This window comes from Periplaneta americana, chromosome 6, assembly GCF_040183065.1.
Source record: "Periplaneta americana isolate PAMFEO1 chromosome 6, P.americana_PAMFEO1_priV1, whole genome shotgun sequence".
Classification (NCBI taxonomy): Eukaryota; Metazoa; Arthropoda; class Insecta; order Blattodea; family Blattidae; genus Periplaneta; species Periplaneta americana.
Window position 1 is genome coordinate 15,789,455 of NC_091122.1, and position 120,664 is coordinate 15,910,118.

At 34.8% G+C, this 120,664-nt stretch overlaps 3 protein-coding genes across 9 annotated transcripts; 2 read left to right on the forward strand and 1 right to left on the reverse strand.

Moving 5' to 3' along the window:
* The first annotated feature begins 1,135 nt into the window (after positions 1-1,135).
* LOC138701047 (WAS/WASL-interacting protein family member 2-like) lies at positions 1,136-51,169 on the forward strand. 5 transcript variants are annotated; one of them, XM_069827589.1, is made up of 10 exons: positions 1,328-1,535; positions 2,359-2,572; positions 11,816-11,980; positions 14,452-14,537; positions 21,655-21,825; positions 24,424-24,522; positions 26,927-27,703; positions 28,085-28,259; positions 29,856-29,888; positions 34,881-51,169. In XM_069827589.1, the coding sequence occupies exons 2-9, from the start codon at positions 2,401-2,403 to the stop codon at positions 29,876-29,878; spliced, it is 1,668 nt and encodes a 555-aa protein (XP_069683690.1). In that variant the 5' UTR covers positions 1,328-1,535; positions 2,359-2,400; the 3' UTR covers positions 29,879-29,888; positions 34,881-51,169. The 5 variants fall into 5 exon arrangements, with proteins under 5 accessions (XP_069683689.1, XP_069683690.1, XP_069683687.1 ...); XM_069827588.1 differs by lacking the exons at positions 1,328-1,535; positions 29,856-29,888 and adding an exon at positions 1,136-1,248; XM_069827586.1 differs by lacking the exon at positions 29,856-29,888 and having other exon boundaries at positions 1,330-1,535.
* A 7,164-nt stretch (positions 51,170-58,333) lies between these two features.
* LOC138701050 (ATP-binding cassette sub-family F member 3) lies at positions 58,334-76,273 on the reverse strand. Its single transcript, XM_069827596.1, has 13 exons — positions 76,127-76,273; positions 75,840-75,948; positions 74,347-74,521; positions 73,659-73,885; positions 71,652-71,756; positions 70,087-70,245; positions 67,291-67,491; positions 66,393-66,575; positions 65,233-65,406; positions 63,458-63,632; positions 62,012-62,192; positions 60,017-60,237; positions 58,334-58,720 (listed from the first exon to the last, which is right to left on the reverse strand). Exons 1-13 carry the CDS (start codon positions 76,197-76,199, stop codon positions 58,565-58,567), a joined length of 2,139 nt encoding a protein of 712 aa, XP_069683697.1. The 5' UTR covers positions 76,200-76,273; the 3' UTR covers positions 58,334-58,564.
* A 106-nt stretch (positions 76,274-76,379) lies between these two features.
* melt (ventricular zone expressed PH domain-containing protein melted) lies at positions 76,380-103,907 on the forward strand. Of its 3 annotated transcripts, none has more exons than XM_069827594.1 (16): positions 76,380-76,470; positions 77,421-77,554; positions 78,482-78,642; positions 79,752-79,896; positions 82,338-82,512; positions 82,796-82,959; positions 84,841-85,232; positions 90,728-91,035; positions 93,511-93,745; positions 95,337-95,449; positions 96,810-97,138; positions 98,401-98,536; positions 99,511-99,650; positions 100,082-100,210; positions 101,502-101,765; positions 103,386-103,907. In XM_069827594.1, exons 2-16 carry the CDS (start codon positions 77,507-77,509, stop codon positions 103,644-103,646), a joined length of 3,000 nt encoding a protein of 999 aa, XP_069683695.1. In that variant the 5' UTR covers positions 76,380-76,470; positions 77,421-77,506; the 3' UTR covers positions 103,647-103,907. The 3 variants fall into 3 exon arrangements, with proteins under 3 accessions (XP_069683695.1, XP_069683694.1, XP_069683696.1); XM_069827593.1 differs by lacking the exon at positions 76,380-76,470 and adding an exon at positions 77,013-77,150; XM_069827595.1 differs by lacking the exon at positions 76,380-76,470 and adding an exon at positions 77,013-77,150 and having other exon boundaries at positions 103,389-103,797.
* Positions 103,908-120,664: the final 16,757 nt, after the last annotated feature.

A 120,664-nucleotide genomic window follows, 5' to 3' on the forward strand; every position in this document is an offset into this window, starting at 1 on the left:
TAAAATCAAGTGCTCCTGTGCTTGATCTGCCAGCAATGAATTAATGTATCCAATGTGACCTTGAGTTCGAGTGTGACTAACTCGTCAACTACGAGTTAAAGCGTGGCTAACGAGAAAGACGTCATTTAGTGATACGCAGAAGGGGGAAATTGGCAGGTCGCTTGGCAACCGAGGCAGTGTAACTCGAGAATGCGAAGCGGTATAATGTTCGCAGTAGTGTCAAACGATTCGTAACGAACCAGGCTACAATTCCAATTGCGCAGCAGTCAAGCCGACAAGTTAAATTTAAAAAATTCGAGAGTGGAGTTGAGTGAAGGGAGAAAAAATTCACGATGCCATGGCATATGCAGCGCAAATGGGAGTGGATGTATATAATCAACGGATACCTTACATTCATTATCGCATCCCGAGACTTACGCATAAAACTTGTGACTGTCTCAGATTTTTTGTTACGAGATTGGTTCTCAGTTGTTCTAAAAACTGACGAACATCGGTATCTGTGAAGTAATTGCATAGGATGACATTCATGCCTAGCAGAAAAAAAAACTCCAATTCATCTGCGAGATCATTTCTATAACATTGCATAAGGCTACAGAATATACCAAAATTAATGTAACTATAAAATTATAAAGGTCAGGGCACTGTTGTGATCGCTGAAACTTTGTCAAATAAAGTAAGTTTTTTCATAAAAATAAAAACCTCTCTCGAAAGGGGTTTGTCTACGCCTTGTGGTATAATATTCCATATATAATTTCCGGCAGTGTCACTGCATTGTTCCTCAGCAATTATTTTAATATCGATGTACAATGTAAATGTCGATATTAAATATTTCCAAATAGTATTATTGTAACTGTGCAGTACGACGAAATCATATTAATACAATATCGACGAAGAAAGTGTTTTGTTCAGTATCCGGACAAAAATTCCATAATTCAGTTTCACGAATCTTGAATTTATTCATATTGTTTATGAAAATTAAATATTTATAGTTTATAAGTATTTTATGTTAACGTCTTTTAATCGTATTTGTACGGTACCTCTTTCGGCACATTATATGAAAATTATTTTTCTATTTTGGCACTTTGCTAAACAAGACTTTCGCGTCACATATTCTCGAACTATTTACAAGGCACGTAGTGCCATTTAAATTTCCATAATTGGAAAAGTTACATGAAGCGTAGGAAATATTCGCTTGTGTTCTATATTCGTCTCGATTCGTGAGAAGAACTTCCACTGTCATATAGTATGGTATGTTCCACCGAGAACTTCCTACTTTGACACTTCTAACAGGAAAGAAATCGCAGCTGGGGAGCAGTGACACACTCCATTCCGCTCCCATAATCCCACCCACCGAGGCAGCCATATTGGTGCAAGGTGGAGCAGTAGAAAGCGGATGTGTATTTAATGTTTATCAGTATTTTGCTTCTACATTCTTAATATTAGTTAGATCGTATGTAGTTAATAATGATAGAAAATGTGAGAGCAAATAGATGTGAAAAAGTTCCTTTATTTTAAATAATAATAGTGAAATACAAGTAAGTATTTAGAGGACGTCGACAGTTGCGATGAGCTTGTAATGGCCGAAAATTGAGATATGAAACGTATTTCTTGATAAAGAGGTCAGAAGTCAGTTTGATTATCGTTTAAATTAGCTCTGTAGGATAATTCGTGGCTAAATACAAATAGAAACAAATATATAATGTATTTGTGCAAGGTAGATTGAAGGCATTCAGACATAATGGCCATAAAGGATAACAACCTTGGTGTCCTTGTATGGGCAGGAAAAAAATCTCAGCTGCGTGCTTGGTTATCATAATGGAAATTGATTTAGGTGGACGGTTTAATTTTAATTTCGTGGGTCGAAAATTTCCAAGTGCTGAGCAGTAAATAGCAATTATAATTTCACGAAAGATTTCAGGACGTCATACCGTATGCCATAATGCACTAAACTGTTGGTCTCTTACACATTTGGCAATGTCATTAAGATAACTTTCTTGACATCTTGTATTTTGAGTTATACTATTAATAAGACAAGACGTTGTGGAGACTACTTAAACCCTTGAACTTTTTATTCTCCCAAATTGAGGTTGGGCAAGCATTTTATGACTCATCAAGACTTCATCTGTATTACTAATCTACATGCTTGCTTATGATGTAAGACACCCTACTATTGAAAGGAGTGTAAAGCCACTTGTCAGGCATTTTAAGTGATCTTTCAGAACTTGAATGTGTTTGTGTTATATACATATTGAGTGATCAAAGCAGTGCATCTTAGTTGTCAGAAACTTAAAAGCTACCTAGATAAACCGTCTGGTTCATTACACCTTTACCACAGTCTATTTGTTTCTATTATTGTAGGTCGGAATTGGCCTAGATAGTGGGTGAGGTGGGATTAGCAATATGCCGTTCCCGCCCCCTCCACCTCCACCTGGGCCACCACCTCCAACATTTGGTAGTGGGGCCCCAAAAACTGCACGTCCCGATGAAGGTAGAAACCTTTTGCTGCAATCAATTCGACAAGGAACAGCACTGAAGAAAGCGGTTACAAACGATCGTAGTGCACCACAATTAGGTAAGTGTGATAGCATTATTTGTGTTTGTAATTATACTCTACTCGTTAACTTACTAATTTTTTTCTACATAAATTATTGTTGGGGCAGAATTCGAAGACCACACAGATATTTTAAGTGCGTATTTGGACTCATTTCTTGTTATTATGAATATGTAGAGCTGTTTCAGATTTGTCTTCAGACACTATTAGCCCTATTCATCTTTATTTCACTTCATTATATAAATGCGACAATATTTCGAAAAGTGTATGCTTTCATCAAGTGTTACAATAAGACTGCAAATACGATAGCGGTAACTCGGATTTTTATTATAAACTATTATTCCATATAGGTATGTGTTTTGCCAACTGATGCAGATCAACATTGGGCGTATCTAGTGTTTCCAAAAGCTGAAAATGAAAAGTTGTTTACTTAGATGTTTATATATGAATGGGGGGGGGGGGTAATGGAAATGCTATCAACGACATGTAACCCTATTGTCGGTGTTAAGTAGTAGTATTGATACGATTAGATAGGGTTTGATAGGGGTTAGATTCGTGAGCAAGTTGACCCACTGTCAGTGACTGAGATTAAGGGGGAATTCAATCTCGTTAACTAAAGAATACTTTGTTCGGCTTTTTTCTTGTTATGTTGGTAGTATGTCTACACGTAGCAGATGTTGTATGCAATAGGCATTCTGTGTAATCTCTGCTTTATTTTCAGATATTTATAAAAGGCACTAATTTCGGGCTAGCGGAATGAGATCCCAGCTGTTCTCCTGTGTTCATAACTCTTTATTTTGTGTCCTAGAAGAGTCACCGGCTTAGCTCAGTTGGCTGAGGGGCATGCATACCATTCCGGAGTTGCGCTCGGGCGTTGGTTCGATTCCCGCTTGGACTGATTACTTGTTGGGTTTTTTTCCCCAAGGTTTTCCCCGACTGTAAGGTAATCTATGGCGAATTCTCGGGTTCATCTTGCCAAATACCATCATGCTATCATCAAGTCCACACCTGTGGAGTAACGGTTAGCACGTCTAGCCGCGAAACCAGGTGGCCCGGATTCGATTCCCAGTCGAGGCAAGTTACCTGGTTGAGGTTTTTTCCGGGGTTTTCCCTCAACCCAATATGAGCAAATGCTGGGTAACTTTCGGTGTTGGACCCCGAACTCATTTCACCGGCATTATCACCTTCATCTCATTCAGATGCTAAATAACCTAAGCTGTTGATAAAGCGTCGTAAAATAACCTACTACAAAATATCATCAACCCCATTGGCGCTAAATAACCACTTCGTTAAATAACACATTAAAAAAGACTGTACCTGTACCTAGAAGTGACGTGCTACAATACTGATCCAGTACCACATTATATAAACGTGTAACATCTTGAATGGGCGAGGAATGAACAGTTGTGTATTCGATAATGATTTGTATTGCATTTTTACCATTCCTAGTGAAATGTAAGTATTTATAACATTTTTTTCAAAGAATAATTGTACTTTAGCTCGGTGCCAGAGCTCTGCTGGGCTTATAAGTCGGTGGGTCTAGGTTCAAATCTCGCTCTACCCTGAATTTATAGGTTGTATTGAGCAAGCCTGTTGTCCAGGCAACATAGGGGATTTCTCCGGGTGCTGTAGCCTACTCTGATTTTCGTGTTTGCTGAAATAAGAGTTTGTGAAATCTGAATTAGATCCTAGGTGTGCTATTCATAGACATTTCGCAGCACGCACTACGAGCGTACTAAGCTAGCCCCGGTATCCACTGGTTACTTGTACAGAATTCAAATCATATCCTATCGCTAACACTGGTTTATAAATACGAAAAACACTGATCATCCACCGGAAACCCACGCTAAAAATGTCTATGAATACGGCCCTAGAATATTAAATATCAATATCAAATTTCAGTTCTGTTTTTTACTTTATCATAATTAATTATCGTAATTGTACTTAACTTTATGTTTTAAATGTGAGTTTGTAATCTTCCATGATATGAGAATTTTGTACTGATATTGTGTGGATAATGCATCTATTATTGTGTGAGGGAAAAATAGGTCTTGTTGGCTTTACAGAAGAAATACTTTGTTTCCTTAACTTTTCCTTGTCTGTAAGTCGTTTTTGGCAGTCTCTATAAAGCCAGACAGTGGTCAGAGTACGTTTTTTCCTTGATAGGCTTACATTGTAAAAACCTATAATTAGATCTGAGTGTTAGGGAAAATTTCACTTCCTTTTAAATCATCTTCACGGAACTTGCAGTGTTGTTATAATTGGACTGAATTAATCATAAGTTGGAAGGAAATTAAATAAAAATAATTACTGAATTAGAACAGTGTTGAGCAGAAGTTCTATAACAAAGTTAACCCTCAGTTCAGTTCCTAAGTGTAACTGTAGTAAAATATTAATTTATATGTCGAATGTTTCTCTAAATCGTCCAAACTCAGTTTAATTCTGATGTAAACAAGGAATGTGTTCCATTCTCGAGGCTTGGAAGCAAGTCTAGTATAACAGCTAAGAATCACACAGTGTCAGTGACAATGCAGTATTTGTTTACATCAGAAGTAAACCAAGCTTGTACCGAGTATAGTTACTTAATAGAAGTGAAATAAAAATAGCAATAATTCCTGAATTAGAACAATGTAATCTAATCTAGTGTCATCACAGATCAACTCTTCATATTTGAAGTTAGTGATTAATTCTTTGATCACAAGCATTTCTTAGTTGTTCACCTTATTTGTAAACAGAGGTAACTCTCAGCTTACAACAGGGTTTAGCTCCTGAAGGATCTGTAATAAAATAAGAATATATGCGGACTGTTTCTATAAGTAGTCCGAACTTAGTTTAGCCTTTATATAAACAAGTACATGTGATCATTGACAGACATTACTGACTGTTGCTTACACTAGTTGCTTTAAAGTCTAGCCAAATTAAGGTATACAGTATATTACTTGTTGCTTGAAAGCAAGTCGCAAATCACCATGAATAACGTAGGCTACATTTATTTATAACAGGACTATACCAAACTTGTACGAAGAATAGTTATTTAATGGAAGTCAGTAAGTTACGTTCTTTGCGCTTTTGAAAATAATTGCCTTAAATAATATGTTATATGTCAATCTGGACTGCCATGAATGTAGAAAAAGAAATTATGAATAGAAATCAATTAAATATAATGCGGTATAAAATAACATAAATTACATTTATGTAACAAATTAAATTGATTGGTTGGTTTTCAATGGCTACATCACATGGATGTGTTCAGCCCATTTGATAACTTGCCTTTCAGTTAGAGCTGGGGCGTGACAGCATTTTTCCGTCACAGCTCTGAACTATGACTGCTCCAGAAAAATCGCTGTGATAGATAATAGCTATTTTCTCATAGTGTGAATTTTTATGTTCGGATGATTATTGGCGATTCTGAATATTGTAATGTGCTGACATTCACAGTCATTCAAGTTAATGGCAAGCACTACAATGCCACATTCCAAGGGTAACTTAATGTTGTCATCTGTCGTAATGTAGAAGTTTATTGTTGCTGCAAGTCCCAGCTTGTCTGGTTTCTTCAAGTCTTCAATTAATGATCATTTTACAAAATTAAGAAATGTAACTGTTTTTGCAAGGGGTATTTATATCGGAAGAAGGCCAGATTTAATTCGAACACTACGATCAAAAGGCATAGTACACATATGAATCTTTGTTTTAAGACCCAAACCATTACTTCTAACTGGTGACCAGTGATGTATTCAGTCTCCTCTTTCACATATTCCATAACATTCATTTATTGAGATTTTACAAAAATCGGTAATGGGGGTTTTAAATGGTTAAATTCATCTAAATTAATCGTCCTTAGCAATATGGACTATAAATTAGCACTATATTTAATCAAAATATTTCAATGTTCCCCATCATGAGCTGTCGAGATATGTTTATCGCTCTTCTGAGAATTGAATTGATATAGGGTTGCCATGTCTTAATATCAATAATAGTAATTAACCTAGCAAGTATACTAAAAACAAAACGCACTCTGATGTGTTACCACAGTGTGTTCTAAGAATGTTTACGAAGGTGAGTCATTACAGCTCCAGTATCAAAGAGTTGCCCTCGTTAATCTGTAAAGTGTGATGATAGTTAAGTAGATCCCAGATATGTTGTCCCTTCAAGTTAATCTTCTGACTTGCAGTTGCCTGGACTCTGGGACTGTCATATACATACAATACATCAGTTGCCATGGCTATGAATCACATATCGCTTGGAGCTGTGATTTTGCAATATAGTCACAGTCAGAATCAATGACAAATTTATCACAGTGACAAAATCACAGGTCTTCAAAATCACACTCCATCACTACCATTATAGGCCAGTAAAGTTTTTGGTTTATTGTAAGCCATTTTTTTTTCAGTTTTTTTTTTTTTTTAAAGGTAGTGTATGATGAAGTAGATATTGCTGAAAAAATATGTAAATATAATAAAACAATGGGGATCATTAATAAAATCATGAAACCTTCACTAGTACAAAGACACACAAGAATAGGCTTGTATAAAACCTTAGCACAGCCAGTATTAAGCTATGGTAGCGAAGCGTGGACTGTGAAGAATAAAGATGTCAGTAGAATAACAGCAAGTGAGATGAGGTTTATGAGAGCAACAGCTGGATATACTCGCTGGGATCATAAAAAAAATGAGGACCTAATGCAAGAACTTCAAATAGAACCCATTATGCAGTTCATCAGCAAATATTAACTTCAGTGGAAGGGTCATCTCGAACGAATGAATCGATGCAGAATTCCAAAAGCGCTGTTTCATTACCAGGGAAAGGATTTATATGTAAATACATATTTACTTATAAAGCTAATATAATTTATATTTTGCATTATCTTTATGTTTCACAATGTGTAGGGTTGAAAAATCCTACTTTTATTTTCCATATTTTTCCATATTTTAGAGTTTAGTACATATTTTCGTTAATTTCCATATATTTTCCATATTTCATATAAAACAGTCCATATTATATTAGGTTTAACAATAAAACAAAACAAAATTCCATTAACTTTTAAAAATACATTTCAACAATAGAGATTTAAACACATGTTCAGTAATCCCTTTAACATCAGAGTTATTTGAAAATTAGCAGTCCTATCAACAATGGGAAAGTAAGTTACAAAACTGTATTAATTTAATTTAAAATTTTTAACAGACTTCAGTTGTGCAGCTCAACAGTTAAATGCCAGTCAGAGTACACATAGGTTCAGTTTTGTAAATCATACTATAAAGACGGTAAATATGCCAAAAGTACGTCATTCAGTCAATTTAAAATCAAAACTAACAAGTTACATTTCAGAATTTAAAGAAGATGGTTTATCAACTGACAATAAAATATTATTTTGTAATTTGTGTCAGTGTGCAGTATCATCTACACAAAAGTTCCTGGTGCAACAATACATTACAATTAGTAAACATCAGGCCAACAAACAACTAAATTCCAAGCAGAGACAATTGTTTTTAACACAACCAACAACATCGAATGTAAGATCTGAGTTTAACATCGACCTGTGCCGTTCTCTCATCTCTGCTGATATTCCTCTCTACAAACTAAAGAATAAGGTCTTCAGGGAATTCCTTGAAAAATATACTCAACATACAATCCCGGATGAGTCAACACTTAGGAAGACGTATGCTCCATCCATCTACGATGAGACAATACAGAAGATAAGAGATGAAATTAAAGATAGTTCAATTTGGGTTTCCATTGATGAGACTCCCGACAAAGAAGGTAGACTTGTTGGTAATGTAGTTATCGGTTTGTTAAGTGAACAATATTCTGAACGAATTCTTTTACATTGTGATGTTCTAGAAAAGTGCAATAACAAAACTATAGTTAAACTGTTCAACGAAGCTATGGGTATCCTGTGGCCAAAGGGTATTATGTACGATAATGTGTTATTCTTTATTAGCGATGCTGCCCCTTATATGGTCAAAGCTGGACAAGCATTATCTGTTGTATATCCTAAATTGACTCATTTTACTTGTGTGGCGCATGCATTTCATCGTGTGGCAGAAGTGGTCAGAGACAATTTCCCTAAAGTAGATTTGTTGATTTCATCAGTGAAAAAAGTATTTCTCAAAGCTCCCAGTAGAGTTAACGTGTTGAAAGAAATGTACCCTGAAATTCCATTGCCACCAAAGCCAATTTTAACTAGATGGGGTACATGGCTAGAAGCAGTTGAATATTATGCCGAACATATAGACTCTATTAACAATGTTCTCCTTGCATTGGACTCTGAAGATGCAGTCTCAATTGATACTGCGAAAACAGTTACCTGTGACATAAGTGTGAAGAATGACTTAGCTCACATTCAGCATACATTTTCATGCATCATAAAAACGCTCAAAAGTCTCCAAAATAGGCACCTTTCACTATCTGAAAGTTTTGAAATTATAAATAGTACTGTGGAACAACTGAATCGTGGTAGAGGTAAAGTTGCAGATGCAGTAAGAGCTAAGGTGGACACTGTACTTTCAAAAAACCCTGGATATGAAGAACTACAAAAGGTTGTTGCTGTGATGAGTGGTGAATCAACAGTGAAGATTAACTTGGACTTATCCCCAGCAGACATTGTGAAATTGAATTATGTACCAGTTACTTCTTGTGACGTCGAACGCTCTTTTAGTCAGTATAAATCTATCCTCAGAGACAATAGAAGAAGATTCACTTTTCAGCACTTGAAAGAAATGTTTGTAACCTATTGTTATGGTAACAGACAATAAAAATTGTGTTTTGTTGAAACTACATTGGAAGATAAGGTACGTCCATTATATTTTTTGTTTAGTTTGATTAAAATGTACCAATATTTAACGTACATAGTCATTTTTTTATAATTTTAAGTCCATATTTAATTCCATATTTTGGTAAAAATCCATATTTAATTCCATATTTTGGTAAAAATAACTACATATATATTTACATATTTCATATATTTTTAGTCCATATAAATCCGTTCCCTGTTCATTACCATCCATATGGCAAAAGATCTCTAGGCCGTCCAAAGAAGAGATGGACTGAAAATTCTAGTTTGAAACCGTAACAGGCCACTTGGCCTAGTACTTGTTAGGAAGATGATGATGATGATGATGATGATGATGATGATGATGATGATGAAAAGGTAGTGTCTGTCCATTTTTGATCCATGCTGTTTACATAAAACACATTCTTCTGATTCATGAATCACTTCACTGTGCAAGTGTACTGCAAAGCAGTCATGTGTAGTATGTAGTCGGACAGCTTCCTTTCAGAGTTTTTTGGAGTAGTTTTTCAAGGATTTGTCAATATGTGTACTACATTGTTTTGCCTTCTGATTGTGAGCAAGTTTATTTAAACTATGCCATGATTAAACTTGTTAGTGCATACTTGGGGAGTTACGTCGTGATCATAATTTAAAAAACTACTCTATTTTTCTTGGTCATTGTATCTGCAGTATAATTTTCTGAGAAGTCTTGGATTCTAGAATAACAAGTTAAATTTTATACTTATAGAAGTTTATATTCTATGAGTGTCCGCCAAGTTAGCTCTGTGTTAGCATGGTTGTAAAATTTCTACCACAGGACTAGGAGAGATGGTGGTGCACAATTTCTAATCGCTAAATTGTGCACCAGTATGCCTGGGTTAAATCCCAAATCTCTCTGCAGTGCATATGAAAAGAAGGCATATGTCACTGTTGATATGATTCGTCCATCATATGGGGACGTTAAGCCTGGCGGTCTCCTTGGTGCTATTCGACAGGAGTAGGCTATGTGCAGGCACTGGTTTCCCCTTCTCCCTTCCTCACCATCATCCTCACCCATTTTCGTACACTACACTTACACATACACTTATCCTAGTATACTACATAATTCTTCCAGATACACATCATGCATAACTTGGCTCGCCAAAGTGGTGTGTAAATTGAAAATGGGTCACAGTCTTGCCAGCTACACGCAGTATGTGGAACCCGAATCACGCAAGTGAAGTGGGTAGACACACACACACATATGTATGTATGTATGTATGTATGTATCCAATGCTTACCCACTTCACTTTACGTGATTCGGGTTCCGCATATTGTAGGTAGATGGTAGGACTGTGACCCATTTTCTAGTTTTACACCACTTCGGCAGGCCACACTATACATGATGTGTATCTGTGGATAGTTATGTTGTGTACTATGGTGAGTGTATGTGTAAGTGTTAGTGTAAATGTAGTATCTGGAATGAGTGATGATGATGATGATGATGATGATGATGATGATGAGTAAGGGAGAAGGGGAAACCTGGTGCCGGCATGTAGCCTACTCCTGTCGAATAGCACCAAGGGGGCCGCCAGGCTTAACGTCCCCGTCCAACAGACAAACCACTATCAACAGTGACATATGCCTTCTCTTCATATGCACTCTGGAGATATTTGGGATTTAACTCAGGCACATTGGTGCACAATCTAGTGATTAGAAGTTGTGCACCGCCATCTCTCTTAGTCCCAAGGCAGAAATTTTACATGAAAATCTCTGACCCCGTCGGGAATCGAACCTGGGCCGGCTAGTCTGGAGGCAGAAATGCTACCACAGAGCTAACTTGATGGACACACACACACATTCTATGAGTAATTTTACCAATATTTGGTGTACTTCCACATTGTTGTTGTTTAGTCAACCGTCTGAAGGCAGGTATGAATCTCACAAGTGACACAACATGGCACCACTTATGAGGCAACTAGGTCAGGAGATAATGGGATAGGGTGGCCAGTTTCGTTCCCCCGTGTAATTCCACATATTGTTGGGAAATTTAGTATCAAATGAAGCATATGTTCTTACTTAATTAAATTTGGAACTTGTTTTTATTTTAGTGTCATGTATTTATCTGAATGGTTTTCTTGATGTTTGAAATGCCTAGACTAAAAGTTTTTACAGGTAGTAATGTAAAGACTTGAATTCTCTGATGATGTATTGTTTAAGAATGTCCACCTTTCCATGAGTGTCTCAGAGTAAGGGTCAATAAATGCCATTACTCCTGCTTTCATTTTCATACTATAATTCTGATCATGGTCACCTGCACAAAGCATATGAATGTGTATATTTACATATTTAAACATTTCAAAATTAGTGTTTCGTTAGCATTTTTAGCTGTTCAGTTTCAGAACCATTCTTGTTGTGAATTTTTACTAAACAGTGTCGCAAGTTGAGAGTTACCTAGTATACAAAGTCTAGAGTGATGGTTCTCCAGTTTATTCATATTTTGTGTCCTTCAGGAAAAGTAAGCAATGTTTCCAATAGTAATAACAACAATAGCAATAGTGGTAGTCCAAGAAATAACAACAATTATGGCGGTGGTTCGGATGCGGCGAGAAATGGACTTGGTGGACTGTTTGCTGGAGGCATGCCAAAACTTAAACCAACAGGACGAGGAGGCTATGGTAAGTACTTGAGTGATATTTCTAACATGAATAATTGTAATACCATAGTCTTAATTCTGTACTTGTTTTGTTTTGAAACTGCTACTTTTAGCAAGTTTAAGCCTAATAGCAAGATATAAACTAGTGGATTGAAACTAGTGGAAGTGGCCATTCAGAATTGGTGGTGGATCATCATCTATTTTTTCTAAAAAGCATAGGAATATAATGTAGGTTCCCCCCTCTCTCCCCCTCTCTCCCTCCCCATCTCCCCCTCCCCCTCTCCCCTCCCTCCCTCTCCCTCTCTCCCCCTCCCTCTTCCCCCCTCTCTCCCCCCTCTCTCTCTCTCTGTTCCCCCCTTGGATTTATAGCTGGATGCCTTATTACCTGTGATATAGTAGAGGGATTCAAGAATTAATATAATATTGCTTCTTATGTAATATACATTTCCTTATAAGGGTATTGTAGCTCTGAAAAAAATTAAGTCTCGGAAAATATTTTTGACTAAGATAGCATTTCTGTCAAGTATGAAATAAAGTTGAACTAAGTTTTTAAGATAAATCTCGTACAAGAAACAAATCATTTATCATTACTTCATAATCCTAACAAACTTGCATTTAAAACAATTAATTTATAATGATTTGAGGCAGTTCAATTTAATTTAATGAAATTTCATTTATTTACGAAGCATAGCAGTTATAAACATGTCAATGTTCACAGGTAGTAGGTCATAATTAAGGCAATTAATAGATGGAGATACTGTGTATTATTTCCTTGATTCCTTAATGAATCTGCTAATTGTGTTGCAAATACAGTATATTCATTCATTGACTAGATTAGTGTGTGTAACTTATGAGCAAATTAAATGACCTTGGTGGTAATTTACATTCATTTCTGGACCAGTAGACTGTGTGAGTGCACTGCACTTCGTCATCAAGGCGTGCTGCGTTATCTCTTATTAAGGGGATCGTACAGTTCTGCTAACTTTATGAAATCAATAAGTGTGAAGAGGAGCACAATAGCAGACTGCTGAAGTTTGTTGGAGGAACTGTTATCAGTTGAGTTTGAATGTAAACATCTCCAGTGTCTGGTGCATTGTCGTGATGTTTTAATAATGATTGAGTGGTTCTCTAAATAATAAGTGGCAGTTCTGTGTGTCATTACTCATCGGATCTGTTACTCCTCTTGTGAAATTTAGAAGTTTTAAGTATTAAAAAAAAAAAAAAAAAATTAAAATGTTCATGGTAGAAAATTGTGAAAAGGAGCAGATAAATAAGTTTTAAAGTCTTAATGGTTATCACGATTGGTTTAAACATGCACTAAAACTAGACGTAAGTGCAAGTTTGAACAATTACTTACTGAGATTTGCGATAAATGAATTTGTTTAGGAAATTGTATATTTATTGGTAACTACTTTTGTATATAGATCATTTTGTACTTTTGTGAGCTAATATCAATAAATCAATATATATCAATATATACTCCTCTTGTGAACAAGATATGTAACATGATCAGTAACAGTGTATTTGAACTGTGGAAAAACTAAATTTCAGAATGTTGTTGTTTTTTAATGCCAGGCATTTGACAATAAAGTCATTTGACCTCTTGCACGCCATTATTTTTCAAAGATATTGTCATGGTTAGCCACTGATGCACAGATTTTGAGATGTTCTGAATCTATTTCTTGATTTGAGTTAAATGGCAAATTGTAGCCGATTTAAGTGAACACCATATTTTAACGTTTTGGTGGCTACTTCATTCACACACAATCCCCAGAATGTCTGGACGATGGTCGACGGGTCCACTGGACCTAGTTGGGAGATCTTGTTGATCACCAACTTTCCCTCCTTAAGCCACTGGAGGACGATTTTAGTGCCATAGCAGGTCAGCACTAGGAACAGAAAAGTAGGAAGGAAAGTGAAATGAACCCCTAGGCCTCGAATGCTCTAATGCCGTCGGGGTCGAAGAAAGTAAGAGTTCAGTCAGAGGACTGGATAGGAAAGGGTAAAGAGAGAATTAGGTATTGAATAGAGGAAAATTGTACCAAATTCGGTCATTAACTCATCAAGCTGACCAGTGCTAATTGATGAATAGCCCCTCCCTTTAGTTCAGCTTGTAAAATTATGCTTACTAACAGCTGCACCACGGGAAGGTAGGGATGGGACATTGGGTATTTGTCCAGGTTGGTTCCTTAAAGCCTTCAATGGGAAGGATTAATGGCTCTCACCCCTGTATTCGACAAATACCGTTTTGCAACCAAATGTCAGAATGTTTAATTATGTTTTGTGATGTATTATTCCGCTTCTTCTTTTCTTTTCTGTTTCATTCTCATAGTCTACTCTACCTGAGTCTTAAGTTTAAATTGTTCATTAATAGAGTTACAAATATATTGTGCCATATTAATTTTATTGGTGTTTTCTTTTTTTCCCAGTTATTGTCAGATAATAAATCGAACATAAATAGTTTCTTAATAGCAAGGATTTCTTAATTTGCAGGTGGCAACACTGCACCTCAGTCTGAATTACGTAACACTGGAGTGGAAAGTAGTGGCAACACAAGACCTAATTTGTCATCCTCGCAGGTATTTACTAGTTTACTTTGTTTCCTACTTTTCGTTGTATTGAATCTTGATTAGATAGCATTATTGTCGTTTGTTTACTGCATTATCATTTGTATTTCAAGTGTCTTGTACTGATTCTTTTCTTTTTGTGCTGATTGATTTCCTTTCCTCCTTCCCTCGAGTTTGTGAAATTCGTAGTTTTATGTGATGACAGTACAAAGAAATATGTTGCATGCATATTTAAAAAAATTAACAGTAGGCCCTACTTTTAGAACATGTAATTTATACGTGCATACCGTTTTCGAGAAGTAGTCTTTTATATTCTGTACACAATTTTGTTGTAATATTGAAGATCATTTTGCTGATGAAAGTTTTGATTGCATTTGATTGAGAACTTTTTTTTTTTTTTTTATTTGATATGATCTTGTTACCCATCACATCTATTGCTTTCCATGGCATTCAAGGCTGCTGTTTGATGGATTTTTGTCGTTTAAATCAAACATTAAGACTTCATCTCTGTCTTATAGTGTCTTGCTTGTCATGACTTTGAAACTTTTTCGGTTGATGTGTTTACATTAGGTTGTGACGTTATTGAAAGAAGTAAAATTTTGTTTCTTTTGGAACAATTACTCTAGTTAAAAAAATTATGTGAAACTAGTATTGTCTAAGTAAATATTCGTCAATTCAGAAATATCCTTGTTTGTATATTTTTAGTAATAGTCTTAACTTCCATTTTTCTTATCTACAACTTGACAGAATTAAGCAACAGATTTTTAATCCAATGTTACTTAAATATATGAATTAACATGCACAAAAATCACAATAGTTTTATGGTGTTTTACCACAGCAGAAAATACAATACAAAACCTTTCTCAAAATAGAAAACTTTTCTTTATCTTACTTCACTGCTACTTCATCTCTTTCCTTCCCTCCCCATTTTTCATATCCTTATTCTTCATACTCTTTTCTTTGCATTTACATTCCCTTTTTGGATGAATTGAGATTTTTTGCTAACAGTAAATTGTCTCACTCAGTTCATTTTCGTTATTGATCTGTTCAATCGAGATTTTAACACGACTTCCTGCCACTGTGTGTAATTAAGGGAGCTGGTATTCTCATCTCACCAAAATTTCATCTTCCTGTCACCATTTACACCAGTTCTATATAACTACGCAGTTCATACAACATCATTAAATAAACAGTTAATAAAATGTAACACTCTTGCCTTTGATGCAGAGTCAAACTTTGAATATTGTTTTTGTTAATGTAGTGATAATGGTTTTGTTGTTTCTTTGCTTTCTTTTGTAGCTTAGAAAATTTTGGGATCAAGGGTATAAGTGCAGTGTCACATTTACTCACAATTTGTCTTGAGGATAAATGTCAGAAGTGAATATCATTGGAGCTAACCATTCTGCTGGTTAAAGATAGATGAACTGAACATTCGCCATGGAATCCTGAGGATTTAGTGAAGCTGCTCTAAAATAAAGCATCAGATGTAAATTAACTAGAAAATTGATATATTATATTGCTAAATGTAAAATACATTTGTTTTGTGGAGGAAAATAAATAAATAAATATATATATATATATATATTTTTTTTTTTCAGACTAATTGAGTTGGCATATTTAGAGTGATTCTGAAACTGTGCAACAAATTGTTAGACATTTTAGGTGATTGCTAAAGGAATATTACCAAATTTATGTGTCTGGATTAGTTCAGAGAGTGAGATATAAAACATCAAATACAGTTGGTCTGTTTTATTTCCTTACCATTGAGCCATACTTCATTTCATAAAAATGTCACACAGACTACAGTAACACAAACCTAACCCAATTCATATGGAAGGGACTTAAGCCTTTCTGTAGGTGGGGCAGTCAATACAAACTATAATTTCTTTTGTGGTAATTATGTGATTAGAATGGATGTTTTTCACTTTACTATACAACTGAGCCTTTATGTTTCTCATATAATATTAACTCTACCTGACAAGTGTGAAAAAGGTTTATAGAGAACTTTCCAGATGTCAGAACACTTATTCATCCTACAGTGCTAGAAAATTGAGAGAAAATGTTACAAGACCAAAAATGTGAGAGATGTCCTTACTGATAAAATACTTCGTATAGAATGTCTTTCTGTTGGTCATGTGGTGTAGCATGTATTTGAACTCTTTTGGGGTTGTGGCATACCTTTGAGAGTTGTTTTGTGTTGAGAGTAATTAATTTTTTTTTTATTTGTGGGTATGAAATGCAACTTTATTATACATCTAAAGTAATTCGTCATTTATTAAGAGTTTCCCACAAAATGAATTGATTTTAATTCGCTTGAAAATTACACACTAGTCTTACTTACTTACAAATGGCTTTTAAGGAACCCGAAGGTTCATTGCCGCCCTCACATAAGCCCGCCAGCGGTCCCCATCCTGTGCAAGATTAATCCAGTCTCTATCATAATACCCCACCTCCCTCAAATCCATTTTAATATTATCCTCCCATCTACGTCTCGGCCTCCCTAAAGGTCTTTTTCCCTCCGGTCTCCCAACTAACACTCTATAACACACTAGTCTAGTAAAGAAAATTTCAATCTCAAAGAATGTTGTGAATCTTCTGACATTGGTATCAGTACTCAATCATAGAAGGATAACCAAATGTTCCTGGTTATTACACAATCAGTGCATTTAATGTCTTGTTTCTTGTATCTACTTCTATCCTCTTTAAAAATGATTTCAAAGTGCAGGGAGTAAATGTGATCATTGCATTCTGTCACGTAGTTCTGGTTTTGATTTGTGGTGTGTGTAGAATCAGTGACTTTTTTAGCGACTCCACAAGAGAGATTGGGAACATGTTGCTAACTATGCATGTTGGTTAAAATATTTAGTAGAAATTCCTAAGATTTTCCAGCACATTTATCTTGTCGAAATTTTCTTTGTTGTAAGTGTACATTGTCATATCTAAAAATCATAGCTTAAATAAGCTACATATTGACAAACATTACATTTATATTAATCTATCCTTTGCCTATGAATAAACATCTTGGGACACATTTTATTTGAACTGATAAGTTAAATTGATAGGAGAGGTATGGTCGTTATGCATTAAGTTTGCCAGTAAGAAGGGCATATAAAATCCTGTGAAATACTTAACAGTGAAAATAATAAATTTATCATATCTAGAGCCCGGATGTTAGACATTTATAGTACTTAAAGTAGGCAGGCAAAAAAGCACTGTAAATCTAGAAAAGGTACAGTAGGCAGGCTGAAAAGGCAATTGAGAACTCGAGAAAGTCACTGTAAGTTTTAGGAAAAAGAGAATATATTTTTCACTTAATACGCAGCACACCTAGTCATTTGTTGTACATTACCTCAAGGTACCTTCTGTTAAATTCTGCCATCTATTGGATAGAACAATTTTCATCACAAAAAGTCGTTCACAATTAATTGACATAACTGAAGCATGTTTGAAGCAAGCTTAGTGTACATGGACTTAAATCTACCCTAACTGTAGTATCACTTTTAATTATTTGGAAGATCTATTTTATTTCCTGTTAGCCAGTATTTCGAGAAATACAGTTTACACTTTTCACTAATAGCATTTGGATGGAGGGTGGAAATTTTAAGTATGCTGGTTAGATAATGAAATAAGTTCTGTAAAAGTGTTAAGTATTATTAAATAAATTATTGCTACTTTATATTTTGAGAAGTAGAAAGAATCTGTTGTATGAGTTGTTTATACCATTTCAATTGTGGTTATTGCACAAATGGTAACAGTGTTCCATTTCTGCCATAGTGATGTAAGTAATGTGTTAATACTTTATCATTGAAATTTTGACTTAGTAGGGATTATGAAACCGGGATTTAATGTAAAAAGAAGCTACAAACTTTTACTTAATAATCTGCATTGCAATTTATTTTTTTTTTGAAACGTAACTATTGTGTTATGAAAATTATATATTTTTTGTTTGAATTTGTGATTATACACTTTTATGCTCTTGTTACAATTTTGTTTTAGAATACATCCTACTTGTTTGCAGGATGATTCAAAGTAAATAACTGTTAAACACTGAACTGTGTGCGCATTAATACAGATTTTGAAATTATTGTGAATTGTAAAGTTAATTTTCAAGTACTCGAGGATTGAGAGAAATCAATATAAATTGTGGTTAGCTAGTGTTCCCAATGCACTGCTTTTTATGGTGTCTCCCTTGTACTGGAGTTGCAAGTGTCGTGAATTGACTACCTCTCATCTACTGTAGTTGCTGTATATTACTTGCTATGCTTATATTTATTGGTTTTGAGTTACGGCATTGTAGTATTGGGACTCTCAGTTAACCATTGTATAAATCGTGCATTATTTGAGTGTGTAGTGGGACAAGAGCGAGTAATTTTTGTGACACAATTGTAAGCAAGTACAAACTTCATAAACTGAATTGCCTGCAACTTTGCCAGTGAGTCACATGTCGAGATGTTTCTGTAAATACCTGCTAATCATTTCCCACATCTCTGCTCCTTTAGTATCCGTACAGTGGGTGGTTGCCATCACCACTGAGGTCACAGGTACTCAGTTAATGGTCAAATTATGAGGAGTTGTAATTAATTCCACTAAGGTTGTACATTTAATATACAGTAGATACTATTCTCTGAGAGTGTTATTTGAATTAATGAATTGAAGAGTTCAAAAGAAACTAGTTTCACATGAACAAATTATTTAAATTTTTTTTACTAATTTAAAATAATCTTTCTGGGTAAACTATTCCATGAAATATTAATGAAAGAAAGATGTTTAATGTGGACTATTGTGAGATAACAGAAATTTCAGTTTTTGGATTTTCAGTCTATTATGTTTAGATTTTAATTCCTCTAATGTTTTAATAGTTACAAGTGTTAAAAATTACATTTTATTTTATGAGTATTGATGTTTGCAAAACGAGGCACAGGCTGAGTGGAGTGGATCTGCAGGAAAAATATTATTTTTAACACGTTTGTTGTGTACAATAATAGCAACAAACATTTTGGAAAGCAACAAATGTACAGCATTCCTGGCATATGTAAAAGTCCTGGTTATGTTTACAAACGACATTCTAAATAAAGCTCACTACGGCAGATTCACTCTAGAGGAGAAAATGTTTTGACCGTCACACAGAAAATAAAAGTAAATTGTCGATAATGCAATTTCAGGAAAAATATCGCTATTCAGGCCAGTGTGGTACTGATAATATTAAAACATATATTCAAAGAGGGAAATTTTCTTTCACCGATTGGGATTGAACACAGGAATGCAGAAGTTGGGGAAAAAATGCAGAAGAGAGGAATTCCCCAGCTTCCCCCTCTTCAATTCAAACACTGCACGTAGCATATTTTAATTGCATTGCTAAAGAAGGAAATGTTCAAGGACATTTTTATTGTACTGAGTTCGGTCAGCTGAAGCTTGTGGTATCGAGCTTCCTCCCTTCAACAGCTGACATACAGGAACATTAAACTTTCCTTGTCAGTGGTTTTCCCCATGCACACAAGCATGACACAAAATATAGTTCATAAGGAGAGACATCATTTATGATGCATATTTGAACTTATTGTCAGCTGGTTACAGACTGGAAGGTCCGGGGTTCAATCCCAGGTGGTGACAGGATTTTTTCTCGTTGCCAAACTTCCAGAATGGCCTCGAGGTTCACCCAACCTTCTATAAAATTGAGTACCGGGTCTTTCACGGGGGTAAAAGGCGGACAAAGCATGGTGCCGACCACACCATCTCACTCTAGTGGCAAGGTCATGGAAAGCATGGGGCTCTACCGCCATGCCCCTCAAGTGCCTTCATGGCATGTTATGGGGATACCTTTACCTTCTACCTTTTATTTGAACTTATTGTTGGTTATATTTGCACTTCAATTTATAAATGATTTACTGAAATTAGATTAACTACTTACTCTCTCAAAATTTAAGTATATTTTTGTGTGTTTATAGTATAATTTCACTATCCAAGCTTCTTTAATTTTTGTGAATTGAAAGTTTACAAATTCACACAAGGTCCTGTAATTGGCACAGCGTGGGTTTTATTTTTCCCAAGTACTTGGATTAGGTCATCTTTTCTAATTTCCTCCTTTATTTTCGTATGGCTTTTGTAGTTTGTGTTCTAAAGTAAACACATATGTACTGCATATACTCATTTGAAACCAAGAACTCTTCAAGTGATATCTTTGTCCAGTGCCTTTGCTTCAGTAAGGTCTCATTTTATAAACCTATGGATCAACAATTGGCTCTCCTCTGACAAAGGAAAAATTTTACAGTCTGTTCAAGAGAAACCAGATGACCTGGAAATGTACAAAAACTTGCCCAGACATGTTCAAACATTTTTAACAAGAGCCAGAACAGGTCACATAGTCACACAATTATACCTACACCGATTTCACCTTTCTGATACTCCTACTTGTCTGTGGTGTAATAATCATGATGAAGATCTGGAACACATTCTTCTATACTGTTCATCCATAAACCACAATAGAAGTAAATTAAAATCATCAGTGCCAGTTGCAGAAGACACAGCCCTGCAGTATATATTGACTACACCCCAACTCTGGCTACTAGCAACAGGCATCTATAATGAACACTGATCAAAATATCCCTCATTTCTCATGAAAAACAAGAACTGAAAAGATTGCTGGTAAAATTCATGTTCTGGGAATAATAAGTTAATTAAGTAGTAAAATACCGCTGCAATCAAAAAGTATTGGGAATAAATTTGAATAAGGAACAAAACAAAGTTTCCTTCCCAGGCAGGATTCGAACCACGAAAGTCTTAGTTACCAGTCTATCGTGCTCTGGAGTGAACAAGGCTCTGAAATCAGCTACAAGGGTCGGTCAGGTTTTTTTTTGCCACTACTGTACAACATGTGTTACACAAGTGAATCTGAACATAGACTACATCTCACAATGTTCACAAAGTGTTACAGTAATTAAAACATAGAGCCAGTTGAATCAGTTGCCTTTAAAAAAGCATGTAGTGTGTTTTAAAAAAATGATTAGTTTTGAAATTGATATTTAGATAAGCCTGTCTATAGATGAATATAAAGTGTTTGGTGGGTAACTGAGAGTCCATGGTGTGTACGCATGAGCATGTTTGATTAATTGAACTTGACATTGCATGGTAGAAAGGAGTAAGCATTAGGGCGCACGTACCTACTGCTAGCTCTGGACGTGGTCACAGTAGGGTGCACATGCCATCTGCTTACTCTGGACGTGGTCACAACCAGCATGGTGTTCCTCCGAAAAGTCCAAAGTCTGTGCTCAATAGACCAGGATTCAAGTTCGACCAACCACAGGTAGGGTTACACTTGTATATAGTGGTTAGTAATAGTTACCCTTTTTATTTTATTATGCATGCTTTTTGGTATGGGTCAGATTTTATATTACATTTTTAATTCACATATGATGTTGTTCTGATTGGTTCTAATATTGAAAAAACTTGAGAGTTTATAAATTACAAATAAAATATTGGAAGCAGATACAAAATAATTATATATATATATATATATATATATATATAGAGTCCACACCTGTGGAGTAACGGTCAGCGCGTCTGGCTGCGAAACCAGGTGGCCTGGGTTCGATTCCCGGTTGGGGCAAGTTACCTGGTTGAGGTTTTTTTCGTGGTTTTCCCTCAACCCAACATGAGCAAATGCTGGGTAATTTTCGGTGTTGGACCCGGACTCATTTCATCGGCATTATCACCTTCATCTCATTCAGACGCTAAATAACCTTAGATGTTGATAAAGCGTCGTAAATTAACCTACTATATAATATATATATATATATATATATATATATATATATATAATATGTATTTAAAAGATGTGTAAAAATTATTTCCCTGATATTAAAATTGTACTAATTTGTTTGTGGACAAAGTGAATAGTATCAATTCCATGTAAGTGACAAGTGTTGAAAGAAGAAATTGATGTGATTAAATTTATATATTGCAAAAAATAGCAGTAATAAAATTGACATAATAGAATCATAACAAAATTTAATTATTCTATAGTTCTTTTGAAATTCCGTAGTCATTTACGATATTTCTTTATTTAGTTTCGTTCTAATATATCTGCTAATTTTCTGTGTCATTTTGTAAATCAAGATAGGCCTATCTAAGAAACATTTTTGAATAAATCTTTAATGTTTTGGAGGGAAGTTAGCTTTCATTCGTCATGCTTCATAAAAAAAAGGAGCTTGTCTATAAATGTATCCAACAAAAATAAAATGTAATATATTATGTGTGTCATTTTTTGTCGCAATTGTTTTATATTATTACTTTACTGATATTTTATATGATTTTTACTTTTTGTGGGTAATTTGTTGAAAAAGAAATTGTTGTAACTCAAAAACGTGTTACTGGTAGCTAAGTTATTGAAGAGAGTCACTTTGTTTTGTTGATCCAGGAATTTCCTGTAAATAATTTCTTGTGTAGTTATATTTTGATTGCTTGCATGGCTGGGTATTTCAGTACTGAGATTTCGATATAGTTATGAAGTGAGATTTTAGGCTTTCAGTGTGGTTTTGTTCAGAATAAGAATTTTGGGTTCTTAGTTATATGTTTTGGTATTAATGTTTCCGAAATTTTGGAACTATTTACATATTCCATTATCAGAGTTTTACTGTCAAAGGTCTAAAGGATGTGCCTACTATGTAGGGTCCATTATGCCTCATTAACAGGAACAAATGGGCGGCCGGGTAGCTCAGTTGGTAGAGCAGCTGGCTACGAACTGGAAGGTCCGGGGTTCGATCCCAGGTGGTGACAGGATTTTTTTCTCGTTGCCAAACTTTCAGAACGGCCCCGAGGCTCACTCAGCCTCCTATAAAATTGAGTACCTGGTTCTTCCCGGGGGTAAAAGGCGGTCAGAGCGTGGTGCCGACCACACCACCTCATTCTAGTGCCGAGGTCATGGAAAGCATGGGGCTCTACCTCCATGCCCCCCAAGTGCCTTCATGGCATGTTACGGGGATACCTTTACCTTTTTTAACAGGAACAAATGGTCCTGGCATAATAGATCTAATAGAGTAGGAGTCCTTCAATCACATCGTGGACAGTACAACTTTCATTATTTCTGAAATGTCTGACATATTCTCAACACATATTGAAAACTCTAAATTCATCTGTTTATGATTTGCCTTGTAAGAAGTATTGATAGTGTTGGGAAATTTGCTATTACATTACTAGGGAAATGCTTGCCTTTATTAAGTGGTGTAGCATCAAATTTTATTTTACATAAACATTTCACTATTGTTTTAAACATTTGATCATGACATTTAAAGAATCGAATGGTTCAGAGACCAGCAAAACCTTAAGTAAAACCCATGGTTTTATGAAGTTACTCCTGTAGTGGAGCCAGTTTCATAGATCTTTGAATGTTTGTCACTTATTGTGTATTTTATTTCGGAATGTATTTGTGCATTGTATATGCTGGAGATTCTTGGAGAATGGGTATGAATAAGATGCCATATTTGTGTCATTGATGTTTACAGACAATAATCCACAAAATTATCGATTTACCACGTACATAATGTAAATATGACATTTATGATTTTCTAAACAATTGCAAACAGTTTTCATTAGTGGATGTTTGCTCAGTCACTGAATCATTCAATTGAATAATATCTTGTCTGGAAGAGGATAAGAAAAACTGATAAAATTGGCCTATTGTAAGAAACTAAGTAACACTGATAGAGTTATATAACATAAAAGCATTGGTGTTGGTAACAGGAATGTTTTGAAGTTGTAATACATTTTAGGAAGCTACTATTTTACTAGTTCTGTATTTTTTGAACCCAAAAATCTTGTTTCTCTTGCTGTTAGTTTTATTATTTTTTCTTTTACACTTGTGCTGAAAATTATAAACATTGAATGAATTGGTGTTTCTGTTTAGAGTCAAGAGCCAGTCCGAAGGCCTTTCCCAGGTGATATAAAGAACAGAGGGCCTCCTCCTCAGCCACCACCATCTACCCAGAAACCCACTATGCCTACGGTAAGAACAGAATTACACAGAGTGATCATGTCACAATAACAATTATGTTATGCTAGGTTAATGTACAAAATACCCAAAATACAACAGCTACCGGTACTAATGAAGTTTACAATCTGTATAAGAAAGCACAATCAAATCGTTTCAGCATATGTTCGAATACAATGATATTGTAATTAATGGTAATATATATATATATATATATATATATATATATATATATATTTTGTAAGAAACTTCTAATAATTTTGAACCTCAGTGGAAAGGAATGTGTATTCTCTTTCTTTCGTTTGTTATTATTGTGTTGTGATTTTGCACTCTATTTTGTTTTTTATTATATATTTGTATTTTCATTTTTCATTTTATTCAAGTAAATAACTAATTTAACCAATTATTTGGTTGTAAAATGGCAGATGGCTTTAAAGATGTTATGACTTCAATTTATGTACAGACCCAGAAACAGAATTCGAGTCTGTACAACATGTACAAACTCTGCATGTAGGCTTCAGTATTAACATTTTTTAAGCAGTCTGTAGATACATAGGACCATTCTTTTTCTTTTATATTCTTGTTCAAAAAGTAACACTTGAAATTATAATTTTTATTTATTTATTATTTTTTTTATCTAATGCAGCTTAGAACTTGACCAATGGCCATTCTCACGTTGTCACATAATTGTACCTACACTGATTTCACATTTCTGATAATCCCACTTTTCTGTGGTGTAATAATCATGATGATTCTTCCATACTGTCCATCCATAAACCACAAAAGAAGTAAATTAAAATCATTAGTACCAGTTGCAGAAGACACAGCCCTGCAGTATATATTGACTATAACCTAACTCTGGCTACTAGCAACAGGCATCTTTAATGAACACTGATCAAAATACCCCTAATTTCTCATGAAAACAAGAACTAAATAGACTACAGGGACTATAGTGGACTTTATGTTGTCAGCAAACAGCTAGATACATTAAGAAGATTGATTGATTAAAACATACAATGTGAACACGAAAAAAAAAAAGTATTAGGAAGAGAATTTTGCATGTGCTTCCCAATATTATCCTAGATGTTTGTTGAGCAGAGTGCAGGGCAGTGTTGAAGATGAGACTGTTCATATCTTCTTGTATATTGCAAAGAGGGCTGTCCAGAATTTGATTTCTGTGTAAATGAGAGACAAGACAGTCGTGTCCTGTAGCCATTCGGGAATGTGCAACTGCTGTTCATCTTGCATTCATTGGGGCGTCATCAGCTAGGTTCTTCCTTTGTGCATTCTGCTAGTTCTGTATGAAATTGCTGCTTGACCCTGTTCTTGACGGTTGTGGCTATGGATGGTATGAAACATTTCCTTTTGGCTGTTGAATGATTGATGCTATCTGATCTGCCATTTCATTGCCAGTAATACCACAGTGTGCGGGGATCCATTGAAGAACTATTGTTTTCTGTCGTTGGTTAAATAAATTGATGAGATTTCTGCATTCCCTGATTTCTTTGGAGATAGCTGTTTTGGGTGACGTGATGGCTTGTATTGCAGCTTTTGAGTCTATACTGTCCACAGTATAGAGAACATACAGTAAAGACACCTAAGCCATTTCGTAGGAACAAATTCTGAGTGCGCATGTCACGAAACCGGGTGTATTGTCTGGAACCTCCACCAGATGGATCTCCATCTACGACAGGCTGGCATAATTTAATATTAACTGAAAAATTCATTACTCATCTTTTAATAATTTTAAAGACATGAGGCAAAGGAATGGCAATGTAACCATAATAATAATTACTTCCGTATGCAATCATCATGAAAATAGTCACTAATTGACGCTAACGTTCAAGTCACTGTTTGAGGCTTATGTTGGTAAAATTGATCCAAGTACAACATAATAAATCATGGCGTCTGTTGCGGTGAAGTGTGAACATGAACGTCAATAATGGATATAAGTATTTTGACTTCCTAGCGACATAATATTAATGATAGATAATACACACAAGATTATTCGTATTACTGACCAATAAAATAAATATATAAATATTTTACTAATATTTTGAAAGTGGTTTGATATTAGCGACATAGTTGTATTCATTGAGAACTAGACCTTACTGAGCTTGAATTTAGTACCAACAACATCAAAGGTGCCGACAAGAGTTGTCCCTACTGATTCTTCTTATACTGTGTACTGTCTGGTATGTGTGGTCGATTTGACAGTTGTTTACAGCAGTAAGTATTCCCCATCAAAGGCTGTTTTGTGTTGACCTAATTGTATGTAGTGTGAAAACAATTGGCAATAGACACCAGCTCCTGCACATCTTTCAATCAGTTTGGAGTCATCAATATTTATGTGTAACCTTGAAGAAGAAGAGTATTGAAATTAGAATTTAATTCAATCCGTTTTTACGATTTGTTGCAGAGTGCTTCGGATTCAGTTTTAACAGGCAGTGGGTCGTTATTAGGTGGTCGTAGTGGCAGTAACAGCTTCAACAGTCACGATCAAGTAAACAACCGGAGCTTCCTTCATGGTGGAGGAGGGCCCCCTTCCCTGCCTAGTAAACCTCCAGTCGGAGGATATGGCAAGCCAAACCTGGCACCCAAACCTCCCGGTATTGCTCCCAACACCACCAACATTTCCAGTAAACCTTCTCCACCACCAAAGAAGCAAGTGGTGAATGGTGCTGCAGGAATCACAAATCGGGTTCCGGTAACCCGTGCTCACAGCATGCGTGTGCCACGTTCACCGCCTGTCGCCCCTCCACACGGACCCCCCTTCCCTCCTTCTTCGAAAAATCTGGGGAATTACCGTGGAGGAGGCAATGCTGGTTTACCATCATTCCACCAATCCCAGGACTCGTTGCATCAGTATCGTACAAATCCTCCGCCACCTCCTAGGACTGCCACACTGCCCTCGAACTTAAATCACCATGGAATGAAGCCAGCTGCACCCCAACCGCCCCCCTCGACGCCTCCGCCCCCAACCCCGTCTTCAGGTTCTAATCGACCTGGAGTAGCACCACCAATGAGACCTCCAGTGGCTCGACCACCGCCACCCCCTTCACGACCGATGGGCAGTGCGGTGAACCCTCCATTATGTCCTCCACCACCTCCTCCCACTTCTGCACCCCCGCCACCTCCACACAGAACGTCTCCTGCGCCTCCTCCCCCATCACTACAGACAAGACTGGCTCCAGCAGTAAGTATACCAGTTAGTAACTTTCTAATTTAATTTTAAAAGTTTTAAAAGACTGGTTGACAGAGTTACACTGGCAACATAAGAAACTTGTTTCTGAGATCATTTGAGTCCTGAAGTCTATGTGAACATGTTTCTAATTCTTAGTAATTAGTAATTACAATGTAATTTCTGTAGTATTCTAAAATTATCATTGTTTCCAAATAGTTTCTGGAAGTGAAAAGCATGATTAATTATGCAACTACTACATAATAAGTAAACATTTTAATCTTGCTGGATCTATATCCATTGTATCCTAATTTTATGCAGAAGTATTTAGAAACATTTTGTGTACGATGCTTTAGACAGTACTGTGTGTTGACACTGTTGAAAAATTGCTTACAGGTTCCAAGTTCTGCGCCCCCTCCCCCTCCTGTTCGTAATACATCAATACGAAATGGGCCCTCTTCCGCCTGTACAGAGCTAGAGGCCAGGTTTTCTGAGTATTTTCATTCAGTACATGAGTTTCCAACTCCACAGCCCTTCCAAAGGGTGTGTAAAGTTTACAACAGTAGAAATGGTAAGTTTGGAAAATATTATTGTTCATATTATGTGAACTATGAGTATTTAATTTAAGGATGATTTGAGTTCGGAAATTAAAAATGGTGAATAAAATAAGCAAATAAGGACTTCAGAGAGAAAGTATACTGAAATTCGTGAAATTTTCTTAGACATTGTTATGCTTGTCTAGCCCAACCATAATGGATCCCGTGCAGTTGGCAATCATTTCAGCCTTGAGCATGCACTCTGTCATAGTTCTGAAATGTCTGAGATACTAAATTGCACGTGATTGCAAAGCCAAGTGTCTACTTCTTAATGAAATATTTTTATGTTGTTTACAGTGTGTTAGATCAGTATACAGGAAGACTAATATTTATGGAAGTTGTCTGATTAAATAATTACAAATTTCTGAAATATGGCTATACCAAAATTGTCTTCTTTCGAAATATTGAACCTACTGCTAGAGAGTATCTAAATTAATATTTCTAGAGTTGTTAATATTTATGAATCCATAAAATCTTGCATTTAATTATGGAAAAATAATGTTAGGCTTTTCAGTCATGTGCATAGTTTAATTTATCGTGAATATGTTAGCAGAAAATCCACAAACAATTAGGGAAAACACGGAAATTTTACTTGAAGCAAGTAAAGCGATAGGTTTGGAAGTAAATCCCGAAAAGTCGAAGTATATGATTATGTCTCGTGACCAGAATATTGTCGAAATGGAAACATAAAAATTGGAGATTTATCCTTTAAAGAGGTGGAAAAATTCAAATATCTTGAAGCAACAGTAACAAATATAAATGACACTCAGGAGGAAATTAAACACAGAATAAATATGGGAAATGCCTGTTATTATTCGGCTGAAAAGCTTTTGTCATCTAGTCTGCTGTCAAAAAATCTCAAAGTTGGGGTTTATAAAACAGTTATATTGCAGATTGTTCTGTATGGTTGTGAAACTTGGACTCTCACTTTGAGAGAGGAACAGAGATTAAGGGTGTTTGAGAATAAGATTCTTAGGAAAATATTTGGAGCTAAGAGGGATGATGTTGCAGGAGAACAGAGAAAGTTACACAATGCAGAAATGCACGCATTATATTATTCTTCATCTGACATAATTAGGAACATTAAATCCAGACGTTTGAGATGGACAGGGCATGTAGCACGTATGGGCAAATCCAGAAATGCATGTAGAGTGTTAGTTGGGAGGGAGGCCAGAGGGAAAAAGACCTTTGGAGAGGCTGAGACGTAGATGGGAGGATAATATTAAAATGTATTTGAGGGAGGTGGTAGAGACTGGATTAATCTTGCTCAGGATAGGGACCCATGTCTGACTTATGTGAGGGCAGCAATGAGCCTGTGGGTTCCTTAAAAGCCATTTGTAGGTAAGTGAGTAAGTAGTCAGCACAAAGTATTGAATACAGTGTCAGTCATTCAGTTGGGTTCGTCGAAAGTTGAAAAACTAGGATTGTACTTGTTAAATACTGACATTTCATGGAAAAATTTTCTATAATATTAAAATAAATTTGTTATAATTCCATCTTTATGACGTAATCAATATTTCAGTATACTTCTCCTTTTTAGAAACGGATTATCTTACCATTGATGGTTTTAGTTTTCAGGAACCCCAGCATTTGAGCAGGCACATGTATGTAATTATGGTGTGTTGAGAAATTCCTTTGAGTGAACTAACGTGCATTGCTAGCATATTCACTTTTTTGTCTTCTGTAGAGTGATTTGCTCACTAAAGACCTCAACTCTTTCTTAGTAAAGTCAATAAGGCTTATATAGTTTTAGTTTGGAATGAAAATCATACATACACACCTTACACTTCGCAAAATTGATCTGTGTCACATATCATGCTGGAAATGGTTCTTTTTGAGAACCAAACACTTTGGCCCGTATGCACAGTCGAGTTTGAGACCGGTCTTGAGATTGTCTCGAGACAGCGACACAGAATTCGTATGCAAGCTGGGCTTGAGATGTTGTTAGGATTTCGTTGAGACTGGGCCAAGACTGCCAATGACCGGTCTTGGGACGATCTCAGGGAACTGTGAGGACAAAAATGGTGACTATTTTACAGCTGATGACGATTTCGTCGAGTTTCTGAGGACTGGAAATTAATATACCATTGAACATAAACCACGGTTGCCAAGAAAATATTTGATAAACAATGAAAATGCGTTAGATTTTTACTGTGATGAGCAGTTTTAAAAACGCTACAGATTCACAAATGAACTGTCATCGTAAATGGTACCGTATTTATGTTAGGCCTACCGGTACTATTGCTGACTGAAGAATCAAGGACAGGTTGTGATCTTCCTATTATTGAAATTCGATAATAAATAACTACGTAAGAACAAAACTAAACGAAATTTAACTTACCTTCGTAACATTCGCTTCTTGGTTGTATGCATTGCATACGTCCTCCGAGGTTTTTTTTCTTTTTGGATAAAGAAATTGTATCTGTCCTTTTATCTTCTAATATTTTATGCTTAGCCACTAAATCAATTAATAATAATTAATAATAATTTCTTCTCTGAAGTTTATAATTTGTGTTCGACCGACATTTTTGGTGTTTACAATCTCGCACAATGCTAATTTGCGGAGACTGATCACGTGATCAGCAATGACGACATAAATGTATGAAAACATTCTGTTTCAAAGCTAATATTCTCAGCACGGCCCCAGGATTGTCTCAAGACCAAGACAGGATGGAGAAGGCGATTGTGCATACGAAAATTGAGACCGGTCTTGACCTGTTCTTGATCTTGGGACAGTCTTGAGACTAGCTTGGCGTTGACTGTGCATGCGGGCCTTTGTGACCCGGAAGCAGTTGTTTAACGTAATATGGTCGCAATTTTGCTTTTCACACGCAGAATTTGGAAGAATAGTATATTGACAAAGCCTCATGAATGATTTTGATGGTGATGTCTGCAATCAGTAATCCTTTATATCTGATATTGTGCACTTGACTTCTGGCCTCCCTAATATATTTTGATAAGGCTTGCAGTTGTCTCTGATTTTGTTACTAATTTCTGGATATGGAATTTTGATGGTAAATCTGTAAATTTCATCCATAAAATGCTCCAAAATGTCGTTTGGCACTGTTTAAGCTAACCCGTTTTACGAACATGAAACACATGCTCTTTGATTGTATATAACAATCAAGCTAACACTAACTTGAGCATGAGCAAGTGATTGTGATAGGAAAAGTGAAAATGAGAAGGAAGTGAGAGAAGTCTCTGTTACAAGGTTCAAAATATTTGTCCACAAATTTTCATTCCAAAGTAAAAAATATAACTTTATTGTGAAAATTTTGGAGCCTCAAGTGAGCAAATCGTTTGATAAAAGTCTTCACTCATGACTGTAAAGTTAGGGTTTTTGGTTGTTTTCAGATTAAGGGTATTGTATATTAAAAGAAGCATGCTTTCTTATGTTGTTTCATACACCTAACCCATTCAAACTCCATTATAAAACACTCCACAATTTGTAAAGTAATGCAGTGCATGGTGTTGATAACACTACATATTTTGGTTGCTATTTTGTAACTTAACATGGAGATTTTTATCTTGATTCATATTGATTCTTATATATTTTAGAAAGAGAAATAGAAGCAGAAATATGTTAAGTTGTGCTGAACACTTAAGCCTTAATAGGCCTATTGTTCCTCCCTCATCATAACATAAGGAGCGCGAGAAGAGAAAGAGACACTGGGATGGAAGATAAGTTAATGCAGAATACTTAAAGTTGTATGATTTTTGTAACTGTTTTGATCATATGTTAATACACGATTGATAGTTCTGAACTGTTTTGGAAGAGTATTTAAGTATCATATTAGTTGTAGCAAGAGAAACTCTATGAAGAAAGAAATACATTATTTTTAGGAACTTTTGAGTATGGTCATCATAATGTTTTGAACTGAAGAAATGTTGGTAAACTTTAAACAAAATATTCTGGACAGGTTTGTTTGTATAAAACACTCGTTTTCCAATTCACTAATGCAGAATAACCACAACTATAGTAAACTACAGTAAAATAACTCGTATAAGAACAGAACAAAAAGCACCACTCTCAACAGGACAAGCTCTCTAAGTTCATTGGCTGGAATAGCACTACAGTTCTTGTAGAACCATGGCTGCCTTACACGCCTGCCACATCTTACTATCTTCAACTTGTTTCTTCCATCTTCTGACACCGATTTTTCTCAAATCACACTCCACCCCATCCACCCATCTTGCACTTGGTCTACCTCTAGTCTTCCTTCCTTCTGGTTTACATTCGAATGCTTCCTTCGAGTGTCCATTATTCTACATGTTATAGACATATCTCAACTATTTTAAACATCATCATCCTACTTTATGAATTACACCTTTGTAGACCTGATTCTCTCCATCCAACAATCATTTAAAAGGTTTGCCTGGCCATCTGTGTTCTCTGTCTAGTGTCATTCATTCTAGAGACATGGTGTAGTCAAGTAGATTCTTAATTGTTAATTTTGTTTCCAATAGATTCAGCCTTCAATTTCTCTAGGGTGTATTTGTTCCTACTCAAATTCAGAAGAGTGGATTCTGAAAATTTTCATTTAAGCTATTTTTTATCCTTGTTTGTCCTTTTGCTTGACAGTCTGAATTTAATTAGGTACCATATAAAAGTATATAAAGGACGAAAATATATTATATTATATTATATTATATTATATTATATTATATTATATTATATTATATTATATTATATTATATTATGTTATATTATATTATATTATATTATATTATATTATATTATATTATATTATATTATATTATATTATATTATGACTTGAGAGGATTTCTGTACTAAATTAGGTTTTAGAGTATTATTCAATATTCCTAACATCTGTGTGGACTTATTAATTTTCTTGTGTGTCCTTTTCATTTTCATATGATAGATCATATTCAATGTAACTTTACGTGATTTGGGTTCTGCATATTGCGGATAGATTGTTCTAAACATTTGGTATGGATTATTATTTTCCTTTTTATTGGATCCTGCCCTAGGAATGTCATGATTTTGGATTTTTCTGTAGATATTTCCATCCCAAAGTCTTTTCCTATGTTCTGTATTGAAAATATTCCTCTTTGTAAATTACCGTCTTAATTAACAATGATTTGCTTGATTATCCACAAAAAGTAGGATGTTCAATTTTGTCGGATTTCTTAGGACATTACCTGATGAATAGACCTGGTTCCATTTGTTTATCATTTCGTTGTTATAAATATTAAATAGAGTTTGTGACAGCCCTGTCGAATTCTATTGTTATATTTTTTTTCTGAAACGTTATTGTTAATTTTAAATTTTATTTCTTTGTTAGTGTATATTTTGCAGTAATAAATTAGGTACATTCTTATGTTGTAATTACTCCTGAGTTTTGAGACATTTGTTTTTTTTAATTTTTAAAGTTTAATATAATTCTACACTTTAAAAAAAATCATTGAAATGAGGAAAAATGCTGAAAAACTTGTGCAGGTTACAGTTATGGCTCAAATGCAGGTATATTATACTATATTTTGGGTCTCTGCACATACATCTTATATCATAGTATGAAGTTTAGTACAGTACTATACTCTCAGGACTCAAAAGGTTATCAAATAAAAAGTCTCTCTTAACTTTGTCGAATGTTTTCACATAATCAAGAAATACAAAATGAGTCTCCAAATTAAATTCTCGTCATTTTTCTGAAAAGTAGTTTGTTGTGAACAATGGATAAATGCATCTACCTTTTCTAAATCTGCAGTGCTCGGGAAAAGTGACACAAGTCAGTTTCCACAAACCTTTTTTGATAATTTATTGACAACTTACACTGGTTTATGTCGAATCGATTCTTTTCTGTATGAAGTATTGTAATGGGAGGAATACTTATGTATTTTTTTCCAAGCGAGCATATGTTCCGTAAGTTGTCAATAAATTATTCAAAAAAGGTTTGTGGAAACTGACTTGTGTCACTTTTCCCAAGCACTGCAGAAATCCATTCTGACATTCTAACAGGAAATTTTTAGCATGAGTTCTTAATTTTTTATTGAAAACCTTTCTGAATATTTTGTAACATATATATTAAGGGGACTGATGCCTCTATAATTTTCTATGTTCTGTTTGTCTTCTTCTTCTTCTTCTTCTTCTTCTTCTTCTTCTTCTTCTTCTTCTTCTTCTTCTTCTTCTTCTCTTTTTTATATTATTATTATTATTATTATTATTATTATTATTATTATTATGGGGATGATTACACTGCTTTTCCATTCTTCAGGTAAAATTGTAGATTGATATAATACATTGTTGAGAAAAACGTTACAATCTTCCATGGAACAAGTCTCAGTTCATTTGTTCTTTGTTTTTGTACTAAAATGTAATAGATTACATGCTAGACATATACTTGGAATTTTTTTCATGGAGATGCATCTTGTGTATATGTTTTTTAAGGGTACATTGTATCTTTAAATCCATCACTACTTTCCAGTGTCATCTTTTTAATGCAATTCTGAGAGAATCATCCAGTCATCTGTTGTCATTTTCAACTTAACTCTTTTGATCAGACACCCAATTGAGTGTCACTTCATTCTCGTAGGATAAGACTGTAAATAATTGGATGCCTGTTGTTTTCTTGCAGTGAAACAGATGGCACCGTATGCTGCGAAACAGCAAGCCCCACAACCGCCCATGCACATTCAGTTAAGTAGCAAGATGTACAGCAGCGACACATCCAACTGCTAGCAGCCTGGGATGCTCGGCTAACATTTTTGGTAGTAACGTCTGCATGGCCCGGTACAGTCAGTGAATTGACGTGGTGCTATAAAAAGTACAGCAGGTATCCGAAACCCACGAGTATTAATTTTGAATGTACTGTTTCCGGTCTTAACTGATGAGAATGTAGATATTGTTCAATGGCCTGACACTCTGTGTTCGGTTTAATTTTATTTACAACTTTTAATTTCAATTGCTTCTTCCATAGAGATATTTAGAGAGAAGTATTTCTGCTATTACTATACATTTCGAATGGTAAAATTTTAGTAGTTACCATGAACAGTAGAGGCATTCTAGAGGGGATAGGATGTTTATCAAAATCTGATGGTTATGAAACATGTAACTGGATATGATTTTGGTGTGAAAAGAGTATAAAATTATTTATATTTTGAATACTGTTTTTTATATTCAGGAAATTGCAGTCTATAAAATATTATTACCCAAGAAAATAAGCAGATCATATTTTAAAATTAAGTTAAAATGCAAATCTTTGTTTGGTTGGTTTACAATGTCAAACATTTGGCGTATTATCTGCCCTCTTGCAACCCAGTATCATATATCATTGTATTATTAAGAGTGAACATAATTCAGTAGAGTAAGAATTCCAATTGGTTTTAAATGTTTGCAGAGCAGTCATGTCACTACTACTTTACAAGGTTCTTCTGAGATGGTAAACTTACCATTAAAAATATTTTTCTACGATTTTCCGGTCGCTGAAGTTCTGAGGGTATTGCTATTTCTTGAGTTTGTTTGTTCTTACATGGTGATTTTGATTTGAAGTGTGTGGGGCATTCAGATATTGTTTTTGTGTTGTTGCTTATCATGGATTGAAATGAAGCAACTCAGAATAAAAAGCAAATTCTAAATTAGCCACATTTATTTTTCTGTCAGAACATACTTGAATTGCTACAGTAAAAAACTCTTTCTTTGAAATTCCCTTTCTGAGTTGATATTTTTTAGTCTAGCAGTCTGCCAAGTAATGCTTTTATTGAAGTTGGAAACGAAAAAGCAAGGAAAAGAATACATTTTGAAAATTAGATTGTTTCATGTAGCATTGGCATGACTCAGAATGAAAATTCTAACTTGGAACAATATTAAAGACTGATCACTGGAATTTACTGGAATAAATGAGTGAATGCTCGTATTGTAACACAGTCTTTTTCAGTGCTACAGTTGAATTTGGAAATAAAAGTTCTTGGATGAAACAGTAAACTTTGATAACTTTGATTATACATAGAGATTGGGATAATTCACAGGTAATGAATTTTAAAAATATATTTAACCTAAAATCTGGGAGAAACAATATCTGATCATGCCCAAATATTTCCGAACTCACGACAAACCACGATTTATGACAAAAACTTCGCGAATCGGACCAAATTTACGAAAAATGTTCACGAAATTGAGTGTTTTCAGGTGTTCTTTTTTATTTCGAAGTTTTACAGCAAGAGGAGGATGTATTTATCAATGTTCACTAATAATACTAATGATAGTTTATTTAATCAGGCAAAGTTGGGGCTTTTAAAATTTCTCTTCCACTTAACTGGAAATTAGAAAAGTATAATTACATAAAATAAGTACAAAATTCATTAGCAATTTTATTATTCATAACATCAGAATCGCAGCCTCTAATCTACCACTTTCGAATGAAAACAGTAGGTCATCTAAAAATGTTCGGATCCCCCCCCACCCCGGGATATTTTCTTTTTGCAGTTTATTTCGAAGTTCCTTAGTGTGAGGAGGATATATTTAGGTGTTCCTTAGCACTCTACTCTGCCAACCATCGAATTAAACAGTTGAGTGGGCTGATGTTATTGTATTGTATTTTCTCTCGACTTTAATAGTAATTGTTCATTATGTTGATATGTCCCCCTGTCTTTGAAGTCACTCATTTTCGCATTTGAAGATACTGATTTTCACATTTCAAGGTACTGCTTTCTCTATTTTCAAGTCACCGAAAAATTCTAATCACTAATTAATTATACATGTGTATGATTTAATCTAAACATTAGTAATAACTAATAAGTGTCAAATGACTGTGTGCATTTCGAAAATTGGTTTTCATTGGTGGCAGATGCATTGAATCTCTGTTGTACAGCCAATTCTCCTTTAATGCTGTGTATGTTTTTCTTAAAAATTACCACTCTATGGAATAAAAACAGTTTTTGGGAAAATTGAACACGCAGCCTGTAAATTATTATAAATAGCGCTTTAAAAATATAACGAGCCCAATAAAACTGATAACAGTTTTAAACATCTTAAATTTCTCATAGGTAAATATAGCAGTTTAGTTTTATGAAAGAGATGATGTTTGATGCAAGAAGTGGGTGTGGTGAAGTGTTGTGGGTTACAAATTAATGGAATATGTCAATACATATGGATAAACTAGAGAAGGGAGAAAAAGATGGAGTGTGTGTGGTTTGTGTGTTCTTGGTTGCATCTGGATGACTTCCCCCCTCCCCTTTCCTTAATAGTGCTTGGCAATACAAAGCACAATTGCTACAGGAAAATCGCGTGTGAAGTAACATGATTTTGCGTTTTGGTGATTTTATTCCCTATTTATCAATTGCATATAAACAAATTGAAAAATTACATTTTAAGAAAAGAGTGTGCTCTTAAAAGTAAAATTTACAAGTTAAGCATTGAGAGAATAAAGGTGCAGTAAAACAATTTAAATATTTAAATGAGTGGGATTCAGTTGTTTATTATTTGAAGCAGTACACTGTTACAATAATTTATTTTATTCAATTACAAAGTATTTTTAAAATATTTTTAGGTAAGTTTGTATGTAGTCATTTTTTCACCTTCTCTGTTGTGATGAAAAGCTTGAGGGTGAAATTTGTATGGAAATTTTTAATGTACTTAACTAAACTACATGTCACCTTCAGTTTATTAACGATTCAATGTAATTATATATTTTTTCTTAACTTTACGAGTTCGTAATTATTGTTAACTAATAGTTGTTTTTGTATTACTGAAACTTTTAAATATTAAGTTTCTCTTATGATCTTGGAGTTAGACTTTGCTGCTTTATGCAGGCAGTGTAAGTCACAGAACTGCAATTCAGTGCATCAAAGTTTATTTGCGACAAACTTCTTCAGCATGTAGTCAAGTTGAGGGTGCTTTGGCACAAACTCATTTGTGTGACCTATTCTTATGTGTTGTTTTTTATTACTTTGTGTTCTATTTCTGATTGTGTTTTTGCATTATAATACGGATGTACCAGTGCATAGTAGTTACGATGCGAAACTACAAAGCTGGAGATCATGTGTTCATTGGATTACATCAGTGTTTTTTTTTTCTAGCTGCTTTGGTCAGTTCAGTTACTAATAGGAATGAGTAGGAGAAAGTTTCCTTGGCAATAATGAAGGTGGCAATATAGTAGCCCTGGTGCCTCTACTACTACTAATGCCAAATATCAATAGAGAGCCTTAATCTCCCACCACCCTGCAGGTGTCTCTACTCTGCTTTAGTATTATCTGTACCTTTATCTGTAAATAAAAAACACTAATACTCCCAAAATGTTGGCATTATTTTATTTTAAACTCTATTTCGAACACAGAGACTATTAACAAATAATTTGTTGGTTTGTATTATATGTCTATAGAAGGCTATTAGTTGATCCTGTAAAGTACTTTTCACTTATGTAGTTTACTATTGAAGTTCAATTAATTAGTTTTTGGAAAATAGTTTTGAAGTTTCTCCATCTCCTTTATAATAAAAAAAATAGTTTTTTTTTCCCTATAGATGAAAGTGAGTGAGTGGATGGATAGGTGAGTGAGAGTTAGTGGATGAGATGAGTGACTTAAGGAACAATCCATCAAATAAAGTGAATGAAAAGAGGAAAATTTAGTGAAAATTGATGTAGTATTTCACTTAAATTGGAGTCTGAGATCATAGAAGTTCCACTAACAGCATAACATTGGAATGTTTTGCTTCTACACGGTTTTTGTTATCAGTATTGACATTTCTTTTATCCTGTTATGCCTATTGCTGTTTAAACTGTGATATCTTGTCGACTTCTATTAGAAAACTCACTTCATTCGTTCATCATCTCCACTTCTTTGGAATAGGTTGTACGGTATTTTCATTGCAGGATGAATTGTGAATGTGGCAAGAGTCATTACAGGTATTTTTCCTCGAGTTCTCTGGTAAGAATACAAATCTGTAAAATATTTATGAAGATAAGCTTTTTTGTTCCTTTTATGAAGCAAAGTGGTATGGATGTTGATGAATCACACTGTTTTAAAATGTTTTTGCACCATTATCATATCAGTTACAGCATTAATTAACAAAATACATTCCAAGAAATTTAAGGAGTTTATGCTTTTAGAGTGTAATCTTTGTTTACATAATATTTGCTCAATTAATGGAAAAAAATTCAATAGAAGAATTGCAACATTGATCATGGAGCTAATGTAATTAATTAAACATAATTTGATTCTATTCTCTGTACACTCATGTTACACCTTATACCTTGTGCATTGTGTTCTTGCGAAAGTGCTATTGGGCTTTGTTCAGACATACATGTGCTACTCGATTTATATGCTGTGTAATTACTTCATACAGTGGAAATACACAATGTTAATTTGAATTATAGTACATACCCGAATAATGTTTACATCACACTTTTACAAGACAAGTTAAAAATAATATTATAAACATGTATTATCCACTCACGTTTCTCTTCTTAATTATACCCACAGTGTTATGAATATCTACAACTGGAATGAAAAGAAAATTATTAACAGTTATATGACACTTGGGAAAGTGTTCACTACTTGTCCACCTAGTTTCTCGGCCACTGAATTTGTATTAAGACGTCATTGCAAATTATTCAAGTCCTAACGTTACTTCTAGTGTTCTTTGTTGGGAAAATATTTTAAATCTGATTTTCACATAGTTATTGTCTCCAGTAACAATGAGCAATCTGCCAACACATTGCAAGCCACTTTCGCGATTGGAAAAATACAATGTACCTGCTTTCGCATTGGATGCTCGAAATAACTGTCTGCATGTCTATACAGTATGTTTTTAAAAACTTTATGAAATTCACTTGAAATACTAATATTCTTTTAGTAGTTTTGTGGTACAATTTAATGAGCTTTTCAACACTTCCAATCCTTGTATTTAACAGTGCAATGATTTTCAAAGACTAGTAGATCATCCATTTTATTTAGCATTTCTTCAGTTGTTTTTATCTAACAGGCCTAGTTGTATGAAGTGTCGTCATTAATTGGTATATTTGAGAATAGGGAAAGATCTTATGGAATTTTCTGTGATATTTTCTTCTTGATCAGTTAATTGATGACTTGTAAAAAAGTTCGTTGCTCGAGATTTTACCTTTTTCATAACTGTACTACATATCTATTCAATTGGAGACACATTTTATCAAATTTCATGGCATGTGTAAGAAAATTTCCTGTATATAAAGAAAGTGACCCTAGTTTTTTTTACCTGAAAGTAAACAGTTATGCGTACCTTTATAATAATTAACAAAAGACAAATAGCAAGAATTTAATTAACATATACAAAAAGAACTTGCTGCATATATGTTATTCTAAGTAGATCGGTCTGTGGGCATATTATTTTAAAATATTGAGGTTGTTATGGAAGATTCATTCGTCTTCCTGTAGCATCAGTTCTGTTAACAGCATTTTCTTGCAGAGGAGCACTATATACTGAATTTGTCTGTTCTCGGTCTTTTAGCACTTTATGTATTATTTGTTCCTCATCAAGATTTGACTTTGGTTTGGCCACCTTTAGTCTCCAGTGACTTAGAATTAGGAATAAACCTGAAATTAGTTCGTAGATGTAAATAAATACAAGTTGAAATTGTTTACCGGCTGATGGTGGTTGTGCCAAATAAAATGTGACAGGAACTGACAATATTCTGTAAGAACTCACTGCATATTGTGTAGTGAACTGTCCCCCTCTCAGAAAGTTTGCAGTTTAAAAGTGTAAGAATAGATCTTTGTTATTGGTAACTTTAAAAACAAAAAATTATGCAGATATTTGTTTAAAATTTGTAGAAGTGTGTTGAGTTTCTTTTTTCTGGTTAGTGGGTTATTGGCGTGCACATAATAGTCATGGTTTTGAACCAATGTTTTCGTCAGATTTTAAAATTAATAATACACTTCATAGAGATGTTAATGATGTTTAAATGATGAAGAGGTGTTATATGTCAACGGCTGTGGTTATGAAGGTTTTTTTTTAACTGTTATTCAAATAAGCTCACAAACCATAGGGGACAAGCACAAAGACTTGCGACAAGAGGATTCCTGAATGTGTGTGTTTATCATTGGTGGATACGGGAAACGAAATGCAAGACTGACTGAAATATTGCATATTGTTAAAGAGAGTCAATCACTTGAATACATCAATACTTGTATATTTTGTAGATTTTGTTGGTATTTAACCACACAATATTCAACATGTTTTTGTGTCACTGACTATGAAAACCACACTATATTTTTTTTTAGTGGAGGCATTTAAAACCCACATAAGAGCGTATTAAATCAATGCTACTTAATGGATTTAGTAATTTTTGGGTGACAATTTAATGAGCAGTAATTTAATTTACCCTATTATTATATTTATGTTACAGAGGTGTGCGAACTTCACAATTTTAAGTCCTGAGTAAGGCTGAAACATTTTTGTTTTATTTATATTTTTAGTTGTAGGCCATACAATCACTTTCATATTTGTTTTCGTTAATGGAACAATATTCATTGAAGATGTTAGAACTTTTGGTTAACATTTTACAGAAATAAAACCAGTTCACACAGTTCTAGTATTGAGATAAACGAAGTTAAATTTGAATATCAATTAAAAACAAATCTCACATTTAGTCTTCGTATTACACCCCGTTATAAAATCAGTCTAGCTCTTTAACGAAAAATGAATTGAAAATATAGAATGCATGTAGAGGAAAAATTGTGCAGAATGTTCAGGTTTAAAATCCAGTTGGATGTTCTTTTTTTTAAGTGAAGTATTTGCTACCTAATGCAAATCCTGTAATACTGGAGTTTCATATCACGCAGCCGTTGTGTCATGTATGCAGTTCTATCTTCAGGTGAAGGTTGCTCTGCTAGCTAACCTATATTAATAATGAGCTCTGATATTTATAATAAAAGAAAGGATAGATTCTGTGTGTACATTTTCTTACATGTTACTTGCGTATCACAGACTTTATGAATAAACATGGCCACAAGGTATATCAGTAGATTTTATGTGGTTAGTTAACCGTAACAACTGAACACGTACAAAACAAAAAACAAGAAGAGAAGAAAGTTAAGGATTGGCTCAATGCTTTTAACTTCGTGGACTGGTTCTTTTCTGCAAATGTTGTCCAGTTATTTTTTGTGCTTAGTTACAGAATGAATTCAGTGTGTTTGCTCCCATGTTGTGGTGTGGTTGTTCTGATGTAACTTCAGATATTAATTTTACCTAATCCAATGAGACACATTCAACTGCTACTACAGATTGGAATGTAATGGGACACTCAGCTTGAACTATTAATTTGCACTGAATATGGGTACAGAAACAATTCCTTCATGTAATGTTTAATGTGAGTTTTATCTTTAGCACGGCAAATGTAGTTGTAAATACTGTATCCAAGGTTTCACAGTGTGGACTGAAATGCAGCATAAAATTGGAGCCTGGCTTGTGTATTCAACTATTCGCACACCTCTAGGTTATGTATATTCCATTTTTTTTTTCAGTCATTTTTTTTAACTTCATAATGAATGCTCTTGATGATTACCCAAGTGGTTGATTTATAAATTACTACTTGCCAGTTATATGGCTTATTACCTTTGCATTCGTTAACATAATCACATACTACAGTAACTTCTAGTTTCTATCTCGCTGCATCATTTGGGTGCTGGGAGGCAGTTCCTTTTCTTGGCTATGCCAAAAGAAAATAATAATTTTTTAGCCCATCTATGGATTAGCTGACGAGCCTTTACAATTTTTCAGGAGTCCCTTATGTCACTCTTCCTCCTATCATGAACTAATGCATGGCATATAGTATTGCCAAGTCGAACAGTATGTGTGTAAATTTTCGCAGTCATTTACAATAAATGTAAAGATTAAATGAGAATTTTCGTGGTCGGGGAAAAAAAGTATGTAAGTTCGTTGAAGTGCAGTGAAATAAAGAAAAATTTATATTTTCAAAGAACATTGTAGAAAGACAGGCATAGATTCCGTACCTTATTTCACGAAGAGTGAGTGTCCATTTTTGCTATTTTCGGATTCTTAATAAGAAAAGGCTGCTTTATCAGATTACAAACACTGGTTTGTGAGAACCTGTGTTGTACAAGCTCAGAAATCAATGTCATTCTTGGAGCACTAAGTACAAATATGGACTTCCAACTTCAGAATTCACAATAATGTTATTTTCATGGACAGTTGCCTAGATAACATGGACAACCCCCTTTATGGTTAACAATTTTCTTCATGTTCGTAAGACGGTTGTACACAATCAATTTTATTTCGTTTTTTGCCTATCCTGAAAACTTCATAATTGTGACAATCACCCTTAGTGAAATAAGGTACAAAATACTTTCATGTTAATATGATAAAGAAAAGAACAAATCGTAGTGAGAGGTTGTTTTAAATTAGAGCAACTGTATATTAGCATTTAAATAATTGCTTTTACTGTAAGTACACTGCTTTATGTAGGCTAAGATTGCTTAGGTTAGAACCTAAGTGCTTAGTAACCTACTGACATACTAATGGTGTTCCCATGATTAATGTTAACATACAGTTGTACAATAAAAATAATCTTTCTTCGTAAATATCGGTTTCTGCCTTTTTATTGCATTTAATATTTTTATTTTCACTGAATAATTTTTCATTGTAACATTTTTTTTTTAATATTCTCACGAAAATTCTCTTATCTTCATTTCATCTGGGTTATAAAATGTAATCCATTCTGTGCATGGCAAATAAGCATATTTAGCCTCATGCAAGAAGGACTTAACGATCTCCTGATGAATTGTAAAGGTGTTCATATTAGATATGTGGGAATTCAGATCAAAATCTCTTCGTTCAAAATGTAGATTACAGACTTGACCTTCTCATAATCAAAGGTTTCTTAAAAAAAGCTTTATATTGTGTGGTAGAACTTCTGAGTACTGTTTAACGTGTAAATCTTTCCATGAATGGACGACCATTGGCAGAAATGTAGGAAGCCTCAGCATTGCAGGTGCTGTGTGTCTATTGTTGATACTATGCAAGATTGCATTTCTTGTGTCACTCTTTTTCTAGTTTTATGTAGTGTTCCAATACGACGTGTGCACTGAAATTGCTAAATATTCTGAAGTTCTGTACCTGATTCATTATTATAAACACATTAGATGATGCCACCTAGTTGAATACTGAAATTGCAATGCAAATGCATCAAGAAACGAGTGATTTTTCTTGAATTAGTGCATTCACAATGCTAATTTAATTACGTTATAACCTTTTTAACAATAATAATAATAATAATAATAATAATAATAAAATTATCATTATCTTTCTCTTCATCTTCAGACACTGAAATCACAAGGTAATGTTGTGGAGATCTAACAGTATTTGCCTTTTGATGGGAGGTTTGTACATGACTTATTAGCAGTTGCCTCGCCCATCCATTGCGACTGAATATGTTGAAGCTATCCATTCATTGGTCATTATAGGATGTTCATTTCAGTTTGCTCTATTATCAAGAATCTGTTTTAACATGAAAGATATAAGTGCATGACAGAAAACTCTGGTCCCACTTTCTGTTAGTATGTCATGGAAACAAATGTAAGTGATTTTTCACGCAAAACCGTTCTATTTTCTTTAAATACACTGTAGTACAGTGTTATAGGAAATACATATTGTATTTTATTACGTCTTCAATTTGAGTATAAATGTTTCACATTGTCATTGAGATTTCCTCAAATCCCTGTGACTTTTGTTGTCTTTCAATAGAATGACGAAGATTTGACTAGCATTTGAAAGAATGTGAACCTCTCTTATTGTCACACTTCCCCTTAAAACACTGTATTTACTTTAGCATATACTGCTACTGTCAATATACTACTAGCAACATGGACTCCAATTGGTAATCAAAAGTTGAGTGTGCTGTAGATAAATTCTTCGTATGTTTTCCAACCATTGTTTTCTGTGTGTGTTTTATTATATTAATTATCTTCATTTATTGATTCGTTTTTTCTTGTCATAATACAGATCATAAAATATCTCACTTCAGTTGTCAGTAATCTTCTTTCATCAGGGGTGACTGTCCCATTTTGAATGAGGTTTTTATTCTATAATGTTGTTCTTCCAGCCATCCTGTTGGTTCGAACTCTGAATTTATCCTATTTTCAGTTCATCTTAATTTAACTTGTACTTCAAATTACAATGTTTCTTTAAATATGATATATTGTTATAGGGAACTGAAAATAATGCTTTAATATCAATCTTTATTCCATACAAGAAGAATTCGCATGTCAGCAGACAAAATACAATATCCTTCCACGCTCTGACTGCTGGAGAATAAAAAAGCAAACAATATGACAGAATGCACAGTTCATAAATTCTTGGAAATTACCAACTTCTAAATCCATTTCAGCTATTAACTTTATCGTAGTAAACAAATATCTTGTTAGTTGTTGTTCAGACATATTATAGCGCTAAGTGAGGTATAAGGTTCGTCTTCACATATCTTGACTCTTATTAGCTTTTGGCTAAGTTACGACTAAAGTGTAAGTTAAGTACAAATTCTGCATTTTCTACCTACTAAAGTCGGATGTAAGTGAAAGTGAAGTTGAAGTGACGTTGCTGAATATGGCCCTTATTGTACAACTGCTGGAAAATCTTAACAAATTGAGTCTCGTGTAAAGCATCTTAAAAAAACCAGTATTCTGTAAAAGGTTAGGGGATGTGAGATTTAGTGATATACCACAAATCTTTGCGAGTATGTCTCTGTACAGTTGTGTATACTATATACACTTTTTTCTTGTAGTAAATATTATATTGTATTCTTCACCTGACATAATTAGGAACATTAAATCCAGACGTTTTAGATGGGCAGAGCATGTAACACATATGGGCGAATCCAGAAATGAACATAGAGTGTTAGATGGGAAGCCAGAGGGAAAAAGACCTTTGGGGAGGCCGAGACATAGATGGGAGGATAATATTAAAATGGATTTGAGGGAGGTGGGATATGATGGTAGAGACTGGATTAATCTTGCTTAGGATAGATGGGCTTATGTGAGAGCGGCAATGAACCTCCGGGTTCTCTAAAAAGTCGTAAGTATATAATAGATAATTCTTCGGTGTACACTTATTTACATATGCAGTAGATGCTCGCTCTTTTATTTTGTTATTAAACTGTAAGGAGTTCTTTAATCTCTCTAAATATACGTATGACTGAAATTTCTTTGGGCTTCCTCAGAATATCCAGATGAACCCTGGGTAGCACCTTCATTTAGACGACAATCACTTGTTTTACATTCTTTTTCTGTCACCTCACTAACACATTCTTCATTCAACACCAAATAGCGAAACAGTTGTATTGCATCAGACAATGCAAATTTAATTTGGATAAGCTATTTGTTCATTTGATAGAACGGCCTAAATATGATAAGCAAAGTTTTATTATTAAATATTTATGAAAACAAAGGCATTTTGAAATAAGTTTTGGACAGAGATGTGACATTGTTATATTCTCGTAAATATGTACAAGATATTCCGTAAACTGTCTTGGATGTTCTTTGATAACTGTGAAAGACTATAAAGCCTTAACTTACGGCTTGTATATTGCCTTGTTTAATATTGTTAAGATCTGTACAGTTTTGTTCACGTATATGCAACATTTTGTCAAATACATTATGAATTCTTAAAAATTGATTATTTAACTGTGAAGAAGTTTTTGAGGTTTTCAGCTGTTTTGAGAAGATTTCTCCAACAATTCGGAACTCTCTCAAGGTAGATCACGAGGGCTGTATTGTCCAATACTTGGAAGGGTTGCTTATTCTTTTGCACCTAATATAATTGGCTAGTGTGTTTGAAGTATTCAGTAATGGAACAATTTTAAGTCCATTATTCGTAGTTTGTTAATGATTTAGCTCAACCCACATTTATCCCAGGTAATCTTATTTGCAGATGATACAAGTGTGATTATCTCAAACAGTTATCTCGCTTTAATACTAATAATACAGTTAAATCTAATGAATGATTAGTTTAATGCACACAAACTAATATTTAATGTTGATAAAACCAGTGTAATCGAATTTAGTGTATATCATGGTACTCAGTTTCCTTCAATATTAGATTAAATGGAATTAATTAAACAAATATAAGCACAATGTTTCTTGGTTTGGAATTGGATATCACTTGAACTGAAGAACATACATAGAATATGTTATTTCTAAATTCAGTTTGTCTGTTATGCATAATGCATTAAGGTCCTTAATCGTCTAAATGAAATATGTTGTTGTTGTTTTCTAATGCCAGGCGTTTGACAATAAAGTCATTTGACCTCTTGCACTCCAATATTTTTCAAAGATATTATCATGACCAGCCACTGAAGCACAGATTTGTTAAATGGCAAGTTGTAGCCGATTTAAGTGAACACCATATTTTAACGTTTTGGTGGCTACTTCATTCACACACAACCCCCAGAATGTCTGGAGGACCACACCTGCTGTTGGTCGACGGGTCCACTGGACCTAGCTGGGAGATCTTGTTGATCACCAGCTTTCCCTCCTTAAGCCACTGGAAGACGATTTTAGTGCCATAGCAGGTCAGCACTAGGAACAGAAAAGTAGAAAGAGGAGGAAGGAAAGGGAAATGAACCCCTAGGCCTCGAATGCTCTAATGCCATTGGGGTCGAAGAAAGTAAGAGTTCAGTCAGAGGACTGGATAGGAAAGGGTAAAGAGAGAATTAGGTATTGGATAGAGGAAAATTATACCAAATTCAGTCATTAACTCATCAAGCTGACCAGTGCTAATGGATGAGTAGCCCCTCCCTTTAGTTCAGTTCGTAAAATTATGCTTACTAACAGCTGCACCACGGGAAGGTAGGGATGGGACATTGGGCATTTGTTCAGGTTGGTTCTTTAAAGCCTTCAATGGGAAGGATTAATGGCTCTCCCCCTCTGTATCCTACAGATACCCTTTTGCAGCTCTAAATGAAATATAAAACTTGTAATTTCATGTGCTATAATCAAATATGGCGTAATATTCTAAGCTAATTCGTCTGAAGCTAAATATATTTTTGTTTTACATAAGAAATCCTTAAGAATAAAGACAGCTGTGCATAAAAGGAACATGTTAAAAGATCATCCAAAGAAATTCTGACATTACCTTACGGGAACATTCTTTCCTTGACGGTTTTATGGTAACAATCAAGATACTTTTTGTACAAATCAGAACGTTCGTAATTTTAATACAAAACACGAATAAATCTCCATCTACCCTATGTTAGTCTCAGCTCTTATAAAGAGTTCACTGTTCATGTATTACAGTCTTCATTGCATTGCTTAATTGTCTTAAGCTTTGAAGGCCCAAGTGAACAGTTCAGAACTTAACAAAATTTCTCCATATTCATATTTTATACTGAACTGATGAACTGTTTATGCTTGTAAATTGATCTGCATGCTTTGTATTAGTAATTATGTTTTGTATATTTTATGTATAATTTTTTACTTCTTCCACATCTCAAAAACTACAATGCTGATGTAGGATCTAATGCAATAAAACAAATGTTTCGGAACCTATGAGTAGTTCTGAATGCTGGAGAGAGATGGCCTGAAGACAGTTCAGAAATCCAAAATCTCCACAGAAAAAAACTTGAAAGCTTGGAACTCCCTGACTGTGAGAATAGAGTCTATGTAGCTTGTGTACAAAAATTGTTTCAAAATTGATAAACAGATCTATCTATTCACTGTCATTCTTCCAAGACGATCATATTGTTCTTCATATAACACAGTGTTGTCAGACAGACTAAACGGAGTGGAGCACTCCACTAGACTCGTTGCGTGCTCCGGTGTTTCCACAGACATAAGCAAGTTCACGCTCCGATCTATCTCCACAACCAGTTTTGGAGCTTACAACTCTGACACTACTGATATAACATATAGAGATATTTATAAGCGCAAATCCATGACATCTATATACAAATTCATAGTTTTCAAACTTCAAGATTTCTGTAACAAAACAACTCCGTCATTTACAGCAACTCTAGTGCTCTTGATATGTGTTACTTGAAGAATATTTATTGCTTTTATTGTGCCAATGGTCCTCTGCTAAATGGAATTCGTATGTTAAATGAAACTGTTGTATTAATATTAAACCATTTACAACTTCGTTTCTTTGTGGTAAGGCAGTGAATTGTAGAAATATATTATATTTTATTACTTAAGCATATGCAGATTTCAGTGTTAAAACGTGTGGTAAATTTAGTCTTTCCTATCTTCCTAAATGTGTATTAATATGACTATTAATTTCACATTTATTGGAACAAAGTATGTTTTATTTTCGTTATTAGGACTAATGATTTTATTTGTAAATGATATATTTAGTGTACTTTTGCTCTTAAACTTAAAATTGAAGTTCTTTAAATTTATTGCAATTCTGTTTAACATAATTAATTGTGAAAGTATAAGGTGCATAAAACATGGACAACTTTGCCATGTTTTGTATATTCATACATTAACGGCATTCACAGTAGGTTTTTATTAAAAGTACATTTTAACAATATAAATTGTTTTAAATTTATATTTTTTATGTTTCTGTACTTTTATGAAGATTTTTATAGCAAATACGGTACCTACATAATTAAACCTTACCTAATGAAAAAATAATACATTTTTTCACTAGTTAATATTTTTAAAAGTTATTTGACACTCTTTGAAGCAAATGCTTAAGTTCAGAATGTACTTTAAATGACATTACATACAGTCTGGAGACAGTTTCACCAAATTACTGCACTGAATCAGAGAATGTAATTTTGAGATGAACTATTTCATAGCACATCTTTGAGAATTTCAAACAATTGACACGCGTTTCATAAAATCATTACATAAATCAATTTCTTACAAACTTGAGCTTTCAATGCTGCAAAAGCAAAGCTGTTGTATCTGATAAAATGATTAAGTGGTTATATTGGAATACCTAGTTAATGGTGTAAAATTGAAGGCAGCTATGAGATCCTACCTATGCTAAACGAGCTAGTAGCCAGGAAAAACTCAACCGTATTCCAGTAAGACAACTGTATTAAGCATTTTATTATTGATGCTTTATGTGAATCTGGAATAGATAAAAAGTATAGAGCCAGTTTCATTTACATATTACAATTATTTAAGTTTTAGGCAGTGGATTGTATCAGTTTTTGTAAGAATTTTGTTTCGTTAAATCAGAGGTGGAGAAACTTTCCTGTGAAAACCCCTAAGGAAAAATTATCTTTTAAGAGTCACATAGAATAAACATATTGTGAAACTATATAAATTATGGAAAAAGTAAAGAAATAGTTATGTTTATTTTAAAGCAATAGTGCTTATTTAACAGCACTAAGAAAAATCATGTTTAAAGAACATTTACAATCAAACTCATTTTCCGATGACATAGGTGCAGTTGGGATTGCCTTGGCAATTTCATCAGATTTTTGGTGTTTAGTGACTATTGGCATTGTCCTTTACAGAATACATTAGGATTGGCTAATAATATTATTTTTATCACCAGACCACAAAAAATCATAATATAGTTCACAAATGGCACAAGAGCTGAAGTTTGTTCCATCTCTGGTTTAAATAATTGTTGAGCTGTATTAGTTTGGTGAAACTAACTTGCTACCACATTTTCCTAGCAAAGAAGAAGTTGTAAATGGTAACCATTCTAAGAAAAAACTTTAGATGGGGAAAAGAAACTGTCGCAGTAAATGCGGTGTTATCGGTAGCGAAATCTCCTTGACTCTTTGATTGTGGTTAGGACAAAACAGCTCTGTCTTTCTTCAAACCTAGTCACTGTTGCTTGACCTCGGTCAAAGAGTAAATGAAATTGCGGAGTTCGGAGAGACTAGTGCCTAACATACGCACCTATGTATATATACCTCTGTAAATATAATCTGTACAAAAAACAATATGCCAATTATATAAATATATATAATGTATTGTACATGTGTTTAAAGAAAAATATTTTTATTCCCTACTATAATTTAAAAAATGTAATAAAATGTTAAACTCACAAAAAAAAAAAGTTCAAAGGTAGACATTAATGCCTTTTCGAGCTGTAATCAGAAAGTTAAGACTGAGAGGATTGTTTTTATTATTAATAATTTTCTGATTATAATTGGAAGGGTATTTGTTACTAAAATGAAACATTTCCCACTTTTCCCGCCTTTTACCTTAATAACAGAAGATATTTCCCTAATTACTGTAACCTAGAATACATGTTCCTGCTCCAAAATGCACAGTCATTTGCAATATGTTATAATTGTAACTTCATTATTGCTTACTTTTTTTTTTCTTTGTGATTGTATCAAGTTGTAAGATGAAATCTTACTGTAGATTCATTATGGTTTATATGTATTGTTATTAATAAGATATCTCATCCTTAAAAATTTTGTTAGAACCTCATTTCAGCTAACATATGTTAACCAAATTGAGATATCTAAGATAAGGCTGCAATATACAAAATAAGATGAAGATTGACGACAGTAAAAATGAAGTAAATGTATGAGACTTCAAACAACAAAATTTCAATACGAAATTGCAAAGAAATCTAGATGGCCCAAGTATATAGGATAACATTACATAGAGTAACCATAAAAAATTAGACTTTTAAGGTCTAGCAGTAATTGTACTCAGAAGCAGATTTTTGTTATATAACCATGTGCTGTAACTGAACATCTTCAAATAATAACACTGGTCAACAAAACTAAACGTATTTTTTGTTAAAAGATAACAAATGAGCGATTCTTATAGCGTTTTTCGTCTGATTTCAGATCTGTTTTCAAAATCTTTCTATCACCCAGGGTTTCTGAGTAATTGTATGAAATGTACTTCAGACTTTTCTAGTGTTGATACCTTGTAACATTTTACCTAAAATCATATTTATTTACCTAAAATGTATGTGAGATAGATTTTAGGCTATACTTCACTTGAAAAATATCTCTTCTGAGTGTCTAGCAGTAGTCTGACAGAATATTTGGGCTCCATATTTCCTGGTAAGGCCTTTCCATTTCAGAAAAATCCTGGTGAAAATGCTCCCTATGTTCATTGCTCACTACCTTTTATTTTGAGAGATATATTACACCCCATCACGTTATAGTTCTGAATCAGCTCGCTGACAAGTCCTCTGTAATCTTTTGATCTCTAGTTCCTAGAAAGTAACAGTCTGTTGAACGATCCTTAGGTTCCCGGCATATTATTGGAGCTGAATAAGCCATATGATGGGATCCTTTTAGCCAACCAATCAATAGAGTCACTTGAAACACAACAGATTTCAGGGGCCCAGTTCATGTCCTCATCTATTTTGCAATCAAAAGAACACTTGTAAGGTCTTTTAACTAGTGTAGTAACATTCAAAGTTAACTAATCACAAACATAACAAAAATTGTTTATGTGATTTATACAGTATTTCGAGGTAAGTTTCATTTTATAAGATACTTTTAGCACACTTAGAATTAGGACAAAGAAACCACAGGTTATGAAAATTATTTCATGAATGTAAGTTTCAACTCAACTGAGAATTAATACTAACTCTCACATTCTAATGAGAAAAAAAAATCATTTTTATGAATTCTGACTTGACAGGCAACAATGATCTAAAGTTATAGGTCATTTGTAAATAAATTAAAATGAAATGAAATATTTAAAATATTTTCTTTTCATTAGCATGTTAAGGACTGTATATAGCAACAAAAATAAATAAATTTTTCTGAAATTACAAAAAAGAAAAAAGAACAAGAAAAAATGGTGGGTGGTAGAAAAATTCTGACTTCATTTTTGGAATCAGCAGATGAAATTACATAAGAAACAGCAGAAATTGTACATTTAACAAAATCATTGTTGACCAGTGTAATTAGAAAAGTAACGCTATTTTAACTATCATACCAGCAGTAAACAAGTTCTTATATGACGAACTGTTGAACATTAAAGCAGTACCATTAAATTTCAAACTTGTTAACAGTGTTATATATGTCTGTTTCTAGTAATTATCATGTACTTGAGAAACAACTACTGGTACTCCAACTATCATATACAATTCTTCACATTGGTAGACATCTGTCTGCCTTATGTTCTTATACATAGTGCAACAACAGGAGCTGTGTACAGTGGTCACATGAATTTTAAACACTTCTACACAAAAAATTCTTAAGCTTCTGTATTAGTAGAAATGTTATTTTGGACTTGGTTAAAACCCAAATTCATTTTAATTCAAGAGCACCAGGGCTATGAGGGAGAGAGCCAAAACAGATGCTCGTGTCACCAAAAAAGAAATCACAAATAAATGTGTGGCAACTTCTTGTCAGTAACCAATGATATTTATTTTCATGTCAAGTCTAAAATGAAGTGCTGTCGACATAGATCAGTGTTCGTTTTAAAGTCGTAATATTTGGTAAATAGCTTCTCTGTAATACAGGTTTCTCTGATGGCTACCTAATTTAATTAGAGTGCTGAATTACAATCACGGAAGCATTCCTCAGATTTCATTCCTAATAAAGCAAAATTATTTTCATGAAACTCTTTCTTTTCTGTCTTGAAGAGCCTTGTCAAGATGTTTTTTCGAAACAACTATGGCAGGATTCTCATAATGTGGAGTCAGAACAAAATGAGCTCTCTACCGGAGACAACCTGGACGTGACACAACACCCATGACAGCAGTGTCTACGCACCATATTCAATATCCAACAATAAGGTAACTAATTTATACATTTTAGCAGTTGTGCATAATAGTAATAATATGAGGGATTTATGACATCTAGTTAATGGCTGCCAGTTTTCCGACATTAAGATATATGGATCATATGCAGAGACTGAGAGGAAGGCAGAAAATAGGAACGATTGGAGCATGCTGGGTTTGCAGTGAAAGACCTGTCCTTGGGCAGAACACAATGAATAAATGAAATGGGTGAAATTTCTGTTTCCTACATTTTCTAAGCTAGAGACTTAATTTTCTTGTATAAAACAACCTTTTGTTACTAGTATTAATGCCCCCAAGCTACATTAGTCTCTCTTCAATAATTTTGAGTTATTAAATTAAAAAAAAAAAAAAAAATTGACCTTTTCAAAATGTGTATTTCCACAAAATTTAACTTACAGGTCCTAAACAAATTGTACAGCATCTTTTGACAGTCATATAATTTAACAGCAAAGCCATAATTTGAATTTTGAATGTATGAGTGACCTGAAAAAATTTTCAGTCAGTTTAATTCGTTAATATCCAGATGATATACTTAATTTTTCAATTTTGAAAATATTTACTTTATCAAAAAAAAAGACTGTACCTTACTTTTAACCACACTTTTCAGAAGATGCAGTAAACATTTCAACTTCTTAGCATGTAATTTGTTAAAGACATTTGAATGTGAGTAAATTCAATAGAAATAAAGGTGTGGAAAAAGTATATTTTCTATTACGAAAACCTGTTTGTAATTGTGAAATATAACTAAAGCATGAATTTTGAGGACGATCATGTTGATAAAATTTGGCCAACACACGAATGAAAGGTTTTTTTTTCTCGAAAAATTGCCAACATTTCACTCATCTCCTATCTTGCGGTTGTACTTAGTTCTTACACGGGAAAACATTTTTTTTTTTACAATACATTGTGATCATTCTGACACTGACAATTGTATCAGCTAATTTGATGATAATCAAGATTTATTGTCGAAAAACAAGCAATCTTATGTTCATATAATAGAGCAAGTGGATCTATATAACGAGATTATTTCTTTCCAATGCAACTTACAAAGAAATGACAAAAATAGTACACACAATTTCAATTACATGATCCAAGCATAGTTCTAAAAAAAGTTAATTTTTTTCGTCTTTGAAGGATAAATATCTGGGAAATTCCGAATATAATGCATGGGTCATTTCAACATTTATTTTGTATCTAGTTATGTCTTTTTGACAACATTTATTTTATATCTAGTTATGTCATTTTTTAATAATGTTCTAAAACGCGTGGTTTTACAGTAATATTTCTCTGCAGAAGGACCAACTATTCACTTGATTGATAGAGTCGGATTTCTGTACCACAGACCTGAACATACGGGACCAAGTCCTCTTGCCAGCATTCTATCATTATTCCTCATTATCAACCTGGTATGAAGGGTTTCAAATCAGACATGACTAATCCACATGAAATAGTTTCGAAGATTTACAAGGTTTAAGTTCAGCTGCGAATGCTTAAATACATATGTTTCCAAAATTAATCTCACAATTGCAGCCTTCAGCAGTTAAGGAAACTGTTATTCATGCTTACCACAAAGTAGATTAAGAGAAGAAAATTTTTGTGATATTGTGGGTTAGTGGCTTGAAACCCTTTGTGTAATGTAGAGGGAACGGGGAAGCTGTATTTAAAAGGAATTTCTATTATCTGAACAACTGAGCATGTCCATATTTATAAACATTTTTGATAGAGTTGATAGAAATAAACTTTTAGAGATTTTACGCTATGATAATGTGCCAAACCAAATCATTCTCTCCATTTATAATTTATATCAACAAATGAAATTGCCATAAGAACTGAATGCGGAACTACCAGCTGGACTCCCATCAACCAAGGTGTTAGGCAAGGGTGCGGTCTTTCCCCTCTGTTGTTTATTATATATATGAACCATATTTTATACATTTGGAGACAAAGTCATCATGCTGGAATTCAAATTAATCGAAACACAGTTCTCAATACACTGTTTGCTGACGATCAGGTTATTATCGCTCAAACAGAGGATGCTTTACAGAGAGCCATTTATAATTTGCAAATAATTGCCTCAGATTTCAATATTGAAATCTCAAAAGAGAAAACGAAAGTCATGGCATTTTCGGGAGAGAACCCAATTCCAAGTAAGATCATGATAAATAATACTTTAATTGAACGTGTTAATTCATTTAACTATTTAGGTTATAACCTCTCTTACATCACTGATGAAGATATGTCAAAATATCTAAATTTATAAAAATCACTGGCGTGATTAACACAGTCTTCAAATCATCTCATGTTCAGAAACATACAAGGCTAAAGGTGTATAAAACACTAGCTCGACCGGTTCTCACTCACGGTAGCGAGGCATGGACAATCAGAAAAGCTGATGAGCAAAGGCTGACGACAGCTGAAATGAGGTTCATGCGACGAACAGCGGGATGCTCTTTACTGGAACACCGTAAAAATGTGGACATATTGCAGGAACTAAAAATGGATCCTATAGTTAATTTTGTTCAACAATATCGACTTCAGCGGAAAAAACATGTCGAAAGGATAGATCGCACTAGATGGCCTAAACAGATTCTTACTTATGTACCAAGAGGAAAGAGGAAATTGGGAAGACCACGCAAGTGCTGGCATGAGACCGTAACAGATCCTGTAGGGTCTAATACGTGAAGGATATGATGATGATGATTATTGAGTATGTATAATTGAAGTCATACTGACGACGTGCAAAAATATTTGAGTTTGGGATATTTATTAAGTCCCAGAAGATAGTACAGGCCAGTTACTTTATGGTGACAGCTCTGGCCTGGCGACGCAGTGGTTTGGGCGAGTTCACTGTTTGTTCGAAGGGGTGTTCATTTTAGTCTTCCCCTGGCTGCGCTAGCGGTCACATCTCGGGAGCGTTAGGGTGGGCGTGCAGTCGCGCTAAGGATGTACTACACCACCACTGTCTTGTATATTGCAATTTAGTGTGTTTGTTACGTACATTTCATTTAGTTACTTAAATAGTTGTAGTGCTGCTGTTTTGTATTGTTTAGTATGTAGTATTTATTGTCTAGATTCACTGCTATTTTCTGTTTGTGAAAATGCTGCCTGTTAGAAGCAAACTGAAAGGTCGGGTATTGCATTCGCAGTCGCGAGCAACATGTAGAGCTTTATGAAGATAGCGTCGGAAGAAAAAATGTAACAAATGTTGGAAAACTTGTAGCAGAGTTTACCGCTGTGTTAGCCAAATAATAAGGGAGACTAAAGACATTAATAATCGGCGCCAAAATCAACTGTGGACAATTTTAATGAAGCTGTCATAAGACGAACCAAAGCACGAGTTCTGTAGTTGACAGAAATAGCGGCCCAAATTTAAAATATATATATATATATATATATATTATTGAAATTGAAAGACTGTCGACTTTCAGGGAGGTATCTCGACTTTGAAGAAAGTTATTTTGAAATTAGGATTTCATTGGAAAAAAAAAAAACACAAAATAATCGCCAAATTCTGGTCGAGCATCACAGCATTAGGGCCATAAGTTTGCAGTATTTGAGGAAAATAAAGAAGTACAGAGAAGATGATGATGATGATGATGATAGTGGTGGGAAAGGTAACAATGAAGCACTGATGAACATTACCGATATTTCTGCATGAGTATATTTCATTGTTAATTAGTGATTAACTGTTAAATATAGTGATTCGATTTCTGGTCAGTATATTTCCACATTAGTGTTTATTAGTGATTATTGTTCCGAACTGTTGCTCATTGTATTTCCATGTTAGTTTACTTCTTTAGTGTTTATTATTGTTCCGAACTGCTGCTCATTGTATTTCCACATTAGTTTACTTCTTTAGTGTTTATTAGTGACTACTGTTCCGGAGTATGAAGTGAACACAGTGACAGGAGTTCAAAATTATGCAGACGCTGCAACGTGAGACTTCATTTCTAATATGACTGTATTTCCCTCCCTCCATTCCCTCCGTCTCGGATCGGTCTCCCTCCCACAGTCGAACCTTCTCCTCTCTCGCGTCGACGAGCTGTCACCATAAAGTAACTGGGCTGTACAAAATAGTTTATATAAATCCGAGAAAGAGGGTAAAACCAGAAGAGATTGTGAGTAAACTTCTAAAACTAATTAATTAAGGGCTTAGTTACTGCGCCATCTTGATGAACAGGTACGCACATGAAGGTGACGCATTCAGGACTACTTTATTCACCTGTAGTTCTATTCTCTTTAAGTATGCAGTTTGATTTTAAAAAATAACAGGATAGAACTTGTTAACAAGACACCTACAGTTCATTGTCCTGTATCCTGCATACGAGCAAATGTACTATAGCAAACATTCTACACTGTGCACTTACCTTATTCTCGTAGTTCAATATTCAGGATTTAGTTTACTCGAAAGACTATACATTAAAACATTTTATTTTGTATTTTATAAATATGTATATAATTTCCTATTAATCCACAATTCACAAAATCACACAACAGCCTGCAAACAATAAATAGAATGTTTGATTTGATTCAAATCAGCATTTGCAGCATTATGGAGATGTTATATAGAGTACTTTAACTCAGAGACTCTGATTTCAACAACAAGGAATGGGCGGTCGCATTATTTTAATTGTTCATGTTTTGCTATTTTGTTTGTGCCTCTAACTCTCGTTCCACTATTCGCCGGTACTCATCAAAGCCTCCTTCAATGCTCTTCACACTACCGTTTCCGCATACCCAGAGTTCTTTGCACACCATTCGAATCAGTCGCTCGTCATGTGATACCAGTATCACACCTCCCTGTAACAAAGAAAATAAAAATGAAAAAAAAAAAAAAAAACTCCTCTTAGCTCTAAGAGGGTCTAAATATCTGAAAGAATTTCATGATCATAACTGTCTTCATAAGGATTGTGTATTAGGAGTATATGAAAATTTATAAACTCTAACATTGAAAAATGTTATAATTCTTTTGCTACCACGCAAATTGCAGGTAGCCTCACACTTGAATTTGCGAACCAATTTCTCCTACAGTTATCCTTCAGTCATATATAATCTATTAAAGTCAAAATTAATTTGATGATACATATGATGATGAAATATCTCGTGTGTCTTTAGTGTATCATTCTAGTAGGTTTGTTATTTTATATATACAGCAGTATATTCGTTTAAACTTTTTAACAGTTATATTATTTTGTCTCAATTTTTCTCATAGAAACAATGCATTTAGCATTCTAGCAGAAACTATTAACTAGGAACTTTTATCTACTTTCTTCACTGAAAAATTTCTCTGAACTACATAAGCCATTCAGTGCCAAGTTTATAATTAGGTAAAACCAGAATTTTATAATGTGTAATATTTTTGTCACATTTCTTTTTCTCTTTCACATTGCAGATACTTCATCATATGGGTCGAAACTTCTCTTGAAGCAGTTTAAGAATCTATGAAAGTGAGTATTAACATTATTTAATTCAATTCTTTTGACACACTTGAAGGGGCAATTATGATGGAAATCTTCTAATGTATACTTTGTAGTCTTCAAGAAGAGCTCACATAGCATGTAATAATTCATAAATATGGTTTATTAAGTCTCATCAGATGTCAACTGTTTCGTATTTTAAATTTGGAATAGGGAATATTACCGAAGGGATTGTGAGTCGACTTCATAGACTTCAGAGGCATAGACAAAGGACCAATTATGGGCGAATTAGTCTAACTGGTCATTATTTTTTATATCCAATGGCATGTACTTGACTTTGCGTCATTCACCCATGCGTACCCATCTATGAGTGACACGCCTAAGCTTTAGTTCTTTTTGCTGCTGCAAGCATTGTGAAAACCTACCACCAAGTACCATCTTTGTCCACCACAAATTCTACTTGAACCTGCTGGAATTCGAACCCAGGTTACCAGCACAGAGTGTGCTCTAAACATTTGGTTAACGGTGCAACTAGTCTTCATTTCTATTCTATTTCCTCTGCCATTACACTTCAATTGTCGTCTTACTAACTTCGATTCTCCTTTTTAACTTCGATAAAGATCACTAAATAAGCAATTTTTAATATCAAAAGTTACTTCAGCACACATATGATAATCACCGTGTATTTGTTGATGGCTTTCCCAAGGGCTTCAATCGTCTCAATGTCCAGATGATTGGTGGGCTCATCAAGCACGAGGAAGTTAGGATTCCCCATGCACATCCTTGCAAAGGCCACCCGAGACTTCTGACCTCCTGATAAACTGGCCACGGTTTGCAGAGCCATATCTCCTGTGATGCCAAAGCTACCCAACTGTCGACGATATTCTTCAATAGGTTTACCTGCATACAGAAACCACAATGCATTTACATTATACATATTTTGAGCAAATCTAAGATGTCTGTGTAAGACAATTGTTTCGGCCATCTTCAAAATAGAAATCATGTAATCTGGAGCTGAATATGAACATGACATATACTGAACGAGGCACAAGTGTGAAAGATGCATAGCAGAAAATGTTCTCTTGGTTAATGCCTGCTTTTTTCGCATAAGGATGGAAGTCTACACTATAATAAACACAATCGGATAATTGAATAATTTGAAAGCAATAGTACCCATTTGGTTTCGTAAATTAGAATTAAAACTGAATGGAAACTTCCAAATACATTATTTGATAGTTACATTGCACTATTAAGTCAGCTTTACTTGACAGTGCATATGTCTGACAAGTGGCACACTGCTGGGAGGTATAAGCATGCATGGCACTCAGTGTCAATAAATTATGCTACTGCACATCTTCCTGCTGTAATGTGATACAGTAGAACCCCAATTATCCGTCTGTCATTCTCTCCTTTTTTGTTGCAGAAAAAATACTGAGTACTGCATAATATATTAGTACGTATTTTTTTATAGAGAGTGATATTATAATACAAGCCTTTGTCCTTACACATTATGATCTACTGTTCGAGTGACCTGTTTAATTTCTCTGCAGAACGTCTCCCAGAAGTGCCAAAAGAATACAATGTGTTGTGCAAAGTAAGTATCGAAGATAAGTGCATATAATTGAGTGGTTTTGCAAAAGAGGAACTGTGGCTCATCTCACATCGGAATACGAGATTGGAATTACAACTGTGCAGGATTTAATAAAAAACAAGGATAAAATGTATAAATTAATTAATTCTATAGCATGAGACTTATAGTTTTCCTATCTTTCCACAGACATCCATTATAGAAAGTTTCCTTGACCCTTAGAAACCCGTAATTGACATACATTCATTCATTCATTCATTCATAGTGTTCTCTCACTGCAAATCCAGCATTCTCCAGTCTTTCCTTTTTTCTGCCTTCCTCTTAGTTTTCGCATATGATCCATATATCTTAATGCCGTCTATTATTTGATATCTTCTTCTGCCCCGAAATCTTCTCCCGTTCACCATTCCTTCGAGTGAATCCTTTAGTAGGCAGATTCTTCTCAGTCAGTGAACCAACCAATTCCTTTTTCTCTTCCTGATCAGTTTCAGCATTATTCTTTCTTCACTCACTCTTTCAAACAGAGCTATTATACTTAAAACTTGTGATCCACTACCTAATGTGTTAAAACACATGACCACAGAGAAAATTTCGAAACTCATTATGAAGCACTTAATTCTTCTATGGTACGGATTATCCGATTTTTTCGATTAACCGTTCAGCTCACCCCCTTCATTACCACGGATAATAGAGGTTCTACTGTATGTGGATTTCGTTTAACAGTATCTGTGCAATGAAGTGCTCTAAAAACATGCAGTTAAATGAACAGAAGTTCAGAAAAACAGAGGAAACTAAAATGAACTAATATTTTATAAACATATTTCGCATATTTATCCAATAAATTCCTTTAACATTTTTTTAGCCAAAATTCCATACTATAAATGTACCTTATGTTGAGAGCCACAATTGTTTTATTCATCACAACTTAATCATAATGGAACAGAGAATGATACACTGTAAGATAATATACCTGGATGAAATCAAAAGTTTCTTAAACTGTGTGCCATACTGTTTAGTGTAAATTCCACATATATTCTCTTAACTTAATACAAAGGAAACACTGTATGTTACTTCAATAGTTGATACCTGGGTAACTTGACTGCAGCAGTTCTACAGACGATACATTCATTTCAAGCTGGTCCACATGGTGTTGGCTGAAGTAGCCAAACTTCAGGTTCCGGTGAACATGACGAATTCCTTTCGTAGGAGCGAGAATACCCATGATAATTTTCAGGAGAGTTGTTTTACCAGCTCCATTGTCTCCAACCTGAAATTATATCTCTCTATCAGTTGAAGGTAGTTTTGTTACTGTATAATGCAACACAGCAGCTTGAAGGCAGTCAGTCAGTCCATCCACCCACACACCTCATTCATTCATTCTTAAATTTCATTAATTTTATTTTCAATTTGTTCATTATATCATTTATGCTTCCCTTATTTAAATTCGTTATTAAATCTTTTCATTTTTTCCATTCGTTTTTCTTTTAATTTAACTACATCATTAATTTCTATTTTATTTAATTATCCGTCTTTCAATTCTATATTAAATCATTCTTTGATTTTATCATTCATTCGTTCTTTCAATTAAATTATTCAATCCTCTATATTCCTTCCGTTTTTCAAACCATTCATGATTTTAATTTGTTGCTTAAATCATTCATGCTTTCGCTATTACATTCATTCCTTTAGTAGCCACGTTTTCATTCTTCCTTCATTTCATTCATTCTTTATTACTTAGCCAAATCATTCATGCTTTCATTATTGCAATCATTCTTCCTTTATTTCATTAATTATTTTTAATTAGGTAAGTCATTCATGCTTTCGTTATTGCAATCATTCTTGCTTTTATTTCATTCGTTTTTAACTAACTATGTCATTAGTGTTTTAGTTATTGCAATTATTCTCCCTTTGTTTCATTCATTCATTATTTAATTTGCTGACAATGAATCATATTTTTAATATCACTCATGGTTTCTTTATGGCAATCATTTGCTCTTAAATCATTAATTAAATTAATCTTCCCTAATATAATTTACTTTTTAAATTCGTTAATTGTATGAACAAATGTGTTTTTTATTTCATTCATCATTTCCTTACCTCACACATCACATAGGTATTCTGTAAGATTTATGATGTATAATGAGGCAAGTATCATTATCCTATACTCTATTATCACACTATTATCTCTCTGACTCTAAATTGCTTGAATAGTTTCAAAAACATCCTTAAATAAAGAACCTGCTATACCTATGGTGGAAACTGGATCCATAGCAACCTGAATTTATTTGTATACAAGTAAAAAAAATGTGCATTTTACTCAAATACTTTGGTGGGTTAGGACATGGGTCTTCATTTCTCATAGCAGATTTGTTATCAGCATTTCCAGAATGACTTTACAGTTCATCCTAATAGACATGGCAGTTAAAATAGTTCAGTTTATATATGTGATGTTAAGAATGTTGAGACTGTTAAGAGAATTTATGTTAAGACATAAGTGTGAACTTGTTTGTAAAAGTGCATTGCAATACTTACAATGCATATCCTAGATTCTAATGTAGCACCTAAATTGACATTGCTGAAGATCATCTTGTCAGGCGAGTAGCCGAATGACACTTCGTTAATTTGAAGGATTGGAGGTGACAAGGCCTCTGCCTCTGGGAACTTAAGCACCACCTCAACTTCTTTCTCAATGGCCTTCAACTCTGGACTGTGAAAGAATACTGACAGTGATTAAAAACACACGCAACATAATGACATATCATTCGGACACTTTCTCCTATTCACTAATGAATGTGAGCATCATCACCATCACCACCACCACATTTCATGGACTGGACCCTTTGTCTATTCCATTTTTACTTCTGTGATGAATATTAAGTTTTATTTAACGATGCTCGCAACTGCAGAGGTTATATCAACGTCACCGGATGTGCCAGAATTTTGTCCCGCAGTTCTTTTACATGCCAGTAAATCTACTGACATGAGCCTGTCGCATTTAAGCACACTTAAATGCCATTGACCTGGCCCGGGATCGAACCCGCAACTTTGGGGATAGAAGGCCAGCGCTATACCAACTCGCAAACCAGTTCTGTGATGATTATGGACCTAAACTAGATACAGTAGTCCCTCTTAACCGGCAACAAAGGAACCAGACTAGTTCCGGATACGAGATTTTGCTGGATAATTGAATAAATATTAAAAATAAATAAATACTTGTTCATATTTTATGATGCCAACTGTTGAAACATCAGCCATGTGAAACTTATTTCTCAATCACTTCATCATAACTAAATAACATAGTAACTGTGTGGATTTTCTTTATTAAAACACATCACACAATGCAACTAATAAACTAATTTAGGTTCGAATATTCACTGAACATGAAAGTTTGTGCAAACGTTCTAATATGGCAACACGAAGTCGGTGCAGCTGTGGCAATGCAACAGATTTAATTTTTTTTTTTGTCCATCCAAAAGTGTTGTTGTTTTGGTATTGCCGGTTACAAGGGATTTCACTGTATTTACAAACTGGACTCCCAGATCAAGTCATCGGCATGGCACAAAGTCACTGTTAGGACAAATGAAACCTATTCCCAATGGAAAGGAGATAATAATAATAATAATAATAATAATAATAATAATAATCTTAAAATTTATAGTTGTATAGATAATAATATAATAATATTTCATTTTGTTTCAAATATAAATACCATGCAAGAAGCCTAAACAATAGTATACATATGAAGCTTATCTCTGATGAGGTTCTGGCTGATATGTATATCTATCATCAGGCAGTGCATCTCACTTCACGGCATGTGTCAGAGGAAGAACAATTGAGTAGCTTAATATCAAAGACGGACATCAATCGAAATTTAGATAGCTGTGGTTTTTTATACAATTTTTCATGCTCTTTCCAGTTATAGTGAAACCATATGCAAACTCTCACTACATTTATGAAATAAATTGTGTTAAATATTACAAAGAACACTGTGAATTAAAAAACTGCCTCTAGATCAAAACTATGGAGATGACAGATGTTCGTCTTTGATATTAAATTACTCAATTGTTTGTATCCATCTGAAGTCTGATTAGTGTAACATGTATCTAGTCATCGATGAATGCAATGGAGGAAGAAAGGAACTGGCCAACCTACTCTATTATCTTCTGGCTTCGTTGCCTCATGAGTTATGGCCTTTATTGATGTCACTTATGAGGTTCAAACCTGTCTTCCAATAATTGACTAAACAACAACATATGAAGTGAGCTTAAATTTTTAAAGCAGTAATTTGTTATACAGTATGTGCTTACAGTTTCTCCAGCATCTTTATCTTGCTCTGTACGCTGGAAGCTCGATTGGCATTGTATCGAAACCTGTCAATGAATTCTTGCACGTGGGCCCGATGTTGTTGCTGTGCCTCAAATTCTCGCTGCTGATTCCGTAGCTTTTCTGTCCTGGTTTTCTCGAAGTTCTCGTAATTGCCTCTGTATAAAAATATTGATACAAACATATCTTTACTTAGTTACTGTTCTACTTACGTATATTTTCGTTTTAGTTAATTGTGGTTTTAAAGACAAATTATTAATTGCAGATGAGATGACATGGAATGTGGCATGAAAATATTTACAGTTGGATTCAAATAATGATATACCTATTTGATGAATTTTCAAGACACTATGAGGTATATAAAAACTTTCTGAGAGATTTTCTTTTGGAACAGCAAACCAATTTAACACTGACACAATGCTAAGGCATATACTTCTCACACCTTTGTTTATGCATTGAAATCCAGTATACTGGGGACAGAACATCTAGAAGCTTACTTTTAAGCGGTCTGACCGCCCCCTCCTCCTGCACTAGCTGCAAAACATTTTCTGAACGGAAGTTATTGTACTTTGAGAGCGCAGCTGGATCAGTGAAAATAAGTGGTCAACATTTTCAATTTGTAGTGCAACGAACAATTCTGCTGTGTGTGGGTTCTTCTGTAGTGACGTCACTGAAGCCTCTAGTTGTTCTGTCCCCGGTGTACAGTCATAATGTCAAACATATCGATCGTCTAGTTCAAAAGTGCGACAACTCAAAAAAACAAGTTTTGAGATATCTTCAGTTGAAAGTTTCAAATAAATCACTAGAAAGGAGCAGAGTTCATAACCACGAAAATTAGAAATGAGTCAGTATTCAGGACGAGTATATCACAATCTTCCAGTTCATTATTAATACATTTCGAAATGTACTAATAGTGAATTAGTAAAGCCCATAGTTATAATTATTTCTAAAGATGTTTATTTAGTTTTTTTCTTTTTGGTTGTAAATTTGACTTATCTCAATATTGAATGGAAAAGAGCTCCGAAAGGGGCTTTCAGTAGTATAAACAACTAAATAATGGCAATTTTTGAGTTATCGCACTTTGAACTGGACGATCGATATGGTAAAACAATATTTAAAAAATAACCAAATTTGTCATACTTACCTGTATGCATCAATACGCTGTGAATGAAGATTCAGAATATCTGTTGGTACTGTATCAAGGAAGTTACGGTCATGAGAGACAACCAGTAATGTGGTAGGCCAATTCTGGAGGTAGTTTTCTAGCCAGATAATGGCTTTGATGTCTAACATATTCGTTGGTTCATCAAGGAGAAGCAAATCTGGTCTGTTAACAGGAGATAAATCAGTTAAAAAACAATAAAAAAACTAATTTATAATATACCATTGGCAGAAATATTAACACAGCAGAGCTAACATTTTCCAGTATGATGTTTAAATATTCGTGTTTAGTCATCTTGAGTTGTTGTAACTGTTTAATAACACAGTAGCAAAACTAAGAAGTTACATCTTGATTACACAACTTTTAACACTGTATCACTTCGGAATATGTATGATAAGAACTTTCTTGTGTTAAATATTATTAACGTACCTTGTTAACATGTTTCGACCTATTTTCGGTCATCTTCGGAACTGGTCGTTGTTGGTCTTGGTGCCTCAGTTCCTGTGTGGGTGCGTTCGTAGTGTAGTCAGAGAGAGTATGTGTTTTGAAGTTGAGTTGTGTGTTGAGAATATCGTTGGGGTGTGTTTTCGTCTGTATATTTCATATTGTTCTAGTGTGTTGAGTTTCTGGCTTTTTGGTTGGATGTCTGTGTTGATGTCTCTGTAGGTGTGGTTGGCATATGTGGAGGTGTTTTGTAATTTTGTTATGGCTGTGATGTATTCTTTGTAACGTGTTTGAAATGATCTGCCTGTCTGTCCTATGTAGAAGTTGTTTTAACGACCAGTTCCGAAGATGACCGAAAATAGGTCGAAACATGTTAACAAGGTACGTTAATAATATTTAACACAAGAAATTCTTATCATACATATTAAGAAGTTACCTTGAAAAGAGAGCACGAGCGAGGGCCAGCCTCATGCGCCATCCTCCTGAGAACTCTTTGGTGGGTCTGTGCTGCATCTCAGGGGAGAAGCCCAGACCATTCAGAATAATGCTTGCCCTGGCTGGGGCCTTGTCAGCCTCTATGTTCTGCAACTGCGTGTACACCTCTGTCAACTGGCTGCTTAGTTCAGGCTCTGTACATCTGTGGGAATGATGTGAAATAACAGAATAAGTACCCTGTGTTAACAAGCTCTTAAAATCAGGAATTATCTTATCAGATTGCAAAGGTATTTAATTATTTAACAATGACTAAGGACACATTAGTACGCATGAGAATGAAAGAATGTCTAACTTGCAAGAGTCACTGTATTGTACACAAGAGAATAACTCCTATACCAAATGTTGCATATCATACGGGGTTTTCATTTCAAAACTTCCAAGTCTAAATAATTAATTATTTAAATTGAATTCAATTTAACCAAAAACATGTCGATTTAGATATTGAGAGGAAAGTCTGAAACCAGGCTTAGTTGCATTTTAGATTTCACTCCCACTCCCCAGCCACCCCCACTTTGAAATTTCAAATGACACTCCTACATTTTTATACTTAAATATGAAAGAGTATTCAATTGTTTATACATCCCATTCATTCGTTTTCTCATATTTTGTTTTCTGTCGTCACTTGACAACCTGTATTTTTGTTATCAGTTGATTGTAGGATTAAAACTCACCTTATTTTGTGTAATTTCCTAAATTTAATCAATGAGGATGATTTATGTTCTCTCTTGAAGGGTATATACCATTTTAAAATAATTTAATACACAAACACAACTATTACATGAAATACTCAATAAATTTTTGTATCTTAATTCTCTTCATCTCTAATCAACAATAACAACAATCAACGGTAAATCAATGGCTTTCCCAAAACACACTATGAAATGTTTCATAAAAACAATTTTTATCTAGAAAGGGAAGGAAAAACGAGCAAAATCGTTTTAAACTTTTTGTTTGAAATATCTCAAAGAATAGCCCCCTAAAATTAATGACATTACTTATGGTTACATGGAATCATAACAGTATGTGGAACATATTTTGAGTACATTACGTCACTATAAAAGATACAAGCTTGCTTAACCATCTGATACATGTGAAAATTCATACACACAACCAGTGAGTAGAATATTAATTAAGATAGAATACTGTTCAAACAAATTCAGACACTTCTTACATCCAGTTTTTAAAAGTAACTATAGTTGTAAGTGTTGAATTTACATTTATTCTGTGTTACATTCGATTTGTTTAAACTACAGTATTTCAGCAGTTATAAGTTCTTGGTCTATTAAGTTATACAGTATTTTATTTTGAGTTTACATTTTTTTGGTGGCTTTCTTAATGTATGTAAAACTGATGTAACCTTAATATACATAGGCTTACATCGTAAAACAAGATTATCTCAATCAAACAAATAATTAATTCATCACTTAACACTTAATAAATAAAAACATTTTGAAAACTTTAAACTTTAGAAGTGTTAATAATAGTAGTAGTAGTAGTAGTAGTAGTAGTAGTAGTAGTAATAATAATAATAATAATAATAATAACAAAAAACTGGCAAAAATGGAATGAAATGAACTTAACTGAGTACCTTGTCACCAAAGCATTGCTGGCAAGGAATGCAGCTGGAAATATTCCTGTTGGACCAGAACCTTTCGTGGGATTTAAAGGATTTTGGTGAACTCTGTAGAGAAGAAGTTGGTGGAAGCAGGACATGCTCGCATCTCTGTGAGAGTCTGAGACACAGTAAGAAGGTGATTGAGAGAATCTGTAAGGACATTGTTCGGCAGATGAGAGGACTGTGATGAGTTTATAGATGAGAGACTGAAGTCTCAGAAATTACATGCATTAGATTGGACTCGAAAATGGAAAATTCTAACTCTATGGTGAAAATTCCAAGAGTAGATTTTGAGAGCTAAGAAAAGGATTTGCTCGCATGTAATCTATTCAAGTGATTCAATATGCCTAAGAAGATATAAATTGATTTTTTTAAATCCTGGATGAAGAACACTATCAAAAGGAACTGTGACAGATTTACTGATGGGGCAATGTACCTCCTTGAGAAAGACAGATAGTGACCAACATGTGTGACAGAAAAATAAATTAAGACTGTGTGCCAGGAGAAAAGATCACTTAACATCTAATCTATAATAGTAGGCTATATTATGAAACTAGTTTATAATGTTATACTTTATTGCATGAGTTCGCGAGTTTGATTCTGACGAATGCAGTAACTGTGTAACATTATAAACATGCTTCATTTGCTTTTTTTTTTTTTTTTGTACAGTAGCATTACGAAACAATTTATAAAGAAAGGGGTTGCTATGACAGCAGTAATGTAATTAATATTATTACACAGCAAATCATTTCATAATATTAACACACAAGTTATGCCATCATAATAGAAGTCACAACGTCTAAGTTGGTTTGGTAATACTGGTATAATATGTGCCATATTGTGAATGATTCTAACTAATGGTAAAGACTGTTTATAATGCTGATGTACAAAAAAATGTATTAAGCCTAAGAAAGTATTAAAAGTTAAGTATCATAAATTCAGAGTAGAAAATACCACGAAAGGGACTATGTGTTAGATTCTAAACTGATTAATATTTCAGGCTGTTTAATTCCACTCTTTGGACCAAGGTGACTGAATAGTTAGATCAAGCTGCAGTGCTGAAATGACAGAACAGGTCAGTTTTGTGAGAGGATACTTTGTTTATGTATTGTTTCAACTTGCCCATTATTGATGCTAACACTAATTTCGCGTTCTCTCTTCAGTAGTTCTTCACGTACAGTATCACACTGTAGAACACTCTCGAGTGCTGGGGTGTCGTCTCCCACCACTTCCTGTTCCACATGCAGCACTGATATATGTGATGGTATCCGCAACTGACCACTGGAAAAGAGAAACTTTTCTTTAAATAGGACACAATGTCTAAAAATTGTGATGATGTTTTTTAGTTGATCTATATGACCTCGCCAGAGGATTGTCAGATAACTCCATCGACCATATCCCCTCTTCACCACCTAGGGGATGCTTATGCATGCCATATCAGGTTAGCATGCTGAAATGACATTTCCTCCATTTTTGATGGAACAGTTATACTGCCGCGTCTGTTAAAAACAGGTTACACCATGAGAAAGTGAGGATGGGATTTCAGTAGGAGAGGTTATGGAATGCACTTCACTACTCCTTAAAACCCTGGAAGGAATGTCAAATACAGTAAAACTTTTGTACATTTCACACTTATGCATTCTTCACATTTTTTTTTTTTTTTTTTTTTTTTTTTTTTTTTTTTTTTTTGAGGTCCCAGCAAAATCCCAATAATTTCATGTCAATTTATTTCAGTTATGCATTTTTCGTTTATTCATTTTTTACATTTAAATGATCGTATTTTAAACATCAGGAGATCAGGAGGTAATAAATATCTATATGTTCTAAATCAATTTTGCTCAAAATCAGGTTTGTTATGAAAATGTAAGAACGTGAAAATACAGCACATGTTCATTGTTAAAATGTGGTCCGCTTTTAATTTGTGGAAATTAGAAGCTGCCCATGCTTGCCTCCCAACAATTCTATGTCCTTTAATGACACTGTAATTGAGGGCTTTGCCGGAAGAAAGGCAGATAGACCTATACGTCCTTCTTCGGGAAAACGGTTTAAAATGTAGTGAATAATTATAGTAGCAAAATTTTGTTTTGATTGTACTGTACATACCTGCAGGACAGGGCTGCGTGCGTGTATAACATTTTATTCAGTTGCGTTTTAAAATCTTAGACTGCATGTATCTCAATTTGCCATATTGATGTATACGCCCTTTTTCTGGCAAACCCCTCAATTGCTTTAAAAAAAAATATTTCGTAACACAACAAATTATTGAAGTTATTACAATTTGAGGACATGGTTTATTCCTTAGGACGAACTAGTTCAAAATAACTTACCTTTATCAAGGAGATCAAAAAGTGACAGCTTCTGCCCAACAACTTTGAATTATAACATTATTCATCCATTGTGGCTTTCAACATTTCTTCCTCTTCTTCACGCATCAATTTTGCCGTTGAGTAACCAAGTTTTCATGTTTCACTAATATTCGTAAAATTTAGGGAAAGTGTCTCAAATTATAATAAATATAAAGTTGATACAAGACGGAAAATAATTTCATTCTGCTAAAATTCTGTTAACACAGATTTTCAATCAACACAAACTCTTCACAGGATTTGAATCCACACTCCCTATCATAATCAAATTGTTACAATATAGCCTATAAAAGCAGTTAGTTATAAAGTTGACGGTTACTTTACCTGGATATCATCCTTAATAAAGTAGTTTTTCCTAGTCCATTCCTTCCAACCAATCCGTATCTTCTTCCATATGCTAAAGTAATATCTGCAGCTGTGAGCAGAACTCTGAAAAATAAAAATTCAAACATTTTACATAGAAAAAATTCTTTTGCTAAACCAAATAATGGTGTAAGCTACAATTGAACAATAAACTAAAGAAACATAATTATTAATGATGATAGTTCACATTTCAAATGTGCTGTATCAATGCTATTTGTATTAAATTTGTCCCAATGCATGTTTTAAAGGACACTGCATATCTCTGATGTGCAATGTTCTCTATATACGGTAGCTGAATATGGGAATAAAATCACTAAAACATGAAATGCTGTATTGTTAGGTTGTACACGATTTTTCCCTAACGCTACTAAGTAAGGCGACACAGCTGAACATAGTAACTAGTACTGGAATACACAAAACACAAAGACTCACTGTGATAAAGTAAACTAGGCTATATATCTTTTGTGAAGGAATAATACTATTTTTTTAAATAAGATATTTGTCAGTTATGTAATTGCTTAGGAAAATATTTGGGGCTAAGCGGGATGAAGTTACAGGAGAATGGAGAAAGTTACACAACACAGAACTGCACGCATTGTATTCTTCACCTGACATAATTAGGAACTTAAAATCCAGACATTTGAGATGGGCAGGGCATGTAACACGTATGAGCGAATCCAGAAATGCATATAGAGTGTTAGTTGGGAGACCGGAGGGAAAAAGACCTTTAGGGAGGCCGAGACGTAGATGGGAGGATAATATTAAAATGGATTTGAGGGAGGTGGGATATGATGATAGAGACTGGATTAATCTTGCTCAGGATAGGGACCGATGGCGGGCTTATGTGAGGGCGGCAATGAACCTTCGGGTTCCTTAAAAGCCATTTGTAAGTAAGTAAGTAAGTAATTATTAAATTAAACACAGAATAAATATGGAAAATGTCTGTTATTATTCGGTTGAGAAGCTTTTATCATCCAGTCTGCTGTCAAAAAATCTGAAAGTTAGAATTTATAAAACAGTTATAATACTGGTTGTTCTGTATGGTTGTGAAACTTGGACTCTCACTTTGAGAGAGGAACATAGGTTAAGGGTGTTTGAGAATAAGGTGCTTAGGAAAATATCTGGGACTAAGAGGGATGAAGTTACAGGAGAATGGAAAAAGTTACACAACGCAGAACTGCATGCATTGTATTCTTCTCCTGACATAATTAGAAACATTAAATCCAGACGTTTGAGATGGGCAGGGCATGTAGCACGTATGGGCGAATCCAGAAATGCATATAGAGTGTTAGTTGGGAGGCTGGAGGGAAAAAGACCTTTAGGGAGGCCGAGACGTAGATGGGAAGATAATATTAAAATGGATTTGAGGGAGGTGGGATATGATGATAGAGAATGGATTAATCTTGCTCAGGATAGGGACTAATGGCGAGCTTATGTGAGGGCGGCAATGAACCTCCGGGTTCCTTAAAAGCCAGTAAGTAATGTAAGAGATTTAAAACTGTGGTAGCATTTTTACTGATATTTGTTATTCATTTTATATGGGATAGGAAACCATGGTAGCATATTCAAGAGGGGTATAACTAAAACTTTTTAGCGAAATACTAAATTCATGACATTTCAAAGATGGACCTACTTTCGTTTTCAGACGAAAAAAAAGATGGGTAAGGAAAAGGTAGCCCACTGGTTGGAGCTGCAGATCCAACTGTTGAAATGTCGTGAATTCTGTAGTTCACTAGCAATGAATCAAGTTCAATTGAAACTATTTTCATTATAGTTTTCCAATGTATTATTTAGGAAACTTAACAGATTTTAAATATTAAGTTTTGTTATTTTGAAGTTCCATAATGCAGTGAATTTTACAAACATAGAGACTCAGTTACTATGGGAACCAAGTCAATCAAATGTTTCTTTATGTTACAGGAACACTCTTTGTAACAGCTTGATAAAAGTGGCAAACAAAAGCTTTACCTGTTTCCATATGCCACATCGAAGTTCTCAATGCGAATATCCTGTGCACGATTGTTCCCCTTGTCCTCCATCTTAGCCTCTTTCTTGCTGGTGACTTGAGATGCAGTTGCAGACTCAAGTCGGGGTATCGCTTGAGTATTGCGACTGTTGGCAGAGTCTTGACTCCTCTTCTCTTGTTTCTGCTGCAGCTTTGCTTCTGCTTTCTCCAATTTTTTGGCATCAACTTTCTGCATCAGGTAGGTGTTATGCTCTATAGTATTGCAATTAGCACAGGGCGTTTGGTGATGGTGATGGTGATGGTGATGGTGGTGGTGGTGATGATGGTGATGGTGGTGGTTGTTGTTTAGGGGAGCGGGGATGGGTGAAATTTCTATTTTCTACAATTTTTAATGTAGACACTTTATATTTTGTAAACTTCATTCTGTTATTATAAGTATTCTTGCATATATGTTTCATTATGATCAGATGAATGGATTTTGAGCTATTCAAATTTAAAAAAATTCATATTTTCAAAATCTGTCTCCACTTATAAAATTTAAGTTTCATGCATGACTTTTTACGACAGCTCTGATATGGTTAAAAAAAAACTAAGTATCCAGAATTTTAAATTTACATCTGTAAATTGGAGGGAAATGTTTTTAAAATATGTGCAATTTCAAAATATAAATTTTTAGTGTTTAAAACTTACTAGTCCATCATCTCTTGACATCACCCAAATGCTCTTAATATCTTCAATATTGTTCTCCAAATTGGCAGCCATCGTAGCAAGATGAACTGGTGCATTCAATACCTTTGCTGGTCCACTATTCAACATGGTCGTTTTCTCAGGTTTCATTAAATGTAAAAGTTTATCACAGATATTTCTAAAAAAAGAAAAAGATTCACAAATTACCACAAAGTTAACATTACTATAATTCGAAACTATTTCTGTCCTAAGCATATACATGCATACAGTGTGTTCCCATTCAGACCAGTCCCAGGTAAAAAAAAACCGCACACACACACATACACACAAACCCCCCCCCCCCTCCTGCGCATTACTCGGTTGATTAACGAACTAGCCTACAGTGGAATTAATGATAGCCAGTTTATATTTCGTTGAATGGGACCAGAATTCGGCATATGGATACCTGACACTGGTATTACAGTTGCGGAAAATCTAGGGAAAAAAACCAACATCGTAATCAGACCATGTATCATTCTCACACCTGGATGCTGCTCCGGATCAGTAGACAAAAGAGCCTACCATCTGAACTACGCCAATGGTTCATATCGAAATTAATGTCATTTCTAAAATTGAAGGTACAGTTTCATCTGTAATAAGTTTATGTTTTTTTGCCATTATGTTTCTATTCCAACGTATATCAGTGAAAATGAATGAAGCTTAGAGTCGATGAGTATTATTTTATTTTATACCTAATTACAAAATTAACACACGTAATAAAAAATGACCCGAGTACCTACCCACACTAACCTTAGGTTGTTATCTTAATTTTTAATAATACGTAATTCATCCATCTAAACTGTGGAACTGTTGTTACACTTTTTAAAAGCCTTGTCATATCTAATTTAAGCTACGTGGTAAGATATGAACAGTATACGGCATTTGAAGAAAAAGGTAAGTTGGAAGGAGGATTGAGCAATTTGGGTCTCGAGTAAACATTTTTCACACCGAGCAAAAATTATATATATATATATATATATATATATATATATATATATATATATATATATATATACACACACCGCTTTAAAGCCCCTAAATATGAGAGCCAGAGTCAAACCAAACAAATACCGATACCTACATTAAATACAATTTAGTGATATGATTTATAGTGGCTTAACAGCAGTATTTAATAAATTTAGGCTATATATTGAACGAACTGAAAAAAATTATAACAGTAAGCACACCATAAGATAAATGTATGATTTAAATATGATTTTATAGTGTCGAAAGTTCTTTAGTTGTGCAATAATTCTAGCGGCTACATACAGTACCGGTAATGATATTGATGGTGTCTTTGTGTTTCCGTAGCTATAGAACAAGCATTAAATGCATAGTTTACGATTTCAAATGAACACTGATGAGTTTGATATGAATGAAAACGAAAATGAAATTAAAATTATTGTAGCGCCAACGAGAATGACCTACAATACATGAAAAACAGCTGATTATGTCACCTAATGTCCATTTCTGACTTCTCTTCGGCAACCTCGTGCAGTACTTCCCCAATCGCATCATAAAGCTCACCACTATCTTCAAAATCCTCTGCTCCACTCGTTAAAATGCCTATAATGGAAATTTACAGTGTATTATTTAAAATTGACACATTTCAGCACACTGAGTAGCAAAGAAAGAATCAATTGCTTTACAACCTTCTTTGCAAATCTACTAATTTCAATTATACTTTATTTATAACATGAAAAACCTGTTTTATGTATTATTAGAACTAATAAATCACACATACCTTCTACATACTGATATAAATCATCATCAATTAAAGGGAATTCAGATTTAATGTATTCGCCGCAAGCTGCCATGTTGCAGAATGCAATTAGGGCGGGTGCAGTAGGGCCAACATTTGATGCTAATGAGTTTTGTACATTATCTCATATGTCAAATCTCATCGAGAAACTGATATACATTATTTATTATGCTTTTTTATTGCAATTTTATTGCGACAATCAATCATGTGTTCTTGGTGATGTGAGATATATTTGTGTCAACCAATATAATAGTCCAACAATGATCAATTATGTAAAGTTACCAACACATGTATATACTTCCGCATGGAAACTGTATGGGTAAAAGGTACTTTCATATAATAATAAGTACAAGGTTACTACTTTTATTAATCAGAGATTATTATGGTTTTATATAGTTATTTTGAATAATTAAGTTGTGCATTTCATTATATCTCTTTTGAACTCGTTATGCAGCCTAAATTTCAGTTCGAACTGTATGAACTGCGATGGGCATGATAATGTTCGTTGAAGAATGGCTTTAAAAAGTATGAGCACTGTTTTATTACGGAAATAAGTTTTTTTTATGTATTGATATACATTCTACGGTTCGAAATACAAAGTTTTTGATTATAAGCTTTGTCCCAGTTTTGTAACTACGTATTGAGAAAGCTACAGTGTTATAATACGGTACAGCGTGTACAACAATCCCAAGTAACGAGGTAACATGAAGTATTTATTATGCTATATCAAGTGAGAGCAGTTTCTTTATACAAGAAATTTCTGATCTTCGTATAAGTCATTGACATTCACTGTACTCATCAGATCCAAAACCTAATTCAATTAAAACTGTAGGTAAATACTTGAAAGTTAAATTTTTAATTTTGCTATTATTCTATTTTGACGTATGGATGCTGGATACTATACATGTTCATTTTCGGGGTCGCAATCTGTACGCCGGTTGTTACCTCAGGTATTTCATCTCTCGGACTCTCGTCATAAATACTCTGGAATGGAGAAAGTCGACAGGTGAGAGATGTGGCACATACCTGTTTTGATGTATTACGTGTTTATTTGTGTATTCATATTGTAAATGACACATTGGTATAAATATTTAACCGAAATTTCCTAATTATATCTTGCAAAATCTAATTTTAAAACTATATAGCTGCTATAATATGATTAAACTTGTTACATTATATTTCTTAACCTGAATGACCCTTGCGTCAAGTGACATTTAGGTTTCTAGGGTAGAAGTTAGACAAGCCCATATAGAAATTTATACATTTTTCATTACAGCGATGTTCACAAGGAAAATTAATGTCATGTGAGTTGCCGTGATATAACAACATTTGATATGCTGATTGACAGCGAAGTAAACAAATATGCATGAACTATTTACACAAGTACTCAGCAAAAAGGATTTATCTAAGGTAAGTCATGCTAAATTTTGTTTACCACCAATGAAACACAACAGTAATGATAGATCTGTTGTATATTTTCCGAAAATGTTTATTGTAAATTAACATAAATACATTAATATAAATTATGCCTATATTTGTATACCAATAAGGAACTTCATTACAGATTCAAATTCATAGTATAGTAGGCTATATACCGTACCGCAGTTTCTCTTACTTCTGTTTTGTTTTGTACCACTTACATTAGTAAACTACGTATGACAGTATGTAAGTTAAATTGTTTGATTCCAGGTTGTTCTTTTGCCCTAATTTCATCACAAGATTTGCTCGTTAAGTTTTATATAGGCCTAGTAGACATAGTCTAGTAATATCATTTAGTAATATTCGGTAGTCACATGTGTCCTCCCTCCAATCATAGTCAATACTTCGTAAGAAATTTATATTTAATTTCATTGTTTGTCCAAATGTGAAATAGTATACTTTAGATTAGATAACTTAAGTCAGTGCTAATTCTTCTTTACTTATTCCGATGGGCTCAATTTTACAACATTATAGGTATTCTTCTACCACATGAGCAAGAAAAAGGCCCTATATTTCAGTGACATACACTGCCTTTTCCTTATATAAATTCCACTTGCGCTTGTCGAAATTTGAATCTGGATCTCTGATATGGAAAGGCGATGTTCTAGCCATTCAGTTACGGTGTAGGCCTATAATTTATTAATTAATATCGTAAGTTGACAAAACAAACTATTTAACAGTGAAGTGGTGTAGTTTAAATTCTTTGGAATGTTAGAGTAATCATCACATGGTTCCTTTCCTGAGGGTGTTATTGTAAAGAAACGTATTTGTCACTATAATAGCACGTGATCAACGGACAGTTTGTTATTTGTAGTGCAGCGTTAAGCTTTCTAAACATAGCCTTGAATTATTTTTCAGGCAGGGGACCTGTTTTCAGTAGCTGACCAAGCAATTGTGAATGACTTGACAGAAGTTGTGAATACGATCTCAGAAATAACCAGTCTTCCAGATTACATCAATAATGACAATGACCAGAGTGTGGTTGAGATATGCATCACTCGCGTCACATCTGCCATCAGGTGAGAAGCTGTTAGTTTAAATGTTAGTTCACGAGGCCAGTGATACAAGAAACAATTGTCTACAGCACTCAGAATTGCTAATTTAGAATTCTGCGTCTCAAAATGTCATTCATAAAATTCTTCTGCATGGTGAAGAAGTCACCGTATGGTGCTGCTTCACAGATATAGTTAGGAGCTGACGAGTTGGCCAGTGTCAAGAATGCGATTAACAATGATCTGATAGGCGGATATGCTTGGACAGTGAGGAAAGATATGTACATATTAAAAAAATGTAGACTTAGTACCAAGATATTAGAAAAATGCGTTACCGGTACTAGTAATGTAACATTATGCAATAGGCCTACTTACTTTATGCTTATTTAATTTTTTAATTAGTTTATTTCATGACGCTTTATCAAGTGCGTTGGTTATCTAGCATCTGAGTGAAATGAAGGTGATAATTTCAACGAAATGAGCCCAGGTTCCAATGCCGAAAGTTACCCAACTCTTAATTGGTTGAGGGAAAACTTCGGAAGAAAACCTCAACCAAGTAACTTGTCCCAACCAGGATTTGAACCTGGACCTGCAGTTTTGCAGTTCGACATGCAGACCACTATTTTACATGGTGGTCCTTGTACTTATTCACTGTCATGTAGTGGTGTATTAAGTTCACCACACTCGCAATGAAAGCAGGTTACTGAATGAAAATGCATTGTGCATACATGATACACACGTGTGTGGCAGGAATCACACCCGTCCATCTTTACAGATAAGATAACATACATTGCCTCTCATCAGCTGTTATTCTATCATTGGGCCACTCTTCTTTGAAGGGTTGGAAGTCTAACGACCAAGGATGTGTTACTGTAGAAAGTGAACATTACTGCAGTCTGTCATGCCAACATTCAATCTCTTCTCTGCAGGAAAGATAACTTAATATGTTTTGAACAGAATTGTTTTTAAATATTTTTTCATTGAGTTATCTGTTCATTATTTCTCTTTTGAATACCTTCCAAATGTTAACAGTAGTTTCACGGTTCCTTGATCATTAGTTTTCCATCCGGAACTGACAGTTTAATTACAAGTGACTTGTAAATCGTGACACCAACCATGCTTTTTCTTTTTTTCAGGGAGACGGGGTCAATGGAGCAACATGCTGAGGCCCTGGTGGCTCTACTTGAGTCATGTCTCAATCACAACCTTAAGCCATCCCACAAAGATGAAGACCCTCCACATGCTAAAATATCTTCTGACATAATATCTTGCATCTTCCTTGTAAGTTAGTGTTACGTGTAATAATGCTTCTGGATAAATACATAATAATAGCAGTGTGTGGTTTGTACACAGAGTGATTCAGTGACTATATTACAAATCAGGAGACAATTACGAACAATTTTCGTTTAGGAACCTATGTCTGGAAATGTCCTGTTTGGTAGTTCAGTGTTAGTCAGCTAGAATTGAACTCGTGGCCATCCTTTCGAAGTTTGGTTGCAGAGGATCTGTTCCTGCAAACGTTGGTGATTTATCATAAACGTTGTATAAAATAGTTGACATCGTAAATTACATTTTGGCTGATTAAACCTTGCAACTTTTCTAGCATTTTCTTTTGCCCTTCCATAAATTAAATGCTTATCGGCAAGTTGCAAGGTTTAATCAGTCAAAATATGATTTACGATGCCAACTAGCTTATACAATGTTTATGAGAATTCACCAACGTTCGCAGGAACAGGTTGTTTGTAATCAAACTTCAAAAGAATGGCCTTGAGTTCGATTCTAGGTTGTTAACTGTCAAACATATCTAGGCTTAACTACCAAACGGAATGTTTCCGGACATAGGTTCCTATATGAAATTTGTTCACAATTATCTCCTCTATCATCCCTAAAAGTTTATAACATAGTCACTGAATCACTCTGTAGACTGAGGTTAGCTCAGTGCTCAGTGAGTGGGTTCTATTTTGAGCATAAAGAAGATTTTTTATTCCATAATTTCTACCACTTCTGTTCTGTATGTTTCATTAAGACTTTCATCAAATCAATGTTTAAATATCAGTACCAATTGACTTGCGGGATTTCGAAAAGCAAGATGAGAAAAGGTAGTTAAATTAGAAATTCTACTACTGTTGTATGGTAGTGAAATTATTAGGTCCTCAACCAGGAAAGATGTGTAGAGAGATTTTTAAGAGGAGTTACGAAATGTTCCCTCCTTGATGATAAAAAAAGAACTTAACATTATGTTTTCCTTTAAAGGTAAAAAGATCATTGCAGACTTGTAAAGGGCATTTGGCCACTAGATGTTAGTTAATTTAACAAAAAACAATTTTTAATCGAAAGCTCTTTGACATACAAGAAATCTTCAAAGGCTTGCAAATAAATAATGATTTGAAGCCAAATTGAATTGTAGTCTACCCATAAAATAAAGAAGAGGAGTTTGAAGTGTAATAATAATAACTCATAATCCTTTGTATCTGGGTTCGATCCTTGGCATAGTGCCGATTTTGCCAAATTGAATTGTAGTCTACCCATAAAATAAAGAAGAGGAGTTTGAAGTGTAGTAGTAATAACTCATAATCCTTTGTATCTGGGTTCGATCCTTGGCATAGTGCTGATTTTGCCAAATTGAATTGTAGTCTACCCATAAAATAAAGAAGAGGAGTTTGAAGTGTAGTAGTAGTAATAATAATAATAATAATAATAATAATAATAATAATAATAATAATAGTAATAGTAATAATAATAACTCATAATCCTTTGTATCTGGGTTCGATCCTTGGCATATTGCTGATTTTGCCAAATTGAATTGTAGTCTACCCATAAAATAAAGAAGAGGAGTTTGAAGTGTAGTAGTAATAATAATAATAATAATAATAATAATAATAATAATAATAATAATAATAATAATAGTAATAATAATAACTCATAATCCTTTGTATGTGGGTTCGATCCTTGGCATATTGCTGATTTTGCCAAATTGCATTGTAGTCTACCCATAAAATAAAGAAGAGGAGTTTGAAGTGTAGTAGTAATAATAATAATAATAATAATAATAATAATAATAGTAATAATAATAACTCATAATCCTTTGTATGTGGGTTCGATCCTTGGCATATTGCTGATTTTGCCAAATTGAATTGTAGTCTACCCATAAAATAAAGAAGAGGAGTTTGAAGTGTAGTAATAATAATAATAATAATAATAATAATAATAACTCATAATCCTGTGTACCTGGGTTTGATCCTTGGCATGCTACTGATTTTGTGATTTATGTTGGGTAAGCCTGCGGTCCAGGTAACACAGTGTAGATGAACCTCCTATGGCGCACCCTGGGAAATGACTCTGTCAGTAAATTGGTCTACACATCTGGCTCCCAATGGATGAATGACGAACAATCAAATACCTACCATTAATTATTCCTACCACTGCTGCCACCTCTGCTACTGATATTAGATTTGTCTTTGTCTCCATTATTGTCCATTTGTTATAAAATTGGGTTTATCCTGTATGTGTTCACATCTTGAAATGAATAAATACAGTGCATACATTTTATCTTGCCCCGCTCACAGAAGTAGAGCAGATGCCACAGTGCACAGCACAGCTGTACACATGCGAGTGAGGGAAGATAAAATGTATGCACTGTAGTTTCGAGATTATGTATCTGTGTGTACACCTGTCATGTGCCTTTATAATAAGTATTAGTTTTATTTTCCTGAACGTTGCAGAATTACAGCAAGAAGGATGTAATGAAGCGTGCACTGCCCGTAGCCGTCAAGTTCCTGCATAAAGGCAACAAGGAGTTGTCCCGCAATATGTCATCGTACCTGTCTCTTGCTGCAATTGAGAATGCTGATCTTCTGGCCAAACACATTCAGCTTATCATTGATTCCATAATTTCAGGTAAAGCCATTAAACAAATGCCAGAAAGAATAATTATGCTTGTGACCTTCTAGATTTCAATCAAAGTAATGTTTTTGAAGAGTTTGGACTGTTTTCACATTGATAAGTCACATGAGAAATTAAAGAAGAGGATAGAGATGAGAAAGAGAGAGAGAGGAGAGATAAGGAGAAAGCTAAAGATAAATACAATGGCAGAAGAGAGAACGGTAGAGGCAGGGGAGAGAGGAAGAAACAGACTGGGAAAAGGAAGACCTTGACAAACTTGTTTTGTTCGTATTTTCAGGTAACTACCCTCTGTGTCGAGTGTTGCCGCAGATATATGCAGTGAACAAGGAACCTCTGCATGACCACGTGATGGCTCTTGTCTCACTCCTGCCGCTATGTGAAAACCCAGAGAAACTGGCATTGCTGACCTTATTCTCACTTATAGCTAAAAATAATCCATCTGTAAGTACACATCAGCAACACAAAATTTCTGAATAGTGATTGAAGACTTGAAGTAAATAAGAATATAAGTGCCATTTTCAAACTTTCGAGATAAACGAATCTTAACATACTTTGAAGTTATTGGCACATACAGTACACATCCTGCTATCTATGAACGCCTAATAAAATGATACAGTACAGCAAGTTAAGTTATTTCTAACAGTGGCGGTTCCTCGGGGGAGGGAAGGGAGGAACTTCCTCCTCACATTTTTCGTCTTTTGAAAGTAAATACCAAATGAAATATATGCTTTGAAATTCGAGGAAGATTCGATAATTTTTAAGTTCACAGCTATAAGAAAACCTCGGTTGATCGAGTTTTAAACGACGCACACTCATGTGCTACTAGAAAACTGTGAGAAGGATGCGAGATTGTTTGTGTGGAGGAAAGGCAATCCATTCCTCCTCTACTGCAGTAAACACACATAGACAACAGCGCGCTAGCGGCCAGAGAAAGAAGCAGAGTTTTAAAGCAAGCAAATGAACGGACAGGGAGGAGATCCTCCTCTGGGCGGGAAATAGAAACCGACTGGTCTTACACCAAGCTCGCTACCGCTGCCATCTAACGACGCTGTATTCAACCAGACTATAGCACATCTAGGAGGTAACACAATAAAAACAGTTTTAACGCAAAGCTATGAAAGACACCATATAAACTTTTTTTAAAATTATAAATCAAAATATATTATTCATTGCACTTTATATAAACTACTATGGGTATTCATGGTTTGAAACTTTCGAGGATATCTGAAAGTTGAAGTTGGATTTATATAAAACAAAGAGGAAGTAGTTCTACATTAGTATCGCAGATCTTTTTGGCCCCTGAAATTCACTTCCATTCATTGTCTACTAGACAGGACAACAGCCAAGTTGTCAGTTTTGTACAAATATGTTTGAAATTGAAAGTACTGCAAATTACATTATTTTTAACTTTAAAAAAATTGATCGGCCACCGGCAGCTTTGAACAATAATGGTAGTATGACTTTACAAAAACTGACATTCTTCAAAAGCATGTGATACTGAACTTGTAAAATGTACATGTGGCAACACAGACCACGTGGGTGGGTGCAGTGTTCTCGCTTTCCTAACAGATTATTTTTCATTGCCATTTCCGTAAAATGGTTTCGATTATGTGTTAGTAGCTGGTCTATTCCAACACGTGTGATGCTGTAGTGTGCGCGAAAAATGCTGCGAGGTTGTGAATTTCCTTGTAATTGTTAATTTGTGCAACTATTCAACAATGAATGGAAGTGAAAACATATTATATTTTGGATAATTTAGGAAATTCAGTTTACAAAAACAGATTATTGCTATACAAAAGGGAGGAAGGCAAACCCTAACACTACCTGGTCTTACATGTATGCATGTAGGCTAATTTGTAGCATGTTTCTCTCAAGAAGGTGTCATTTTGCGCTGTTAACTTCTTTCCTCCTCTTAAGAAATATGCAGGAGCCGCCACTGATTTCTAACATTGTTTCAAACAATGACAGGACGAATGAGGGTAAGGAACTGTATGTTCTTCACATATATGACATCACCACCGGAAAAAAAAAAAGAAACAACTCTTTCTTGTTCAGCATGAATTGATTGCTTCATCCAGGTCATGACAGAACGCAAAACCTTGGTCTCATTGAATCTGGTTCTTACATTGAAACTATTTACATTAACTCACAGCAAATACCTTTGAAACAAATGTAGTTTGAGTCGTAGAAAGAGTGCACGTTATCATAACTGGACAACACAATGACAGCATCGTTTTCTAAAAGCCTTCAGGCAAGACATGACCTAAGATAATTCGTTTTCCTTCTTGTTTTGCGTCTACAACAAATATGAACTTTTTCCAGCTGTTGGAGCCCAGTTTGCCGCAGCTGTGTGAGTACTTGAGCACAGCTTCTACTGCATCAGCAACAATGCAGGTGTTTCTGAACATGGCAGGCAAGAGGCCGCAGCTGCTAGTGGACCATATGTCCAAGATCAAGCAGGCTGCGGAGTGCCATCCCAACACCCTGTGCCTTGCCGCGCAGGTCATCTCGTCTGTTGGCAAACTCAACAAGGACCGAGCTCAGGAAGCCCTCAACTTCGTGCTGGAACACCTCCCAAAGGCAGATCGTGGAAGCCAGGGGACGTTGCTAAGGGAGGCCACACTCTTGTGCAGCAGTTACCCTGTGCTCGTGAACGAGAAGATGCTGGCCGAGGTGAAGCAGTGCAGCAATAAAAATCAGTCTAGCAATAACAAGTAAGTAAGTCTGTGATACTACTATATTGTAGCTGGTTCGCAAATATATACAATAATAAACCGTATTTTTAAATACTAATCACTCTTAAAGAAATTTTGCACCTACCAGCTGACACACCCGATTCTATGGTATATACACATCGTAAATACCGTATAAAGGTCTTGGTCTTTTTAGGGTACGCTGGGAATCCACGCTACAACATATTAACAGCTTACGGGTATTACACAAAACTAATGATCCTTACATTACTTCCACTAGGGACCTTTTGAGGAGAGTAAAGCATGTTTAAATAACCTTAAATTAACTCCTGCTAATTCTTTTTTAAATAATCGTGAAAATTTTGTGGACTCTCGAAAAGTTAGAGACGCTTTAAGAGAAAAAGAATTTGAAAATTGGTGTACATTGCAACAAAAGGGTAAAGGAGTGATTCTTAACAAAGAGTTCCCCCCAGCAAACAGCTGGATAAGAAATCACAAAGGTCTAACCCTCTCAGACTGGATAGACACCTTTAAAATGGTAGGCTATGTCGCTCCGGTCCGAGCTGTACCGGGTAGAAGTCGGGATGGTACCCGCTGTAGGCGCTGTCTCAGCGAGATTGAAACTCTTCCCCATATCCTTGGCTTCTGCCCCTATAGTGAGGACCTTCGCAACATCCGTCACCATGCTGTCCGTTCTATGCTGGCCGAGGCACTGAAGGAAGTAGGGTTTACAGTCCATCAAGAGGTGCAGGGACTAGCCACACAAGGAAGTGTTCGGCGAATTGATATCATTGCCATTAAGAACAACTCGGCATACATTCTCGATCCCACCATCAGATTTGAGACACATGCAGATCAATTGCATGAGGTGGACAGTGAAAAGAAACGGATCTATGAACCAACAATCCCGTTCTATAAAGATAAATATAGCCTGTCCCACATTGATGTAATAGGTCTGATGGTGGGAGCACGAGGTACCATACCCTCCTTCTTTGCCAACAAATGTAAAAACCTGGGCCTAACACACAGCATTGTGAAGGAAATAGCCATTAGTGCCCTCAAAGGATCGGTTCAGATATTGAGAAATCATTTGTATGGGAGTGATAATGGAAATTTCAAGTTATCTTAACCGATGGCTGTTGATTGGTTTAGATATCAATGCCAATATGTAAATCCGTACTATTATTTTTCTCGCGGTATATGGCATTCATATCATTCTAACCTATCTGATGATATCCCCCCCCCCCCTTCTTAACTGTAAATGAGCACAAACGCTACTTAGGTGTAAATTTTTCTGACATTTTGTATATTCGATTATCTCATCGTTTCAAATGGATATCATTTTACCTTTTAGGTCTGTTTCCAAATTATATGTAATACGCTTTGTCAAATCTGGCAACCTTTTCATAAGGGAAGCTAACTTTTTTTTTTTTTTAAACAGTATTTTTAAATACTAATCATCCAAGTAATTGCTATCATGTCTCAGTCGAGCCCTGATATCAGAAGTCATACTAAAGGCGTTATTTATCAAGTTTACTGTTTCTTGAAAGTAATGTAAAAAAATGAGGACATAATGCAAGAACTTCAAATAGAACCCATTATGCAGTTCACCAGCAAATATCAACTTCAGTGGAAGGGTCATCTCGAACGAATGAATCGATGCAGAATTCCAAAAGCACTGTTTCATTACCAGGGAACGGATTTATATGGATTAAAAATATATGAAATATGTAAATATATATGTAGTTATTTTTACCAAAATATGGAATTAAATATGGATTTTTACCAAAATATGGAATTAAATATGGACTTAAAGTTATAAAAAAATGACTATGTACGTTAAATATTGGTACATTTTAATCAAACTAAACAAAAAATATAATGGACGTACCTTATCTTCCAATGTAGTTTCAACAAAACACAATTTTTATTGTCTGTTACCATAACAATAGGTTACAAACATTTCTTTCAAGTGCTGAAAAGTGAATCTTCTTCTATTGTCTCTGAGGATAGATTTATACTGACTAAAAGAGCGTTCGACGTCACAAGAAGTAACTGGTACATAATTCAATTTCACAATGTCTGCTGGGGATAAGTCCAAGTTAAACTTCACTGTTGATTCACCACTCATCACAGCAACAACCTTTTGTAGTTCTTCATATCCAGGGTTTTTTGAAAGTACAGTGTCCACCTTAGCTCTTACTGCATCTGCAACTTTACCTCTACCACGATTCAGTTGTTCCACAGTACTATTTATAATTTCAAAACTTTCAGATAGTGAAAGGTGCCTATTTTGGAGACTTTTGAGCGTTTTTATGATGCATGAAAATGTATGCTGAATGTGAGCTAAGTCATTCTTCACACTTATGTCACAGGTAACTGTTTTCGCAGTATCAATTGAGACTGCATCTTCAGAGTCCAATGCAAGGAGAACATTGTTAATAGAGTCTATATGTTCGGCATAATATTCAACTGCTTCTAGCCATGTACCCCATCTAGTTAAAATTGGCTTTGGTGGCAATGGAATTTCAGGGTACATTTCTTTCAACACGTTAACTCTACTGGGAGCTTTGAGAAATACTTTTTCACTGATGAAATCAACAAATCTACTTTAGGGAAATTGTCTCTGACCACTTCTGCCACACGATGAAATGCATGCGCCACACAAGTAAAATGAGTCAATTTAGGATATACAACAGATAATGCTTGTCCAGCTTTGACCATATAAGGGGCAGCATCGCTAATAAAGAATAACACATTATCGTACATAATACCCTTTGGCCACAGGATACCCATAGCTTCGTTGAACAGTTTAACTATAGTTTTGTTATTGCACTTTTCTAGAACATCACAATGTAAAAGAATTCGTTCAGAATATTGTTCACTTAACAAACCGATAACTACATTACCAACAAGTCTACCTTCTTTGTCGGGAGTCTCATCAATGGAAACCCAAATTGAACTATCTTTAATTTCATCTCTTATCTTCTGTATTGTCTCATCGTAGATGGATGGAGCATACGTCTTCCTAAGTGTTGACTCATCCGGGATTGTATGTTGAGTATATTTTTCAAGGAATTCCCTGAAGACCTTATTCTTTAGTTTGTAGAGAGGAATATCAGCAGAGATGAGAGAACGGCACAGGTCGATGTTAAACTCAGATCTTACATTCGATGTTGTTGGTTGTGTTAAAAACAATTGTCTCTGCTTGGAATTTAGTTGTTTGTTGGCCTGATGTTTACTAGTTGTAATGTGTTGTTGCACCAGGAACTTTTGTGTAGATGATACTGCACACTGACACAAATTACAAAATAATATTTTATTGTCAGTTGATAAACCATCTTCTTTAAATTCTGAAATGTAACTTGTTAGTTTTGATTTTAAATTGACTGAATGACGTACTTTTGGCATATTTACCGTCTTTATAGTATGATTTACAAAACTGAACCTATGTGTACTCTGACTGGCATTTAACTGTTGAGCTGCACAACTGAAGTCTGTTAAAAATTTTAAATTAAATTAATACAGTTTTGTAACTTACTTTCCCATTGTTGATAGGACTGCTAATTTTCAAATAACTCTGATGTTAAAGGGATTACTGAGCATGTGTTTAAATCTCTATTGTTGAAATGTATTTTTAAAAGTTAATGGAATTTTGTTTTGTTTTATTGTTAAACCTAATATAATATGGACTGTTTTATATGAAATATGGAAAATATATGGAAATTAACGAAAATATGTACTAAACTCTAAAATATGGAAAAATATGGAAAATAAAAGTAGGATTTTTCAACCCTACACATTGTGAAACATAAAGATAATGCAAAATATAAATTATATTAGCTTTATAAGTAAATATGTATTTACATATAAATCCTTTCCCTGTTCATTACCATCCATATGGCAAAAGATCTCTAGGCCGTCCAAAGAAGAGATGGACTGAAAATTCTAGTTTGAGACTGTAACAGGCCACTTGGCCTAATACTTGTTAGGAAGATGATGATGATGACTGTTTCTTGAAAGAACTTACAGATTGTGAGGACATTAAAAATGCTCTGTCATCAACACAGACAGCCACTGCCAAGGTGTGTGACGTTCCTCTACAAACACATTATTTGGGACAGGACCATGCACCAAGCAGGTTCTGAGGGGTATAGGAGTTGGGGTAATGAATGAGGGGTTCACCATAGCCGCCGATTTCTTCTGCCACTAGTATAACACTTTTGTTAACTTTCGCCATGGCTGTTGGAACTTTGCGAAAATTTGGAATAGTGTGAATCAGGAAGGCCGTGTCAGAACCAAAACTTTTCTGAACACGTTTTACTCACTTCATAAAGAGAAAATTAGTGCAACATTACGATCTCTTTGGAATTATTATTTATTATTGAAAATGAACTGTGAAACTAACTGTGTGAAAAGAAATAGAAGTTCCAGTTTTACTAAAATAGAAAAGTCTTTGTTAATAGAATTGGTAACCAAATATAAAAATATTGTGGAATGCAAGAAAATAGATGATGTCAAAGTCAGAGCTAGAGGATGACGTGTGGGAGCAGGTTACTAATTGCCATGAGGAGGTTACCACAAGAACTTCCAAGCAACGTAACATTTTGCTGCTTTTCATCTGACTGAAACTTTACATATCTTGGTCTCATTCTTGCTGCAGTCCACACCTGTGGAGTAACGGTTAGCGCGTCTGGCCGCGAAACCAGGTGGCCCGGGTTCGATTCCCGGTTGGGGCAAGTTACCTGGTTGAGGTTTTTTCCGGGGTTTTCCCTCAACCCAATATGAGCAAATACTGGGTAACTTTCGGTGCTGGACCCTGGACTCATTTCACTGGCATTATCACCTTCATCTCATTCAGACGCTAAATAACCTAAGCTGTTGATAAAGCGTCGTAAAATAACCTACTAAAATAAATTCTTGGTGCAGGATGAGAAACTTATTGGATAGTTTTACTCATGGTTGCATTACCCCCTATTAGTGACTGAAAAGAACCAGTGGTACAAAAATTTTAGTATGGGAAAGATTAAGTATATTTGTGTTGTGTTTTCTAATCTGTCTCGAATTTCGTCTACTACCTTGCTGAAAACCGTTTTCGAGAGTCTCCACCTCAGTAAAAACTCGTTCTCAGGTAGATTTTCGGAATCATGAATCCTTACACCTCTCTCTTGACAACAACATACGGTAGGGGCTATGTTTAAAAAATGTAAATACCAGTATGGCATTTCTGTATCCACAGGATTATTTATACAAGGCATAGTTGAGATTTTAACGATTTAGATAACATTTTAACACAGGAAATTCGTTTGTTTTGTTAACAAACAGTTTAACAAATTTTTAAACTTAACAACTGTTCATAAAACTATTTTTTGTCAGATTTATTGTTAAGTCACTATAACACTGTATTAAGTTTTAACATATTCTGTTGGTGAAATCGGTCCTAAGAGAAATATATACATTAAGTGGACAGAAATTATAGAGTACTTACCTTATAAAGGTGCGTTGTTTTTGAACAGCACACAGGTGAACCAGATATCGGGTGGTGTGACAATTGTGAAGGTTGGGGGGAGTCGCCCAGACTTGCAGCAGGCCCAGCAAGTACCCCAGCAGCAGCAACAGCTGCAGCCAGTCGTGGCAAGGGAGCAGCCTGTGTCAGTGCCCAGACAGCACCCTGTAACTCAGCAAGACATCGGAGGGTGCCTCCTGAATCGCCAGGAGGTGAACCGCCTGGTGATCAGCCGTCCCAGGTTGGGAGGTGACAGCAGAAGCACAGGCCGGCTGCACACGTCTGTGGGCCACAGGAGCATGACGAGACTGAACATAGGTGCGTCTGCGTATCACTAACTGCCGGTTTCAAGAGTTTTGTCATGGAGTAATATGAGATTCGAGGCTTTGTGTTTGCATTCAGATGTGGTTTCTGGTGTTAAACTGTAGTTACTTGTTGTATGTTTAGGAATATGGACGTATAGTTGGAAATTTCTCGTGTCCATATGGTTCTGTTTTGTCTAGATAGCCAGTTCACTCAGTGATTCCACTTGTCAGTCCAGAACAACTACAGTTCTGCAGTGAACAGAATTATCATTCAGGTCAGATCAGTGACACAGAGATGCCAGCTATTACGAATTAATTGTAATACATGTGAATTGTCCCATACAATTACGCTTTTGCAAATGGTCAGTAAAAAGTTACGAGTTTTTTTGTTTATTTCGAAGTATTTGATTTTTTACAGGCCTTCATACTTATCCCTGTTACAGTGTGTAGAGAGAGTCTTAGAGCATTGGCACCCTTTCAGTGAAGCAGAGCATGGCAAGACAAACTCACAATTTCAAAAAGTTAAGGAGCAGTTTGAAAACCCATCTGATACCAAACTTTACCTTTTTTCCCCCCTCAGTTCTTTTCTTCCACTTTTCAACACCCTTATATTCCTGCAACACTAGAATCTTCTTATTCATCAACTTAATTCATAGTTAAATTAGTTGAATAATACTTTTTTCACTGATGTAATTGTCGACTTGAAAAGCATCCTCAGAATTTGAAAAAAAATTTGTTTGGTGTGAAATTTACTAGTATGAAGTTCTAGAAAAGTGATGATGATCTGGTAATTGGAACAAAAACCATGGCTTACAGGAAGGAAGTTTCTCTGAATAAAAATGAGTTCAAAAAGTTTTTTAATATCCATTTGTTTTACATAAAAACATATCATAAAAAGTTGCCAAATAAAGAAAGCTTTTCGAGAATGCTGAAGTTGCTTATGTGTTCCACGAAGAACATAAACTTTTTCATCTGTTGAATAGCCACCAGGTTGTCCTTCGACATTTCTGGTCTTCTCTTCTGGCAGCAAGGCAGAGTTACATTGTCCCTATGATATTGTAGAATGACCATGCATGATATCCATGTCAGAGGGTATCATAATTAAACTCTCTGGTCCACATGCTGTGTAGCAGACAAAAGCAAAGATCAGTATTGCTCATGTGCAGTTCATAGTATGGGAGACTCCTCAAAAATGAAGTTCCTGGCCTTATCCTGGAGAACGAAACAAAATCTGAAATAATTATTCAAACTGAATTTGTTTTGTTTAGTCAACTGTCCGAAGACAGGTTTGAACCTCATAAGTGATACTAATAAGGCATCACTTATGAGGCAACTAGGCCAACTTGTAATGGAGTAGGATGGCCAGTTCCTTTCCTCCTCATTGCATACATCGCCGATTAGCTACATAATTATTTCACTAAAATCAGACTTCAGATGCATACAAACAATTGTTCTTTCTCTGATACATATCATCAAGTGAGATGTACTGCCTGTTAATAGATATACATACATATCAGTCAGAATTTCAATCAGAGGTAAAATTGAATTTAAGGAAAAAAAAATATATTATGCATTTTTCAAAATCACTTGTATTTTGCTGAAAATCCAATTTATCACGTTAATACCTATTTATAGTAGTAATTCGCAGTAACGAAGCTGACTTCAAAGGGTTGCAATTGTGATGAAATGTAAAGAAAACTGAAAAAGAAAAAAAGGAGCAAAAAGCCAGCTTCTTATTTTGATCGTATTTATTGCGGTTGCGATATTTTCATGCCTCTATTTATAGAGTACAGAAAGTTTTTTTTTTTTTATACAGTCAGAATACACCCATTGTATTAACAAATGGTGTGACATAATGTAACGTGATCTATACCTACTTATTACTCAGTATAATATATGGATGGTATGCAGAGATGAAGAAGACGGAAAAGAGGGAGGACTGGAGAATGTTGTTTGCAGTGAAGGACCTGTCCTTGAGGAGAAAACTATGAATAACAGTTTCATTATTCTGATTACCTTTTGTTTGCAGCAGGAAGCAATTATTTTTATTATATTAAATTCAAATTGTTGTTATAGTGGTACTTGTTAAAATGATTTTCTATACATACAAAATAGTAACTTGGTGGGGACCAGAAAATGTTGTTGTTATTAAAATGCCTAGATGTTTGGCAACGAAGTCATTAGTCCTCTTGCACCCCAGTATTTTAAAGAAAGATATTTGAAAATACTACAGTGGAATGCAAGTGGCTTAACTCAAGCCAAAGAAACAGAAATATGCAACAACTTACAAAAACATAATGTTTGACCAGAAAATAATTCCATTAAACTAAAATTTCGTTACCTCGCAATTTTTATAACCACATTTCACTGTGTAAAGTAAAGGAAAACTACTACCTGATTCTAGGACCCATTGTAATTGGTGCTGATCAGTTTCCCAGAGTATCATTGGGAGCACTGAATTCCTCTCAAATCACGCATGTTTGTTCAGTTGGTGGCAGTCGTGTGGGCTCGGTGGGAGGCCTGCACAAGAGCATGACACGACTGAGCTCCAGTCAGCAGATCAACCTAGTCCCAGTGCCAAGTACAGGAGCCGGCGTGAGCATCAGCAACAACCGCAGCATCACCACCATCAACGGTGGCAGACAGTACAAAGTATCGGCCGCTCAGATGGTGTCCAGCTGTGGAGTGACTGTCACCACAGCGAGTCCAAACAAGAATATCACGTGAGTGGCATATTCCATCGTACTGTGTGAGGAAACAAGTTCAGATGGTTTTATTTTTCAAAGGCCATATAAACGAATTTTGTTTTGAGCCATAAGACAAATTAATGATACACTGAGCTGAAATTTTGTATTTTTTTAATTCGATTTTCCATTTTTAACATTAAAAACTGTATTTGTATGTAGGCAGATAAGCCCCATCAGTCAGCTGTTTCGGCCGACATTTGTAAAATGTTGCACATGCTTGTAGACCTTTAAACTTTTAAACTGGATTTTTTTACATATTTATTTACTAAAAATACTACTCCTTCTCCAAATTTTGTAGTATGTACATAATTTTTTAGGTCTTTTTAAACGTATTCTTAACAAAAATTGTATGTCAGAATTTTCCTTGAACCTCAAGATTTTTGGGGAAAATATTTTTTTTATAGGCATCACAATTTTTACCTGTTTTTTATATTTGATAATATGAAATAATTTTTTCTTCGCTCTTGAAGAATCATCTGAAAGAAGAAAAGAGCAATTTATCTGTCAGGGAGTTTGAAACATTTTGAAATTTCAGGTGTAGTAATGATTTTTCAAAATAGAATTTAAATTTACAAAAATGTTAACAATTCGCAAAATTTTGGACCAAGTGAGATGAAACTTCGTATAGGGGCTATTTATGTGCAGCTTGATATCTGTACAAATTTTCAAAGATTAGCTCGAACTGTTAAGAAAATTGAAATTTCGCCTCAGTGCATCCTTAACCAAATATGGCGTACTAATGCCTAACACACTTAAAGTGAGTATAAACTTAACCTTCCCAAACAATAATGGGTGAGCATTTACTTACCATTTAGCAGGTATTGTGCCATAAAATTATTTTAACAAGTTTTGAGTTTAAATTTTCAACTGTTGGTGAAATATTTCCTCACCTGACATAATTAGGAATATTAAATCCAAACATTTGAGATGGGCAGGGCATGTAGTACATTTGGACGAATCCAGAAATGCATATAGAGTGTTAGTTGGAAGGCTTGAGGAATAAAGACCTTTGGGGAGACTGAGACATAGCTGGGAAGATAATATAAAAATGGATTTGAGGGAGGTGGGATATGTTGGTAGAGACTGGATTAATCTTGCTCAGGATAGGGACCGATGGCAGGCTTATGTGAGGGCGGCAATGAACTTCCTGGTTCCTTAAAAGCCATTTGTAAGTAAGCTGGTGAAATATAAGAACTACGATGTTTCGAATGTTGGATCCACATTAGTTTTCAGGTTAAAATAGAAGAAGGAAAAAAGGGGAAGAAATGAAGTGGATAAGGTTATCCTGCTCACTGGTATGTAACATGTGATAACGTCAATTTAGCATCTAACAAGTACTGTATAATGGCTTCATCCATTTTATTTTTCAGCTGAAGTTTAAATTAGATTCAACATTCAAGACATCGTAATTTCTTTATTACACAAATCGTGGAAGAATTCAAACAAAACCCTCTTGAATAATCCAGTCTCCCTTATCTAAAAGAATCAGACCAGTTAATGGTTTAATAGTATTTAACATTACAGTGTTGTATAATGTGTGAAATTGAATCGAAATTTGAATTTGTAGGGGCAGTTCATCTGGCTTACGAGATGAAAAAGACTTGGTTGTTTCCATCTCCACATCTTATCCTCTTCCAGTGCAGAACAATAATCCTCTGGTGGTGCAGGCTGGTACGGGAGGTAAAAAATGTTTATATGATTTTGTGGTTTACATTTTCTAGAATGTACGTTTCAATTATTACCACAGACAGAGTAATGCAGAATTAATTTAAGAACGTATTCATGCTATTCAAATTAACTTCAAATGCAGTTGAACAAAAAAAAAAATCTGCGTACTCTGTTGATGGTTCCTGTGAAAACTGTTCACTTTCCTCCAAGGCATCCTTAAGATGTTTAGCTTATTAATGTGTTTCGAACTATGAAACTGTGAGAAGGGAGAGGAAATTGAAGACTGGACATAAAAAAGGCTGTCAGTGCCAATGTCTTTGGAAATTAGTTTTTCCAAAAAAAAAAAAAAAAAAAAAGCGTTTATATCCTTGGCTCAGTCCACTGAGAAAAATATGTTTTTTTTTTTTTCTCGTCATGGAATTGTGGATGGATCTGTTGTCCTCAGTATGTTTTCCTTTTAGCAATAACTTTAAATTTCGGTTAATAGGAAGTAGTTGCAGGGCATCATATCGATAGAAGTGTAAAAATTTGTTTGCATCCCAGAAACTCCTCTACAGCAACTATCCTGGTGCATTGTTGTGGAGCAAGTACCAGATACCTGGTTCGTGATACTCGGATTTTACATGAATTCACTTTCAGAGTTATTCAAAAACTTTCAGATGATACTGTCCAGTGACAGTTACAGTATGTGGGACAAATTCTGGTTGGTTATGGGATTTACTGCTGAAGTAGCAACACCATTGTCTTGATTTTCGATTTCTGAAAAAAATTGTTTCTTTGTTTTTGATGAGATTTTCAACTTCCGTTTCGCACTTTGATGGTTCATTTTAGGTTCAAACTGATAAGATTATGTTTTATAATTGACTTTCTGTTAAACTTTGATCCTTTTACTTAAATCTTGGCCTTAGGTTTCCTCAACAACAGTGAAATCATCTGCCAACATTCTCGAACTCACTTAGTATTCTTTCACATACTTTTCTAACTGAACTGGTAGGCTTGGGTTTGAATAATCTTCCGGATCTTCTTGACTTTTCTTGAAACGTACAAACCAGTGGAAAATGTACAAGAGATAAACAATTTTTCCCCTTGATCTTATTGCATTAATATTACTATATTGGATGCAATTGTAACGATTTTTGTGCGAACTTAATCTTATCTTTTTGCGACGGTAACATTTAAGATAACTAACACTGTGTATTCAGAAAAGAAGTGTAAACACAATATAGGTCAATAGCAAGTTACGTTTTAATAAAGTAAGTAAGGAAGTTTTTTGTCATGATATGTTCAGTAGTTAAAGTCAAGACCAGTCTCATTATGTATTCATCAGATTATGGTTACCAGATGTTTTTAATTGTAATATTGTGACTGTTAGCAAATAACAGCAATACAACTGGCATCAACTTGAGTCAGTCCGGAACCAGGCTGCACAACCTGACGTCGTCACAACCACACATACTGCCACCTCGTGGAGGTCTCAGCAACTCCGGCAGCATCGCGCTCAACCAACCAGTGCTCACATCTACAAGCCATCCTTTGAGTCACTCAATTGCAGTTTCACACAGCAACCAATCAGGAGCCCAGACTCTGACATCGCAGACACTCCCCACCACCGTAGTGACATCTAGACGGGATAAGAACACCAGTGTTGTCACCATCAATTCCCAGCAGCAGAACAATGCTGCCATTGCAGCTGCATCGCAGGTTTGTCACTAGCTACTATGTTCTTTCCATTCGAAACTTCTCCTCCTCCTCTTCTTCTTCTTCTTCTTCTTCTTCTTCTTCTTCTTCTTCTTCTTCTTCTTCTTCATTAAGAGTGTAGGCTACGACAATGGCACTTAGGCACAATTGGCCCATTGTGCACCCCATAAACTGGAAATCAACCCAGAAGACTACAATGTGATTTCAGCTTTGTGATTCTATAGTGTTTAATTTCCTGAAATTCCTCGGGAGACAGCAAATGTTCCCCAAGATAATGGTGCCTGATTTGGCTTAGTGCTGGACAATCTACCAAAATGTGAGGTGATAACTCACCCTCCATCCCACATTTCCTACAAGTTGAATCATCAGTGAGGCCCAATATATGTAGGTGCTATTTGAATCAGGTTTTGGTTCTCCAATAAGGAGTTTAGCATGTCTCATGGCTGGTGTAGATCTCCAGGCTCTTAGTAAACGGAGTACCGGACTGTGGCATTGGATGGAAGTTTCATGCTTGGCCAGTAGGTCGACTTGTTCACTGCAGTACACTCCACTGTATCCTTAGACCCAGTGAAAATCAATTGCTAATGAAAAGTGTTGTGAAAGGTTTGTCTATTTCAGTAGTAAAAACATTAACATTAAGAACTTTGTTCGTTTGATTTGTTTCTGTCTGTCAATTCCTGTCATGGTGTGGAACATGTTTTTCTCTAGTACACACTTTATGGTCAAATAAAAAAATTGAATGGAAGTTGAAACTATGAAAGCCTTGCTCATTGTTAAAACACACTTTAATGAGGTATCATGTGCTGAATTTTGGAACATGTCCAGTTTTCCTTTAAACTTTTTGTAAATGTTCCCCTTTTTCATAAAAAACACTATGAAGTCTCTAAGCAAGACATATACTACAGTTTGATGATAATATTTCAGTTTTAGGGATGTCCCTAACTTACCTACATGCAATTACTCTGGAACACTGCCATAGACAAGGATCTTTCCTGGGAAAATATGATGATGTTGCCTTCCCAGTATGATATAATTTGCTTCAGCATCGTTGCAGCTAAATACTTGTGAATGCTGTGCATATTTAGTGGTTTGTTCATTGCTTAGAACACTAATCTTGTGCACCACTATTACACTCATTACCCATTACCAGAGGTCAGAAACAACTCTGCATATGGCAGTGTTCTCAGATAGCATCTTATATCTCATGTTTCGTTTTAACATTTTGCCGCAACTATATTAATTACATTCTATTATTTATTTTGCAGAGGATAAGTGTCTTTGAGCCATATCCCATGAGAGACACTGTGCAACATTTTTGCGAGAAACATCTGGATAAAATTAAGTCCTATATGGAAAAGGTCTCAGTTCGTATACCTCCACCTGCCAAATGTACAATTGAAGGTAAGCACAGTCATTTATTCTTTGAATACCTTACTTGACAATAGTTGAACATTTTTTGACTATGTTTGTGTGTGACAGCAACAGTAACAAATATTAATGACACTCGAGAGGAAATTAAACGCAGAATAAGTGTGAGAAATGCCTGCTGTTATTCGGTTGAGAAGCTTTTTCATCTAGTCTGATTAAAAAAAAATGAAAGCTAGAATTTATAAAACTGTTATATTACCAGTTGTTCTATACGGTTGTGAAACTTGAGCTCTCACTTTCAAAGAGGAACAGAGGTTAAGGGTATTCGAGAATAAGGTGTTTAGGAAAATGTTTGAAGCTAAGAGGGATGAAGTTACTGTCAGTGACTCGGGAGAAGACGAGAGTGGACTGAGGAGGAAGGGATGTGAACAGATAACGTATGACAACACTTGCAATATTTGTACTGCAGTAAGCGGAAACATTAAGTCTCCTTCTGTTCAACCTAGCTTTAATTTCCATACACATTGTTACTCATGTTTCCTGCACGAGTAATAACCTGGCTACTGGGATGCTTATCTGAGCGATGTTTATAATAATCAGCAGCGATAGTCAAGAAGGTCACATTCTATCCGCTTGTCTTCTCCTGAGTAACGGACAGTACAGGAGAATGAAAGAAGTTACACAATGCAGAACTGCATATATTGTATTCTTCACCTAAGTATTTAGGAACATAAAATTCAGACGTTTGAGATGGGCAGGACATGTAGCATATATGAGTGAATTCAGAAATGTGTATAGTGCTAATTGGGAGACCTGAGGGAAAAAGACCTTTGGGGAGGCCGAGATGTAGATGGAAGGATAATATTAAAATGGATTTGAGGGAGTTGGGTTATGATGCTAGGGACTGGATAATCTTCCTCAGCATAGGGACCGATGGTGAGCAGCAATGAACCTCCAAGCTCTCTAAAAGCCATTTGTAAGTAAGTAATTATGTTTGTGTGTGACAGAACGCCGTGCAAAGAAGCTAGCCAAGTTGCACTTTGCGTGCCAGGGTCGTGGAGAGCATTGCCTCTACAATCGCACATTCTTCACAATGAAGACACGCAATCCTCGTATTTGGATCCATCTCATGTTCCTGGCATTACAGGTAAACATTGTTTTTTTACATTCTCTCAGCAAAGGGGCAAACAGAAGTCCTACACTGTGTTCAATTGATTTGTTGTATGTATAGCGTCTTACAGAATTAAATTTAATGGATAGATTTACAGCTCAGAAATGGTTTAGGCAGGTTCATATGGTCACCAGAATCATTTAACCAGCTAGGCATCACTGATGGATTATGCAGAATACTTCACTGCATTACTGGAAATGATCCATGGTTGTGAGCATTTGTACACATAAGCTGTACATTAGACTTGCTCTTTCCATCAGACACTCATATGCTGTTCTGTGTAAATTTTTCATTTTTGAAATGAAGTGATGGTGGTGGAGGAAGAAATGCTTTTTTTTGCAAGCCCTGTAGTGGCCATAACTATATTTAAATACATCAGAAACCTTACTGTGGATCTTATATTGCAGGCAAGATCAGAGTCAGCATTGAGTTCAAGAGATTCATCAGTCAGCAGCTTGAAGAATTGCTGGGACATCTTGAAGTGTGAAAACAAGACATTTCTAACTCTCGTCACGTCAGCATTCCCATGTGCCAAGGTCATTTTATTAACGATTTATAATTTTAAGAGAATTAGAGTCTCCTAAACTTTGTAAACTTGTAACATTTCTCTTTGATTCTTTTAAGTAATGTGACCAGAATTTATGAAGCTCAAAACAGGACACATAATAATAACAACAAATTTAGCTTCCCTTATGAAAAGGTTGCCAGATTTGACAAAGCGTATTATGTATAATTTGGAAACACACCTGAAAGGTAAAATTATATGCATTTGAAACAGTTAGGGAATCGAATATACAAAATGTCAGAAAAATTTACACCTAAGTAGCGTTTGTGCTCATTTACAGTTAAGAAAAAAACTCCCTCTCCTAGTTGTACAGTAAAACTTCATTTTTTAGGATAGTCTGAAAGATAAAACGCATAAGTGAGAAAAACGTGCAACTGAAATGACATTTAATAACATCTGAAATAGAACTTAAAGAGAATATATGAGGAGAACAAGTTGTCAATGTAGTAAAATTTTCGAAAGAGATATGTATAACTTCACAATCAAGCCATCTTTGAGTCTACAATACAGTACTCGAATTTATAACATATATTATTGAAGAATGTAAGATTACTCGTATTTGTAGAAAATCTTAAGTATTTGGAGCCAAATCTACCTGGTACAGGATATTACATTTTAAAAAGTGAAAGTCTTAGGAATCTTCTATGCCACATCAATAAATTTAAGAATGCAGTTATATTGTCAGATTCCAAAGCAGCTATTCTATCAATTGTCTCTAGACACACACCTTCATCTCAAACAGCAGAAATAACTAAAATGCTCTCTCAATAACACTCAATAAGAGAATTGTATTCCAATGGATACCATCCCCTTGCAGAATCCTGGGATGCTTTAGCGAAGACGGGGGGGGGGGGGGGGTGCGTGTGTGCGTGTGTGTGTGTTTTTTTTCTCCCTCCTTCACTTCGATTCCCTTCGTCACCTTTTCCCCCATAGTGGGAGTAGCCCTCAAGTGGGGATCTAAAACACCCCCAAGCAACACAGTTGCAGATCAGCAGCCAAGTGTGCTTGCCAACTGAGCTACGCCAGTGGCGCCTAAGGCAGAGATCGGTACTGAAGCATGCCCAGTGTTCTCTCGTGAGCATAAGTTCTGTGACGAATTGCCAGGAATTTGTTAGTTTTATACAGCCAATATTGATGTCACAGATCAAAAGGCAATGATAATAAGAAAACTACAGGATTAAGTGGCTACTTCCTTCTATTCATGTATGCAATGTACATATTATGGAGCATCAGTACTTATATTCTTGTTGTGTTGTCTGCAGGATCAAGAATCTCTGCTGAACGAGCTGCGACACAGTGGCTTCTTTGACGTGTTTGAAGCAACTGGAACTCCGGGGCCCAACGGAGCAGCTCAGTGGGGCTGCTTCCTGTGTAACCACCCTGAGCGAGCAGTGGGCTTCCTGCAGGACAGTCAGCCTGTCATTGAGGGACAGTTGAAGGAGAAGAAAGGGCGTTGGAAGATCTTCAAGCGGTGGAGGACGCGATATTTCACTCTGTCTGGAGCACATCTCTCGTATAAGGGCTCTGTAAGTTACTTTTTGCCATATTTCACTCTGTTTGGATCTTAGCTCTCACATAAGGGCTCTGTAAGTTACTATTTGCTTTTGGGGTCACTGTTACTTAAATCTCGGAGTTGATATTGGAAGCATGCGAATTAGAAACGCGATATTTTAAGGAAATCTGTTCCAAATTAAGTTTTGAAGAATAGATTCAAATACATCTAGGGCATTTACCACTGTAAGGGCTCAGTGAGTGTTGGTGACAAATTATTCGAAGTCTTAAAATAAAAGAGCTACAGTATTAGGAAATATAATAATGCGAAAATATTTTAAAATGGTATTTCATTTTACTGAAGACTTTCTTATACCCAAATATCTTTGTATTGTGCTTTGAAATACTTAAAAATGTAGTACCCAAAACCATATATTGCAATTTTGTCATTTTTTAAAGTAATTTACTGGGTTACTTATCAAATTTCTTTTTAAAGAGCATTGTCAAAACATTACCCTCTTTCTTGAATTTCAGAATGCAATAAAACTTCTCAAGTTGGAAACCTCTATATTCTGGATATCCTCCATCTTGGATGTTTTCCTTTTGAACCGGTTAGAATGTTGTAAATTTACAAGGTTTGAATTCTTTATGTCTTGGATACGTCTCTATTCTGTAAGTTGGACATCCTTTTGGTCGTATGTTGAATAAGCTCATTTTCTTATTTTAACAAGAAAATGTTTCAGAATATCCTTAGTACATTTATTCAAAGTTAACAAATAAGTTGTACTTGGAGGATTAGCTTGTACATGTACATGCATTGTGAGCTGAAAGGTTATGTACAGGAAATAGTCATAACACAGGGATTAACAAAATATATGTACTAAACAATAAAATTGTTACCATAGTAACCATAACCACAGTGCTTCTGTACAAAACAAATGAAATTTCACTTAAAAAGACATGCTCTTTCAAATTACATTAAAAAACTATAAGGTCTCATTTGAAAATGTTCTTGATGATCTCATAAGTCACACAACAATAGCCGCAAAAATATTTTGTTTCCATTAAAATATTTCTTTCTAAATGCTGGATTTGATGTGTTTAAACTTTCTGTTCAAAATCCTCTCATTCAATTTTAATTGCAATTATGCAGTACTTTTGAAAAATCTTGTATGTGTTCCCTCAATGAATGTGTCTTTACTATTGCAGCACAACAAATGCCAGAATAAATGTTCTTGATGATCTCATAAGTCACACAACAATAGCCGCAAAAATATTTTGTTTCCATTAAAATATTTCTTTCTAAATGCTGGATTTGATGTGTTTAAACTTTCTGTTCAAAATCCTCTCATTCAATTTTAATTGCAATTATGCAGTACTTTTGAAAAATCTTGTATGTGTTCCCTCAATGAATGTGTCTTTACTATTGCAGCACAACAAATGCCAGAATAAACGAGCTGCACTTTATCAAAGCCAAACTAACACTGTCAACCTACATTACATAAGTTCCTAAATATGTTCGAAAAAATAAATTTGAGTTTGATAAATGATCCACAAGGGGATCAGAAGTAATTTCGGCATTCAGTGACAGTTCATAGTTTGATAAATACTGGTGTAATGTGTAAGTATTTTTGTAATCTTATGATTGTTTCCAGAAGGATGACAAAGATGTTACTCCGATAGAAGTGAACCAGATTCGCAGTGTGAAGGTCAGTCGAGGGGCAAGAAACATTCCGAAGGCCTTCGAGATCTTCACAGGGGACCAGTCCCTCATCCTGAAACCCAAAGGAGGAAAGAATGCAGAGGAGTGGGTGCAGTGCTTGTCGATAGTGGTGGCACATTCACATTCCAGGGAGATTCCAGCTAAGAGCAACTCTCTGCCAGCAAGAGGCGCAAGTCTGAGAACAGCAGTTTAAGTAAGAGAGGTAACCAGTCACCAAACACATTCCTCTTAGATTCTAGTTCTATAATGTTACTCTTTTCCTGAAAGTAATTATTTGTTCATATGCCACTATTCAGAAAGGCTTACAAACAAGAGATTGATTTGGAAGAAATGGAGCAACGGTGTCTTTTAGGAGGAGAAGTTGAGATATCAGGTACTTCTTCCCTTTGCTGATTAAATATTATAAATAAGTTGTTTTAAAGGCTGGAACTCCAGTAAGAAGACGGTTGGATCTCCAGTGGGGAAAGTCGTTTCTGGCTAGTGAAGAAGTTGTTCAGCATCACAGTGGGCAGTCAGTTTGCTGTGCAAGCTCAGATGTGCTAACAGGACGGAAGTTATTACCCATGGATATTGATGGTAGAATGTGACGTTGTGCTGATATTTACATATTTTTAACAATGCTAGAAGCATCTTAAAACTTTACTGGCTAGTGTTCAGCAATGAATTTGTTTGTAGTTCGAGGGCTTGCTGAAAATAATCAGCACTGTTATACAAATTTTGGTCGTGTGGAAGAACCATTCCTTTAAGTTGATCTTAGATTGTCGATGTGCATTCTGTGCCATTGATTATCGACTTTAGACCTTGAACATTTTCCATTTTAAATCAAATAATTACAGCATGCTAATCACATTAATATTTCTTAAAGTAAATAGTTCACATATCAGCCCAGTAGTCTACATCTCGAGGACATGTAGTGGTGGTCTGTGGACCATATTTTGAGAAACACCGAGTTAAAATAAGCATAAACATAAGCTAGTTCTGAGCTAATCATTGCAGGAGATTGGATTGTGGCATAGTGTTTGGTTATTTGAACCATTTGGTGGAAGAAGCTGTCTTCTTCCATCACACAGTTTATATACTCAAAAACTACACCACTTTTTTATTATGTAAGGATTACTCTAATCAGTGTTTAAGCAATTCTGGTTTGCGAGAAATTTGGAATTGTGTTACTATTCAGTGTCTTGTTTACAGCTTTCTGAAAAGTAGGTCATTTAAAATGTCGTCTTTGAACTTCAGGTTTGAAATAATAACATTATTATGTTGAAGGAAATTTCATTATTATGAAATTAATTTTTGATATGCATTTTTGCTAAGCTCATCAATTTACAAATAGTTAAAATGTGTATCTACATCAACAATTTTATAATTCGGAATGTTTTAAAACATCTTCATTGCAGTATATTACTTGAAAAATGTGCAAGTGGCCCTTTTGAATTTTAACATACGTGACTTCAAAATGATTGACATAAATTAACAGAAAATGATATGTCTGAACTGTGAGTTTGTATAAATTATTGCGTAAAGATTGTAATACACCTAAAAACCTAAAATACCACGAGTCTGCTGTAGTAGAGTTATATCTTAATGTCTCATATTCTACTTGATGGTATAGAGAGTTTACAGAGAGACCTCCGTCTTATATAACTATTTCTATTTATATCATATACAGATTGTTTCTCTCTAATGACTTCAAACTAAGATGAAAAAGTCGTGGAACACTACAGTAATATTCATATGTTATTTGTTGAAATTATATAATTAATTTTATGTATTTATGGCGGAAATTAAAAGAAAATAGCATTTTTTAGTATTAATTTTAAGAAGTAGCATTTATTAACTAAATACTATTTTACTAGGGGTAAATGGAAATAAGATATGGACCATTCGTTACCTTGTGAAACCTATCTGTGCACGAGGGGAAGAAGAAAGTGACTGGGAAGCTTTCCTCTCTTGCAGCACTTTCACTTGTAACATCTAGCTCACTTACCTCCATCATAGGGTTCCTACTTAAGCTACAGCACACATATACATTTGATTTCACGAGATAACGAATGGTCTTTATATAAAATAGTAATGGACATACCTGTTCAGTGTTACAAGTTCAGCAAAATAACTATAGTTTTAATTGTGTTGCCAAAAAATACAAACACAAATAAAAAAAAAACCATGAAACTGCAAAGAAAAAGAAATGTGCACAGTTATACATTGAGGATGACTCATTTTGCTATAACGTATAACACTGATTGAACATTTGTGTTTAAATTAAGTGGCAGCCAGCAATTATTGTAATTTAAAAATCGTCAATCGAAATATTACAAACAGCTCCTTTCACCCCTGCCCAGAAATAATATCCACGTCATGTCAGAGAATATCAGATTTAAATTCTCTGGTCCATGTGCTCTGTTAGAGACGAAAGCAAAGATCAATGTTGTGCACTTCCTGTTCATGGTATGCCAGACTCCACAAAAACAGAGTTTCTGGCCTAGTTCTGAAGAACGTAATAAAATCTGAAAAATTTATTCAAACTGAAATTATCTCAGCTCCAAATCAAGTATTTATGTATTTCTGATGAAAAACACATAATGAATTATGAAAGTACATGGAATATGAAAGCAATACTTTGTAGACAAGTTACTTTTAGAAGAAGAAAACAAGTGAATCATATTCATATTTTATATATAAAATATAAATAAATTGTATTACAAAAGAGCATTTGATAACATCATCACATAGAGGGAAATAGGTATACAGGGGATTTTTTCTGCCAAATTTATTGAGCATATTAGCTTCAAATGCAGTTATGCTTTTCTCTTGAGTTTGAAGAATTGTTTTAAATGACAACCTATTCTTGTATAGATATTCTTAGGAATGTTGTTGATTTGATCTCGTCATCTCATTTTTAAAACATTGTAGTTATCTGTTTCTATTATATCAGTGTTTTCACGTTTTTTTTTTCTTCTTGATGGTTTTAATAGTTTGCAATTTTATCTTTGACTTTTAATTTATTTCCTGTCTGTGATATTGCTTTTCATCCTGTTTTATATGATTCCCAACAGTGGTCTCAAAAATCTGATATGAACTACTTCTACATGTTTCTAAAACGTGTTTGTATAAATGTTTTACTTTTATTACGAGATAACTTAATACCCACCTCACGAGAGAAGTCAAGAAGCAAGGTATCAAATTGCAATGCGCCTTGCTATGGCAGCCATTTTACTGAAAAACTAGTTGGCCGATTGCTACTTAAGGAGAATGCTGTGTGTATGATGTGACTACAGTTTGCCTTGCTGAGGCGGCAACTCCTCCACTCATCTGTTGTGCTGGTTGCAGTCCCCTTAGGCGCTGAGACTTACTGCATTCTAAAAGTAGCAGTTTCCTGTATGCCAAGTGACAGAAAATGCTTAAGCTTCTAATAATCTATGATGGCAAACAATTTTAATGGTTTAAAATGATACTGTATAGGAACTTTTTATTTGTCTTTAGCCGTAAGCATAAAGTTTTCATATAGGTATTTGGGAAGAAAGAGAGGTTCCAGGTAATAAGATTTAGATGTCATTGTTGATCTGAGATTTTGCAACCTGTGCCATAAATAATCCAAGCACTACAGAATGTTATATTTAAATATATTGTATTTGAAGATGTTTTACAATTTAACAGTATTTTGATGAACTGATGAATAACTAGTGATGTACATGAACAAAAGGCTGCCAACATCCTCACGCCATTCAATAAAATAAATTATAAGACATACGGATTAAGGTAGTGGGACTTCTCAAACTATTATATTGAGGAAAGTGTCGTCAGATAATGTAAGAGTGTTAACTTTGTCCAGGTGCAATTCTGGATGTCATCTCTCTGAAGTGACAGATCATTGTGCTCAATTTTATGCCATTTTTGTATTACATGTGGTGTTTGTTTATATGGCAGCTTATTTTATGTTGATTTTATATTACTGTGAACTGGGTAAAAAGCATGATGTACTTTTAACATTTGTATGATACACCTCCTGTCGTAAGAGATAAGAGTCATACTGTGAGGAACGTGTCTAAATTAGTTTAATCCATGTTGAAGAGAAAGCATTAATCTTCTTCCACAGTCTTTCCCACTTTAAAAGTAATATTAATGTACATATCTTGATTTGTGGTACCTCTGATTGAGGTTCTGGCTTATATGTAAATCTATCATGAAGCAGTACATCTCACTTGATGATATATGTCAGAGGAAGAACAATTGTTGCATACCGGGTATCTCAAGTCTGATCAGTGAAATGCTACTAGTCAGCGATGTATGCCACCGAGGAAGAAAGGAACTGGCCACTACAATTCGAATGAAATAGCTTGGAATGATAAAATACTTATGTTCCATGTTTTGCAGCATGTATTACACTAAATTGTAATTTATTGCTTGTTATAAAGTGGTCCTAATGATGTCTTTATGAGATGGGAAATTAATTCGGGATTTACATTTTGCCCAAATATCCATTAAAAAAACAACAGAAATGTGCAAATGTCTTAATGTTCGTGTAAATCAGTTTCCATCGGTTGTGTACTGTTGACTGTGTTGTAATTTTTTTGAGGACAGTTGACTAAACAACAACTTTAAAGATTCTGAAAAAAAAAAAAAAAATGGTTGAAGATTAATAATTGCTTTTCTTGGATATCATTGTGAGATACGTCAATTTATAATATGGTGAATGATTGCTGTTTAAACAAATATTATGTCTTATTTTTCCAAGTGCTTCTGGTAAGTAACATTACTTAGAAAAGTATCATTCATCATCTAAGTGTTATTTATATGCATATATACAGTATAAATATGAAAGCTTTTTGTAATATTTATGATATAGCTTCAAACTTTCATTATTAAGGTAACATAAGTGGAATATGCCAATTTGTGAATATTTAAAAACTAGTTTTTGCCAAAATTCTATTTATTATGAAAATTCTTTTACAAATAAATAATACTGCATGTTTGGCTAGGTCAGCGAGTAATCTTAATGAGCTGGTAGGTAATTCTAATTTTGTCCTTTTCGTTCTCAATATATGAATTGCAGTACTGTGATACTATGGCAGAGCTATATGTCTTCACTTTAGCAGTATGCTTGTGAAATATGAATGCAGCGGTTGTCATTCTGTGTTCTCCATCCTTTGCAATGTTAGATACTTCTAAGCACAGATTGCATATTCAAAGTGGATGACAAAGTGAACATCTAAAAATTTGAAAAAATTGGACAGAAAATTGAAAAATTCAGATGACCCAAATTTTGTTTCTGGGTCTGTACAGTGAAGTGTTGATATAACAACATTTTGAAGGTGTCCATTCGTATAATGAAATGTAGTCACTACTAAAAATAAATATAAACTATTGAATATAATAAAATTATAACCAGAGACTGGAAGTTTAGGTATTATGAATTGTTAAAATAGACAGGCAAAAAGGCATCATAAATAGCTAAAATAGGCAGGCAAAAAGGCATTATAAATACCTAAAATACGCAATAAAAGGCAATTACAAAAACCTTGCACTAGATCCACAACCTTGCACTTTCCACAAAGGGATTTCGGCAGCAAGAAAAGCTTTACATAAGTCGAATGCAAATTGAGGTTTTCGACTCGATGTTGCAATTACTGTTGGAAGCAAAGAAATGTTCTTCCCAGTAGCCTTGGAAAGTGCATTTTTGTGTTTGGTTGTACTGATATGTTGCGATATGAAATATTTCTTTCTGTAGTTCACTGACTGCTCACATATTTTGCATGTAAGTACTTTACCGTCAGTACAAAATACGTTGGATCCAAAAGTATTAACATAACTTTGCAATTTGCTGCGCAAAGGAACACTGAATTTCGACATCTTGCTGCTAGCTACAACAACGTTGCAATGAAAACTGAAAGAAAAATAACCGTTGAAAATAATGTTAGACCCGCACTCATTGTTGTCTTGTTAAATAAACACAAGCGATAATGAAAACGCTTACTGTTATACATTTTTGCACGGCAGCACTTATTGTTGCAAAGAGAATATGAACTGACTGAAAGACAATAATATATATTCAGTGAAGTTATTTTCATTGTAGCGGTTATAGGAATAAATTAAAATATACCTGTAGGCAATTTTTAATAATAAATTAATAAATAATAGATAAATAATCAAATAAAGGCAAAAAAAAAAAGCATTTATTTTGTAAATTAAGCATTTATATTAAAAAAAGGCAGAAAAGGGCAACATGAAACTGTGACATTTCAATCACAAAGGTATAATTCGTACAGATTTAGTTTCAAAATGAAGATAGATTTAACACATTTGAAAAGGCATTCTACAAAAGTTCTGGTCTCTGATTATAACATTATTTGTGTGTGTTAACAGTGTTGTTCTCTCCAGATTATTGTTATGTAATGTGGTTCGGTATTTTAGGTAATAATGCATTTTGAAATCACTATGAAAAATCATAAAATAGAATACATTTGAAGGTCCATAGAAAGATGACAAGATGCTTTCAGTCAGTGAAGATATCTTTCGCAACTTGTAAATTTATATCTTAGGAACCCATTCTGTGATCTAACCGTGAATAGAGAAATAATGCCCTTAGTTTCGCTTTCACTAAAACAACACTTCACTGTACTTTGTTCTTAACAATAAATTTTATCAAAGCTTTGTCAAAATCGCGCAATCCAGTTAATGAGGACATTGGACCAGCAGAATAGGATTAATATCACTCACTCCTTTCATTTGTTCAAGTTAACTTGTTGCCTTGTGAGTTTGTTTTATCATGCACCGACTTACTACTAATCATTAGCACATTACTTGAAATAGCTTCACTTCCTCGCCGTAATCGATCAAAGCCAGTTGTGAATTAACTTAGTATTATTTTGTACCGTCCATCTCATAGCTGGCTTAGTAAGGCAATGGGTTAAGACTTGTTGGTGCGTATTTACAAGGTGTTTGCACTAGAAACATACTGGGTAATATCTATATCTATTCAGTGTATATATTTAAATTAATAAGAAATGCCGATCTGGAAAATATGATTATGACAGCTTGCCATATTCAGATTGGTGAGCTAATCTATAATTGTGGGTTATTAGCGTAGGAGCAGTCGGCTTTGATGTGTGCACGAAAATCAGTCTTCCACTGTTCGGTGTCCAAGTGATGAGAATTCTTGTCCTGCACATGTCATTGTTTGCTGTGTGATGCAACATGGAGTGCTATCTTAATATTTGAAATACTTTCTAATAACATTTTTGCTAACAATTATACATTACTATGTTGTACTTAGAAACAAAATATACATATCTGATTATTTATTTTTTAAAGTATTTTTTTGAAATTACAAAGTTTTAGGGAGATTGGTACTTAAGTATAGTTATGAACACACTTCTATTAGCCCAGAGTGTCAGGTTCAATTGAAAGTGAATGCAAACCCATATAGGCTATTTTATTATACATTTTATTATAATAATATATATTAAACATTAATTATTGAATACCATAGGGGACCTGAAAGTGTATGTATATTTATAAGAGAAATGTGTACTTAAACTTTATAAGGCATTTGATATTTCCACACTTGGACGAGCTTGTCTTGAGCATCCAGTTAATTGTCTTCAGGGATCGAAGTCCCTGCTTTTAGTGGAATATGCACACCAAATCTTGTGTCACATTGGAAAGATTTTGATGTAATCGTGTTATGGAGCAGTAAAGGAAGTCATGTGAGAAAATTGAACTATCCAATCAGCAATAAGACTCATTGCCAACTCAGTGCTTCTAGCCTGAATTTAGATACGTTTTACAGTTCCTCTTTTATCATGTGGAGATTACAAGGAGCGTTGTTACTAGATGCTAATTTATTCTCCTCCCTCTTCTCAGGCGTATTTTGACATTTATCATTGACTTTAGCATCTCCTTCTAGAAATAACACGTGGAAACCGTAGTTTACTTTTCCATTATAGACTTTGCCAGTGATGCACAATTTGATCTATGTTACATCAAATTTGATGATGATGATGATGATGATGATGATGAGGACGACGACGACGACGATGATGATGATGAAAAAATGGTGGAATACTGGTAGGGAATCAAGAATCCCCACGGAATCTTTCTATTATTTACCATATGTTCTACTTTGATAGAAATTTGAACCCAAATCTCTGGCATGGAAAACTGATGCTCTCATCGTTTGACTGTGTATCTACAGATTTTAATTTGACCCTTTCCGTCACTGTGAATTGAGTGAATAGTCTCGGTACTCACTAAAAATGTGTACTGCTCGAGATTTCTATTTTTAATAGAGAAATGAAAATGTTTTAATATCAGTCGAGTTGAAGCATCCTGAACAGAATCAGTGATGCAGCATTGTATCACAAAAATAAGATGCATACTGATAGAATTTTCACACAACAGTATCTTACTTAAAAATATTTTAACTATTCATCCTCCTTAAAAGAAGACCTCGCTGATAAAGCTGTAGGATTACTGCAGTGATTTCATACCTTGAAACCATTAATTGAAGTTGAAACCATAAATAATGCAAACTTAATATATATGTACATTTTTGAAATTGTTTGTACATAATGACGTTGATGCTGTTATTAATAGTGATAGTTTTACTGTTAAAATCTGTTGTGTAAGAGAATAATTGAAAATAGTTTATATAGATGCATATAAAAATCTTGAACTCGAAGCAATAAGCCTACTCGTTAACTAGTGTGTATACTGTAATGGGACAAATTATTTTTCACTTGTCTGGTGTCATATCGGAATACTCATGTGTTGTCATCCCTGGTGTGACAACCCATTAAGGGTCAAGGCCATCCAACTGGCTGCCGGCCTTACATCCACATGCCTCAGCAGAGGTGAACAATCATCTAACCAGAACGGAGGTATCTGTTGGTTAGCGCTATGAATCCCCAGTCATTATATCTGGTTGTCATAACTGGATTTCGCTACCTATTGTAGCTTCCCAAATTCATCACGATGCTGGATGGGCTCTGGTCTGTACACTGGGCCGAAATTTCATGAGAAAATTTCTTCTTCATGGAGTCTCAAACCAGTGCACAATCTGTAATGCGAGTCCTAGGCATGATGCCATAGATCAGACACTATGGTGGGGGACATATATTGGCATCAGGTCCAGGAATTCCTACAATTACGCAGTGAGTCCCACGGAGTTGATCTTTGGGCAGAGTACATTGTAATAGTTTTCTGTTATTGCCTCATTAAAAGAGTTAGCTTTGAAAATGTTGAATTCATGCCAAACTAATCGTGCCTTTGCAACACGGAGCATAATCTCCAGTTCAGTAATTGCGTGTTATTATTATAGAATATATTCCAGTTTGTGATAATTGGTTCCTGAACACCACGAGATATTTTTATTTACACAATGCATACTGTCAGCCCTGTGATTACATCAGAATCTTTCTTAGGAAGTCAGACTGTATTACACTGCCCCACATGCTGGTCTGCATGTATATTTTTGTCTCATAGACTCGTCCCTTGTTATGAGAGATTAATTTCTGTGGCCAGTGAACTTTGAACTCCCAACCCTCCGCTATTCAGCTTTTATTTATTATAAAGTGTAATAAAATTTTTAATTGTCTTATACAGTAAGCTTATTTGAATTCTGAATTCATACCTTTCTAGAATGTAGTTTTTATGTAATATAGAAGTACAATGTGGAATTGTATTCTCTACTACTATTTCAGTATAGTTTCGAATTGCCTTACACATAGAATTTCTTTGAATTTTGAATTCATAACTGTCTGTCACGTAGCTTTAATTGAAGTTGGGCATTTTCTTACTGAAAAATTTTTTCTTCGAACTCTTAATTCATAGATTTCTCTCACTTTCTTATGAAGTATACTAATGCAGAGAATTCATAGTTTTCTGTCACTATATTTTGAAGTATTTAATTCCGAATTGTCTGCCAAGAAATTTCTTTGAATTCTGTATTCATAAGTTTCCATCACTTTAATATGAAGCATAAGCCTAGCCGTCCACTGGCACCTTGAACGGCCGAATATTTGTTAGGCCGTATACAGCCGAATGCCGGACAACTGGCAGAAGAGCCGATCGATCGTCCACTGGAGCCGACGCTTCGGCCATCAATTACCAGTTGTACATATGTCCTCGTGCTACATGCTTATACTTAACACATACATACATACAGCCACCAGCGTGGCTCAGACGGTTAAGGCGCTTGCCTGCCGGTCTGAAGTTGCGCTCGAGCGCGGGTTCGATCCTCGCTTGGACTGATTACGTTTGGGCTTTTTCCGAGGTTTTCCCCAACCGTAAGTTAAATGCCAGGTAATCTATGGCGAATCCTCGGCTTATCTCGCCAAATATCATCTCGCTATCACCAGCCTCATCGACGGTAAATAACCTCGTAGTTGATACAGCGTCGTTAAATAGCCAACTAAAAAAGTACATACATATATACAAATGGCTTTTAAGGAACCCCAGGTTCATCGTCGCTGTCACAAAAGTCCGCCATCGGTCCCTATCCTGTGCAAGATTAATCCAGTCTCTATCATCAAATCCCACCTCCCTCAAATCCTTTAATACTCGTATTATTCTCCTATTTACGTCTCGGCCTCCCAACTAACACTCTATATGCATTTCTGGATTCGCCCATACATTCTACATGCCCTGCCCATCTCAAACGTCTGGATTTAATGTTCCTAATTATGTCAGGTAAGGAATACAGCGTTGCAGTTCTGTGTTGTGTAAGTTTCATCATCTACACTTACACAATAAACTTCTAGAAGATAGTGCTATGTTCTTCGATTACTATCGGATGAATGTTTATACATTTCATTATATTTTAAATGTAATTTGTCCATCAATCTCAAAATGGTAAAATTTCAGAGAAGTTGTACCACCTGAAAAACGTTTGTCAGGGATATTAAAGTAAGTAGTACATGAATAGGAATTTGTTAAGCCTTAAAAGTTTTAGTTCACTTGTTTAACGAAAAAGATCTAATTAATTTTTCTGCGTTCATGGCGAAATTTATGGAAACAGTGACCATGTGTTGCTCTGTTCGGCCGAATGAGACCGGAAAATCCCATCTGAATTGGATCCAATCGTCATTCGGCCGTCTTTGGCTGCAAACGGCCGAATAGGGTGAGTGTAATGGACGCGTGCCAATGCATTCTCTTGTTGTGGGGTCATTCGGCTGTGTACGACTGTAAACGGCCGAATTGTTATTCGGCCGAATTCGGTTCCAGTGGACGGCCAGCCTAATTCCGAATTGTCTGATACAAGATGTCTCTTTCAACACTGAACTGATAGTTTTATAGTTTTCTGTAAGTTTCTTAAGAAGTATATTGAAGCAATGAATTTCTTTGAACTCTGAATTCCTAATTACCTGTCACTCTTATGAAGTAAAATTCCTGTTTGTGTTAGACAGGGAGTATACAGTACCCAGGTTAGGAATAAAATTGACTTTCTTGAATATAGCTAACTTTCTCGTACACATCTGTTTCTTCATTTACGACTGTGATTTGGAAAGCTTCCAGCTGTTCTTCCTTAAGGATCCTTTTACTAGGTTGTCTTTCTTTCTTTGTGATAAGAATATCTGCTTCGCAAAATATTATCTTGGTGCTACCATCGTATGTTTCCTGTACTATTCATTCATGTCCTTATTGACTCTTACATTATCAACCACTGTTTGTGCATTTTTTCTACATCATATTTTGATTTTATATCCCTAAATTTTGGAATATGTTAGTAAAAATAGCAATGTACTCTGTTATTTCTCCTGACTGCTACAAAGATTAAATGCAAATTGTGCCTTTTAAGCTTGTTCTCTCTTTTTTTTTTTTCTTGGCATAAATATTCATTTAACCTCATTTAATGTAGCATTATTACTGCATTTACTTTCTGCCGAGTACATTGCAGTGTTTTCAGTTTTATTATGGAACTTCTCTCGTCACTTAGAATTATAAAAATGGAATTTTAAGAAATGCTGTGTTGAACAAGAATTACTGTTACAGCAATGGTTCAATTATTTGGCCTTCTAGTAGGGATTGATTAATTGATTACAGTTTACATTTTTATGTCTTTTTACTTTTTTTTTGTAATTTGATCTCTTAAATTTGCTGTCAGTTGGTTTAAAATGTGAAATTTCTTCTGCCCAAGAAATTATTTCCATGGGAAATCATGTTTTTATTTTCTAAATCAAACTGTTACATAATTTATGGTATTTGGAAAAGAATCAAAGATATTGATATGCATTTGTTTCTGTACAATTTCTCTCATTATCATTCGAAACTTCATTTTATAATTTTGATACAGGTTTTCTCAGTGGAACAATAACCAAAGATAGATGTTAGTTAATTCTTCAGTTTTGAAAGAATTGGCTGTTTTGCTCAGTATTATAAAACTTTATTTATTCAATGATTTACTGTACAATATTTGCATATGTTGTGCCCTTTAATATATATGAAACGCTATTTTTCACTGTTGACTATTATAATTAAAATTGCATTGGTGTACTTAAAAATTACATATGAAATTGAAGTATAATGAATAAAACCGCTTTTCTTCCAATTCTATAGAAGGTTCTAAACTGTAAATAAAAATAATTTAGAATCTAAAAATTCAGTTAATACCTATTCATACTACCTCTGAATGAGGTTCTGGCTGATATGTACATCTATTATCAGGCAGTACATCTCACTTGACAATGTGTGTCAGAGGAAGAACAATTGTTTGTATGCATCTGAAGTCTGATTAGTGGAATATGTAGCTAATCGGCAATGTATGCATTGGAGGGGGAAAGGAACTGGCCTCCCTACCCCATTATCTCCTGGCCTAGTTGCTTCATGAGGGATGCCTTATTGGTGTTACTTATGGGGTTCAAACCTGTCTTCAGACAGTTGACTAAACAACAACAAACAACAACCCATTCATACATTCAATGTCTGAGACTGTAAGTTACCTACAATATTGTCATAACTGAAATATCCACATTAATACTAGACATGTAACTATTTAGAACGATTTACTTTTAGATTTGTCAATAATTGTGGTTGCTAAAAGCTATTTTTTCAAAGTAGAAAGGTGGTTTTGAAAACTTCTGTACAGTCTGAGAAAAATGTACTTTTTTATAACTGATATTAATGTCCACACAAAAGTAACTTCCTACTATCATTATAAAATACACGAATACACCACAGAATTAAATAATTACAGTCAAAGTCAATGAAAATTTCTTATCATTACATCTATACTTGACAAACTTCGTATTATCAGATGATCAAGTATAAGCTTACAATTTTTTAATTTTACACAGTATCACTGGCCATATAGTAAGTGTTCAAACTTTCTTTAGCGATCTCTCCGAGACATCCTATCTTCTTGCTGTGATTCATCATCATAATATATGATTTATGGTGATTCGTGTGTAGTTACCAGCAGTATGGCAATAGTTGCATGCAAAAAGACGAGCCAAGTATGGAAATTAGACAATGCTAAAATGTTACACATTGTAACATAATTGAATGAAAGCGAACAAATTAATGTTTATTAAAGTTGTAAATAGTGAAATATCAGCTGTGTATTACAAATAGTGCTCACTGAACACATTCCAGGGAAGAAGGAAGTGTAACAGCTACAGATGTTTGTCATTTCATTACAAACAATTTAATTCCATAACAGTCAATGCAAATCTATTTTATTCTTGAATACATGAAGGATTTTGTAATAGACTAAGACTTCGAACAACATATTAGAAAAGATTAAAGACAGAAATTGTGATAGGCCTGCAAGAAATTTCATCAGAACGAAAACGAGGACATACAGATTTTTAAAGAAAATGTTAAATGTATGTATGGAGATGTAAACATAATGGGACCAATTGGAAATAAGAAATGTTGAGGTTTTAAATCGATAACAGTTACTCAAAATATAGGTCAGTATTTCTCAGATGCTATATAATTTAAGCCCTTTCCCTTAGTGTACAAGTGAATATCTTAACTATTTCTCTCTGAAGTCACGTAATTTTTAAGTTCATTGATCACCAGCCATACTTAATTTCTTACCACTTCTGTCCACTATTTTCAGAATACTAATATCTTTCAGTGAATTATTTAATATAAATTTTAGTTTTGGTTACATTTCTTAAATGTTTGAGTCTCCATTACCTATTTGCAAATGGCTTTTAAGGAACCCGGAGGTTCATTGCCGCCCTTACATAAGCCCACCATCGGTCCCTATCCTGTGCAAGATTAATCCAGTCTCTACCATCATATCCCACCTCCCTCAAATCCATTTTAATATTATCCTCCCATCTACGTCTCGGCCTCCCCAAAGGTCTTTTCCCCTCTGGGCTCCCAACTAACACTCTATAAGCATTTCTGGATTCGCTCATACGTGCTACATGCCCTGTCCATCTCAATCTTCTGGATTTAATGTTCCTAATTATGTCAGGTGAAGAATACAAAGCGTGCAGTTCTGTGTTGTGTAACTTTCTCCATTCTCCTGTAACTTCATCCCTCTTAGCCCCAAATATTTTCCTAAGAACGTTATTCTCAAACACTCTTAATCTCTGTTCCTCTCTCAAAGTGAGGGTCCAAGTTTCACAACCATACAGAACAACTGGTAATATAACTGTTTTATAAATTCTAACTTTCAGATTTTTTTGACAGCATACTAGATGACAAAAGCTTCTCAACCGAATAATAACAGGCATTTCCCATATTTATTCTGTGTTTACTTTCCTCCTGAGTGTCATTTATATTTGTTACTGTTGCTCCAAGATATCTAAATTTCTCCACTCTTCGAAGGCTAAATCTCCAATTTTTATATTTCGATTTCGTACAATATTCTGGTCACGAGACATAATAATAAATGTAGGTTGCAAATTAGTGCTGTCATGGTCAGGTAAGCAATATTTAAAAAATTCAACATAGCTGCAGCCTAAGAACATTTTAGAGGATGCAACTGAAAATTACAACTGTGACTCTCAATAAGTAGTGTGGTGTTGGAAGGTATACTGATTGTAAGTAAGAGAATCAGAAAAAAAGTTGTCTATAGTTTTTTTCAGTTACTTTTGTAGATAATGAATAACCAGATAAGTCCCAATTTTTGTTTTTCTTAAATGTTATGTTACTTCTGATGGAATTTCTTTTAATAGAAGTCTGTTTGTATTTTTTTAATGTAATTTGTATATCAGAAATGAATTGTAAAAAACAAATGTTATAAAATATTATGTAGTAAGACTTGTACTTCAAGAAGTGGCATCTTAAGACATCTGTTGGAAATAAAATTATTCCTTATATATTTATCTACATTTATTATACCACATGTTGTTACCTTTGTACATGATGTAATTTAGTATAACATACTGATCGTTATCTTGTATCAGTGGGACTCAGACTTTTGGTTGTATAGCTGGACAGTATTCATGAGTGGGACACTCGTTCGAAAAAAATATCAAAGGCTTCCAGTGACTATCTCAATAGAAAACTGACGTTATTCAACTTATTTGGCTTATTACAATTTTATGTCTACCAGGTTCATCCTGAATTTATTACATGTGTTGGGCAATCCTGTAGTCGAAGCAACACGGGGTTTTTTCCAGGTTCTCTTGATTTCCTGTGACATCCCAATAATTTTCAATCATCATTCATTACGAACTTTTTTATTTTTTATTTATTTGGTGGGTCAGTAAAGACACATGTCATTACAAGTTCCAGGTCACATGGACCCTTGCCTTAACAAGAATATTGCTTAGTAAAAACATGAGTTCGTAAATTAAGTGTGACCATCTTCATCAGAAACGGAGACTTGTGAGCTGGATATATAGGTAAAGTTTCAGAGTCAATGATTTTAACACAGAAGTTAACATTATTGTTCACTGAATATTGTGTGTAATTATGGTTTAATAAGTGGGTTAGGGTGTGTTTGTAGTTTCTGAAGATAATATTTACGTAAGTGTTGCATGTAGTCACTAAATAAAATGATTTCCATGTTGCTGTACAATTGTGCATTAGTAATGTAAAAATCAGCTCCTATATTGGTTCTGCACACAACTCTTTGGATTGCATAGTTAGATTTGAGGGAAATGAAGCTTTTAAGTATTGGATGTAAAGCTAAGAATCTTTGCACAGCTCTTGTCTCGCACTAACTGTATAATTATGTTGTCTGCATGCCAATCTACTGTCCATTTCCAAACCAAGATATCTGACCGTTGTTTTGAAGGGGATGTGTTGATTCTGAACAGAGAGTGGTTGTAACAATCATGGGAATCTCCTTGTAAAAACTACTGCTTTACCTTTTTCACCGTTCATTTTCAGTCGCCATCTTGTAGACCAATGGGTGAGTAAGTCCAAGGCTTCTTGCGTCTGTTATGAAGCACATTTGATGTAATGTTTTTTGCTATGGATAGATATTGAGGACCCATATGCCATGTTATTGACTCCGCCCATGCAGCTCCTGTCAGTGGGAGATATTGTCCTACATACTGTATGTTAGTGGAGAGGAATGTTGCATATGTTGCCTTTTTTTGTGCGTAAAAAAACTTTTGTCGGAGATCAGATTTTTGTGAATGTCTATACCCCTAGTACTTCGAGAGGAATTTAGTGGTGCCAAGAACACCTCTCTATGACGTCCAGTTGCCAAGATATCATCGGTTTAAGGGGAGACAATTGGGATTGGATTGCCCATTCTTGAATTTTCGGAGGTTTGGGTTCCAACCATACTGGAGGCTCTATTGCGACATAGGGGTACAGGAAACATGTCGCAGGGGCCGCTCTTTATTTATTGGATTAAATTATCTTCTGAGAGTCGATTTTGATGGACTTCCAGGAATTTGGAGGTTCTTCCTGGCCAAACTATTGCGACCTAAGGGCCACCTTTGGTGTCATGGATAGAGGTCGAGGACCCATACACCATGTAATTCTCTCCGGCCATGCAACTCATTTGCAGCATGAGCTATTGCCTTTTTTTGGGCGTAAAAAACTATTGTGGAGGATCGAATTTTTGTGAATGATTATACCCCTAGTATGTCGAGAGGAATTCAGTGGTGCCAAGAACTCCTCTCTGCGACACATGGTTGCCGAGATATTAGGAGGAATTTTTGGGTCAGATTGCCCATTTTTTTAGTTTTCTGGGGTTGAGGCCCCAACCATACTGGAGGCTATATTGCGACACAAGGATACAGGAAACATGCCGTATTCGTCGCATGTGTTGCTATTTCTTCATTTCTTGGG

Coding starts and splice junctions, on each gene's coding strand:
- LOC138701047 (XM_069827588.1), top strand. CDS start 2,401: ATGCCGTTCCCGCCCCCTCCACCTCCACCTGGGCCACCACCTCCAACA. Junction 11,981..14,451: donor AACAGGACGAGGAGGCTATG/GTAAGTACTTGA, acceptor CTTAATTTGCAG/GTGGCAACACTGCACCTCAG. Junction 14,538..21,654: donor CTAATTTGTCATCCTCGCAG/GTATTTACTAGT, acceptor ATTGCATGGTAG/AAAGGAGTAAGCATTAGGGC.
- LOC138701050 (XM_069827596.1), bottom strand. CDS start 76,199: ATGGCAGCTTGCGGCGAATACATTAAATCTGAATTCCCTTTAATTGAT. Junction 73,886..74,346: donor TGTCAAGAGATGATGGACTA/GTAAGTTTTAAA, acceptor TACCTGATGCAG/AAAGTTGATGCCAAAAAATT. Junction 58,721..60,016: donor AAGCCATCAACAAATACACG/GTGATTATCATA, acceptor TCTTTGTTACAG/GGAGGTGTGATACTGGTATC.
- melt (XM_069827594.1), top strand. CDS start 77,507: ATGCATGAACTATTTACACAAGTACTCAGCAAAAAGGATTTATCTAAG. Junction 82,513..82,795: donor CATTGATTCCATAATTTCAG/GTAAAGCCATTA, acceptor TCGTATTTTCAG/GTAACTACCCTCTGTGTCGA. Junction 91,036..93,510: donor CATGACGAGACTGAACATAG/GTGCGTCTGCGT, acceptor ATGTTTGTTCAG/TTGGTGGCAGTCGTGTGGGC.